Below are 114,073 nucleotides of genomic sequence, written 5' to 3' on the forward strand. Positions count from 1 at the left end.
TAGTTCCTTTAATTTATTTTCTCTCCCCTCCGTTTGTTTCTCGGGAAAATCCCGGAGAAGATGAGAAAGTTTGAGGAATCAAGTGGTTTCCAATATTTTTCGCTGATTTCCATTTTGATTGATGCGTGTTTTTTTTTTTTTCTCTTCTCTTTTCGTGTAATTAAGGTTGGATCTGGTAGGTTTGGGAGTGTGTAGAGAGAAGAATCCATGGCGTACAAGGTCGACCACGAGTATGACTATCTCTTCAAGATCGTACTGATCGGAGATTCTGGTGTGGGGAAATCAAATATTCTTTCGAGGTTCACGCGAAACGAATTTTGCCTGGAGTCTAAATCCACCATTGGTGTGGAATTTGCAACAAGGACTCTTCAGGTGTGTGTTTTCCGTTCCTTTCCTTTCCTTTCTTTTATTTACAGACCTTGTGCAATTGATCTGTATTCCGTGATTCTAGGCGAAGGTTTCCATTTTGTTTCCTGTAGGTTTGCTATTTATACTGCGTTGAACTATATAGGTGGTGGAAAAGTTCTATTGAAATTATTATCTCATCATATGCACCCAATTGATTAGGATATTCATCATGTGAGGTTGACAGATTTTTTTTTCCTCTTTCATTGGGTTTTCTATTTCATTTCTTATTGAAGGGAAGTGGGGTTCAAATTTAGTGCCTATATATGTTCGAACTTCGCCAGCCTGGTCCGGTTCATTACTTTCCCGACGACATCCATCTTGATGGGGAATAACTAACAATAATTTGAAATGGGTTTGAAGTTAATCCCAAGGTAACAAGTAGTTTCAAAAGTATTTCTTTTTTAAGTATGGACATTTTCCTAACTGCAACAATCGACCCAAAAAGAAAACGATGGCCGAACTTTGCTCATGTGATCGAACCTAATTGTACAGAAATACCCAGTAGTGGGTGACAACATCCTTTGTCATGTCCAAGTTGTGATGATAATGCCACCCCACAGTTGACTTGTATTTGCATTTTGACTGAAGAACAATTTGGTAGGGGATATTATTTCACTATTTAGTTTGACTTTAGTCTTGGATATGGCCCTTCCACTGCAGGCTTTTTAATTAATGGAGCCTGTTGAATCTCTCCGATCAATTTAAAATGTCTGATGGGTTGGTTCAATTTGTAGGATCATTGGAGAGTTTTTTTTTCTATCAATCGGCTGCCATTTGAATTACTAATAAGAAATTGGGTTTCAGATGTGCTTTTTTTTTTTTCCTGCTGATGAGGATCATTCTGATTTTGTGATTATTGAAAGTCAATGTAAAGATGATTAATTGATTGAAAAGCTCATAATGATATGGTGCAGTTTTTGGATTGAGATGGCCAGAGCACTACAAGAACTTGGAATAGCAGCAAATTGCTGCCATAGATTGAACACAAAAACTTAAATATGGGCGTTTTATTTTTTTAACTGGTAATTGGTTGAGATTGGACTAGTGACTAGAAGCAATTATCCAATCCTTGTTGATCACACTTCAGTTCTACATGAAAAAGAATGCATGTTTCTTTCTGTCTGTTTTGGAACATGATGTATTCTACAAAAAATGACATGAAACTGTGTAATTCCTTATTCCATTCACAGTTGGCATGTGTCATAACCATTTGATAACAATACAAGATTTTCATCTTTGTTTTCCTGTAATTTCAAAGGAGACACTTCCACAGGGTCTTGTTTTGATGAGTCACATGTAACAAGTTTCCTACTGTGAAATAACTTTACAGGAAAAAAATATTGAAACAATCTGATATATTTTCCATTTAAGAGGTCATTAAGAAATTCACGTGCTGTCTTGGTTAAGTAGGGATTTAGGTTTAAAGATGTAGTCTGTTTCTTGGGATTGGTAGAGCTTCTGTTGGATATGAGCATGTCAAATTCTACCTCTCCAGCATTTGACATGGTGGATTTCCATTTGGGGCCAACACGAGGGGCAGTGACAGGGGGCACCTGCGGTAATCAGTCACTCTTACGAGAGCATGTGGGCTTTGAGCTGTACAATACTGATTAACTATTTACTAACCATGAAGTTTTCTTCCTTTTGGGAGCCAAAAATGGCAGTTTGCCACTCTCTTTGATGGCTCTTATGCATGCCTAAACTTATATGTGAGAGCCTAGCTGCTATCTAATGAAACTAGAAGTTTTTTCATTTTGGAGTTTCTAAATTTAGTTTAATTTTGACACAGGTAGAGGGGAAAACGGTTAAGGCACAGATATGGGACACAGCAGGTCAAGAAAGGTACCGAGCTATCACCAGTGCTTACTATAGAGGTGCTGTTGGTGCACTCTTGGTTTATGACATAACCAAGCGGCAAACATTTGAGAATGTTCAGAGGTGGCTCCGTGAACTGAGGGACCATGCTGACTCCAATATCGTCATCATGATGGCTGGGAACAAGTCTGACCTGAATCATTTAAGAGCAGTCTCAGGGGACGATGCTCAGATCTTAGCAGAGAAGGAGGGTCTCTCATTCCTTGAGACTTCAGCATTGGAAGCACTCAATGTAGAGAAGGCATTCCAGACTATTTTATTGGATATCTACCACATAATAAGCAAGAAGGCTCTGGCAGCTCAGGAGGCAGCCTCTATTACCCTTCCTCATGGCACCACAATTAATGTTGGGGACCTTTCAGGTAATATGAACAAGAGAACTTGTTGTTCTACCTAACAGGATATCCTCTTTCTGTAAGAGAGGAAAAAGGGAAGCTAGCATGCGCAAACAACTTTGTTCCTTGTGACAGACATGTGGTATACTTTCTACCTTGTGGCATGTTTTCCTCTAGAGCCCATGTGAAAAGCAGGTTTCTAATTCATAATAACCATAGCTTGAATTGGGTTTGACAATGTTAGTGCTATCTTCTTTTGACTCAGAACTCAAGGGAACCATGAGGGACAGTTGTGAAATCAGGGTCTCTGTATAGCCAGGAGATTAATGAAAGACGCATTTGTGAATGTAGTTGCTTTTTCTTAATGCCCTATCCTACAAAAATTATTGTGTGGTTGACATGTTTAGACTGTTGTGGCACTAAAGAATGCAGGGCCTTTGTTTTTGTGTGTGTATTTTGGCGGTGTGGAGATTGAATTTGACAATGATGTCTCTTGTTTGTTAGCAGCAGGTTCCAAACTTTTCTCAAGTTAGTAGCAGGAACTTAAAAGATTGAGGAGAACAAGAACAAGCTACTTGAGCCTCTCGCAAGCCTGAACAAATATTCCATGCTGATCTTTTAGTAATGAAAAATCAATGATAAGCTTACTACCCTAAGCCTGGCCAATAGGTTAATTTCCTACTCCAACCCTTTAGATGCTAGGGTATCTTATAGACGTGGATCGGGTGCTCTCTTATAATAAGTAGGCGCAGAGATGCTGGAGGACCACTAATGCCAGTGGACTCCATTAATCTTTCTAAGATTTGATCATTGTCAATAGCCAATTGGTGAGTTGAAGCTATCATGTGCTGATATAGAGAGAGAGAGAATATTTATCCACCATCATCCTTGCTGCTCAGTGCTGCTTGGTGCAGGTTAGGGTCCATCTGCAGGACATGTCTCTTTCCGCCTTGTAGCTAAGCATAGAAAAGGTATGGAAAATCTTTTCTTACAATCCAAACAAGCTTTTATCAAAGTATTGAGAAGGCAAATACATATAAAAGGTTGATAGAATCGATGACTTTTCCCTGGGTGGGAGAGGGGGCTCAGCTCATGGGCACATTTCCAAGCTTAAGACTTGAAGTGGTCCAGGACCAATGTGTTCTAAGATTCTAAATTGAAGCATTACAAGCAAATAAATTCTCCACTTAAGATAGCCTTGGTTTTTTTATATGGTAATTCACTTAAAGAAAAGGTTCGTCTTTAAAGTACATTTTTGGAGTCAGAGGAGAATAAAATCCCACCAAGCTTATCCATTTCACTAAGAAATTCAATGATTTTGGTTAGTTAGTACCGTATTTTCAAACTCTATCTGCTTCCAAGAGAGTGACAGGGGACCCGAAAAAGAAAACCCAAGTTAAATTCTCATTTCAATCACGTAGAGAATATTTTCTTTCCTACCAAACACAAGGTGAAGCTTTCCTACTACTCAAAAGCCACATTAAACCATGTGGCTCTTACATCTGCATCTGTACACACACACTTCGAATATATGCCATCAAAAAGCAGCTTCATGAGCTCATCTGCCTCAGCTTCATGGGATTCACCTTAATGGCTTGGTAACTCAGGCAGTTAAGCTTAATTATCAGTTATCACAAGCTAATGATTATGTACACACTTTTATACACTAGCTTTTGCAGGTTGTGCAAAACAAAGCAAAAATGCATCTGTCTCCATCATAGATTTGTGCACATGTTCATAATGGGCAATGAAATGAGCAGTAGGCCTACCTTGGACTGAACCAGGGACATCAAAAGAGCTGAAGAAAAAAAAAAAAAAAAAAAATTTGGGAATCTTATGGTGACCCACTTCGAATGGTCATAACCGAAAGTTTTTGTGAAAATTCCAACTTGAAATAATAGTTTTTAGTACATGACACTTTTAAGATGGTCAAATGCTAGCTTGATGCCATCTTTTGGGTAGGAATTTTTAGGATAAGTTAAAAAATGATTATGTTGAACAAATCTTTTGGGCCATGTTAACTAAAGAGAGATCACTAGGCAATATTATCATGTAGCTTTGAGCTTTGGGCCTCAAGAGTGGAACTTTTCAGTCAAAAACAAAGTGTTCCTTCGATCAAATACTTCTTCGTCCTGATAAAAGATGATATTGAATGAATCTTGGCTTTAGAAGTATATTTAACCCATCCAATCTCATTTACAATCTTCACCAAACTATGGAAGTAAGCCAACAATATGCTTAAAAAACCCTAACAGCCCGCATATCCCACCTTTCATGTGGACTTTTTTGTTACATAGTTTGGGAGAAGTGAATATTAATTTGAGGAATTGCTAAAAAAAAAAAAAAAAGGCACTTTCCAAAAGACTTGACTCAAAATCTTCCAAGCATCATTCATGTAATATCATGTGATAATACCATCTACTTTAAGATTAAGAATTTAGTTTTATCCAACATCCTATCTACAAGAATATCACCTAAAACATTTTCTGTAGAATTTAGTTTGATCCAACATTCATTTGTAAAAATATCACTTCTATGATTAGGTGCCTCACATTTCTTGTGAGGTCTTCATTGATTTGGTGTGTCACTCAACCAAATTCACTTTGTAACTTTCCCTTAAGAGTGATATCTTATCCCAAAATACTTTATTACTGACTGAAATTGCCTTTACTATTAACCAATCATCAGGCTTATATCATTAGCATTTTTCTTTCTTTTGGACTACATGGTACCACTTTAATTTGGCTTTATTTCAAAAAAGAAAAAAAAAAAGTTAAAACAGAAATCCTCCTGGCTGGATTGGATGCTCTCCTTCCACTGTATTTATGCCCAAAAAGGACAGGGAACTGAATGAAGAAAGTTGAATAATTTACATCATAGGAAGTCATTAACAGTGACACATTAACCCTTTTTTCCCATCTGATCCATGTCCAAGGTCGACTATATCTAGCCTTTTAAAGACAAAGAACCTAAAAAAGTGAAGCAAAGACCTCTCTATAAAAGCAGATCAAAGCAAGCCCACCACCCATCCCATTTAAGAGGGAAAAAAAAAAAAAAAAAACACTCCTAGTCTTACAACAAGAGCCACCTTCCTCTGACCCAATTATAGGTTTGCTTTATAATCAGTTACTGACCATCTTTGATCATTGGTTAAGGCATATTATGGAGCAAGAAATGGAGAGGAGAGAGAGAGGTCATGGAGAAGAAGGAGAAGGTGGTGATGAGAAGTGGGTTCATGATTCATCTGTGGATTATAAAGGAAGAGTTCCTCCTCGAGCTTCAACTGGCGTGTGGAAAGCTGCCTCCTTCATTATCAGTAAGAACATTTAATATGCTGAGTTGCTGTAACTATACACTACAAATGTATGTTTGCCTTCTCCCTTCATGTAGATGTTCAGATGACCATCAGTAGAATCTCTTTCACAAAGTATATATTTCATTCATGCCCACAATCACTATGTTTAAATTTGAAATGTTTTGAAATCTAAATAGTTAAAAAGAGTTGCTAGCTAAGTCATTCAAAAGAAGTATGAAGTTTTGATTCACAATTTGATTAGTTCCTCAGTTTAAATGGAGAAACATCAGGTCTCTGTTGATGGAGATGAGTCCTTGAAAGTTGTTCTCTTTGGATGAACGGAAACCATGAGAAATGAACCAATCACAACAAAAATTTCTCATCACTTCTGCAACCTTTGTTACTAGCTACTTTAATGGATTGACAGCTGAAAAATTGACCCATGTCGTTTTAAAATTTTGTCCGCATTCCCACCCACTTTTTCGGGCACCTTACTTTGTTCCTTTTACTTAGCCTATAACAGCGTTTGTTAAATAGGGAATTGATTCAAAAGTATAGTACTCCTTTCTTTTTCTTATTGGTATCTAACTTTTGGGAACCTCTATTATTTTTTGACTAGCAATTGAGCTTAGTGAGAGGCTGAGCTACTTTGGATTAGCAACCGATCTCTTCAATTACTTCTCTAAAGTGCTTCATCAAGACTCCAAAACAGCAGCAAAGAATGTAAATTACTGGATAGGAGTCACAACCGTGATGCCCCTACTGGGAGGATTTCTTGCCGATGCCTATACTGGTCAATTTTATACTGTCCTCCTTTCATCCATCATCTATGTCATGGTAAATCTTATAGCTGAAATAAATTTTTTGAATGTGGTATTTGTACTAAGACTAATGAGAATGTTTCGCTTTTGTTCCTATGAGAATTAGGGTTTAAGCCTCTTGACAATGTCTCAGTTCATCCCAAGGCTAAAACCATGCAGCAATAGGAAACATTGTGAGCATCCTAGGAAGGTTCATGAGGTGGTGTTCTTTCTTGGCATGTACTGTGTCTCTCTAGGAACTGGGGGACACAAGCCCTGCTTGGAAAGCTTTGGTGCTGATCAGTTTGATGACAATCACCCTGTCGAGAGGAAGAAGAAAATGTCTTACTTTAACTGGTGGAATTTTGCATTATGTTGTGGTCTTTTAGCTGGTGTAACTGTTATAGTTTATGTTGACGAGTATGTGGGCTGGGGTGCTTCCTATCTCATTCTCACGTCTTGTATGGCCTTTACCATCCTAACCTTCTATGCCGGGAAGCGTTTCTACCGCTATAGGTTGCCTGAAGGGAGTCCCTTGACCCCCATGTTGCAGGTTTTGGTTGCAGCCATAGCCAAGAGAAATCTACCTTATCCTTCCAATCCTGATTTGTTGTATGAAGTTCCCAAGTCACACAAGTCCAAAGGAAGGCTTCTATGCCATACAAATAAACTAAGGTATATAAATTGCCATTCAAAAACAATTGAGATTAATTATATTCCAAAAATTAATGCCATGAGATTGATGAATAGGTTTCTTGACAAAGCTGCAATAATTGAAGACAAGGAAAGCCTGCAGTCAGTGGAGAAGAAACAAAGTCCATGGAGACTAGCCACAGTGACGAAAGTTGAGGAGATGAAGCTTGTTCTGAACATGATCCCCATCTGGTTTACTACCTTAACATTCGGCCTCTGTGTGGCACAGGCCACTACATTCTTCATCAAACAAAGCGACACAATGAACCTAGAGATTATTAAAGATGTCAGCATCCCATCAGCTTCCATCTACTCTATTTCAGCAGTTGGAATGATCATTTCAGTCACCATCTATGAGAAGATCCTAGTTCCACTACTAAGGAGAGCCACTGGAACCGAAAGAGGCATCAAAATCCTCCAGAGAATCGGATTTGGAATGATATTCTCAGTTCTATCAATGAGCACCGCAGCCTTAGTGGAGAGAAAGAGGCTAAGAGTTGCAGAGGAGGAGCTCACAGGAGGGAAAACTGGGCCAGTATCCATGAGTGTGCTTTGGCTAGCTCCCCAATACCTAATCCTTGGGTTTGGTGATGGGTTCACGCTTGTTGGCTTGCAGGAGTATTTCTATGGCCAAGTCCCGGATTCCATGAGAAGCTTAGGCATAGCCTTCTACCTCAGTGTGATCGGAGTAGGGAACTTCTATAGCAGTTTACTGATAACTGTGGTGGATCATGCCACAGAGAAGAGTAATGGAACAAGCTGGTTCCGGAAGGACTTGAACAAGAGCCGGTTGGACAACTTCTACTGGCTGCTGGCAGCCATGTCTGGACTCAATTTATGTGTTTTTGTGTTCTTGGCGAAGAGGTACTCCTATAAGAGCGTGGAGGGGAGGCTGGTGGTGGCTGGTTGTGAAGAAAATGGTGTGAGCTGATCTGGGCTGTTTGGATTTTTTTTTTTTTTTTTTTTTTCTCTTCTAAAGTGGGTGATGAAGTTGCTGATTAGATCCCTGTGTCTTATTGATTTATGTAGACATTTCAAGCTTTTGCAGAAATTTGATCTCTTCATCGTCTGTTGACTCATCTAACCATATACCTTACTGTAGGATTGATGTATCACATATCTCATAATAGTATTCTGAGTTCATGGGGATTTTCTAAAAAAAATAAATAAATAAAATAATTTTCTTAAAATATGATGGTTGATTTGTGAAAGAAAATTGTTTTAAAAAATATATATAAAGAAATCAAATATAATTAAAATTATTATAAAAAGGTAGAAAAATAATATTATATAATAATAAAAGTGAATATGATTTTTTAAAATTCAAAGAAAATGGAAAAAATGATTTTTTTTTATTTGATTTTATTATAAAAAATTTTAATAAAATTTAAATATTACTAAAATTAATTAAAAAGATATATTCTTAAAATTATTTAATCTTGATATAAGAATGTTAAAATAAATCATTTGAATTAATTAAAAAATAATTTTTAAAAATTTTAATTTTTTCTTTAATATTTTTCCTCATTTTTTTGATGACCTGGCTTTAGCCTTTGCATACATTATATTTGAACTTGTTTAATTTCCTTCTCGGGAAAAATCATAATTACATAAGAGACCTTTAGGATAATTCTAATTAAATTTTTTTATAAAAAATATTTAAATATACAAATAGGATGAGGCCACGTGCTTTAAGGAGTGTGTCTCCGCGCCCGTAACAAGGAGCACTTACAGTTTGTGTGTGGACGCTGCTGCGCCCACAGCCTGCCCTGAGTGTCCTCCTCTCCTTTCTTTCAACTTCATCACCATTCGCCTCTCTCTCTCTCTCTCTCTGGTTGTTGAAGCTTCATCAATGGCGGACAGCCATCAACCCTTCAGGCTCCCTCAGCAAAGTAAAAGAGAAAATCCCCGCCTCTTTCTTCAAAACAACCACCCACAGCTTTTCTCCACCTTCCAACATGCCCCAGTTCACCAGCTTCATTGCCCTGATCAGAACCCAAACCTTGTAGGTTTTGTTAACAGCGAAGGAGTGCATGTGGTTGGGCCCTCCTCTGCGTCTTTTTCTTTCCCTAGTTGCGGTGACCATTCTCTCTCCTCCATTCACAACGCTAAAGACTTGGACCACCGTTTCTCCTTTGGCGCTGACGCTGTGTCTTTATCTCTGGCTCCTCACCGTCGCCACCAACGGTGTGCTCCTCTGGAGCTGAATCCGAAGAGATACGACGTCGTTTCCGTTCGAGGAGGAACTCCGAAGCCGAACAACGAATTGAGAAGTTCGGTTCCGCTTGGTCCTTTCACAGGCTACGCATCGATCTTGAAGCGATCCAGCTTTTTGAGCCCTGCGCAGCAGCTTTTAGACGATTTTTGTGGCGTAGGCCGTGGTGTTTCCGATTCGGCGTCATTTGATCCTCCGTTGGAAGGAAGTGGAACCGCTGAAGATCCGATCGGTTGCAGCCATGGCAGCGAGCATTTCTGGAAGAGCTCCAGGTTCGCACCAATGCTCGACGAGGTATGGCCGAGGCCTAAACTGGTTTTGCTTTACCTTGTTTGGTTGCTGGGAAAAGTAAAGAAACCGAAACTTTGGATTTAATTGAGCTAAAATTTTCATTTGGGTTATTAAAATACTTTGATATTACAATTATTCCATTTAATTGAACTGTGTTTTATATTTTGTGTCTTTTATTTTCTCAGCAACCAAACAAAAAAGAGATCAATGTCCATTACTATCGAAGTTTGCTTTATTTCATTTCTGTATCTTAAATACTTACTGTAGATAGCAAAAAACAAACTCCCATGTGAATTCAAACATGTAGTTACAAAATTAAAGCGAGAACCTGAAAAAGATATCCGATGAGTACTACATTATTTGAGCCTTAGATTGTTCTTTTGCTGTCAATTAACGTGACTGCAGGAATCCATCTCAACCCAAAAAGAAAATGGCCAGTGCACCACACTTCCCTAGTTTAGCACCCCCATGGAAATTGGGTTTTAAGGATGAAAATAATATCAAACAATTATCCAAAAAAACCCTGTAGTTTATAAAGTTGCTAGAAGGACATGGACAAATCATAATTTGATTATATCAAACATTGTTTAGTGAAGAAAATCACATGTGAAGCCATAATAAATGGACTCGAAATACAAAAATGAAGCACAATTAATATTCCCAACAATTTCCGAGGGTGCCATTAGCTCTACTGTTGTACTGATTCTTCTGGGTCATGAATGGTTAAAAGAGGGTTATGGTGATGTTCTCTCCTTTTGCAATTGAATGATTCTGATGATTTGATTGTTACTGTCAAGGAACCAGTTTCTTGGGGGAAGATATGGAGTTATTTACTGGATATTGCAAAAAGCTGTGTTGTCTTGTCAAATTGAATTTCTTCACTATTCCCTTTTTTTTTTTTTTAAATATTTTCTTTTGGCAAAATGCATCATCTAAATCTCCATATCCGGACCTTCTTCATTAAATATGCAAGGATAAGGTTTGTTGGTTCTTTTGATAAATGATATCACGTAAATCAATGCACACCTTATGGCGTCAGCTTCTAACTATTGAGCTATTTCACTATTTTAGGGGTAAAGTATCAGCTGAAAAGCACTAAGATTGGACCAAAAGCATGTTTTGCTATCCTTACAATCAGCACTTAAATGCATGTAGACAATCAGTTGCAATATATAATAATCTTATCTTGTTTTTAAATTTTTAAGAAAAAATATCAAATTATATTATATTATATATTTTTTCATTTTTTCTTGAAAGATATATAAATTTATTTTTATTTTTTATTGTTATCTTGAAATTTTATCCTATTTATTATTTAAATTTTCATGTAAATATTTAAAAGAAAATTAAGGAGTTGTACACTCGACCAGCCTAAGTCTAACTCAAACAATTTGAACTCAACCCATGCTTAGAGAAACGAGGTTGAGTTGGTCTTAAGTTGAATGCCTTATGTTAAAGGTCAGATTGAGTTGGACTCGGATTGATTGTTTCTTAAGTTGGGTTGGCCTCAAATTAGCTATCAACCTCACCAACCTGCCCAAGTTACAGCTGTAAATGCTTCATATCTTCAAGTTGGAAATTTAGAATGGCTGGACCTGATGATTATACAGTGAACCAAAAGGCATTAGGAGTCCATAAAATGCAGTATCACACTTTGGATCACATCCACAAAGGAGAAATGTAGAAGTTAAGGTCATTGCATTGTTGAAGACGTGATGGGTGAGCTCAAAAGCACTAAGGTTTTGTCATATTGTGCAAACTCCTAATGACGTGTGCAAGGCTACAAGTTATTCTTAATGATGTAGGCACCAAATTTGAGCTGACTGATGCAAACACTTTGGATCATATCCACAAAGGAGAAATGTAAAAGTTAAGGTCATTGCATTGTTGAAGATGTGATGGGTGAGCTCAAAAGCACTAAGGTTTTGTCATATAGTCAAAACTCCTATTGGTGTGTGCAAGACTGCAAGTTATTCTTAATGATGTAGGCACCAAACTTGAGCTGACTGATGCAAATTTGAGTTAATTATACTAAGATATTTTTGATAGACTAGTTGAATTGAAAATAAGCAATTCACTTCCAATGGTCTTTGTTTTATAAAAAATTATGACATGTTGCTGAATCAGTTGGAAAAACTATTTTAAAAGTCATATCATTTTCATTAGAGTTTGGGATCTTTGTCTCTCTGATTGGGAGTGATCTTAATCTGGGCTATGTCATACAACTATAAAAAAAAGTTGTCACATGCTGAAAACAAGGTTGCTCTTGATTCCTTCTTCGTATACATATTTAGCAGAAGGACTGGAACAGACAATAGATGCTCATGATTTTCTGTTTTTCTTTTCCCTTGATATATTATTATGCCAATATGTTTAGTGAAAGATATCATCTTTCACTTTTATGATCCCCAAACTACTTAACTTGAAATGAATATCCCTTATGCCTTGCCCAAAAAAATGAGTGAGCCTAATACCTTTCAATCCATCAACTGATTTTACACAGTTTTATTTTTATTTTTTTATTTTTTTGTCGTTTTACAATCGTGTTCTGTTCAAGGAAATGCTTGCTCAGGGAACGCACCATATATTCCAATATTGCAATGTTCTTAAAGGCAACATCTCTGTTGAAAATGGTTTCAACCAGGGTAGAAAACTCAAAGCTCTAGATCAGAGACCACTAAACCAAACCAATGTGGTCTGATTAGAAGTTGGAAAAGCACTTCTTGTATTGGATTGTGTCAAAGCATGTTTCTTGATATATCTATATCAAACATATCCATGAGCTAATCAACTATTAATCAAAACAGGTCACTTAGGCATTTGAGTGCCCCTACTTCCTATTCATATTTGATATTTAAAAAGCCAGATATTGCTAATGATAATACATCCATGTTCTTACCTCACAACTTCTTTTTGTCCATATCTGATACACACAGGATTGACCAATTCAATTAAAGAGATTCAGATCCCTGTGTAATTTTGTTTCCCCTTCATTTCCATTAGGTTTACAGGAGATATAAGCTTTACTGTCAGCAGATGCATTCTGTAGTTGCATCGTTTGAAACTGTTGCTGGGCTTCAAAATGCTGCTCCGTACATATCTTTTGCGTTCAAAGCCATGTCAAATCATTTCAGGTACTTGAAGAATGCAATTTTGGATCAAATTCAGTTTACAGGCAAAGCTCGTGTAGGCCATAATATTGGAAAAGATGAAACTCCAAGAGTTTGGACAGCTGACCAGGGGTTTCATAGCCAAAAAGCAGTTCAGAGCTCAATGTTTCTTCAACATCCTATTTGGCGGTCCCAAAGAGGACTTCCAGATCATGCGGTAGCTGTACTCAGGGCATGGTTGTTTGAACACTTTCTACATCCGTGAGTGATTTCTCTTGAAGCATTTTCTCTGATATTTTTTTCTTAAAAAAATATTACATTTTGCAAGAGAACTATATCAACTAAATATGGCTGCTGTGACTGATGTTTGCATTTTTCAGTTATCCTACTGACTTGGAGAAGCAAATTTTGGCCCAACGAACAAGCCTATCAAGAAATCAGGTGAAACTTTTTCTACCATTGTTGCTTGCTGGATTTTCCATCTAACTACCATGAGATAGATATCTACCCTCATGTTTACCCGCATGCTCTGGATCTATGACTAAAATTTTGAGATACACCCATTGAAGCGGTTCATAGTTTTGCCCTGTGTTGCATAGCACCCATATTTATGATGATGGCTGCAAACCTTATTTCTTAATAATGTATTTTTATAACTCACCGGAATTGAGAACTTATTGGACAGGTTTCCAACTGGTTCATCAATGCAAGAGTTAGACTATGGAAGCCAATGGTAGAAGAAATACTCACGCTTGAGACAAAGCAAGCTCAAACGGCAGCAGAGGGAGAGGCTAACAAGCCAACTGACCCCCTTCCTTCAGCAAATCCACTGCCTCTTAGGAAACCCTTTCAAAACACACCCACCCAAAAGATGGAAGATACTCAGTCTAAACGAAGTAGAAATAAACTCTCCTATATGCTCGAACAAAGAGATGAACAAACGAACTTTCCTTACAATAATTTCTCAAGCAATTACCAAATGGGTGTTAGTGGAATTGAGAAAAGTGCAAGCAAAGGCATATCTTTAGCATTGGGTCTCCACCAAAATAACAGAATTGAGTCATCTACGAGCTTTTTTCAGCCTGGAAACAAATAGCCAGCAGTATTTGAAAAATGGTTCTGAAGCACGAAATTAAAATTCAGGGAAGGATCGAAGGGCGCATTTGCTTCATGATTTTGCCAGCTGAAGTATTTCATTCGATTCCAATGCTTAATTTAGAAGCCTTACTTCTCAGCAAAATCTACAATACAATATGCTTAATGGAATGAAGAACATAAGCAGAGACAAAAGAGGATCAGTGGGAAGCTACCTTCTCTTGAGAAGGAACGAGGTATGATCCTATATAAATGTTATGATATATTGGGTGTCAGATACTTTGGTGTCAAATTCTATGATATTGCAAGTTGTCTGTGTTGTATATGCGGAAGCTCTGATACCGGTTTATTATGTGAACCGAAATTTTAATGCAACAATGTTAGTTCAAGAACACAAAGCTAAAACAATTCATATAAAAGCTTACTAATTAAGAATCTATGCAATATTCTTTATAGAAAAGAATCGATTCATGTCAATCTTGACTTAGCTCAATTTGAAAAAGGAAAAGGTCAAGAAAAACCTCAAGGTGATGATCAATGTTAGAGATTTTCTACTTGTACTTTCACACCAGGACAACATACATCTACATAGATGCCAGAATGGTGCACAATTGTTGAACTTCATAACCGTCCCTTGTATTTTTTAACCCTCTGTTTAATGATCACTGGATACCACGCCCTTCTGACAGGAAAATCTGCAATGTTCCTCTGCCAGGGAAAGTATTGGAGATCAAAAAGTCACTTAAACAAGGTTTATTCAATCGGGAATGAAGTAAATGAATGAACTGACTGGTACATAATAAAGCAAACCTGAGGTATTATTCTTGAGCTTGCACTGAAAATTGTAACCTATGTATAAAAACTTGGCACAATGTGTGGCTTTTTTAACCTTCTTTTATCATGTAGGATTTATCTTAGGCCCATGTGTACAATTATTTGGCTCCCTGCAGTAAACATTAGAAGTCGCCATTAGTTGCTATTTCTAGGTTTATATTTGTGAATTTGGCAAAAATATTTGCAGTTACTTGGATGGTTACACTGACATGTTTAACCAAATATTATCATTTTTTTTTTTAACTTTGATGAAAGGAGACTACGAAGCTGAATATTTACAAATACTATTGAAATATGAGTCATGATAATCTTCAAAACTAACCAAATATTATCATTATTAAGATTATAAAGGTTGGTTGCTTGCCAAATGTTCAACGCAATCCCATGAAGAATGTACATTCGAGGATCCCACCAATATAAGATGACATTTCTTTATGTTTTCTGCCTTATACGTTATAAGGGTTAATCTCGTTTACTTCTCCTAAGATTTAGACTAAATACATTTGACTACTGTTAATGTTCACTAAGACTATGTTTGGTTCCTAGAAAATATGACAAAAAAAGAAAAAAAATGCACCGAAATAAAATAATGGGAAATAATAGAAGGAAAGAAAAAAAATAAAAATAAAATATAGGTTTAAACTATATTTACCCGATGGGTGGGATAGGATATATATACATCTTAAAGCATCATATCCTACTATTTATATTTAATTTATGGATTGAATAAAAATATATATATTAATGTTTAAAATAAAAATTATATTACATTCAAATATTTTTTATTTAAAAAAATGAAAATTTTCTTATGTTTAACCATATTTATTATCAAAATATTTAAAATTTATAACTTATCAGATCTCATCATCAATCAAATATGGTATAAGATATAATATTTCTTTTCTTATCTTATCTCATGTTATATTTAACCAACCAACCAAATATAATTTGGAAGTTAATAAATTATTTTTTTATGTTATTTTAAACTTATTTAACTTATTTTAAATTTTTAATATAAAGATTAAATAATTGTAAGATGTATAAGTTTTTAATTAATTTTAATTATATTTTATTTTCTTTGATATTTTTAAGAATAAAAACAAATATGAGAAAAATCATTTTTTTTAATAATTTTTTCTTTTCCTTATGAAAATCAAAGGAAATTTTGATACTGATCTTGACTTAGTGGTGTTCTTATGTGCTTCTATGTATTAGATTACTTTAATTTCTTAAATTTACCAAACCGGAAGAAGAAAATATAAGTTTGTCTTTCATTTTTTCCCTCTCATTTTATATCTTTTTTCAAAATAAAAGCAGAATAATTTCCATCAAATGATGACATGTTTGGTTCCATTTTAGAAAAATGTTTTTTTGAATGTTAAGAGACAAAAAAAAAAAAAAAAAAAAAAGGAACAAACAAACAAAGTCGGGATTTTTTGGAAACAATTTTTTAATTTTTAAAAAAAAGTTATAAAATATACTTAAAGTGTTTTCATTTTTTTTTTATAAAATATTTTGATAAATAATTTAACATATTTTGAAATTTTTTATATTAGAGATAAGTGTATAATTACATTTATGAAAAATAAGTAAAAAAAAAAATCTATGATTTATTTGTAAATACAATTGAAAATCATTTCTAAAAATTATTTTTTAAAATATAATCGAATAGTGCCTAAATTGTTTAATCAATAATCATATGTGATTTTGATTTTTTTTTTTTTTTAAATCCGTTTAAAGAACGTGATCAAACATGCTTGAAATTTTTGTAATTCAATATTAAAAAATATGAAGAAAAAAACGTGCAAAATCTTCTTATTTCTTATCGATTTAATAAATAATAAAAATGCATAAAGTCATAATTTTTTTATCGTTATTATTATTTTTTTTTCCCTTTTTGTCTTCCTTCTTTGGCTTGTTTGTATTTGCTTTTTAAGACCTAGTGGTTACGTGATGCTTTGTATTTGCTTGTCAAAGTCAAAACACATTCACGTTTTAAACTCATAAGAAATTTCACTCATTTTAAATGACTTTATTAAAAAGAATAAACATTTAATATAAAAATAAGACAAAATAACTTATTAAAGAAGTTATTAAATGATTATTGATTGAGAACTTATCAATTTTAATACCGCAAGCAAGCGATAGGCTTGAACAAAAAAAATGTTTATAAATACATCATTCATAATTATATTATCGTAATATGATATTAAAAAATGATATGAATTAATTGCAATATAGTACATATACGATTTGATCTTATTATTTTATTTTATATTACATTAATATTTATACTTTGATTCAATTTATTTATAATCAAATATGATATAGTAATTTAGTGGATTATGATAATTACCTTACATCGTTATTTACTGTATGTCACATCTAGTATGTATCACATACACTAATATAATTATTTTATGAAAACTATCTCGATAATTAAGATAAGTCATCTCTCTAATTAAAAAATAATGTATTATAATTTCATATAAATTACTCACATCCATAAACCGAATGTGAACTATACATCACTCTGTATGAACCCATGACTTGATTTTTTACGAAACTTTGAATACACTCAAATCATATGAGACTAAAAAATACAAATAAATAAATTTATAAACAAGTGTACAAGACATCATACTTCCTTCGACTCAATCCTTGGAAAGTCTTCCGAACATTTTCCGAACATGATCCTAACATTTTCCTTAGAAATCATAGGAATGACAGCAGAAATGGAGTTGGATTCACCGACTCTTGCCGAAAACGTTAAAAGTCTTTCCATCTCTTCCTCCGCTTTTCATCCTCAACTTGAGCGAATATTCCATATCAATTCCATCACGTGTCTCTTGAGTAATTATCCTAAGCTCCCCATTCCATTTGATTAAACTAATATCACACTCATCTCTATCATCGGTTCCCAAATGCACCATTCTGAGCAACAAGTCCAACCGATCAACGGTTCCGCGTTATGAATCTTATGATGGACCGACTCCACACAATCACGTTAGTCGGTTCACCAACTTGACCACTACGCATGCTAACTTGCCTACCAGGATTTTTTAATTCCAGTTGCAAGTAACGTGCCCGTGGCTGAAAACGACGTCGTCTCTTGGTTGATTAAAACGGCGTCGTTTGAACGTGCCTCTTTCTCTCTCTATTTTTTTATCCTTCCGCAGCTGCCCTTCTCTCTTTCTTCGTTCAAAGCACGCGAGAAGGGGAGCGACTTCGGAGTTGGTACTAATGCCCTCCAGCTAGGGTTTTGCTGGCAATTTGTGATCCTTGGGTTTGTGTTCATTCATCTCTCAGATCTCTGAAACAAAAACTCAACACTTTTGTGTCTTTAAGTTTCGATTCTAGGGTTTCTGTGGCATCTTTTCAGCACTCTACGTACCGTCTTTCCTTTATGACAGATTGAGTCTGTTTTTGCGGAGGGAGAGAAGGATTGGCTATGAATCTTTATTTAAGGCTGTCGAGAGTCGCTCCGTGTTGATAGAGAGAGCTTGGGACTGATCCACTATGCAAACGGAAGCTAGAGTTGGAGTGGTGGTGGAAGGAGGGCAGAGAGCTCTCAATTCGGGTCATGGAGGGGTCGCCGTCGATGGGACTGCACTCAAATTGGCGCAGCAGCAGAAGTCATTGCATCAGCAGTCGCAGATAGGGACAATACCGCAGCTTCTTGCTGGAGGAATCGCCGGTGCTCTTAGCAAGACCTGTACGGCGCCGCTTGCTCGCCTCACTATACTATTTCAGGTTGGAATCGGAATTTCTTGCTATTTTGTTGTGCTTCCTTATTATTGAAGTTATTCTTTTTCCTTTTTGGTTTATGAGAAAACAGAGGAAAAAAAATTAACGAAATATTGAATATGATATTAAGTTTCCAGGTTTGTGGAAACTGATTAACTTTCCTCGATGTAGAAAAGTAATTGCGAACGGAGATGTTGGGTGGTGGTACCGCCATGATGAAAAATTTTAAAAATCTGAATTTCGAAGTTCTAACATCTTTTCTTTCCTGCATTTTACCATAGACCCATGTTTTGGGGTATTTAATCTATGTTTTTTCAGCTTTGGGTTGGTTGGGCTCTTTGTTTGCTTGGTTAGGGAGGTGGTAGTCCTTAATCTTGGATAGGCAGATCCCGAAAATTTTGCTAGGAATGATCTATCTGAAAACAGTTTTCTGGCTGTTGATTGTGTAATCTGCGCATGTATGATTGGTCTGTATTTGATTGGTCCAAACAAACTATCTTATTAAGTATTGATTACATCTGAGGATTATGGTTTGTGTCAATATTTGCTCAAGGAAATAACTTCTGTGCTTGCTCATTATTTTAATACAAGAAGTTTGATATTTTTAGTGTGGTTAGCCATGGCAAGGTCAAGCATCCCATCGATGATGGATATGGGACTCCTGCCACGCACCTGTACCTTGTACTTGATCTGATCATGGCTTTTCTGAATTGTGGTTTGAAGTTGAAACTGTGGGCTTATCAGTAGATGGATGGATGATGTTATAAAGCGTTAGGCAATTTGACAGCCTGAATATATAAAGATTATGGGTCTCTTGTGCATTTTCTTACATCTTTATGCATTATCATTTGTTATTAAATCCCCAAATAATCTATTGATCTGGGTGTGCTTTAAGTTTTCTTATTTTGGTTAATTTAAGAACGAGTAACTGATGGAATGTCTATGAATAATGCATGTGGTGAAAATGCTTCATTTGAAATTGATTGAACTTCTGTCAGCCTTGCCATTGAAAACCTTGTCCTTTCAAAATTGGTTCTAGACTTGCTAAGTATGTCGATTATTAATCAAGCTAACGGAGATGCAAGACAATTTAAGTAAACCTCTTTGGATCATATATCTCTTTATTGCTCTTCTTTTTTTTTGTCTGTTTTCTTAGTTGATATTCAGACTGATACTACGGCTCAACTAGGCACTCTGATCCTCTTTGTCTGTGCGTATGGGTGTCTGTGAAGATTGGGTTCAATTGTGAAGCCTTTTCAGTTTCTCAGCTACCTATATGATAGTATTTTATTCCTGTAGGTGCAAGGCATGCACTCTGATGTTGCAACATTGACGAAGGCTAGCATATGGCAGGAGGCTTCACGAATTATTGGTGAAGAAGGATTTAGAGCCTTCTGGAAAGGGAATCTGGTTACTATTGCTCACCGCCTGCCTTATTCTTCTGTCAGCTTTTATGCATATGAGCGTTACAAGAATGTCAGTACATTACACTATGAACAAACACCCTTGTATGATTATAAATTACCTCGGTAGATTGTCTGTTTAGATTGCATCTGGGAGCTTGCTTAATATCCAATTATATATTAACTCGGTAGATTGTCTGTTTAGATTGCATCTGGGAGTTTGCTTAATATCCAATTGTATTGTTTTGTTTGTTGCAGATATTGCATTTGGTCCCCGGGCTAGAAAGTCATAAAAGAAATACTAGTGCTGACCTTGGTGTACATTTTGTAGCTGGAGGTTTGGCAGGACTAACTGCTGCATCTGCTACATATCCATTGGATCTTGTAAGGACACGCCTTGCAGCACAGGTAACAATTAATATCCTCTTGCTGAGTTGAAACCGATAGGAAAATTGGCTGCTGTTTGTTATTATTGTCTTCGTTTGTTTGGCATCCATAGCATTATTGGCATGGCTTGGCACAAGAATGCTGCTTGTTTTTATCATTTTTCTTCTGCTTGTTTGGCATCCATAGAATGTTTTTCTAAACTGTCTTCTGAAGTCTAGTGTCCTTCAAATGGTTTGACTTTTTTAGTGTATAAGAACCATTTTAGAAATGAGTTTCTCAGTCAATACGATTCTTGCCTGGTTTCTGGTATCAACTAAAATGGCTACACTTTTTTCTCAACTTGATTCTGTTTCAAACTTTGCAGACAAAAGTGATCTATTACAGAGGTATTGGTCATACTCTACAAACCATTGTCAGAGAAGAAGGTATCTGGGGGCTTTATAAAGGGCTTGGAGCAACATTGTTGGTATGATTCTATTATTTATTGTGATCTTTACACCCAAAATATCCTTTCTTTTCTCTTTTTTTCCCCTGTTTTCCTGTGTAGTTGAGTGCAGTTTTGACACTGTGCAGGGAGTTGGGCCCAGTATAGCCATCAACTTTTCAGTTTATGAGACCTTGAGATCTTCTTGGCATTCTCAAAGGTAATGACACAATAAGTTGATTCAGCAAATAAAGAATTTCAATATGCCCTCTCATGGCTAATGGCATGAGCTGTATCTTTACAACTAATGCTTAAGCATTCATTATCTTAACATCAGGCCCAATGATTCAACTGTCCTGGTCAGTCTTACTTGTGGTAGTCTTTCGGGCATTGCATCATCAACAGGTGAGTGATATTAAACCTGCTATAGAGGGAGCCCTTGCTATTATGTGCATAAATTAGGTCATGTTGTCTTCTATGACCTTTTTATTAATCTGTAGTTTTAATTTTGTCTTGAAATTAACTGTGTAATTGTCAGTCTCAAAGTGCATGATTATAGTGTTTTTATGTTCTAGGAATAGGATGTTTCCTTACCTTGCATAATTTTCCTGTCAGTATAAAACAGAGAACAGAAGATTTTTCGTGTTGAATACATTTTATCATTATTCATAGTCTTTGGATGTTCCTTAGATCAAAGTGATTGTTGTTGCCAGTTGGACTATTCTTAACATCAACAGCTATAGAGAATGCTGTTAAGCAACACTAAATTAGTTTAAACCATTTGTTTTTAAAGCACTTATGTTTGTTTTACTGGAAAATTCATAATTTCTAGTGAAAGAAGTTAATACCTCTAGCTACCATGCTTTTGCTGCAGAGAAACAGGATGAGGTGCAGGATCTGCACTAATCTAACCAGACTGACCTCTAGAGCCAGAGACTCAGACTGGAGTTGTTTTTTATGTGGCATTTGAGAATGCTAGTAAGGAAGTTGACCAAAAAAATTACTTTTTCATTATTCATTGACTAACTTCATTTTTCATTTAAAGAGCTTGACTGGATTAATGTAATCTCTCCAACATTTCTTCATAACTTGTCTCCCCAAGCATTACAGTTGGTTTCATTGTAGGGTGGCACTACACTCAGGTGAACCAACATTGCTCTCTCGGTTATCAAAATTGAGAGGTGTCCTCTTTGAGGTATGCTTCTCACTTAGGCTTCCTTTGCCAACTGCTTACTGATGGGTACCAGAATCCTTCAAGCGACGTAGGTACATTTATGATGTGTTTAGTCAAATATTCTCTCTTCTCATTTATTGGCAACTGAGATCAGTAAGAAAAGGTTCAAATAGTGAAGCAAATCCACAGATGAAGGTTAAAGTGTATCCTCACAACCAGGTTTTGTTCCTAGGTGAGTAAATAGCACAAATGTCAAACCAAAAGTGGGGAAATAAATGATGCCACACATTTGTAGACCTTAAAAGTACTTTGGAATCTTGTGGCCCTATCCATGAATTGTATCAAAATAGTTCCTGCATATATGCTCATCGCAACCCCACCTCACCACCACCCCCAGTAGAAAGAAAAATGGGAAGAGAAAGCAAGGAAAAAATTGTATCAGAACAACCCCCCTCCTTCTGTCACAGTTGACCTAGGGTAGCTGAAGCATTATGTTTGGTTTTTTTTTTTTTTTTTTTTTTTTTTTAAGACCAAAACATCCAGTTGTTCAACCAGAAGTGTCCTGTCTTATTTTGATATTTTTATTTTTTGAGACGGCAAGTGTCTCTTATATGACACTGTTATTGTCGGATTTCCAAATAAAACATGCTTTTATGCTCATACATGACTTTTCTGCTGACTCATATCTAATGTTGATGTTTCATTCCTCTATGCTTATATTGTGAGCTCACTGAGTTGTCATATTATCCTTGACCTCAATCTCAAGACTAGGGTATCATAACTTAGGCACTTATTTGACATTCATTTGCAGATGTGTCTGAACTAGTCATCAACATTATTATACTTAAGACTGATTTTTTGAGCTGCAAGCCTGCAGACATATAGGTAGCAGCCTGACTGTCAGCTGCTTGCTCTCTGACATTGCTATATGTTACAGCATATGCTGCAAGCCCATCCCATCTTTATTTCTGTATATATTAGGTGCAGTATGATTTTTGTATTTTGTTACTAGAGTATTCAGAAGAATTAGTTGTGCAAATTTCTTTTTTCTTTATCAGAGGTTGGGCATCCACCCAACATGCATATATCTTACTGGAAGTTACTAATCAGTTAAAGTTCTCTTGGTGAACCAAATCTGGAAATGTCTCACTGGTAGCTCATCCAAGGGAATGTGGTTAATGAAAGTTATCTGTGATGATAGTATTAGCACATTTTCTATTATCACAACATTTCATGGTAACTTCTGTCCCTTAAAATCATTGGAATTAGCTCTCAGTATATTTGTCATGACACTGAGGATGGATGCTGCAGGCATGATTGTGATGGTAGTGATAAGGTTATGGTAAATAATGTGCTCTGATTATTGGCAATTTGTCTTTGTTTAAGTGACTTATTCAATATTGAGTTTCCAGTAAGGTAATAAATCTGTTAATATGAGTTTTGCTATCTTATTGTATCATTATAACATTCAAATTTCCTTTTGGAAAAAACATTTAGTTTAAGCAAAAACGATGTCCAGCTCTTTTCAGTTATTCTCTTCTGTAATATGCAGCAACATTCCCTCTGGATCTTGTGAGGCGTCGGATGCAGTTGGAAGGGGCAGGAGGTCGAGCCCGTGTCTATACAACCGGCCTTTTTGGTACATTCAGGCACATAATTCGGACCGAAGGCTTACGTGGTTTATACAGGGGCATTCTACCTGAATACTACAAGGTGGTGCCAGGAGTGGGTATTTGTTTTATGACCTATGAGACACTCAAAAATGCTTTCATCAGTTATCGATGCCCTTGACTGCTGCCATAATCTCCAAATATCCGTCTGCATCCCAAGGATGGATTTGGTCAAAGTAATTGAGCAAGATAAGAGCTCTCAATACATGGCATTTTCTTGAGTTTTCTAATTGGGGGTAAATTTTGTGATGCTCCTGTGAGAACCATATTTTTCCATGTATAGATAAGAAACACTAATTAAATCACATCTCAAATGCAGCCAACGAGGCTATTTCTCACACGATTTATTGGTTTCCATTGTTAATTGAAGAATATTTATTTATTTATTTTAACGTGCGGTTTTATTTTTCTTGCTTCTTGTGAAGCAATTTGTACATATGTAGTTCTCCTTTTGAAGTTGAAATTCTAGTGTATGTAATTATCTAAATTGGAGGGGCTTGAGCGTTTCAGCACCTTCTCTATGCTATCCTGTGACTCCTGTCTTCATAGCTGAGAGCTTGCTTCTACTTGTGTTGTGCCTCAGCTTGGAAACTTGTTTCTTGGTTTCAACTTTCAAGCCGACCAAAGTACCATTTTTTTTCCCTCAGGATTCTCAACAAGGGTTAAATTTTAATATTTTGGTAACCAGTATTATGACTTGTCCTTGTGTTCAATTCAGATTTGTTGCTATCTTTGTTTTGGTCCTCTTCAGTCTTGAGCCTGCAGCATTTGGAAGGGGTGGAGTACGTCGAAATTGGAAAATTTCAAATTCTCTCTCCACCGGCGTCAAATCATTCTTTCGAGCGTATTCCAGCCCTTTAGAGACAGCCTCAAATTTTCGATGGATATATGAAATGATTAACCAAAAAAAAAAAAAAACCTAGGAAAGGGTGATGTGGCCCTGGTGGAGAGATGCTTATGGTGGCCCCTTGCATCCATATAATATGATCTATGTCTTGGCTCGAATAGAAGGGAAATGGGGGGCGTTTGGCACATCAATTGGTCTCAATGGCATGGGACATGCCACCGCAGCGCATGGAACTCAGGGCATAGCATGGGTGGCTTGGTTTAGTTGAAAAATGAAGTTGATATTTTCCATGGTTTGAGATTTTTGCTTTGAAGAGGAATTTTCCAAGTCGTAACATGTGAAAATGATGGTTCCTTAATTAGTTATGATTCTTGAAAAATCATTTTTTCTATTCAAGCATGTACGAAGTCTCCTTCAGAAGATGTGAAAATGGCTCGCACTGAGAAGGATACAAAATATGAAGATGAGAATCCTAGGGGATGGTTTTCATCAATGTGATTTTAGGGGATGTGCAGATCGTAGTGCAGACTGCAGAGCATAATTTGGGTAGCATGAGATAAAAGCTAGAAGCCAAGGCGTGCTTAGGGGAACGAGGATGACCAAATCACAGATTCACATGACCCACACAATAAGTGGGCTTAGTCATGAACAAGATTAGACAAAAGTGGTATGTGTTAGCCTTGGCGCACAAACACAGGTAGTTGGGCCAGATTGGTCAAACCCTGGGGCATTTGCATGAGCCCAAGACTATGGGCTACTGGCACTATGAGCTTGACCTGTGGGTGTGAGGTGGGTTGGCATCTTGGTATTAGGGAAGCGTAAGGGTGTGTTGGTGGCTGGTGCCTCATGACCTTGACACCTGGTTAGCATGAGAGCTATTAAAAGATTCGTGAATGATCTATCAGACACGTGGCTTGGAGGACCAAAACAAAAGGTGGTGGAATATGAGTGCATGGGACAAGTGCCTAACATTGTGGAGAGTTGTTTAGAATTGTCATGACATGTGGCCTAAGGGAGTTGCACCATATCAAGAGGAGCATTGGCATGAAAGTGAGTTGTTGAGAGAAGCTTGTCTGGAACAAGCCAAGCTCATCTCTGTGTGCGCCAGGATAGGCAGCATGCAAGGGTGCAGGAAGCAACAGAAAGGGTAAACATGTGGCATTAGCATATTGGCTTGGAGGTTAACACCAAGACACTGGCATTATCAGAGGCCAAGAAGGGATATAACCGCTTAACCATGGATGAACACATCTCTGTGCTCTGTGTGTGCCAAGACAGGTGGCATGCAAGGATGAGCAAGAAGCAACTGACAAAAGGCATAAATGGGTCAACAAGTGGCATCAACATATGGTTTAGAGGCAACCACTAGGACATGTGGCATCCTCAGAGGCTAAGAGAGACATAAGCATCTAAACATGGATCAAGAAAATGGGGTTGATTTTCCCAAGTGTAGGGGTAACCCACTGAGCATAAGATGCTCATGATTGGGTAGATGTGCGGCCTGATGGTGGCTTAGAGTACATGTGGGAGTTATTCTAAAAAGTGTTTCTAATATTTTTAGTACTTAAATGATAAAAAAATTTAAGTATTAGAAATATTAAAAACACTTCCTAAAATTATTATCAAATAAACTCTTAGTAGCAAAACGTAATATCAAGTTTTGTGTCAAAGAGAGAGTCCTACCCAAGCCTATGCCATGGTGCTTGTAATTATTTGAAAGCAAATAATTTTTGACTTGCATTATCCTTGCATCTTGTGGGTTGATCAAAGGGGACTTCTAAATTTTTAAAATAAATAAATAAATAAAGGGAGAAAAAGGATAAAAAAAAAAAAATTATTTGGGTCTATTTTACTTCAATTTTTCCTTTCATTTCCAGGAACTTGAATTTGAGTACAAGACAATGAAACCAAGGAGATTACTGCAAATAATGAACATGAGAATCACTCCTAGGTTTATTATAAGTAAAGAAATACATATTATTGCATTTGGAAATGCCATTTCTGAAAGCGTCTCACAAGGCCCCACAAAAATTAAGGGGGGAGCTGCTCCAAGCTTCCAAGACTGGGTCAATTCATCCAGCCAAGGACCCTGTGATGAGGGAGATCAACCCATACAGATGAATTGCTATTCCTATGATTACAGAGGGAAGCTTCCTGTTAAGCGAATGTGTTCAAGAGTGATGCGCAAACCATACTTATTCACTGCAGCATTGGCCGCCCTGAATCCTTCTCCGTATGCTGGGGATACATCATGTGCAATCTGATGCATGAAAAACTCTCCCAGCTTCTTCTCTACTTCTGATTTTCCACCCTTTTTAGAAGAAGATGAGGAAGAGGAAGCTGCTCCTGATGATGTGGATGCCATATTTCTATTAAATCCAGGCATTACTTCTGACTCCAGCCACATGTATGAGAGCACCTGACAGATACCTTCCTCTACCTCAGGACTAAGATTTCGGAAGCCTGCAAAATTAATACAAGAAAACATTGGCATTTCTTGTGAAGATGCCCTTGAGGAAAAGATTGAGTCAGTGTTGTACCTTTAAGGCGTAGCCACCCATGCATCAGCTCATGAGCAAGAATAGCTCCTGTCAGTAACCTGCATCCAGCAGGGATTTCATAATGATAAGAGTTTTCAAACTTCTGACAAGAATTGGTTCTTCAAACAGAGGATAGATACATTGCATTGCATTGTATATATTTGATCAGCATAACAAGATATCCAACAAGGCTTATTTGATTGTGTATTGTTTTACTTGTCTATTTGATAAGATAACATCTTTAACAAGCGAAAAAGGATTAGAGAGAGAGAGGACTTTTATTTAGGTTGATTTTTGACACCCAATAATGCCTAGTCGGAGAAATATTGTCAATTATACATTCATCTTCTCCTGAAAGTATTAAGGTTTATCAATTTAGGGTGCCTCAAGGAGAATGTACAAATTGAAGAGAGAATAGAGCGAACTATCAATGAAAGCTAAATATATATGAAAAATGAGAGACAAAAGCTCCATATTCTCTAAATGTTGCACTTTAGGACATTTTAGTAGTTCCAACTCCTAACAGAATTTCTGTGATCATCTCACATAATCACCTTTTCTATATATATATATATATATATATATATATAATCACATAATCACCTTTTCCATATATATATAAATTAAACGTGCTGATCAGAAAGAGGCAAACACAATACATAGGAAGTATACATGCGAGAACAAAAGGAAACAACCTACAACCACAATTCCCATGTAGTCTTGGAATACAACCAAATAAAACCTTGATAGTGGACCAGCTTGACCGTCAACTAGAAGACACCCATAAGATCACATGTATGGATTAAGATATAAGGGAGTCCTAAGAGATTGGTTAGTTCATTGCACCCCTTCAAACACTTTTCCATTGCATTCCTTTTGAACTGTCTAGAAAAGGCAAAATGGAGCTGATCTCCAACCCTTTCTTCTCTTGTTGCCCACAAAGGTCTCATTCCAATTCATTAACAAATCCTTCATCGAACATGAGAGAACCCACAAAATCCCAAATAAAGTGAATAGAAAGTGCCACAGCCCCTAGCTTTCTCACAATGGATGAGGAGATGATCTATTGATTCTTTTGCATTTTTGCACATGCGACAATAACCCAATGAAACCATCCTCTCCTTTTAAGTTGGTCCATGGCTAAAATTATATTCTTCTCCCAATGACCCACCTCAAATCCTTTTTTGGCATTAAAAACTCCCCATCCTTTTCTTATCGATGTCCACAAGCCTACACCTTAGCCTTCCTTCCCTACCCAAGAGGACGAACCTCCTAGCCCTTTTCCAAACTTTCACATTATGACCTTTCTCCAAAGCATATCCCTCTCCAACACCATTTACCCAATAGGGCTTTATTGAGAATGGACAAATTGACAACTATTTCTTTAGACGGGGGTTTTTCTCGGGAGCCCCTCCTCTCTATAGGATATCCTTTTGAATTTTCTATAGTCTTGGAGCCACCGATTTGGGAATGACAAAAAGGGACATGAAATAAATTAGTAAACTCCTAAGAGTACCATCTATAGCAAAGTGAATCTCCTTCCTTTGGAGAGGTATTGCCTTTTTTGTAGAGCTAGTCCTTTGAGAACCTCTCCACCACATCCCAAGCAGCTGAAGCCTTGAAGGGAGCATTGAGGAGCAGGGCCAAGTAAGTGACAGGCAGTTTTCCTACTCCACAACCCAACGCTGATGCTATCTCCCCCACATTAGGGACTTCCCCTATAGAAATTAGTTAGCTTTTGTTTAAGTTAATTTTTAGTCCTGAAGAATCCTCAACATCTAGTAATGAAATCCATCTAGCATTAAAATCTATATGTTTATGATTTAAGTGTTTCACAACCAAAGCTCTTAGCCACCTACCATAGCACACCACATCACTTTTAATGGGAGGATTTCGTGATTTTTCTTTATTACTTTTTAGCACTTTAGTCCAAGAGTCAGAATGCAGAGTCCCCTCCTATATTAGTGGGTACTCAGTTACCACTCCTTTGATATTTTGGGTGCCATTATATGGCTGTTTAGGGATGAAATATGAAAATTAAACAAGCAAAGGAATTACAGGCATAAAAAGGAGGGAAACTGCAATGCCCCACCCCTAAAAGAGTTGAGAGGGGAAAAACTAGGTCAAAACTTTTAGGACAGTACCTTGGTAGGCCATACAGTACAAGAATAGCTGTAACTTCACATTTTCGAGTCAGCTTTTGAGGTTGTGATCTCATTCCTACTAGTCGCTGTCCTGCAAGTCTGGGCCTTCTAAGTACTTGGATCTGTTAAAAAAAGAAATGCATAAACAGATAATCAAACAAACAAACAGGAACAAGCAATAAACATTTAGTACTATAGTCATAAGACATTTTAGAATCCAGTATAAGCAAAGGAAAATTGTGTAGTATTCAAATATCATACACTTTTAACAGTTTGCTCTTCAGAGAGGCACAAACCCCTCGTCTCTGGCAAGTGGTGGTGTCCCTGGGAAGAACATGTCCTGAATTAGAGTAATTCCACAAATCAAATACTTAAAAAACAGAGCAAGAGATAATGGTTTACATTCTTCTCTCCTACAATAGCTTCATTAAGGGCTTGTCTTTCAACCAGAAGCATGGGAATTTCCTGATCTAGTTTCATGTTCATCCCTTCAAAAAAATCCCTGATTGCATGGTAAAGGGAATGGCAATCACCGGTATCCATTATAGCTGATTCCATGCACTCTAAGCATAAACTCCGTCCATCTCCCAAGGATATGTATCTCGCATTCCAAGACTTCAGGAGGGGAAAAAATGACATCAACCACAACCACTCTAAGCAGAACAATTTGATTTTACACTTATGGTACTTTGTCTACAAATACATTTTGTGCATAACATGATTAAAATAAAAGCCTCTTTCACAAGTCTAGATCGTACCTCCAAGCGTTCACAGCTACAGCAACGAGCTACATTATCATGCTCATGCGATGGGCAATATTTCTGGGACCAAAATGGGTGGCACCTGTACTCAATTAAACCAGCACCATTTGTTGGGATCTGAAATTTTTTTAAATTACAAATGTCAATATGAGATTACAAAATAATTCTTAAGAACTGTAAACTAAGGACCCAAAGTAACATGAACTCAGCTAGATAGTTGTTCTGTTATTTAACATTATAATGAGTTAAGCAGCTCTTTTGCATACTCCCTATATTCATAACAGAATGTTATGATCAAACATATTTAAAAGGAGAAAATATGTTTCATATTTATCTAAATCATTCTTACAGACTGAAAAAAAAAAATCCATGTGGAAGATATCAAATTTTAAGAAATTTTCATCCTGATACCAAGCTATTTTCAGAAGCTTCAATGATTTTTGACTGGATGTGATGAAAAGAATTTCCAATTTCTTTTGAAGATAGATTGAACTATCATAAATCTCTTTCACTTCAAGAAGGACCAACATTGAAAACAAAAACAGTGTAAAACTTTCTAGTATGCCCTGCTTAAGTGAGCAAACCAAATTCGGGGATAGGCATCAAGAATGATGCCCCAAATAAATATGTTAATGATGCATGATGTTAGTGAAAGACAATCAAAATTAATAGAAACACTAACAAACTGGCTTAATAGAGAACAAAACAAGCAATAAAGTTCAAAATGCCAACAGTGATGTTTTCTTACAAATTGGTGGCAAACTTCACATTTGGGATGAGTCAACTCTTTGAAACAGGACTTGTGGTATGCATCCCTCCCTGACAAAGAAAACTTGAATCGACAGGAAAAACCAGTAAGAGCTAATATAAGAAGGGATTAGACAAAGTTATTCATATAGTTTGTGTAGTACAACTTTTATGAAAAAGGTGACTTATTATGAATAGTCATATCTCTTCCAAGAGAGAACTTGTGATGAGTAGGCATGGTTATGCCAAGGTATGACTAATCAAGTGAATGTGTTTAAAGGATGTAACTCTCATTAGAGATACATCTTTGGAACCATGAGAGGGTATCTTTTTGCTCCTTTTCTAGATCTATATAAAGAACTATTGTCTAGGCCATTTATAATTTATGTAATTCTTCGGTTCTTTGGGTATCTAGAAAATAGTCCTTTGTATTCTAGTTTTCATGTTATAACAGTCCTTTACATTCTAGTTTTTGTGGCATAACACTTCTTTGTATTCCTTTTAAACTTCAGGCTGTTTGTGGGCCATGCGCATCGTGCAAGCAACACCAGGGGTTCTAGGTTCATTGTATCTTGGTGATGGTTGGGCCATGAATTTGTCTCAAAGATATCGTTAGCTCATTGAGCCTTGTATCTAAAATTTGCAGGCTGTTTCTACACATAAAAAAATATTCTTTGTACTTTTTCCAACACTTCAATTGTTGTCCTTTAGTTAAACTTTTGATATTAGCTTAATTTAATTGATGCATCAAGAATTAAAGGAAAAAGAAAGGCATAAATCCAAAATTAATTTAGAAAAGAGAAATAAATTATAGGTAATAAAATATTCAAAAATCCAAGAAGAACAAATACCTCATGCTCGGTAATTGGGTAACCACAAGAGCGACAGCGAAAGCACTCTGGATGAAAAAAAGTTCCCATGCATCCTAAATAATTTCCAAACCCTATATCCTGTTTGCATGCTCCACATACTCTGCAAATAACAGCCATATACACACATCAATAATAGAATTCAAGGTTAGAAAATTTGTTGCATTCAAACTTGCAGTTGATTCTTTTATTGTTGAAATAGTTAAATGGGGATAGGAAAGACCTGCAGCAACTACAACAAAATGAGCTTACAAGCACACCATTTATAGCCTAGATCATCCTCATCGACAAATCTTGATTAACGGCCAAATATATTGGCTGCAAACCAAAACGATTTCATTACCCGAGTGACAAAAGGGATGCTAATTGGTTCAGCTTCTTGGGTGAGTGAACTAAAGAAGTCAAATGAAGCAAGCAACTTACTGTAATGATTATTAAATCTAAGTGATTAAATACAGTTTCATAGCATCATGAATGTTAATTCTCATATTAGTTTGTGCTAAAGTTACTGTCATTTACAGACTCACAACATTAACATTTAAAAAAAAAGGAATATGAAATGGACACGTCTCCATTAATTAATTCCTTAAAGTTAATTTAAAAATATAATTAAGTGCATATTTGAAGGTATGAAAAATAGCAGCCTATCACAAAGTTCTCCAAACTACTGAGCCAGAACAAAATAACTGAGGTTTGGCATTCCTGAGCCACATGGCCCAGCCCAGCACATGTTTAAAATTTTACCTATACCCACTTGGATAATATGGTGTAGGAGCATAAGGAGGATAGGAGGATGTATTCAGGCTATCATGCAGTGACCTAGAAAGATCTTCATCAGTGTCTGAACGCCATCCATATCCTGGAGAAATCCAAAAACTTATTATCAATTACAACCTGGAGAAAATCCAAAGCTCTAATGGATACTGTTACACATAGAGGTAGTTATCTAAAAATGGATAAGTGTGACAAAAGAATAACCTTTCCATGTATCTTATATATTAAAAGCATACCCTTTGGCTTCTTCAAATCTTCAGCTAGCGAAAGTGCAATTGCATGGTCTAAATCCTCTTTCTCTTTATCACTTCTAGGACGACCATCCTAATGGCATTGAAACAACTTGTTAAAGCACCTTTCTTATTAGCCAAGCAAGCAACAGAAGATGGCAGCTTGACCATGCTAAACACCTTTCTTATTAGCTAAGCAAGAAACATAAGACAGAAGCTCAACTCAACATGACTGGAAATCGAGTTTAAGGACTCGTGTTCCACCTTTTAACTCCACATTCATATGCTTTACCATTTCCATATATCCACATGGTCGAGTGCATGAACTTACGTGTATCATGAAAAAAAGTCACCTTCGTCTCGTATCTATAAAATACAGACTCACACATATGCCCAATTTTATTTTTTTTCAAAAACCAAAGCACAAGATTCAATGAAAGCAGATTTTCCATCATGGTTGCACATTGCCATCGACGAATTGATTCACTCATAGAGATTAAAACAGAGATGATGATGTTGGACACACAATTGAAGCAACATCATAAACAATAACTGTAGTCATATAAAGAAGAGAAAAGCGCAGTCACCAAGGATCTCGGGGGTACTCGCCAAACCATGTTTTCGTCTCCGAGAAACTGGGGATGCTGTCCACCAATAACTCCACGACCCGACCCCCCACTCTTGAAAAGCTTACTCAGCCATTTCATGAACCTGGACTTCCGCTCCGCATAAGAAGAAGCAAGCTGCCCTGCTTCAACACCATTCACCATCAACACCCAGATCAAATATCACAGAATAGCGACAACCCAGAAGGGAAAAAGATCAAAGAGTGAACAGGGATTGATGGAAGCATTTAATCAGTCACCATATATGCAAGGCTGAGAGAGGTGGTTGACGCCTGAAGAAGCCATGAAAGTGGGAAGCTATGTATAGAGATTGCCGGAGCTTCGACCGAAAAGGGGGGCGGAGAGTGAATGAAAAGGACGGAGAGAGAGAAGAAAAGAAGAGGGAAGAAGGAAGAAGAAAAAAGGAGTAGAGAGAGGGAGAACAAGGCATCGTTAAAAGCGAGAAAGGGAAGTGTATAGGGAGAGAGATTCTTGGCTTGGGAAAGGATGAGAGAAAGAAAGAAAGAAAGGAAAAGGTGAGAAAGAGATCGGAGGAGGAGAAAAAAAAGTGGGAATCTGGTGAGGCGGATGCACAGAGCAAAAGTGGCGTTGGACGGCGAGCAAATGTGGAGGAATATTGGCTTTCATGCCCTCTCATTTTTTTCTTCCTTCTTTTTATTTTTCAAAGGAATTTTGCCGGGAAAGCACAATTCAGTTTCTAACTGCCCTTTATATTCCCTGGATTTTCAGTCTTTGCCATCACCTCCCCCTCCTATTTCTTAATTCCTCTCGACTGCCCCTAAAGAACTCCTTTTTATACTCCACCCCCTAATTTGCCCACGACAAGAAATTTTCATAAATCGAGTGCGGACGGTGACATTATTCCCTTCCCGAACCTCTCCCCACTCTATTATTATAATGATAGGTTGATGAAAAATTTAGGCCCCGTTTGGTTCCTGTTTTGTACAAGAAGTGGAATAGAAGTGAAGGGTAGACCACTAGACTCTCTCACTTCCATTTACACTCCAACATTTGTTGATGAACCAACAAGTAAAATGGAAAAACAAAAGAATCGATCAATTGATTCAAACCAACCAATTGGTTTGAGAATTTTGAAAACTAATCCTTATTGGTTCGTTTTTCGATTTTCTTAAAAATCAAACCAAATCAATATTTTAAAACTTATATAGAATTATTTGATATTTAATAAGTTTTTTTATATTAAATTTTATCAAGATAATTCATTGTTTTTATATTATGGTCAATTTAATTCTAAATGCATTTAACATCAAGTCCAAGTTTGTTTTAATTAATTTTAAAAATAAATTAGATATAGGGTCTAATATAAACTCAAATTAATAAACTTTAGACTCAAACTAAACATAAATCTATAATCGGATTGAAGACTAAAAAAAAGTCACTAAGTTTGATCAAAACCAATGTACAAAAGTCAAATTAAATCAACATTAAAAGGTTTGGTTTAGTTAGACTTTTCACTATAATTATGACCAATTCGGTTTTTATAACATATAAAATTAATTATATGATTTTAGGTCATTTTTACTCAATAAATTATCCAATTAACTTTATTTACATCTCTAAATAAACCTAATTACATCCATTATTATATATATATATATATATATATATATATATATATATATATATATATGAATCTTCAATTTGCACGTGTAATTTTAAATATTTTGGATTTCATCTTAAATTGACTAAAATAATTGATTCTTTAATCAATTTCAACCCAACCAAATTGATTGGTTCCCTCTTCAAATTTATTAGATTAATTTAATTAAATTTGAATACTTAAAGAAAACAAACAAGGCTTTAGTCTTATTATAAATTCAACGATACAAGATGAAAATATTTGAAAAATGTCAATGAGTATTGTCTATAAAATAGCATTATCTTGAAGGGTAACCCGATCTCATGGCCTTAATATTATTAATTTAATGTATGATATTTGAACTTTTAAATTGGACAAGTAGAAAAAGTCTAATAAACATGCAACCCTTGCCTTATGATTTGACATTTTCATTTGTGTTAGGGATGTTTTTAAAAACAATTCTTAATTGTTTTTTAAAAATAAAATTATATTTGAAAACTCAAATACGAAAAATAATTTTAATTTTTTTTTCAAATTTCAATTATTATTTCTAAATGCTATATTAAAAAAATAGAAACACATTAAATAATTTTCAAAAAATTAATTTTTGTTAAAAGTTTGTTAAATGTGTTTTCTGAGTTAAAAAAATATTTTTTAAACAGGATCTTAAATTTTCAAAAAAATATATAGTCCTTAAAAAAATCTCAATTAATTTTACGAACAAAATTTTGTGTATATCTATTCAAATATGAAAAATAATTTTCTCATCCTATTCTTGGTGAAGCTACCATAAATTTATATACGATATAACAATTTTCAAAGTATTATTCGTTTTTTTTTTTGTGAAAAATAAGGTAACAAAAATTTTAAAATATCTCAAATTTGGTTTCAAAAATAGTCTATTTTCAAAATAAATGTTTAAAAATTTATTTTCTATAAGTTAGAAAAATTATTTTTATTTTGAAGAATACAAAACCCTTTTAAGAAAGAACATGTTTTTTAACATATTTTTTTGAAATTATTTATTCATTAAATTTTAATAATGTAGCATGTAGGCAAAAAACCACTAGTAGTGAAAAAATAATTGTACGTAAGAATCTATCATGACTTTTGTATTATTAGGTTAGACAAGGCAATCTTAATATTATACCATGCGTTTGATAGTAATTTTAAGAAGTTATAATACTTAAAAGATAAAAAAAAATTTAAGTATTAAAAAAATTAAAAGTGTTTTCTAACATCACTACCAAACATATTCTTAGAGTTCGTTTGACAGTAATTTTAAGAAACATTTTTAATATTTTTAACACTTCAAAATTTTTATTATTCAATTATTAAAAATATGATAAATGTTTTCTAAAATTATTCACAAAGACACTCTTACCCCCTCTTGCCTCAAAGTAGACCTCCCACTAGCAAATTTGTAACTATATTGACCAAAACTAAAATAATAATTTTTAAAAGAGATATTCCTACTGTAAATTTTTTGTTAAATGTTAAATAATTTATTCAATAAGCTAAAATAAAGCTAGAAGGAATAATTTTTTAGTCATAGCCTTCTTCTACAAAATTAGCCAAACAAAACATAGTCTCTTATTAATTACAAAAGCTAATCTAAATAAATTTTTATTAAGCTCAAAAGTCAATCTAAATAAATTTTTTCATTGCTAATTTATCTCTCATTAACGTGTTATTTAATATTAGTATGAGGGTAAATATGTCAATTTTAATAAGTTTTGTTATGCTAAATAATCTTAATACTCAACACAAGAATTAAAATAAATTTTAGATCAACAATTTTAATAAAATTGAGAATAAAGTGTTACATAGCATAGTTGATTTAATAACTCAATTTAAAATATTTAAGCATATTAAATATATTTGATAAAATAATTCAATAATTTAATTAAAAGTTAAAATTAATTTACAAACAATAGTAGCTTAAAATTAACTATTTTGCTTGAATATAAAATAGTTTTTTTTTCCAACCATTAATTTTTTTTCCCCTCATATTCTCTTTCCAGAATCTTGCACACTGCTCAACTTTTTCAAATTAAATTGTTAAAAAAAAAAATATTAAGGTATCCATCACTTAAATTTTAAAGCAAGTTGCTTTAAATCTAAAAGTGTTTTTTTTTTACTTTAAATTTATATTAGAAAAAGTGATAAGTTAAAAAAGCAAAATAATAATAATAAGTACTATTTTGACCTATAAATTAAGTTTTATTTAAATTTAAAACAAACAAAAAATACTACCTTAATTTTAACTAACAAATTAAAGAAAACTCAAATTAAGACATTTGAGTGTTTAATTTGATTAGCAATTTTAGCCAAAAATTTCTAAGTGTGTCCTAATTTAGGTTTTCCTAATCTTTTCTTGAAGTATTTGTATAATAAATATCAAGATGTGGAAATTGCTTATAGTCCAATGCAGAGGTTGTAGGTGGATTAAATTGAATCAGCTAAGTTTTTCAAATTATTGTCTTTCTTGAATTATTTATTTTGAGAGAGTTGAGGAGGCTAGAATAGCAGTTTTTTAACAATATGTTTATGCATTTTGTTTCAGGAACGATCCAAATTAGGGCAAGATCAATTTAATTTTTTTGTTGGATCTTTTTTGAGCCACTAGATCAAGGGTTCCCTTCATTTTAAACCAAAATACTTCAAATTTAGGGCAAGAGATACACCAACAACAATTTTTCATTCTCTTAAACTTTTTTTCTTCAATCCAATTCAAGAGTGTTTGGTCTCCAGGAAAATTATTTTTCTCCTTGATTTCCAAATCGTTTTTCCATTGAATTTTCTTAAAAATGGGTTAATTATTCTATTACATTCATATGTCATTTTCTCATTTGTTTGAATTTGAGTAAAAACCCATTTTCTTCTCATGAGGATTCAAGAAAATGCTAAAATCGAATTTAATGTGGACTCCAAACGTGTTCCAAAAGAAGAAGGTAAATTGGAAGAGAAAATTTGTTAGTCAAGTGGTTCGTAAAGGATAAGTAGACTTTAAGTTATGTGAAATCTTGTGTTCAGTTTTCGTTCTTCGTAATGGACGTTTTGGACCACTTATAAGCCTGTGTTTTTTTTTATTTATCGATATTTTAAAAGATTTTTCATGTAAAAACTCGATATCATTACCTATAAGACTATGTTTTTTTATTTAAATATTTTAAAAGATTTTTCATGTAAAAACTTGATATCATTGTCTCCGACTCGTTATACTCTTTTAGTTAGATCTAATTATTGATATTGTTTGTGACTTGAGCATATATGTTGAATGGATAAAAAACTAAACTCAAATATATGTGATTTTCTTATAAATATCTTAAATAATTTTTTATTCAATTTGATAAAGATACAAAGTAGTAATAAAAAATATGTTAAAGAGGAAATTGTTTTTTTGAATATGTATCGAGGAGTGTTGAAACATTTATATATGATTTGTCGCATCTAAAAATTATTTTATTGTTAAAGACTCGTTAGAAGATAAGAATATAAAACGTAAAAAAATCTAAAGAAAGATAATGTGTCGGGCAACTTTTCGAATTTGTATAAAAACATCAAATTCACTCCATCTAGATATAGTTCATCTTTAAGATTCACCCTCACCATATTTTGCCAAAATAGTTAAAAAGAAAAAAACAAAAATCAATATAATATTTTTTTATTATAAAGTGGAAGTGGGAATGCCAATTTTGTTTGTTAATATGATTTGGTGGGGAGATCCGACGAATTGGAATCCCATGCCTTATTGGGAAAGAGATGAATGGAATAAAGATGCCGCCCTGGAAACTCTCTACGTTACGCTCATCAACAGGAAAACGTATGTGTCAGAGAGTGAGAGCCTAAATGGAAAGTGGCTGGGGCAGCTTACAGACTACAAAGCACACAAATTGATTCTTTCGTTTGAATAAAGTGTAAAATGAACTTAGTGGCTCCACTTATATCGGTTCACAATTGTTTGAATTTTTTTGGTAGTAAAGTGTAAGAATGACTCATGAGGGTTGTGAGATCACATCTCACTTCTCAAAAGGAATGAGATAAAGTATAGATTCATTTAGTTTTGACTTCTCATGATAGGTAAAATATTAAAAAACTAGAACAACTTGATGAATTTAGTAGATCTTTTTAGAAGGGCCAGTGACCATAAACCGAATTTATCCAATTTTTACGATACGATTATTGGTTGTTTATGAATTAATTGTACCATTCTGGATCACTACAATCAGACCCGATCGAACAAAATGTTAAATTAAATCAAGATTATTACTCATTTTTGTATTTGTTGTTTTATTTTTTAATTATTTTTCAATAAGAATTAAGATAATCTTCTAATGATTGAGTCCAAAAAATTTCTTTGTCATTTTTTAGGAGGTTTAATATTTGGCTTGAAAAGGATTTTGAAAAAAAAAAAGAAAAATCAAAATTTAAAGAGAAGAATGATTTAAATTATTCATTAATTGTGATATTGGAGAATTCGTAATTAAATTAGAGTTAAATAAAATATTTAAGGTAATATTAAAATTTAATAAAATATTTGATAAATATGAAATAATTTATTGTATTTAATATAAATACTATAATTTAATACAAAATATAATATTATTTAGGGAAAATTAAATTTTGATTCACTAATATTAAAATATATGAAAAAAGAATCCAAAAATTTTTAAATAGTATTATCTTTATTTATTTAAAAGTAATTTGAAGTACATACACTTTTTAATGAGTCATGTAATTATTTTTTTAAATGCCCATTTTATTTGTCGTGTCATCAACGATAACTATACTCTTCTATGTAAATATTTCCCTTTGTTTTAAATATGTTTTTATTCTTATTATTATTTTAGATATTTTTTTCGCTAAAAACAAACACACATAGGAAAAGTTGGGATTTTTTTTTTCCTCCATAAGTTCCACCTTCAATTTAGGAGATAGAGATATAGATATAGATAGAAACTAATATGTTGTTATTTTAAAATTTGTTTCATCTAAAATTCTTGAAGTAATTATGGGTAGCTAAGAAAATCCAAAAAGAAAAGCAAAAATCCGAATCTTAGTATGCTTTGTAACATTTCCCTTTGCTTATAACCCTGATAGCTCAATGTCACTCTAACAATTTGTGCAAGTTGTTTCTAGTTCTTGTTTTAGGTTTGCACCTTTTCTATGGTGACATTTTTCCATGGTTAGTAAGAAAAATGGAGTTAAAATAATGACCGGGGAGGAATATTTACATAGAGGATCAAGTTGTTAATTGATATTGATAACATGTATTTTAGGAAATAATTATATGATTCGTTAAAAGGTATATGTATTCTAAATTACATTGAAATAGATGAAAATAATATTAATTTAAAAAATTAAGATTCTTTTTCGTATATTTTGATATTAATGAATCAAACCCACTTTCCGATTATTTATTATCTACCATATTAAATATTTTTATTGCTAATTTCTGGTACTAAACTATAATTATTAGGTACCATACCACAAAAGATATATATATAAAAACATGATTGAAATAAAATAAAATAATTTATTTAGGATATCATTTTAATTTTAAAGGTGATTTTCCAAATTCTATTAATTTAAAATTTCCATTTGATTTTATTTTTAGGTTTTTTTAGTTAGTATTTAAAATTTATTCTTTCATTTTAGGAATTTATTGTGGTATTTTTTGTTTACTTTTATTTAGATTTTATAGAGAATATAAATTTTAAAAATTAAATTGTATAAAAATAGGGAAAAGATCGTGCACCCATCTTTATCAAATTGGATAAAAAGTTGCTAATATTTAATTTAATTTAATATTTCTGTGTAAAATTGGTTACATATTGGATAATTAAAAATATTTTTAAATAGAAATTGGAAAAAAATTCATTTTTATTCTATTTTTAATATCAAAATGGGAGTAGTCATGGCTGATGGCTATGGCTATTATTGCAAGTGAGAGTAGTCATGTCTGGCGGCTATGCTACTCCCCTTATTATTATTATTTTTTAAATATATATTATTTTTACTATTTTTTAAATTTTAAATAGAGGAGGATGAGTAGGGATGACAACAAGGCGGGTTCCGGACGGGCCACTCCCATCCCAACCCGTCCCGTTTATTTAAAACAATTCACATCCCTGTCCCATTTAAAAAATTAAACAGAGCAGGACGGAAGTTCGTTTAATTTTTTTTAATTTTAATTTTTTTATAAAAATTACTTTAAAAATTTGTAATTATGTTAAAATAAATATATTTTATAAATGATTGAATTATTATTTTTTTATAACTTATTTTATTAAAAATATTTTATTATTATCTATATATTAAAAATAATAAAATGAAAATTAAATTAAATTAATTTTAAATTATAAATTAAAATTAAATTTTATATATAATCGGGGTGGGGCGGGGTAATACCCGAACCCGCCCCAAGTTTAAAAAAAATTCTCAAATCCGTTTATTAAAATTAAACCCCGTCCCATTAGGGGTGGGGTGGGGAAAAGACCCGTCCTATTACCATCCCTAGATGAGATGAGGAAGATACAAAGAAATCGGGGTGAGGTAGACGAAAAGAGTGAGCAGGAGTAATAAAGAATGAGAGGATAAAAAGGATATTTCACATTTCAAATTTTGATTTAAAAGATAAAAGTAAAATTGTTAAAAAAATGAAAAGAAAAACTGTGTTATTTTTTAAATCAATTTAATAATTTAAAATGATTTAATAACTTAATTTAAGTTATTAAGTAAATTAAATATGTTTGTTAAAATAATTTAATAGTATAATTTAAAGTTAAAAATAATTTTAAATAATAAATAATAATAATTAACTTATTTTTAATCCACATCTTCATTTAATCATTTAATATATTTTCACGATAAAAAACTTTAAATATTACCAAAAAAAGAAAAAAAAAATTCACCTTATTCTTCAAAGCATCTAAAGAAAAAAAAAAATTATCTCAAAGGCGTTCTTTATTATTATATTTGAATATTAGAGCCTTATTTTATAAGATATTTACATTTGTAAATATGTATATGTATAAATAAATATTTATTTATAAAGGCCTACGACCATAATGGTTTGAGTTTGAACTAGAAAGCGACAGATCAGGGAAGAAACCCTGTACCTGTACGACAGGCCAAAAGAGAGTTCCATAATCCATACCAGTCACCGCAACACACTCATCAAAACGGCGCCGTTTTGGGAGACCCAAAGGGATGATATAGCCATAGAGCCATAGAGGCAGGCTCCTCTGCTCCGTAGAAGAAAGTTGCTGCGGTCTCCTTCCTCCTTCATTCTCTCTTTCGCTGTGATTTGAATCACAGCCGTTGAATGGCATCACATGGGATGGATGATGTCGTTCTCGACGATATAATCCGACGGCTCTTGGAAGTCCGATCGGCCAGGCCCGGCAAGCAGGTTCAGCTCTCTGAGAACGAGATCAAGCAACTCTGCGTTGCATCCAGGGAAATTTTTCTTCAGCAATCCAATCTTCTCGAACTCGAAGCCCCTATCAAGATTTGTGGTATGTTTTCGATTCGATTCTTTTTTCCCTTTTTCTTTTTGGTGGGTGTGGTTTCAATGTTTGTGAGTTTCGATTAGGTTTCCGATGTTCGGATTTTTCGTGCAAAGTTATTGTGTGTGTTTTGGGGTATAGCGATTAGATTTATGGAAGAACTAATTAAAAAAAGTAGAGGATCGTTTCTGTAAAGAAGAAGACAAGGGGGTTCGGGGGAGATTGCGGCTGTTACAAGAGAATCTGTGCTGTCAGGAGCATATGATGAGTTGCAATTTATAGATTACGATACCTTTTATTGGGAGTTTGATTTTTTGTTTTCTTTCTTTTGGTGAAATAATTAGAAAATGACGATACATAATAAAGAAACAAGAAAATGTTTCTGGAAATCTATGTCATGATGTCTTGCTAACAATGTAGGAAGATTGAGCCAACACATTTTATGTTTAATGTTTTTGGCCTCCGATCTTGCTATTTCCTCCCCCTTTAAACACCTGCACTGCTATCACTGTATCACCTATCTGATGGGTTAGTATAGAAGGTATCTGTTCCCTATACATTTTGTTTGGTTGTTTGATCACTCTGAGCACCTTAAAAGCACTTCTATAGCTTTGTGGTTCACCATGAAGATGTCCAAACATAGGTCTTGTTGCTGACATAACGTTATTGCCCTCTTTTCCGCGGCATTGCACGTTATTGCCCTCTTTTCCGTGGCATTGCATTTTCTAGACTGAAAAATTGAACCACCACTGTTCCTCTCTAATGGAATTCAAGTTTGCTTGGTAACATGATGTTGTTTGTTTATTCCTCTTGTATAAACCAACATTCTCAAACTTGAGGTGTACTCTGCAATTGACATACCTCTTTGCTTTAATTAGTAGAAGTTGTAGTTAAACCCCATTGCTTAACCTGCCCATAGAAATTACTTGCACATCTTTGTATTTATATATTCCCATGTGCTAATTTTTCTCAACTACCCTAGTCAAGCACATTATGTAACTTCCACCATTGAAGTGCAACATCCTTTAATTTAAGCTTTAAGAAAGACTTTTCTTTCTCCAACCATGGAAATACCTAAGGTTTGTTCCAAATCCAAATAATCTTCAGCATGCATCTTTGCCAAAAAAAAGAAAGAAAAACAGGGCAATTTCAATTTTGATTCCTCCCTTATGCAAATGGAATGCCTGCATGATCACTGTATTAGTCCATGTTTATTTTGTTATCTCATCTCTAGCATCATGAAAGGACATTCCTCTCCTTTAAACCATTCATCTTAAAGAATATTTTTCTGAATGTCCTAGGGCATGCAGTTGGTTTCTGAAATCTCCATAAGGACCTCTGTTCGTTCTTATCATTTTAAGTGCTTGCACAACCCATGAGAAATCTTTATTCATATATCCCACCTCAAATATCTCTGTTGGCTGGCCTTATTTTTGTCTTGCACCATCACTCCACCACCTCCATTCTATGGATTGGGGTTGCAACTTTTTAACCAATTTGATGCAGCGAAATGAATCTTGGTCTGCTGTCCTATTGCTACAGTATGTGTAAGTGAGAAGTCGAGATGCAATTGAAGTTAGGAATCAAAAGGATGAGTTTTAGGGTTTACTTAGACCCAAGACCAACTCTATAATCTGATTCATTTTTATTTTTTTTATAATGGGATGAAAAAATTGATATTGATGTACTCTTAAAGATGATGTTAGGGTTGCAGAAACCATACAATCTTGCCCTTTGATTGATCTAAAAACCTTACTATCCTAGACTTTCTCCCTACTAAAAAGGCTACCGTCGGTTGTCGCATGACCATTTAAAACATTTAGGATCCAGAAGGCCAAAAGATAATCTATAGAAGGTAACATGTATACATACTTACATATATATGTATGTATGTATATAAGAAAACCTACTAGGGTAGTCCAGTTGGTCAGGGCGAACACTAGAAAGTGTGATCTTAGTAAGTGACACATGGTCATGGGTTTGAATTCTGCCACTGATGATACTTGAATTTACTTAGTGCTAGTTGTTGTGGGACGGTCAGCACCCCGAGGTTTGAGTCCTCATGAAGAGTCCTAAGGGCTTGGCCATAGAAGGTTCTTCGTTTATAAAATAAAAATAAAAATGCATGTATATAAGAAAAGTGAACAAAAATAAACAAAAAGATGAATTAAAAGCTGGGATTCAAAGCTAAGTAGTGAGCCTGCTTGACCTCATTAAGCAATGTGGCGGCTCCTAAATCAACTGGTTTTTTAAAATTTATAATAATAATTAGTGCCTGGCATTCTCTCTGCAGCATGTAGGATGGAAATTTGTCATATATATTTTTTGAGTTTCTTGTGATAATTATCTGGATTGATTTTTCTGATCTTGTAAATTTGCCCTTGGTGGTTTCAGGTGATATTCATGGGCAATACAGTGACTTGTTAAGGCTTTTTGAATACGGGGGGTTTCCTCCTCACACCAATTATCTATTTTTAGGGGACTATGTGGATCGTGGCAAGCAAAGCTTGGAAACAATATGCCTTTTGCTCGCCTTTAAGATTAAATATCCAGAGAACTTCTTTCTTTTAAGAGGAAATCATGAATGTGCTTCTATTAATCGGATATATGGATTTTATGATGAATGTAAGCGCCGGTTTAACGTGAGACTTTGGAAGGTTTTTACTGATTGTTTTAACTGCCTTCCAGTGGCAGCTCTTATAGATGATAAAATATTGTGCATGCATGGTGGCCTATCCCCTGATCTGGCAAACTTGGATCAAATCAGAAATTTAACACGTCCAACTGCTATTCCTGACAGTGGTTTGCTTTGTGATCTACTCTGGTCAGATCCAGGTAGAGATGTTAAAGGATGGGGGATGAATGACAGAGGTGTCTCATTTACCTTTGGGCCTGATAAAGTGTCAGAATTCTTGACAAAACATGATTTAGACCTTGTTTGTCGTGCCCATCAGGTTATTGGCATTTTTAGTTTTCTCTTGTTCTATTTTACTCATGCTGAAAACTGAAATTCTTCTTTTGGTCTAGGTTGTGGAGGATGGATATGAATTCTTTGCCGATAGGCAACTTGTTACCGTATTCTCAGCTCCCAACTACTGTGGTGAATTTGATAATGCTGGTGCAATGATGATTGTAGATGAAGACTTGATGTGCTCTTTCCAAATTCTTAAGCCAGCAGAGAAGAAACCTAAGGTTTTGATGTCCACAAAAATGTGATGGCTGCTATACAAATCCTCCCTAGATTTACCAAGGTTTGCTCAATGTAATTGTTTTAGTTCCTTATTTTATTGGTGATGTTTACAAAAATGTGATGGCTGCAATTTCAGTACTCCTAATTTTATGAAGGTCATGCTCAGTATGAATTGATTTGGTCCCTCTTTTGGTGTTCATGTTATCGTTGTAGTGGTAGTAGTTGTGTACCTCTTGTGCATGTTCATAGTATTGATGTTGTTTGGTGGTTACTTGTTCCAGTTGGTTAATTTTGGGCTTCGTGTTTGTCATTGTATATATTTAAATACCTGAAATGAGAATCCAAATTTACGGTCATTAGTTCCTTCAAGACATACCATGGTAGAAGTACCATATTGGAGTTTGATTTCTTATAAATAGCAATTTTAAAACACATACTTGTGATTAGTGACAACCTTTTTACTGGTGTACTCTCATGTGCTTGGCTTCATAGTAGTATTCTTTGTTGATTCTTCGTTTTTTTGAGATTGTATAAAATGCACTAATTATTCATTTCTTCATTTTAAAGCAAGATTGTTTGAATCAGACAAGAGAGTTGGATGACTTACTTTTTCTCAATGGGCCTGTGGGATTTTATTCTCTCTCTTCTTGGTACTACATGGGTGAATCTTTTTCTATAGCAAAGACCCTATGGAGACAGGATGGGAATTCTGTAAGCAAAAAGTGGAGGAAGGTGTTGTGGTCTGTGCCTGTGTTAGTTTTGGGCTGTTTGACAGGATAAAATCAAAGAGTTTTTGAAGATGTGAAACGAACGGTTTAAGCACTTACAAAACTCCTTCATATGTGCCTTTCTCCTCTGGTCTAGAAAGTCCGTTGATGGAGGATCTTTGTCTATGTTAAATTTCATTGACTGGTTGAGCTTTTGTTAATAGGAGGGGCTGGTTTGTTCTTTTCTTTTCGGCTTTCCTGCACCCTTTATATACTTCTTATGTTCCTGGATTGTGCCCCTTTTTTTTAGCTGTCTCCTTATAAATTTATCTTTGCCTATTAAAAAAAATTACTTCCTTTTTCTTAAGGTACCTCATGATTCACTAGCTTCTTCCTTAGTTTAGATGCCCATTTTATTCTAAAGTGAATATTTTGTAGGTCTCTCTCATAATTTAATTTACAAAGAGGTGCAGAACAGGAGTAATGAAGTAAAATGACTTAAAAGAGAGATTACAATCCAAATTTCTCCCTCAATGACAATTCAAACGTGTCTAACAACTTCTTGATCGCCTTCACGCTATCTTGTCAAAACTTCTTCTTCTCAAAAATCCTGGACACGCTCTCTACAACATTTTTTGAAATTATTTATGGTTTAGCTGGCATGGGTTTCGTGTATGCGACTACCTCTACTTTATAAATATTGCAATATGGACTTTAATTTAATATGTAGGAGGAGAACAAGTTGCTTCCTGGAACATATGGATTTAATAGCATTTGAATTTCAAACCCTATTTCTTACTCTTTCGGTTATGTTTGTACAGTAGTTTTCCTGGAAACAATTTTCTTTGACTTGATGGTTTGTTACCGAATGACTAAGGTGGTGTTTGTTTTTTTTACTTAATTTTAAATAGAACCTTAATGCTTAATAGTGTTAAATATTAGGTTGTTTGTTTTTATAGTATTTTATTTCTATTAAGTATTAAAAAATAAAAAAAACCAATATGTTATTTTTTTCTATTTAGAAAAAGCTACATATTTTGGCTTTTTCTATTTAGTAAAAAGTTTATAATAAGTCATGAAAAAGTAGAAAAACAAACGACCTAAATTCTAAAACTAAATTGCTTTCAGCAAAAAGTCAAAAAAACAAACACCACCTAAGACTGCATTTGATTTAGGATTGCTTCTGCAAGAACTTCGTTCCCTTCTAGAAGTTGCAATGAGGATTTTTCTTTTGTCTTATTTTGGATTTCTAATGCTTCAATTGAGATAGGCTGTCTCATTTTTTAAAAACTTGGGATTTCCTTTGCAAATGTGTGGAGCTTATTCCTTAAGGATTAATCTTTTTAATTAGAATGATTTCTTAGTGAGCTTTTAGTGATAGAATGTAAAACTTCTAATCAGTGAACTTTTCTCTTTGAAATTCATGTATTAGACTACCAATTTTCCTAAAAGTCTAAGCAATTAGGACATGGGCCCACAATGTAAATCGGGTATAACATAATGAAGAAAAAATATTCCCCATTTTCCTGTGTAGGTAACTGATGCTTTCTCTTGCTAGAATTTTTTAAGGAGACAAATTTTCTTCAGAATGAACAAAATATCTCAAATAATTTTTTTTTGGCTATTTTTCGAGTTTTATATTGATATGCAGCATTGACAAATTATTACCAAAATACCTTATTAGTGAGCCACATGTTCACCAGGCAAGTTAAGATGCCGTTTATATGTAGGATGTGAACTGTGTTATAATTATGATGCTTGGTGTTAGATTTTTGCAGAATTTTCTGCAGAAGGGAAAAAATGTCGTAACCAGGCTAACCCTACATGCTTCTTCACAAGCATCTTGGGCTCAGTTCTTCATATATTTTCTCTGGTTAAAGAAAAACCAAACTTGAATTTTGGTTAAGGGCTATGTTCTTAACAAGCCCATCATTTACAATGAAGTGATGAAGCCCCTTCAAAATCATGGGGCGCTGTCCATTTTAGATTCCTCCCACAAACACGCAAAACCACACATGCATGTTTATGTGTGTATGTTCTTATTTCTGTTTGAGAATTAGGGTTTGCAATTAAGAAAGTTGCAGATTCCTTTTTCCTCGTAACAGTAAAACCGTGGAGGTCTTTCCTTCAAATCCTGATTGGTGGTAAGATTCCTTAACGTCATCTCTCATTTTCAACTGGAGAGAACTCATGAGAAAAACATAGTGGGATGATATCTAAAGCAATATGGATGTGCATCACAGGTGTCTGATATATCTGTTGATATTCCTCATTCTATGTGTATTTGAGTAGTTATTTAACTTGTCATATTTTCTCTAGGAATTCAACAGCTCTGCCCTCGTCTTTTTCTTTCTTGTAGAAATCTTTCACAAAATGGCTGAAATGAAAGTGGTAGATACCAGCTTCAGAACTTTATTCTAACTTCAGGAGATGCAAGCACCATGCTTCATTCTATAAATTATGATCCATCCACCGGGTGATTGGAAAGGAACTCAACATATCAGTTATGGGGACGGATGCTGTGTGGAGTAGCATAGGCCAGAAGTTTTCTCATCCTCTTTTACCTTTTCCTGTACTACCAAAATTGCAGTGCCTTTGTACATATATTTGGTCTGGAAACTCAATAGTAAGTTCAGTTCTTTTCTGTGGTGCCAGAAATGGCATCGTTCAGACCCTGAAGAAGCCTGTTGTTGTGCATGGTGGGTCTTCTTCCAGTGATGAAGCTGTTTGTATTGATTGGATCACGTATTCTGATGTTCAAGAGGTAATGGAAATCACAACTGGTGGAGTGTTTGTTGTATTTTAAAACTCTAGTGTTATGGTGACGGGCAGCCACAATTCTGGAGAGTGGATTAAGATTATTTCTAATTCTGCTGGTGCACTATTCATTTTAAGTTGAAAGAAATTGGTCTCCTTGGACACATATTCAAGGCAATTGAATCTCTTTTTGGCAAGCTTCTACCTCTATCTCTTCTGGGAAGTAGCAGAATTTTAAACAAAGCTTCCTCTGTTTGGTTTTATTAATTATCATGTTGATCCTGAAAATCTGACAAAGTCAATTTGTTTTTCTATGAAAGTAAAACTCACGTGGTTAAGAGAAAAATAAAAGAAACGGTAAAAGTCTCGTATTTTTGTATTTATATTTTTAATAATATATTTTAAAAATAACATTTTTCAAGAAAAAAAAAAAATTTTAAAAATCCTTTTAATCCATCCAACCAAACCCTTTTAACTTTCAGGAAAAGCTTGATCATCCCCGAGTATGGTATAGAAGGGTGGAAACGGTATTTCCAAGCAACGTAACGGGTAGGGGTATCGACAAGCGTGGCTCTATTGGGAGGATTCACGGTAGCTATATAAACTCCCCCACTTCCTACCCTTTCTCTTTTGAATTTTGTGGCTCCACACTCCCACAGTCTCTCTCTCCCCCCGGCCTTTACCTAATTTTCCCAAATTTTCTCCAGAAACATACACTTCTTTCTTGTCGCTCCATGACTCAATTTTGAATCAGGTCTTCTTTCCAGAATTTCTCACCCGAAGGTGCCCATGATGAACTTCGCAGATCCGTCAACGGCGCTCTTGGCCGCCAGCGGAGGTGACACCGTTAAGCTCTTTGACGTCTCTGTCGAGCCTGGCGATCCTTGCGCCTTGAGCTACTCGCCTTCTCCCGGTCACCAAGTCAACTCTGTGAAGTGGAATCACACTAGTTAGTCACTAACTCTTTATTTTCTTTCTTCTTCAGCTCTTCTGTTTGGTTGCCCGGAAAATGCAGGAAAAAAAGGGATCGGGTTTTTGAATATGGACAAGACAAAAAAAATTCTACTCTACCAATCTGGATTTAGATGCATTGAGTTTTGCGTTTTCCCATCAACCAAACGGATTTTTTATATCTGCATTTCTCGACTCTCTCAAAATCCAATCGGGGAAGTGATTTTTTTGCAGATTTGGTTGTGGCGAGTGCTGGAGATGATAGGAAGATCTCTCTGTGGCGGAAAAATGGACAGAGCATGGGGACCATTCCAGTTTCTGGGACTGATAGTGGTGACAACATTGAGGTGAATGCTCCTCTTATTTAGTTGTTTGATGTCTAGATTTGTCATGGTTTTGTCCTTGTGAGTGCTCACAGTTTTGCGTGTTTCGAGAGGAAGTTCTTTGGTCCTTATGCTCCCTACTTACAATGGTAAAGATTGGAGAGAAAAATACCGTCTCAATCTGTCATTCTGGGGTGGGGATTGAGAGCAGCATCCAGGGCGGCATAATCAAGTTCCTAAAAATGCGGTAGATACTGTAGATATTTATTTAGATGCCAGAATCCAGAATGTGTTGCCAGGCTTAGATGTGCATGCATTTTGAGGTCACATCTGGACACCCTTAGGAAACTGGATGGACACTCTGTGTTTTGAGTTGGCATGTGAAGGTAAACATTCGTTAGCCCAATTGAATATACTAAAGAAAATGGAGATGCCAGCAGGAAATTGATGGTTTATAGGATCAAGCTATGTTCTCTTGAAATGATAATGTTTCAAATATTACCAAAACTCAGTGAGATTGCTGTTGTTTTCTGCAATGACCAATTTCAGCATGAGGGAATCAATAGATATCACGGGACTTCCAAACATGCCGCAATTCTACAAATCTGTGTCAAGTTGTCAATTTTTTATGTGATTACTTCTTTTGTACACGATCAAGAGAATGACATGGTTCATTGTGTTTTGGTTGGATTTCTTTTATTTTTATTTACAGGAGTCTATATTGGCTATCAGCTTTAGCAACAAGGGATCTAGGTACATATGCTCTGGAGGAAGTGGTCAAGTTGTAAGAATATGGGATTTACAGAGGAAACGCTGCATTAAATGGTTAAGGGGTCATACTGATACAATTACGGGTGCAATGTACAATTGCAAAGATGAACACTTGGCTTCCATCAGTTTAAATGGGGATCTTATTTTACACAACCTTGCCTCTGGTGCCAGGGCTGCTGAACTCAAGGACCCTAATGAGCAGGTTATGTAGTTTGTGCAGCTGGGGGCTGCTTTTCTGATATTTGGTTGGTAGAGTCTCTTCCATCTAAATGCTAATTATTGGATGGATAATTATGATCAGGTATCGAGAGTGCTTGACTATTCCCGGATTAGCAGACACCTTTTGGTGACTGCTGGAGATGATGGGTCCATACATATGTGGGATACAACTGGTCGCAGCCCAAAGGTTTGTGCATTTCTGTTATAAATAATGCAAAAGCATGTATATGGACATGAAAACCTGATATGATCAAAATTGTTTTTTCCTTTGCTGAAACTAAGTTCAATGCCTACCAAAAAAATTCCATGTTTAGTTAACTTTATAAAACATTTAAACTACTCAAATACTTGGAAAAATAGATCCTGATCTTGTTTTGGGACGGTCCTGTTGCTTGTGTTTGTGTTGCTGTGCTATTTTAGAACACATGATTTTGATGAATGGGGATTGGAGGTGTATATGCACCTTATATTCTGGAAAGCAGCATCCGGGAAAAGAAATTGTGTTCCTTCATGGAATTTCTTTTCAAACCAAATACACCTTATTGGATATACTTTCTTCTTTACCAGATGGTGCCTTATTCAATCTAGATGTGTTGATGGAATTGGTATTACTGTATCACTTACCTTTTGTTTCTCCACCTTTATTTAACATGATCAAATTTGAATTTTGATTTGTTCTTTAAATTCTTATGTTTCTGTTGTTTGGTTATGCATAATGTTTTAGGTATTTAATTGATTACTTTCCTACTTAATAGGTTTCTTGGTTGAAGCAACATTCTGCACCAACTGCTGGTGTTAGCTTCTCACCTTCAAATGATAAGGTCTCTTCATTACCTTATTTTTGTCTATTTGATCTTTATACAAAGAATGCTGAATGTTTTGTATGCCATTTAATAGCGAAGCTTCTGTACCGATAGAATCTCTGATAAAAGTATTCAAACATTCTGTTGTTCCAAATCTTTTCCCCTATGACAGATAATTGCTACTGTTGGTCTGGATAAAAAGTTATACACTTTTGATACGGGTTCCAGAAGACCCTCATCTTGCATTCCTTATGAGGCACCTTTCTCTTCATTAGCATTTAGAGATGATGGTTTGATACTGGCAGCTGGAACAAGTAATGGTCGGGTGGTATTTTATGATGTTCGAGGAAAACCACAGCCCTTTACTGTTCTTCGTGCTTACAGTAGTTCAGAGGTGAACCTTTTTACCTTAATGTTTTCCTTTCGATTTAGAGATCCCCAAATTCTAAATTGGCATTTTATTTTTATTTTTTGCAATATCTGCCTGCTTATATAATTTGATATTGCTTGTATGCTACTGCATGTAAGCATGTGTAATGATGTCATATTAGCTCTTTGGTTACATAAAAGCAATATCAAGGGAAAGTGGCAGCACCAACCATAATTTGTATGTGCTTTATCTCCTACTAGGATGAGATTAAAAGTTCTCTCCATAATTTCACAGTCAATACCATTTTATTTGGCTTTTCCTACTAATGCTGTGCGTATTGGTTGTGGCTTTATATCTTCTTTCCATTTCTTTCATTTTTGTTCCACATTCTTTTGTGTTCAGAGCAAAGAACATTAAAGTTATATGTTTTGACATAAGTCACTGCCATCAATCTTTATGCCCTGGCATCATTATGATGGAGTTTTTGAGGACAATGACAGAGGAGAGGGAGGCAAGGGAAAGGGAAGGCTAGTGTGGAGGGCCCCATGAATCAGTAGATGACACTCCACTGAGAAATCTAATCGAACAGCTAGGAGGTGGATCTAAAGTATTTAATTGGATATAGGTACTAGGTAATTATCTGATTTATACAAAGACTAGGTTAAAGCTGTTGGGAACAAATGACATTCTGATGCAGAATATATCTAATTGGTTGTTAACTCATGTCTATCTGTCTCTGTGCCATCTAAGAGGTTCACCTTTAATAAATTTTCTGACTGATGACATATTATCATTCAGTTAACAGATTTGAATAACTACCCAAATTTTCCTAATCTTGCTAATACTGAGTATCCATTCTTAAAGGATAATGTTTATACTTTTTATCAGGCTGTTACAAGTTTATGCTGGCAAAGATCAAAGCCTGTTATTATAAATGAAAGCAATTGCACTCCTGAGACTGCTCTTTTAGGAGGTGCTGTTGAGGATTCAATCCTTATGCCAGATCCACTTCCTTCTGTGACATCATCAAGCCTTTCACTTTCCACAGCAATACCTGCTTCTCGAAATCCTGGCCGTTCAGGTCCCTCTACAGAAACATCTTCTCTTACAGCAGCCAGTGGTGGATCTGTATCTAGCTCGCTTTATTTATCTACAGAAGAGGAAACGCCACAAAAAAACCATCTGCGGCCAGGTGGAACATTGGCAAGATTACATGCTCCTCGTTCTAGTTATAACTTCAAGGATGATATGGAGGTATTTTCTCCACTTGTGGATATTCAGCCCATTACTCCCTCACTCGATAAGCTGTGGGACAATCATGAGGCGGCAAAGAAAGATCATCTGCCCGTTGATAAGAAGCCTTCATCTCTATTGTTTCCTTCGTCCAGTAGGAGATTCCCTTTTGTAGATGATGGGGCCACTGATCATCCAATATTTGATTGGAAATCCAGTTCTACTTCCAGGCAGGTGTGATACTACTTTACCCTTAATTCCTCTGGATAATCACTCTATATGGAATATGTTTTTATTTTATTGTTATTATTATTATTTTTTTCTGGCTGAAATATTATCTAGCCTAGGTGACTATGCCCCTTTATTTTTACTCGATAATATTGGTCAGTATCTCTTAGCAAATTCAAGAGAATAACACATATATCTTCCTCATTATATTGTGCTACACCTTTGACCACTTCTGAATGAAATTTGGAAAATCAATAGTTCAAGCATTTGTCCTTTCAGTTCATAATCTACGAAATGGACAATTAAAATATTTGGATATGACGCTAGGGCTTTAATCTCACAGACCAAAGACCAAATGAAAAGAACACAACTTGCTGTTTGGTGCATAATGCTGTACATTTGTACCACGTGTTAATTTAGAAAATCAACTGTTCAACCTTCTTTGAGTTCAATACCTGAGTGATGATACAGATCTGGCACTGGGTTACCATCCCATCTAGAAAACAGTACAGTAAACTGAAAATGTTGAATTAATGTATAGCAAATTAGGTTATGGTGTACAGTGACTCTTATGCAACTTTCTAGTATGTCATAATGATGCAAAATTTAGTTCTTGCATAGCTGAATTTGATGGCCTTGGTGAAATTATGTGAACGAGTTTGATTTGTTTACTCTAGTGTTTTATTTCACCCCACTTTGAGCAGGATGACACCCGAGCTTCCCTTTCACTGCTGGGATCTACTCCTGCTCCATCTTCCAAGAGTGGAGAAGACTCCATCACTCCTCCAGAAGCTTGGGGCGGTGAGAGATTGTCTGATAAATTTGCTCATCACCGCCAGTCAGCCAATTTGCCATCCCGCTTCGGAATGTTGACAACCAGTGGTCTGACATCAGGGTCCATGCTTTCTGGATTACAAGATCTATCCGTGTCAACAAGTCAGACGAGTATGAGCTCCTTGTCAAATTCAAATTTGGGTTATGCAAATTTGCGCCCCAAAGATGTCTCTTCCAGTCAGGAAACTTCTTTGGGATTTTCGGAACATGTTCCCTTTAGTTCGATATCTATGTCTCTAGGCACAAAAGGTGTCACCGGACAGACTAACCTTGAATTGCCAGGAACAACATCTTTGAGCCTCCCTCGAAGGTTTTCCACTTATGCGGAGAGAATAGGCACCACTTCTTCCTTCAGTGATGGGATATCACTTTCAACGGGTTCACCAAAAACAAAGAAATCAGGAGCTGAAACCCGGGAAGAACTTTTACATAGCTTGCTATCAAGGACTGACATATCCACTGCCATGGAACCAGGAATTCTTCCATCAATAAACGTATGAAATATCAGATGAGTTCAATAAATGTTTCTCTGTTTGCTTCTTACTATTCAGTTCTTTGCTTCTAGAGAAAAGTACGAGCATGATAAATCATCCCTGATTTTTCATCATCAATGTTGCCATTGCCATCATGCTCTTGAGTAAAGCATAGATCATCCACAGGTCTAAATTCATTTGGCTATTGTTGATTGTGTGCTGTTACTCAGTACTTAAGGTAGCCATGCCGTAATAGATGATGAACTGCAGACATCTTTTATGCTAGTTTTTAATAATCTTTTATGAGATTAATCTGGTTTATATATTTGTGCTACTGTGGCAGGGAGGAACGTCACAACCTCAGAAAGCCCCAATCCAGACAGATTCACAGCAGGGAAACTCCTTTACGCTTCAGCTGTTCCAACGCACCCTAGATGAGACCCTTGGCTCATTTCAGAAGTCCATACACGAGGATATGAAGAACCTTCATATTGAAATTCTGAGACAATTTCATATACAGGAGGTACAGATCTGGTTTCCTTCACAGGTTTTAATTAACTTTTGCTGCTGCTTTTGTTGAAACTAATGTCGCTGAGTCTCACTGCACAGACGGATATGTCAAGTGTGATGAGCTCGATTTTGAAAAATCAAGTGGAGCTGATGAAAGAAGTTCAATCTCTCCGGAAAGAAAACCAGCAGCTCCGCCAATTGCTTTGAGCTCTTGCTAACATCATATAATATCATGATGTTCTATTCTTTAAGGACTTGGCTGTTGTTTGTCTTCCCAATTTGTAGCTCGTTACTGGCCTTTTGATAGACATGCCGGTTTTACAAATTGTGGTGAAGATGAGTACGAGGAAAAAAAATGAAGAAAAGAAGCAGAAAATGTTCAAGCTTGTGAATGTGTATAGAAATTCAAATTGTTTTTTCAGCTAATGAAATTGAGTTTTGATTTGCGTCTTTTTATGTCTACTTATACAGCATGTTACCTGTAAATCCTCGTATGATTCTCCAATTTCAGGGTAACCAATGTCCCTCAATTCTTTTGAATTATGATTCTTTTTTTGAAACAAAATCCCCAATACAATATTAATTTGGGAAAAAATAAAGTCAAGAAATGAGAATCCAAAAGCCTAGAGTCAAAATGTAAAATGCATCGAGCACAAGAGATGTGAAACTTCTGAGTATGTGGTTAAAAGACAACAATCTTCAACAAAATGTAAGGAATGTCTAAAATCCCGGAGATGCCAAGATTAGTTACAGCATGGAGTGGGACCACTCCTGCTGTGCCTCAATTGTAAAGGAGGCTACCGTACCAAAAATGATCCAAAAACTCATTTCATTCTCTTGAGCGTTTGGTGAAGTAGTATCAGGTTGGATTGGAGTAGATGGGTAAGTGGGCTTTAAATGTTTGCATGAAGCCTTGCAATCGGGAATAAATACGGAACCTCGTTGCAGAGCGAACCGCATGCGACTAAAGGGGTCTTCGGCATTAGATCCCATGCCTCACTTCTTCACTAATCTCAACACATCACCCACAAGATGTAATGAACCCGTCACAAGAACCTGATGAATCAATTACAAGGAAAATAGAAAATGCTATATTAACTAAAGATAAGTAAGAAAAATCAATGGGATTTTTATATGCTAAGCTCTTATATTTTTATGAGAACTGGTCTCAAGGGCTTCCCAAGCAATCAAGATTAAATGACTTGACAGTATTTAGTAAGACAATTTCATCCCATAATAGGCAGGGCAAAACTGTACCATAGTACCCCACAACATAAACCCTATGATGAAAAGTCATCAAAAGATTGAATTGATGTTAATTTCTCTTCTTTCTCAAAGATTTTCGACTTTCAAATATAAGCTTCAGTTTCACATGCTCAGTGAGAACAATCAGGAGACCAAAGTTTAAAAAGAGCAAAATAAAAATAAAAAAGTTTTTCCCAAACAGGATGATGAATCTGAGATATACATATATATCAATTTTGTTCCAAAAGAAGGTTGGCATTACCTGAAAGCGAACAGATTGATTCTGTCGAACACTGTCCCTGAGCCATTTAATGGCTAATGGAAGAGAAGGAAACACAGTGCTATTCTCACAACTTATCACACTTTTTTCTGTATCATCTTTTCCTTCTTCACGAGTCTCTATGTTCTTGACATCCCCTCCTATTAAGTCAAAAGTTCATCAAACATACAGATCAAGTCAAAGAAAACAAGCTGCCTCATAACACCTCCTGATTAATGAAAGAAATTATCAAAACACCCACCAAGCAAGTGAAACAAGATAATGACTGATTAGTTCAAATTACATCCCAATTTCCATGAAAGAATTATGAAATAATTAAACTATACCAAGTGTAACCACCGGTAAAAAGGAGTTTGGTTCACTGCTGTAGCAACAGGTGAAGTTAGAATACAAGCATATTGATAAAGAAACAGTGAAATTTTTTATGATCTCAATAAGATTGAAGGAATGCATACCATGGATGAGGCTCTCCCATAGTCTTTGAAGAGTCAACTGCCATGACAGGTCAACTTGCAAATCGGTCAGGGGGAAAGCATGAGATCCAACCCTATTGTATACTGATATATTTGGCACAAAGAGCGCCTGCTTGAAGTGGACGCCTGAACCATCAATTTCACATTTTAAATTCCATGACCATCAAAGGTTTTTGTTTATTTATTTATTTATTTGGATAAATTCTCTCTTTCTTATTGCTCATCAGAGGTTTAACTATTAACTCTAATAGTGTGTTTGGTATGTGGGAATAGGGAATGGGAATGGGAAATTTCTCATTCATTATTATATTTGGATTACTTATTAGAAATAAGAATAAGAATAAAAAAGCATTATCATGAAAACTAAAATCCATTCTCATAGGGATTTTGATTCCTCTTTTCCACATGGCATTCTGATTCACCTCCGTTTCCATTCCTACTTTCGTTCCTATTCTCAGGTACCAAACACACCCTAAGATCAGATAGCTTCATCCTTAGTAGTTTGGAGTTTCATGTAACTTAACCATTTCTAATATTATTCCATCTGCATCTGACAATCATCTCTTGTTACAAACAGATTTTGAGTGAATGAATCTAAAGATGGATCTTGTTTTGATACTTACCATGACTAGCACATGTATTCATCAAGTGTGGAAGAAGCAAATGAGGATCCCGCACTGACATACAATTGAACAAAAGTATCTGCACGTATTTTTCAACAATACTATCTTAGTACCATGCAAAATAGAAACAAGCATTAGAACACAAATAGCCAAAATTTTCAATGATAAGTAGATACTAATAAACACTTCCTATTCATAAAAGCTCTCAATGAAGAAGGGCTGGGAATCTTACATCTATCTGAAGAGTTTTGAATATCTTTCATCTCATCTAAATGTCACTTGCCAGCATATTTTCCAAGGATGCATCCATGTGGCTGGGTGCTTTGTGAATGAAGCATAATTATGTCATGAAGAATAGTTTTTCTTCAAAAATAAAATTTTAAGGGACTTTTTGGAGTAAGATCTATCAATCTCCTCCTTTTCACTTAATGCACACTTATCAAATAGTTGGTAGGGCCTTCAGGCAAACCTAGCCATCTTTGAGGGGTTTTTTCCACTGTGTATGTGTTTGCGTGGGTGTGTGCCTATATGCTTTGTAATTTTACTTTCCCAACTAATTTCCAATGAATCCACAAAGAGAACAGATCCAAGAGCACTGAGAATTATGCTTACCTGTGTGGTGTTCTTCCTGGAAGTTCCATGATAATCCTTCTGCACCAATTCACGTGAGGATCCAACATCATCCTGTGGTTGATAATTCAAAGTCGGTTGCTGATCATCTTCTTTAATGGCAAGAGAAAACCATCTTGCGCATATTTCCATGCTTTCAGGACTGTGAGCTCCATCCAAATAAAAAACCAAATCTCCAGGGCTTTCAATATTGATACAACGATCAGGAACAATCTGAGCCCGCCCTTGTAAACTGGCTGTTGTTAGCCCCTTAATAAACTGCTCAGGTAGAGAGCTCTATTTCCATACAGAAACAACAAATCCCATTTAATATAACAAAACATGCTCCCGAAAGAACATTTTCCATGTGATAGAACTTACAGTCTGTTCCAGGTAGTTGATTTCAAGATGGCTGGTTCTTTGAAGCCAAGTAGAGCACAGTGCAATGGCAAGACCAGCATTTAGATATTGGTGCTCACCTTCAAGCCCAAGTTTTAGACCATTGAGCAAGCTGGCGTCCATTGGGGGTATTACTTGAAGAGGTACCTATAATCAGCATGGTTAGATCAGATGATCAAAAGATACCACAGCCTTCTGTTAATCAAGTTGCATAAGTCCATCTTTATGCTTTCAGGTCAACCATACATTAATTTTAAAGCAGAAATATTAATGAAAATAACTTACATCTAACTGAGAAGCTTTTGCTTCAAGTACACACATCGCTTCCTCAGGTTGGGGCACGGTAAATGCAGGAACTCCACGCTACATGAAAGGGAAAAGAGAAGGAAAAAAAAAAAGACAAGTATAAAACAAAGTAATTAAAGAGACAGAACTGTATTGGACGTAAGAAGCACTTCTTATTGACCAAGATTAAGTATTTAATGGAAAGGTAGTTCCAAACAACACCTTGAAGATACCGGCCTTCTCCCCTGCAATTTCTCCAAGTGTATGTCCTGTTAATAGTATTCCAGCACAAAACAGAACAATTATGTGAGCAATTATTCCAAGTTCAGCCACCCTTTCAGAATTGAGACTCCACATATTTCTCAGTAACTTGCACATAAAAGATGAAAAATGAGAAAGAATGTACACAGAGATCACAGCCGAGATATTATGTCATTTTTAGACAAACACACACAGGGCTATGCGCATTTTTAAACATAACCATGTATATTCCTAAACTTGAAAGGAAATGAAAATCACATAATATCTTAAATGATATAAGCATAGTTTTTAGACAGCTAGCAACCTAAGGCGGCCCTCATTGTCTAAGGTAACCCAGCATCATATGAATCATGTTTTCATGTCTTGCTCTGGACCAAGGTAACTTCTTGGATGGTCAAGCGTGAAATAATTTCAATTCTCAAGCAAAAATACTGAAAGCCAGGTCCATAACCAATCTATCCCTCCCAGAACCCCCAAAGCAAGACTATACAGGTGATTGCCTTCTTAACTTTATTATTATTGGGAAAAGAAAGACAAGAATTGTGAATTTATACGTATGACAGTTTACTAAACAATTATTAGTAAGTAGTATTGGAAAATAGATATGCAAAGTTATCTCACAAATCACAAGTAGTTCCCTTTTTTTCTATTTGAATAGATCATATTGCATATCACAACCAGCATTATGGCATATATCAGCATTTCACAAGAACTATTTAGATAGCATACCAAACTGACATTTATATTATCACAAACAGCATACTAAAATCAAGACAAGTAGTTACACTGACACATTCAAGAGATAAGTACTAACCAAGAATTTCCATGTGGTCATACCCAAGGGAAGTTATACCACACACAATAGGCTCCTGCACCTGAAAAATGGTGGCATATATATATATATATATATATATCAATGATAAATTGTTTCAGATCATATACATCTTTCAGTTTCTTGTTCAAACAACAATTAAACATACCACATTTGTTGCATCAAGCCTTCCTCCTAATCCAACCTCCAATATAACAACATCTACCTACATAAAAATTTAGAAATTTATATCTGCATGTAAGTAATGCTTAGACAATGTTTTCAGGTCCACATAATTCTATAAGAGAAACAAAGAAAAGAAAAGAAAAAAGATCCATGGAGTAGTAGATGTTTTGCGTTTAAAACATAGATAAACAGAAATGTATATGATAAAGGATATACAATCATATACCTGCTCTGCAGCAAATATCTTGAAGGCAAGTAAGGCAATGAAGTGAAAGAAAGTAGGCATTGGTACATCCTCATCAGTTTTTTCCTGCACATGTAGAAAATGAGACACAAGCAGGAATGAAAACATCATTTGCTCAAAAGAAACAGTTATAAAATGAAATTATTTCATTTTTCCTCATCAGTGCTTAATATGATATCACCATAGATTTGCAGATACTAATTTATCAACTATTCAAACAACATGAGTAGATTATTTTTATGCTATTCCCTTAACTTTTGTAGTAATGACAAAATAAGAGCTCAGAATAAATGACAACAGAAGCCTGGCAATGGTTTGGATCCTATATGTTAAGGTGTCAGCCCTAATGAAGGACAATGGAAAAAATACACATGCATGCATACACTCTCACACATAAACACACAAAAATCTCTAAAATCATTTTTTAAAGAAAATAAAAATAATCAGGTTGGTTCCAAGTTGGTCCAGACATGGAGTCTAATCCAAAGCCAAATGGTTGACTTGAGTACATCCAGTTCAGGTTGGTTTCCACACTTAGGGCAAGCTGCAAAAGAGTCCTCCACCCTCGCCTTTTTTCTCTGTTGAAAGAAATAACAAGATAGAATATCTACAAATTCTACTCAAATTTCTAGAAAATTTTGACCTCCCAATTGTAGATTCTACATTACAAATACTTTTCGTAGCTAAACAAGTTGTTGTTCTATTTGTTTTTCTATAAATATGGTCACAATTGTAAATATTTAGGTTTTGAGTTAACTTCTAAATATCCTACATTAATATAAAAAGAGGAATTCTACTCTTTTTATTATAACAATCTATTACTATTTTTGAGTTGCTTTCAATTTCTAGATTCAAGAACCATTGTTCTTAGAAGCTAGCACGCCATCTCTTAAAGTCATACATTTTGCAACAATTATTGATGCATTACCTAGGCACCTACTTGCAATCATTTTGATAATTCCATTATAGTCTCTAATCATCCATCTTGAAACAGTTTTATTCCTCATCCCTGATACATCAAAATTTAGTTTGAATCTTTCATTGATGGCAAGAATCCATCAAATCCATTTTTGAACCACTCAAAGAACATTACACCCTTGATTTTGAAGAAAAGAGTCACTCATATATTCTTGAAGATTTTGTAAGTTTAAAGTAGCTTTCTCAATAACAAGAAATAGTTTGGGATGATTCTTCTTAAACGCTATTTGATTTCTATGAACTTATACATTCCACATGATAATGAAAATTTTTCCACAAGACAATTGAAAATTTAATAATTAATTTTGTCGTTTTTGTACACTATTTCAAGCTAAGATAAAAATTTGCTATCATATGATACAGGCATAGGATGATTGAAATTGATGTGATCCCAAATTCCTTGAACAAAAGGGCATTTTCGAAAAATATGGGTCAATGTTTTCAGTACTTTGATTGCATAGATGACACATGTTTGTAATTTTGATTCTTCTAGATATTAGATACTCACAAGTAGGGAGGATTTCTTAAATGACCAACCATAAGAAGAATTTTATTTTTCGATATAAGATTTAACTTCCAAATCCAATACATAACTTTGGAGCTAAGGTGCGTCGAAGGATTTCTCATTGCCCATATTGTTTTATTTAAGGGTGAACTTACCATCTTGAAAGAATCCCCAAGAAATCCTATTACAGGTGGAAGAGGATGAGATAGGAATTGGTCTAATACCTGCTAAAATATTTGAGGGTTGGATTGAGGGAATAGATTGGAGATTCCACTCCTAGGAATCCTGATTAAAAAGTCATTCATTTTAGCATCCCAATTGATGCAATATAATGTAAATGATTTTTATCCATAAACAAGAGGCGCCATATAAACCTAGAAGTCCATCTGGAAGCTGACTTTCCTACCATCTCTTATGTACCCTTTTAGCCTAGCTCCAATTTATTTTCTATGCTCAATAACTTTCTCCCAAACAATAGAATCCCCTTCCTTTTTAGGGATCTTGATAGTTTTTAATATATTTTTCCCTCATAACCCTAAGCCAAATGCTATCACTATTAATAAGAATTCTCCACTCTAGCTTAGTAATTGAAGTTTTATCTATATCTTCTTCATTCATCCTAATTCCTATACTTCCTTCAAATTTGGGTCTATAGACCTCTCCCCTTGATATTATGTTTGAATGGTCCAGATATACCCACATGCCTACTAATCTTCCTTCTCCTCACCTTGGCTCCTTGGACTGAGATCGAGGAACTGCTACCATCTCTTAATCGACCCTTTAGGAAGTTCATTGATTGTTTGGGGGGGATTAGGATAATTTAGGGTCTATACTTTTGTTTTGTTGTTTTTATTTCTTTAACGCCACTTTGTACACTTCCTATGTACCAAAGGTAGAACTCTCCTTGTTTTGCTAGGTGCCTATTAATATAAATCTCTTATTCCTGGCCAACAAGAAAAATATGGTCCACTTAAACTTCCATATAAAACTAACGCAAGTCCCTCTTGACTATTTCAAAATGCCAAGCCAAATCACCTAGTTTGAAAAATAATGGATATCAATAGGTTGGTACAAATAATGATCACGCATAAAATATACCATCTCTCACACATGTTTAGAAAGGAAAAGAGAAAAGAAGACCAGCTTGGTTTGATTTCATACATGATAACAACTTCATAGGATTTTAATGAAGATTAAATAATCTCACAATCCTCCTATTAAAAGAAAGAAAATTAAAAAATAAAAATAAAAATTTAAGGAATCTCAATAGCCATGAGTCCATCTCACAATTCAAATATTGTTTTCCACCTCAGGGTTAAACCAAATCTCACAATGTTAACGCATCTTATATAGGTAACAATCTCATTGAGGTAACCTTGACATGGTATGTAGTTGCCTACAAGTTAGCACAATCTCATGGAAAATACCAAAAACAAAGCCCTAACTCAAATGTCCCAAATTTACCAAAAGATCATAAAAAAGTTACCCAAAATGCTCAAGATAAGGACCCCCAAGTGCACATCATATGGATACCACTTGACTCTCTTGTTAGAAAATTTCTCTATTCATTCCAGGCGCTAAACCATAAAAATTGCTTTGGCTTCAAAATATCCCTTGTTATTTGTCTTTTAGCATGTGTGCTTTTAGTTTTTCACCATGTCTAGAATCTGTGTACTGTAAATGCTAAACTTATTATTGATTGTTGAATATAATGTATTTATAGTATATAACCTTTCCTTGTTAATATAGGATACATGTATGGTAGTTAGGACTCCTAGCCTTGTATATATATATATTTCTCAATTGTAAGTAGATCATTACATTAATGAGAATTAAGGTTTTTCTTCTTTCTCTCTCTCTCAACATGGTATCAGAGCCAAGGAAGAAAACCTAATTCTTTCTTGTTTCCCGTGTCATCAACTCCGGGAAACCTTCCGGTGACCGTGTTTCATTCCGGTCACCTTCCCCATCTTCCAATACTTTCCGGTCATTCGGATCGTCGACAGAAACTACTCACCGCCGGCGAACTTTTCCGGCGAATTTTCCGGCGAGCTTTTCCGGCGACTTTTCCGGCGACGTATTTTTCCGACACCGACTATACCAGAAGGAGCGCCTGGAGGAGATCTACAACTTTTGTGAAGGCACCGGCACCAAAATCCCATCCACGCGCCGTCCACGCGCAAATTTCCGGCCGGCGACTGAATCTCACGCGCCGGCGCGTGAGGGCGCGTGAGGCCTTTTCCGGCGACGCACCTCCTCCTCCAGCTTCGCCTGACGCCGACCAGCCTCCCTACCTCCCTGGTTCTCCCATCCGAGCCCTACACATACCTCTTTTGGGGATTTTTGTCTCCGTCGGCCCTCCAAACAGCCTTTCCGGCGAAGCTCCGACTACTTTTTCTCCACTCCAATCCCTGCACGTGCCTTGGGAAGTGTTCTTCTACCTTTCTGGTGGTACCACGCCGCGATCTGAGGCCGTCTCCCTTTTTCGGTGGTGCCACGCCGCAATCTGAAGCCGTATTAGGGCTCTCTTCGATCCAAACATACTTCATTCTTCAGATAAGTAGATATGACTACTAAAAATTCCATTTTTTCCGCTGTTATATCTGGATCTCCTATGATTACTTCGGAGAAATTGGTTGGCAGTGACAATTATCTTTCCTGGTCTGCGTCTGTTGAACTTTGGTTTATGGGTCAAGGATATGAGGATCACTTGATTACACAGGAGGCAGATATCCCTGAGGTTGACCGCGTACAGTGGAGGAAGATAGATGCACAGTTATGTAGTGTATTATGGCAATCGGTTGATCCCAAGATTCTTCTTCATCTTCGGGCCTACAAAACTTGTTTTAAATTTTGGACTCAGGCCAAAGGATTATATACGAATGATATCCAGCGTCTTTATAAGGTGGCTTCTGCAATTGTCCATCTCAGCCAACAGGACTTGGATCTATCTACTTATATTGGCCAGATTGCCTCTCTTAAGGAGGAGTTCTTGACTGTGATGCCTCTTACTCCTGATGTTGGGGCTCAACAAACACAGCTTGACAAGTTCTTCATGGTTCTTACTCTTATTGGCCTCCGTCCGGATCTTGAGCCTGTCCGCGATCAGATTCTTGGTAGTTCATCAGTTCCGTCCTTGGATGATGTGTTTGCTCGCCTCCTCCGTATCTCCTCCACTCAGACTTTGCCATTTGATAGCACTTCAGATTCTTCTGTGTTAGTTTCTCAAACTAACTCTCGAGGAGGCCGTAGTGGTACCCGAGGTAGAGGTCAACGTCCTCATTGCACCTATTGCAATAAACTTGGCCACACTCGCGATCGTTGCTATCAGTTACATGGACGACCTCCTCGCACTGCCCATGTGGCCCAGTCCTCTGATTCTCCGCTGCCTCAAGCTCCGAGCTCTTCCGCATCTCAGGCTTCTGTTGCCTCTGTTGCCCAGCCTGGTAATGCCTCTGCCTGCCTTACCCACACATCTTCTCTTGGACCCTGGATTCTAGATTCTGGAGCTTCTGATCACTTATCTGGTAATAAGGATCTTTTCTCCTCTATTACTACTACCTCTGCTTTACCTAATGTTACCTTAGCTAATGGTTCTCAAACTGTGGCTAAAGGTATTGGTTTGGCCCTTCCTTTGCCTTCTCTACCTCTCACTTCTGTCCTTTATACTCCTGAATGTCCTTTTAATCTTATTTCCATCAGCAAAATCACTCGTACTCTTAATTGCTCTATTACCTTTTCTGATAAATTTGTGACCTTGCAGGACCGGAGTACGGGGAAGACGATTGGCATAGGACGTGAGTCTCAAGGCCTCTATCACCTCACCTCGGATTCATCTCCTGCAGTTTGCATTTCCACTGATGCTCCTCTCCTCATTCACAATCGTCTGGGCCACCCTAGTCTCTCCAAGTTCCAGAAGATGGTCCCTCGTTTTTCCACTTTATCGTCGCTTCCGTGTGAGTCATGTCAGCTTGGGAAACATACTCGTGTCTCGTTCCAAAGCGTTTGAATAATCGGGCAAAGTCTCCTTTTGAGCTTGTCCACACTGATGTTTGGGGTCCTTGTCGGACTGCGTCTACTTTAGGATTTCAGTATTTTGTCACTTTCATTGATGATTATTCTCGATGTACTTGGTTATTTTTAATGAAAAATCGAGCTGAGTTATTCTCTATTTTCCAGAAATTTTATGCTGAAATCCAAACCCAGTTCAATGTTTCTATTCGTGTGTTACGCAGTGACAATGCCAGGGAATATTTTTCAGCCCCATTTACTTCGTTTATGTCTCATCATGGGATTCTTCATCAGTCTTCTTGTGCTCATACTCCTCAACAAAATGGGGTAGCTGAACGCAAGAATCGACATCTTGTTGAGACGGCTCGTACTCTCCTCCTCCATAGCAATGTTCCTTTTCGTTTTTGGGGGGACGCTGTTCTTACCGCTTGTTATTTGATTAATCGTATGCCCTCCTCTGTCTTACATGATCAGATTCCTCACTCCCTTCTCTTCCCTGACCAACCACTTTATTTCCTTCCTCCTCGTGTCTTTGGTTGTACTTGCTTTGTTCATATTCTCACTCCTGGACAGGACAAGCTTTCCGCCAAAGCCATGAAGTGTCTCTTCTTGGGATACTCTAGACTTCAGAAGGGTTATCGTTGTTATTCCCTTGAGACTCATCGATACTTTATCTCCGCTGATGTCACCTTCTTTGAGGACTCACCATTCTTTTCCACCACTTCTGAGTCTCTTCCTGTTTCTGAAGTCTTGCCTATTCCCATTGTCTCCCCACCTGATGCTATGCCTCCTCGGCCACTTCAGGTTTATCATCGTCGCCCTCGTGTCGTTGCTCCTCTCCCTTTTGCTGAGGCACCTGCTGACTCACTTCCTATCCCTTCGGCTTCACCTACCCCGGCTCTGCCTTCTCCTAATGACTTACCCATTGCTGTTCGGAAAGGTACTCGCTCTACTCGTAATCCTCATCCTATTTACAATTTTTTGAGTTATCATCGATTATCTTCACCCTATTCTGCTTTTGTTTCTGCTATATCCTCTGTTTCTCTTCCAAAGAGCACCCATGAAGCTCTTTCCCATCCAGGCTGGCGACAGGCAATGGTGGATGAAATGGCTGCTCTGCACTCTAATGGCACTTGGGATCTTGTTGTTTTACCCTCGGGTAAATCTACCGTTGGTTGTCGTTGGGTTTACGCAGTTAAGGTTGGTCCTGATGGTCATGTTGATCGCCTTAAGGCCCGCTTAGTTGCTAAAGGCTATACTCAGGTTTATGGTTCTGATTATGGTGACACATTCTCTCCGGTTGCCAAGATTGCTTCTGTTCGTCTGCTTCTCTCCATGGCTGCCATGTGTTCTTGGCCTCTTTATCAATTGGATATTAAAAATGCCTTCCTTCATGGTGATCTTGCCGAGGAAGTTTATATGGAGCAACCTCCTGGTTTTGTTGCTCAGGGGGAGTCTGGTTTAGTATGCAGGTTACGCCGTTCTCTATATGGCTTGAAACAATCTCCTCGAGCATGGTTTAGCCGTTTTAGTTCTGTTGTTCAAGAGTTTGGCATGCTTCGCAGTACAGCAGACCATTCAGTTTTCTATCATCATAACTCTTTGGGGCAGTGTATTTATCTGGTTGTTTATGTGGACGACATCGTCATTACAGGCAGTGATCAGGATGGTATTCAGAAACTAAAGCAACACCTTTTTACCCACTTTCAGACCAAAGACTTGGGGAAACTCAAGTATTTCTTGGGAATTGAGATAGCTCAATCCAGTTCTGCTGTGGTCCTTTCCCAAAGGAAGTATGCTTTAGACATCCTGGAAGAAACTGGTATGTTAGACTGTAAACCGGTAGACACACCTATGGATCCGAATGTCAAACTTGTACCAGGACAGGGGGAGCCTTTAGGAGACCCCGGGAGATATCGACGGCTCGTAGGTAAATTGAACTATCTCACCATTACTCGTCCAGACATTTCTTTTCCTGTGAGTGTTGTTAGTCAATTCCTACAGTCACCATGTGATAGCCATTGGGATGCTGTAATCCGCATTCTTCGATATATCAAAAGTACACCAGGCCAAGGTGTGTTGTACGAGAACAGAGGTCATACTCAGGTTGTTGGTTACACAGATGCAGATTGGGCTGGCTCACCCACAGATAGACGTTCCACTTCAGGGTACTGTGTTTTTATTGGAGGTAATCTAATATCTTGGAAGAGTAAGAAACAAGATGTAGTGGCCAGATCTAGCGCTGAAGCCGAGTATCGAGCTATGGCTTTGGCAACATGTGAACTCATATGGTTGAGACATCTTCTTCTAGAGTTGAGATTTGGAAAGGATGAACAGATGAAACTCATATGTGATAACCAGGCCGCATTACATATTGCATCCAATCCAGTCTTTCATGAAAGGACCAAACATATTGAAGTTGACTGTCATTTCATTAGAGAGAAGATCGCATCAGGATGTGTTGCTACAAGTTTTGTTAATTCAAATGATCAACTAGCTGACATCTTCACTAAATCTCTCAGAGGTCCTAGGATTAAATATATTTGTAACAAGCTTGGTGCATATGACGTATATGCTCCAGCTTGAGGGGGAGTGTTGAATATAATGTATTTATAGTATATAACCTTTCCTTGTTAATATAGGATACATGTATGGTAGTTAGGACTCCTAGCCTTGTATATATATATATTTCTCAATTGTAAGTAGATCATTACATTAATGAGAATTAAGGTTTTTCTTCTTTCTCTCTCTCTCAACATTGATGATTCACAGGATTGCCTCCCTTTTCCCTATTTTTTTTTTTTTTTTAGTTTGATTCCAAATTAGAGCTGTTCCAGCGGTCATTGCACAACATTTTGACCCAAAAGGTCAAATAAAATTACTCAGTAGAAACTCTTGAAAATCAACTTTTTATGCCACTTTATATCTCATTAGATAAGATATGTCAACATCTCTTTGAAATAGACTCGAGGCATCATCCATGAACATATGCAGAATACAGTTGCATAGAGAAAATAAAATTTGGCAAGCATTTAATAAATTGTGTAACAACTTCAAGGATATTTATTTAAAAAGAACAAAAATGAAATCTTCCACTTTGTGGTTCAGTTTATTAGTCACAAAAATAACTTGAAGACCAATGCAAAAGAAGATCGTGCGCAAAGCTAGACTTGAGGAAAGAATTCAAAAGAAAATCAAGAGTTGATGCAGACATACACACCTTTAATCTGTCCCAACACCACCAGAAGTATGCCAAAAACTTCTCCTCACATATTTCCACACTGCAGCAGTTAAATAGAATTGAGAAGTTACCACATTTAGAGTTTCTATACGTTGAGAAAAGTCTTTTCAGCACAACAGAAAAAAATGAGTATATGTTATGCTGAATACTAGGCATTATATTACACCAAAATTTTCCAACTACAACAACTGAGAGCGATTTACTGCTTCAAGAACTGATATGAACCATCTTTTCAGCAGGACTTATGAAGGAACTAGTACAGTTTAAAAACTCTGAAATCAAACTATTTAGTCACTTCCTTGAACTGTCAGACATTAAAAGAAAAAACTGACAGTGCTCATTCACTAGTCCTGATTTAAGAATATGAGGGGCAATATATACCATTCCTCCAGTCAACTTATGTATATCAATAGAGTATACTTTGATACAAAGTTTTAAGAACTCACCCATCCAACCGAAATCTTTCTCGGACATCAATGAGGTGAGGAGATGTGAAAAGGCCAGTGTGAAAGCCACAGTTGCGTAATATAGATTCTGTAAATGTGCATGTGGATCCCTTTATAAATTAAAAAAAAAAAAAAAAAAAAAAAGGAACGAAAGAGTGTTATAACCCATACAAACAAGTTTAACCGGTAGGAATTATTTACTTCTGTAATATCTCTGATAGCATTGTTTTTGCTTAAGAGATTGAGCAAGGGTGATGCAAAATTAGAATAAAGGAGGATTACTTTAAAACCAGAAGGTTTTAAGATAAGAACAACTACAGCATAATATTTGAATGTGGTTAAATGAGTATATAAAAAGGAAAATAGCAACATTGATGACCATGAGATAACCAAGAAGCGTCTTTCTCATTCATTCACAAAGGGAGGAAATCGAGCACAGTGGATAAGAGGGGATCTTTCTACCTAAGCTAATCGCATAAAGCAGGCTTTTGTAACCTTTAATCAATGAAAGATTATAGTGAGTAATTTGTAATCACATAACAACAATTCCTAGTTAGCCTACCTATCAAAAGAAAAAAAAATCCTAGTTAGCTTACAGTGTATAGGTGGGCTTAGGTGCTTGTATTGGCCCTTTTTGTCCTCCCACCTTTTACTTCAGTGGTCTACATATACATCCATTTTTCCAGGTTCATCCCCCTATCTGGTGTTCTCTAATCTATGCAATTTGCCTAAGGCTAACCAGAAAAAAGGTCCTTGTTGAACCACTTCAATAAGAAAACCTATTCATCCAAACAAGCATGTCATCACCCATTCACACCCCATATAATGAAAGAAAATGAAACTAGTGACAAGGAGTTTGAAAAAAACTCTCTTCAGAATAAAGGGATAAAAATACAAATTATTTTTGAAAGTGCAGAATTAAATTTATTTTTTAAAGGTCAATCTATAAATGAAAATAGTGAAGGACATCTTACTTAAAATGTTAATCAAACTGAATAGAAATTCTATAAGTCAATAAAGAGCAACCATGCTTTGTGGTACAAAACCTTGAGCAATCAAGAAATACAACAATACATAAATGGCCAAAGGAGGACATAATGATGGATGAACAGAAAACAAATAAATAACAAAATAAAAAATGATTCATTAAGAAAATAAAATGTAGCACTCATCAGATGCAAGAGTTGTTGACCAAAATGATTCAGTCATGTAAAACAAAAACCAATTACTAAACCTGTGTTGAACAATGATCTGGCTGAGTTGATTGTCTATCAAAAAAAAAAGACTGATCTGGCTGGGTTGAGGGGTCTGCAAGGTATAGGAGAAGGCTGGAGTTTTTTTGAAATAGGCCCTAACTAGAAAATATTGGCAGAACAGGGTTCTGTAGCCAAATGACCCAAAACCAAATGGTTCATGGTCTGTTGACTTGATTATGTAAATTCCAATATGAGTCAATTTGCTGGCAGAGAAAATATAGGAAAAGAAAATAAATAAAAATTTCAAACATTACATATCATTCAGGATTAATCTTACCATGAATCATTAACTATTTGGTTTAGTTGAGGAAAATTTTCCAATGTTCTGCAAAAATCTATTTCTTACCCTTTCAGTTCTCTCAGCAACCAAACAAGAGAGGTAAAGAAGAACTTGAAAAATGGTTAGAAAACCAATTGATGATGATAATCAGAGTTCCTACCTTTCCTTTGGTGCCTGCCACATGGATAATTTTCATCTTCGAAATTGGTTCATCCAAGTCCAGCATCTAAAGTTCAAGATTTATATACAATGTCAGCTCAAGTACAGTACAAAATTGCAGAAAACTACACCAATCTTAACATCAGTGCTACCTTCAGATAATCAAACAATACATCAAAGAGAACCCGCTTGTTGCTCTTATCACCACGACTGCGTTTAGTAATCAAAGAGGACAAAGCATCCAATACTTCTTGATATGGAGATACTGTAGATTCCAATAGTCCATCATCACCTTCATACACATCAAAAGGTAAAAGATTCAGACATTTCAGCCATTTTAACCATATATCACTTATTCCACGAACAAGGAAAGCAGAAATTTCCTAGTGAAAATTGAGATTCAATTGTTAGCATCATTCCACTGAACAAAGCCAGCTCAAATCCTTAACGCTCAATAACATAACCCAACAGATTCAAAATCATTCACTGCGTTTATTTCTGAGAAAATACGAAAAGAAAAAAAAAAACATGAAATTGAATCTCAGATGCTTCATCATTTGGAATCAAATTGAGTGAGTCTCCACTACACTGCGCCTCACTCAACTAGTTGTCTCAGAATTCCGCTCCTCCTTTCTAATTCTTTAATCAAGAAGCAAAAAAAATAAAAATATAAAATTCCTTCATTTTTCCTCCACTTTCTGAGGAACCAAACAACAAATAGAGACAAAGAAACATACCGTCCGTCATATCGATGTGGCTGTGTTTTCTCAATTCAAGAGAGAGAATTAGAAAATATCTATGAATTGATAAAGAAAAAAAAAAAAAAAAAAAAACGAGGAAGAGAGGCGTTGCAGGAGCCAATCCAATGCAGAAGAAGAATGTAAGGAGCCGGAGCGTTGGGTCGGATAGGAGGATTGAGAGGAGGAGACGAATCTATGTATTTTATTCCCTTATTCCATATATACAATTATTTGGCACTGTGTCCAGATTCAAAAATCCTTTTATTAGTTTATAGTTTTAACCTTGGGTAGTTGGACCATTGACGGACCTAAAAGCTGTAAAACTCCAGTAATTGACTCAACGTCGCCACTCCACTCCACTCTTCCGCCCGTGAGACGGCTGAATAGAGTGGATTATATATTCCTTATCATGGAACTAGTATTAATTCGGTTGGTGGAAAAGGGAGTGTCCACGCCACCGCAATCAAAGGAGCATGTGTCTACATCAGGAGTGTTGATGAATTTTCCTTGGTTCATGCCCTACGCATTGCCGTGGGATTTTTTTTTTTAAAAAAAAAAAAACAAATAAAATATGAAAATTTATAAAATATATAGAGAGAATAACATGTTTCGTGCGGTTAAACGGTAGTCTGAATGATAGAAGATAAAACCTATGAAAAGTTTAAAAGGAGACAGAGAAAGGGAGGCATGTGTTACATAAGGGAGCGCCGATTGTTAACGTTGCTTGAAGTTACAACTTTCATGGTATCTCCGTACAGTCACAATCCAATGAGATAGATTCCACAGTATGGAATTTAGGATTTTGTATATATAAATATCATGTAACATTTTTCTAAATAACTTAATATTTATTATTTAATAATTTAAATTAATTTTAAATTGAATTATACTTAAATTTTTAGATTTAAAATTTATTATTTAATTTTTATTTTAAACATTAAGATTATTGACTTAAATTAACTTAAAATTTATTCTAACATATTTATTCTTATAAATAATAATCAGAAGATAAATGAAATCAAATAACCATAAAAGTAAAATAAATATACTTACTTTTAATTATTTTTACTTATTATTTAAAATTATTTTTAACTTTAAATTATATCATTAAATTATTTTATCAAATATATTTAATAACTTAAATGAAATTATTAAATCACTTTAAATTATTAAATTGATTTACTAAATATACACTAAATTATTGACTTTAATAATTTTAAATCACTAATTTTAAAAACAAAATCTAAAATAACCATAAACCTAAAACAATCCTATAATTTATCTCATTTATTTATAATCTTGAGGAAAAAATTAATTAAAAGAAGAATAATATAATTTCTCGTTTTTAAAACTAATTAATATAAATCAATTTTCAAAGATAAAATTCAAACTAAAGAGAAAAAAAATGTTTTAAGAATACATATTAATTTATAGAAAATAATAATTATTATACTAAAATTCATGTTTTTATTTCTTAATTGAATTGTAAATGGCAAAAGATAATGTGATCTTAAAATAAAACAAATATTTTTTGTTTTAATAAAATATTTCTAAAACAAATGACTTGGAAGGCTTGAATGTAATTCGCTTCCCTCTGGACTTGCTTAGAAGTTGATTTACAATCGTCCAATCAAATTAAATTTATGAAATAATAAACCATTAAATAATGTTGATGCAGAAGGCAACCAGTTCACCAGCGCTGGAGATTAAAGTCATTAAACCCATTCTCTCCGAGCGTATCTGATGGCATGCCGTCTCGACCACAGCTGAAACAACACTGTGTGAAAGGCGTCGTATGGCTGTGGTGACTCGTTCCAAACCCAGTGTTGACTCGCTTTCATTCCCAATCCTCTCATTCGCTCGTATCCATCCTTGCACGTGCGCTCCAGCACGTGCTTCAGCTCCTTTGCCCCTCCTCCGGTTCCGACGAACACCGCAATCTCCGACCATCTGATCACGTCCAGGAACGGCAGATCTTGAATCGGACCCTCGGTTATCACCACCGGCACGCACCCGAAACGCAGCGCGTCTCCGATCCCCGATACATCGACAGCATAGAAAAACAAGCAAAACTTACTACTTGCAAGTCTCACCATGTGAGTAAGCTGATCGGACGCATTTGAACCGATCACAAACTCAGGATCACCACTCAAGTCGTTGACTAAAGATGACTGTGACTCGCCGTCGCCTCTATCCCCGTATGACCTGAAATAGCCGAGAAATGTTGCCGTTTTGTTGACCGGAGCTTGAGGAAGTGAGTGTGGCAGGGGATTGAAGGGAGGTAGGGTTATGTCCTTATGAGGAATAAACTTGCCGTAGGGAGTAGGGAAGCACGAGATCTGAATCGAGTTTTTCTTTAGCTCAACGAGATTTCTGTCCGATTCATAGCCGATACCGGCACAGGACATATAGAAATGGTCAGCACCGAGTGTGCGGTTCCAGTAAGGGAGCTCCATGCGGAGGTCTCTAACAAAGCGCGCGATGGACCGCGTGGAGAAATCTGAGGGGAAGAGAACGAAGAAGAGGTGAGCTTCGTTGGGGTTTTGGGTCACAAAGGGACTATTCACGAGAGATGCGTGGAAGAGTGACTCGGCTGGGGTGTTGTAGGAGATGGGATTTTTTGTATTTTGCGGGGAGCAGATGAAGATTCTGAAAGTATGGAGCATTTTTTGGTAATTTGGAAAAATAGTAGTTGGAGAGAGGTACGGTGAAGTGAGGTCAGCTACGGCTGTGGAGAGAACAAAACTCAAAGTGCCTAAAATGAAAAACAGAAGCACAGACAATGATGATTTGGCCATTGCAAAACCCTCAGCTCTCCGTTTGGCCGTCCAGAAAAGGGGAAGTAACTGAACACCGTGGGTTTCCTCTTGTCAATATCTCACCTTAATGAATCCAAATAACTGGGTTGCTTCCGGCGTCTGTAAAAAAATTCAGAATCAAAATAATATTTCCTTCTCCTTTTCCGGCGGACAAACAGGGAACATTGGTGAGACCGCGGGGGCTCTGAACGGTCATAGCAAATAGCAAACCACGGCCCAAACCACTTCTCTCCTCGGTCCTCAGACAAGCCAAAGGCGCTACCTCAAGACAAATGCTCTTTCATAGGCCCGCGCCACCTAACACGCGCCCCTTACTTCCTAGTCCTAGCTGGCTACACTCACCCACCGTCACACAAATAGAAGAATGCCAGCTCGGTTGAAAGCCACCTGCTCAGTTGACTTGACTGTGCTCACCTGATAGCTAACACTCGTGCTTTAGCGCGAGGTGCGATAGCTTGCTGGCCGTTGGATCGTATGATTTTAGACAACTCAAACAAGAAGTTCCGACAAGCGTACGGTGAGGTGCACTACAAATCAGATTCCCTGTCATCAATGTCATTACATGGAAGATATTGTCAAAATCCAAGCGCCATTTCAAGATTAAGCAATTCCCTGTTCGCTGCCTCCATTTTCGTTTCATTTTTTATTTTTTTTTTAATTTTCTCTCCTACAAATATTTCATATAAAATGATTGTTGTGTGTCACACTGTTACATTTCAAACTGAAGGCATTGTGACGATGGGTTCTGCTCAGACGGTTTGTTGGTGGCTCATGGACTACATGGATCACACCCTGAATGATAGAAATGTTTCCACACACAAAAAATTCCCTTACATGTTAAAATTTTTTAGGAAAATAAAAAACAAAATGAAAATTTGGCCCCCTCTGAAAAATATAAACTTAATTTAAAAAAATTAAAAATAATGACAACTAAAAATTATTACCAAAAAAGATAATATTTACCATTAATTACAAATAATATATTTAGATTGAACTATAATTAAAAAATAAATAAAATCTTATTTAATATCATACTTATATTTTCTTATTTATTTAATTTTTTCCTTTTTTATACTTGTTTTTTTTTTATAATTTCTAGTGCTTAACCATTTTGAATGTGATGATCTAATAACTATCCGGGTTAGCCAATCTTCTAATGTCATATTCTCCATTGGTGGGTATCTTGGCTACGTAGGAGAAGGATCTCTCCCATCTCTTGTTCTTCTTTCTCCTTTATAGGCTTCTAATACCAAATCTTGATGGGCTAAGTTGGTCAACCTTCTTTTAGGTAAATGGCATGTCAGGAGTCAAATGTTGGAGGTTGCATAGCTTACATGATTGGCTAGGCAAATCTATGTCTAGTAACTCATGGTTGTTCTTTTTTATGCTTCATGTTGATGTGATAGTACGAGTTTTTCCCTCGGGATTTGCTCCTTGTACATGTTTTGTCGTCGTCCTCGGTATTTGTTCCATGTGATCCATGTTAACAGTCCAACGGGCTCTTCCCGATGATCCATTCGAGTTCTTTTAGGATCAATTAGGGCGAGCTCTCAAATTACTGTAGGTTTAAATGGAGTCAAGAGTACTTCTCAACCATGAGACGATATTCAACCAATACAACATTCAAGTATCCCTTCCTAAAAGAATCTGACACCCTTGTGGAAACCACTGTTGTAGTGAAATCCACCTCTAGACATGAGCAAGTAAGCAAACCCACGGGTTGGCCACCCTTTATGGCCGATACCTCCAATTCTGTTTAACTATATTATAAAAAATAATACTTTTTTTGCAACTACTTGATGCTTGAATCCGCCCTTTTTTAAATGTGGCCTCAATTTTGTGCTACAAAATGTGATTTTTTTTTTTGTCTATCTGGCAATTATGGTCAAATGTTGCACACTATTTTTCTTAGGTAGTGTTTGTTTTTTACTTAATTCTAAATAGAACCTTAATATTTAATAGTGTTAAATATTAGGTTGTTTATTTTTATAGTATTTTATTTTTATTAAGTATTAAAATGTAAAGAAAAACCAATATGTTACTTTTTTATTTAGAAAAAATTATATATTTTGATTTTTTCTATTTAGTAAAAAGTTTGTAATAAGTCATGAAAAAATAGAAAAACAAACTACCTAAATTCTAAAAACAAATTATTTTAAGGAAAAAACTAAAAAAACAAACATCCTCTACGTTTTCCCTTCTTGTTACTTCTAGAGGTGCATGCTAGAACACTAACCTGCATGTGGGTTTTAATTAGTTGAAGGATGCAAACACTTTTCTTTTTCGGCCGAGTGGGGGTGGAGGTGGGGATGAGATAGGATGTCAGATTGGTAAGACACACTACCACGAAAATGCTGTCTTAAGAAGCTATGGCCACTGCACTTGGCGACTGAGCTATCACCATACTCATCTGTTGCATTGTGTATGATTCATTCATTATTTTTGCGAAGGGGAGCTATCACCATACTTATCTGTTCTTTTTGCTGATGGTTTATGAATTATTGTTTGATAGAGCTCTCCTGAAGACTTCTGCTGGACCAGGGACCCAGCCTTGCTGGCCGGCAGAAGGTGTGAAAGGACAGGCTCAATGATAGACATGATGTTCCTGTGTCTTTTCTGCATATGTGCTAATTGTGAATATCGTGTCCTCGTATTCTTGGAATCGAGAGTTCCATTACTGAGACTGGGAGGCCTATAACTTCAGAGAAAGTTGCTATTGAGCATGCGGCTAGCTCATCTTCTGAACCAGCTACACATTGCAAATTAAAAGCCTTAAGGTGAGGACTGTTTGGATGGTATTATTCTCTAATGGGTGCTTTCATACCTTACCTGATGGCTGTCTGCTTCTATGTATGTGCTTGTGTATGTATTTTCAATTTTTTTTTGCTTCTGCATGATGGGAACACATTGGGGCAGGCCTAGAGATGGAGCTGCGGGAAGAGAAGGTAAAGCTCAGAACAGAGAAGAAAAGGAGGGAAGAAAAAGTGGGGTGCTTGAGCATTTCATCTTCCTTTACAGCTTGTCCTGGATTTTACCCAACTATCAATCCAAAGGCTATCCCATGCCCACCAGATTATCCAGCTACCATGCTCACAATGGATGCCATCTGCATATCTTTGGATGCTTCTCAAGATCAGTTCCTCAGGTCCCCTGTTGCTCGACCATTTCTCTTGTGATCTCCTTGCTGACTTGGTTTGTTTAGTAGGAGTGTTATGATGTTGGATGTTAAAACTTTATTGAGTTACTGGCCTGTGTTCATGGAAATAAAATCATATAATTCGTTTAACTAAGAATTTGAAATGTTCTAGATTCTGGACACGAGGTTTCTCTTTCCTTTTCTTTTTGAAAAGTTATTCACAATGAAATTGCTTCTGGCTGTTTCATTGCATAGACTCCAACCTTACTATAAACAAATCAGAACTTGCCCATGTATGTTATTGTTCAGATACATTTTGTGGAAGTCCTCAATAAAATGTCTGGGTGGTGTAGTTGGTTATCACGCTAGTCTCACACACTAGAGGTCCCCGGTTCGAACCCGGGCTCAGACATTACCATAGCCAATGGTTTTTTGTTTTTGAGCACCATGTGAGCATATTTCTTTGCTTTTTGCTTAGAGATTCATTAGGGTGCAAGCCTGCAAGGCATTTTATGCTCTAGCTTAAGTACCAAACCAACAGTTCTCGGCTATAACTAGCATAAACCATTAGAAAACAGGGGACCCATGTTTGGAACGGTTTGGACAGCCTAGCTTGCAATTTGGAGTAGGCTTAAGCAAAAAAAAATTAATTGATTTAGGCAATCACACAATCCCTGTAATGCACTAAACTTAAACTCCACCCACTATGAAGTAACCCAAGTTTTGACCTAACTAATCCATGTAATTTGCTCAATCTTAACCTACTTTGTACATTTTTCTCTAACTTGAATCGAATCTAATTACAACCTTTGTTTGAAAAAAAGAATGTTTGGGTTGAACTCGATTTACAACTCAGGTTGAGCTAGATTTTGGATAAATGTGATTTATTTTTTTATTGAGCCAACCCGCGAGTTTTACTCTTATTAGAAAATCATACAAACAAATCAAATAACCATTCTATATAAAGACTTAATCATAAGGGTGACAAAAATTGATACAGTTTGCTAATATGATCAAATCCAATATGCTTTTCGTTAGTTTGAATTGAGTAAAATCGCGTGTTGGATCAAATTCATATCGACATGAATAACTTATATAATAAATAGATAGTTTTTAGATAAATTTGCATATACATGAATTTGACTCGAATTAACCCATTTAATAATTGTATTGATTGACTTAATTATAATTATAAACTATTTAACTCATTTTAAATTTATTTTTAAATAAATAGATCAATTAAGTCATAAATATGTTTAGTTAAAACAAGACCTAACTCAATTTGATTATTAAATTGGTTAAATGAATTATATATGTGTTATCAATTTAATAATTATGATGTATTTATATTTATATTTATATTTTTAACATAATTATTATTCCTATTATGTTTGAATTGACTTAATTAGTATAATATTTAAGTTTTGACATGACCTACCAGCATGAGGTGAAAGCCCTTTTTAATCCCATCTATACCATTCTATCTATAGACTTAATCCCAAATTCCCATCTATATCAATCAATATGTTATAATGATATAATTAATTATAATCGTCATTTGATCATATTAAATGTCTTTTAGAGTATATTTTACCGTGTATTTAGAGTGTGTTTGACAATGATTATAGGAAGTGTTTTTAATATTTTTAATACTTAAATGATAAAAAATTTCAAGTGTTACAGAAGTTAAAAATACTTTTAAGAATCATTATCAAAACGCACACTTAATTAAAGTGTTTTTAGTATAAATATTTATTTATAAGTGTTTTTTTAGAAAATCATATATCAAAGGCTTCCTCCCTCAAGCACTATAAGTTATTTTTGAAATTTGAAAAATGTGATCTAAATTTTGTAAAATGTTTAATTTTTCTTGAAAAATATTTTTTCTACTAAAAGTACTTCCTAGAGATGTTGTCGAAAATCTTATTTGATTACTTTTATATTTTTATGAGAACGTGTTGAAATCCAACACAGGCGGGGCAGAGGGCATCCTCTTGAGCTTGCGGATCACATAGAGGACCAGACGGGCTGCTTGAAACGAAGCAAGCCCAAGAATTCAAACCGGACTACACGGTATGCGATGAACGCGTGCACCAAGGCACGCATTAATGGCGCGTGGTCCTCGAACGTACCGGTCAGTCTGTCGTCGACCCGTTTTTCTTCGAAACCACGAAAAGCAAGATTAGGGCTCGCTTTCGAACCAGTTCCTGAATCTTGATCGATTTCAACAGGAGAAATGCCACGTTGATCCAACACTACTCTCGCTTCCTCCATGGACGAATCTTACAATAACCTTCCCACCAGTCACTTGCTCGGCTCAGTTCCAGTATTCTCTCTTTCTCTCTCCATGTATTTATTTTTGTGTTTGAGATTAGCCAATTTTTGGCTTCTATTCCGTTTGGTTGGCGAGGAACTGACAAAATAGCAAAGAAAGTTTTGAATCTTGTGTGTTATGTTGTTTTGATTTCTGGAAAATGGTTGTGTTAGATTCAGTTCAGTGGGGATTTCTGTTTGCCGGCTACGAAATAATGAAAATCTAAAATTCAAATTCTAATTTACTTCCTTCTTCTACATTTTCTCAGCTGATAATAGAGGCATTAGGTTACATCGTGAACTGCAAAATTAGAAATTTTGTTATCTAATTGATGCTAATTAGCCATTTTGTTAATTTGTGGAATAATGATGGATTTAGATTCAATCTGTTCAATTGGTTGTGTATTTATGTGTGTTTTGAACTTTGTTTTGTTTTTTAACCCATTAATTAAATCTCATGGAGTTCTTTTAGATATGAAGTTTTGGGGCATTTAAAGTGAAATTTCCTTTTTTGGAATGCTTTTATGGATTAGTCTTTTATTTTACTACTTTCTCATTTCTACAAATTTATTCTATGCTTTTTGTTAAATATAGACTTATTTTGCTTAAATTTTGTTAATTAATCTCAATGTCTTGCTTATATTCAGTCTATTTGTTGGTTGAAATAAAAACATGGGTTTGTCAGCAAATAATTTCTTGAATTTTGTCTCTTTGATTACAATTCATTTACACATATAGTATGCATTATGATATCTGCTTAACTTGTGTTTTTTTTCCTTTCGTGATTTTATTTGTGTGCAGGCTGTTGTCAATGAAGAAAAGAGCATAGCTACCTATGAGGGTAAGGGATTCTGGCTCCAATTTTGTTTCAATTGATTCAAGTATTTTCAGAGTTGTAGTTAAGTTTGAACCAGTTTTCTTTTTTTTTCTTTTCCTTGTTCTTGAACTGCAGTCCCAGAAGCAAATTTACAAATATTTCCTCCTAATAATGGAGCAAGAGGGGGGCAGGGATATCAAGCTCCTGAAAGTCCAGCTGGTATGCTATCTGAATAATTAAACAACAAATTTGCATGTTTTCATTGAGAAAACATCGCAAAGCTTGCTCTGATCTTTCATTGGTGCTGCTTGATAATTGGCAACAGATATTTCATTTAGTTAATAAAATGAAATTGTTGCATATGATTCCTGTGAGAAAGTGAATACTAACTGATGAAGAAATGAATGATTTTGAAGATAAATAATATTTATTTGTTTCTTATTTTAGCTTATGATGTTCTTTCCAGTTGTGAATTTGATGGGAATTGTGATTTCCATTTTTGTGGCACTGTTTTCTAGCTACCACTATGACTGTTAACAAGGAACATCTTCTATTTTCTTGATTCATTAGCTATGTGGAAATGCAATTAAAAAAATTACAAAGATGCATATGTTTCCAATTTGATTGTGCTTAGAATTATCTTTGTATTTTTTTTTGTTTATAACAATCAGATTTGCGTAAAAGGGTTCTGAACATTAATATTTTACTAGGTGTGAGTTGAGCTGCTGGTTTGGAAGAATGGATGAATTTTTAAATTCTACTATTTCTGTGGCATAAAAGTTTGGAATTAGATTCTTCAATGCTTCTTCCACAGTCTTTATAGCCAACTTATTTATTTATTACAAATATCATCCAATTTAACATTGATGAACAGTCCATTATTTCATTCGTAATTTTGTTTTATGACCCTTTTGTTTCTTGTTAATACTTCTCAGTAGTTTATTTGGTGCTTGCTGCTTATGTTTAAATGAGAGGCGATTTGACTCGTTGAAGTTCTTTGAATCTTCCAAAATTGGGAAATATAGTTTTAGTATCACTCAGTTGATAGTCACCCCCTTAAATTAGTCCGTGAATGTTAATTCTCATATATTGCAGCTCTAAGCTTTAGAGAGTTGTTGACTATATGATTAGACTTAGGTTATTCTAGGACATTATCAAGCCTTATATGACAATCTGCCATTCAGTTCTATCTGTTCAGTGCCCTGATGAAATTAAAAACCACCAGATCTTCTCTCACTGCCTTGATCCTAGTTCTTTTTCATTTTCCTCTCTCTCCTTTGAGTTTGAGTACCCTCGTACTGGTGCATTAGTTGATCTGTGTGGAACATTTGTGAACCCACTCAAACTATTCTCCCTCATGAACTGCATTGCATTCAGATGTTATCTGCCAGTAATATTCATGTTTAATGATCTTTCTATCTGTCTGTTCATGCAGAAGGAGATGGACCACAACAATCAGCAAGCAACTGGAAGGGAGTTTTTAGCATCTCATCATATACACAATATTTCAATGTGGATACAGATGTTGTCCTGAACAGATTAATAAGCTCCTTGCATCCCATTGGTGGAGATTTTTTCAGCAAGATTGATGCCAACCCTGATTTGTGAGTCCTTAATTCTTTGTTACAAGTATATTGAAACAAATGGACAGTACTCTCTTTTACATTCTATTTGTTTTGTTTAGTTTTGGAATCATTGTGTTTAAAGTGACAATTCCTTACTGCCTAAAAAATAGAAGAAGAGAGAGAGAGAGAGAATCCCTTACTATTCTGAACTTCTAAGGCTCACATGGAAATGGCTTACATGCCTCCAACATCAAATGGTTAAGAATTATGTTCTTATGTTGGCATAACATCTTTTTATTTTTCTTTGTTAAGACAAAAAACATTGTGGTGTTATTTTGGTTGTCTTATGGATATTATTGATTAAAAGTGTTCCTCATTTATCCTTCCATTTGCTTACGGTTTCATGGAAGGTTTCTATATCCTATTCATTATGTGTTCATAATGCAGGTCCATGCTGTCTCTCTATGCATGTGCTAATAGAACTAAGATCTAAAATGAAAAATTGTTGCTGTAGTAACAGTTTAAAATATTCACTTTGTCTTATTTTTAGTTGCAGATAAATATATAGACTTTTGAAAATAAAATTTTAATTATTTGTCTGGAATTCTGGGATCTCCGTTTCTTCTTAGGAAAAGGGGAAAATTGTTGCTTGTGCATGATATTGTTATATTAAAATAAAAAGATTATATTAATGTTTAGAATCTTGTCTTTGCCTTCTCATCAGTTGGAAATAAATATACACAACTTTGACCGACTTTTGCAAATGAATAATATGTCAAACTTAAAGAAGTTAATTTACTCCACCAATTGAAAGTGGCACTAAAATAGTGTTTGATGCTAAAGCTTAGAAAATTAATTGCATGGCTCAAAATCTTAGTTTTTGTAACTTTTTTGTATATTCTAGCAACCATAACCTAAACTGTATTGATTTTCTGAAAATCTGCACTATGTCAATTGAAATCTTCAAATTTTGGAGAACTGAACTTTGTCCAAATTAATGTTTCAAACTGTGGTTTATTCTATTTCTAAAATTACTATTGTATGTAGGCCATTTCATACATCTTCTTGATGGTGCTACTCAGTGCAATAAATCCTGGTTGTGTCCGTATTTCCACCTTAATGGGCTGGAACCAACACTTTTCCCTTTCTTGTCTGTTCTCCCTGAAAGATTTTTGAAGCGTTTCATCATTTGGTCCCCTGTAACTTCATTTCTAGATATGTTTGGTTTATGTTGATGCTAATGTTTCTGATATTTTAGATATGGACTTATCTGGACCTCCACTACATTGATATTTGTGATTGCTGCCCTTGGAAACTGTGCCACCTACCTGACAAAGAGACAGAGTAACAGCAGTACAACTTGGAGCTTTGATGTCGGCTATCTGAATTTGGCCGCTTGTTCAATCTATGGCTATGCACTTGTGGTGCCAGTGGCATTTTACTTCTTACTTCAGTATCTGGGTTCAAATGCTAGTCTTGTACGCTTCTGGTGCCTGTGGGGATATTCTCTCTTCATTTTTATTCTCAGCTCTGTAAGCATCCACCATTTTGGCTCTCTTTGTTTTCTCTTTTGTTTTTCCCCTGAAGTTGCTCAAGTCAGAAATATGAAAAGAGGGAGGAGAAAACAGGCACACACACTAGTGGGGGAGGGTTCATTCTAGTACCAATGTATCTGAATGTGGAACCTGGTATTTTGGATTTAAATTTCTAATTAAGCGAATTGAAACAGTATTTTTAAATCCTGTTCACATTTGAAACTTGGATCAGAGGTGAGCAGGGAAGAAATTTTCCAATTAATTCATTTTATTGACATCATAACTAATGTCCAACACTAAATGAGTCTGGGACAAATTGACCTGTTTGGTTTGTTGGAACCATTTTATTGACAGATATCTCTATCTCACACACAACATTGTGGCATTGAAATTGAGACTCTCTCTTTCTCTCACACAGGAAAAAAATATGGATATTGATATTGGGACTCCTCTCTCACAAACACAAACACAAGGACACAATTTTGGACATGGAAATGGAAACATGTATTAAGAGGTGGAAAAGAAAAAGGAAAATAGAAAATTGGACATGAAATTGAGACTCATTTTAATTATTAATTTAGCTTGACTCATCAATATCATATCTAGGAAATCTCCCAATTGATGGCAAGTACCTCCAGTGCCTGTTTATCCTGCTGTTGTCCTTAAAGGATTAACACGGGTTTCTATTGCTGCAGAACCTTAACAGTGTAATTTTCAGTTTCTGGGTTTCTAAGCAGTAGTCTTGTGATCGTCTAATGTGTTCTCCTGGAACATTTTCAGGTCCTGTTAACTATTCCGGTTGAGTTTCTGCGGTGGCTCATCATAGTCCTTGCAGGTGGTGCATCAGCTTGCTTTGTTGCCTTGAACCTGAGGTCCTACGTACAGGGTAACGACATAACTCTGGTGATTGTTGCTTCATTTGTTTTGCAAATGGGTCTGGCACTCTTCATTAAGATCTGCTTCTTTCCTTAAAAGTCTCACCAAGTATGGCAAACATATGAAGTCTTCAATTTCAAATTTCTGTTTTCTGTGCTCCAAAAGATTGAAAAGATGTTAGCTGAGATGGAATTTCTCTGGAGAACAATTTTCTATATGGTTTCAAATTACCCACTAGCTTGTGTTGTAGTGCAATGAAGAGATTGAGAGATTGATGAGGAATGTGGTGTGTAGTGTAATACTGGTTTTGGAGTTGGGGTTGGTCTGAGTGGCACTGTACTTTGGTCCTCAGCTTTTAGGAGACCAATCTCAGGAGAGGATAGAATAACCGATGTTATTTCAAAACATTTTGTTCTTTGTTTTTCCTTGGAATCTTTCAAACTTGGTTGTGTAAATATGAAATGTTATCATAAAATGTTGTTTCAACGTCTCTTTTGCATTATCATAGCGGTTGTTCTGAGCGTAGGCATTCCAAATTCAGCTTCAATTGAAGCCTAATGATGGCAAGTCATTCCTAAAGACACGGAAGACTACATACATTGAAACAAAAACAATCAATCTCACTTTTGCATGCCCTCTAACAGGGGTGTTGGTTTATCATATGCATTCATAAGGAAATCAGACAAAAGTAAGAAAAATTTGTAAAGACCCAAATCTGTGATTGAAGGTCACAAATATATATATATATATATTAGGGAGAGAGAGAGAGAGAGAGAGAGAGAAGGAATGCATTTTGGTTCTATCATTTGTTTTTAGTCTTATTCCATATATATTTTGATCATACTTTTGTATCACTATACAATGATTTAGATTTTATTATATGCTGTCAATGATTTCATACAAAGTTCAATCAATTCCTGGTTCTTATTAGGTAGAGAGGGATTCATACGGCAAACTTTGTCCCTCTTTGCTCCCATTTCAGTGGAAGGTAGCATGGGTTCAAAATTGTCCATTTGTACTATTTATTTATTTTATATATATTGAAATAAGTTTGATGGACCTTTTTCCCCCTTTTTTAAGCTTTTGTAAATTCTTATTCAGTAAATTTTCTGAACAGTCTTGGTGGTTAATTTCAAATGATATAGGATGTTGTTTTGGGAAAAAGGGAGAGTAGATTGTTTGTTTGGATTGAGAGAAAAAAAGATGTGTTGTGCACTATGAAAATATATGATATTCTTTTATGCTATATTTAAATTAGAAAATTTGTGAGAAAAGGAAAATAATAGAAGAAAAGAAAAGGGGTCATGGGTATTTGTAATTTTGTACTTAGAAAAGTTGAAGAAAATAAAATAAAATTATTGATAAATATACTTTTTAAAATCTTTTTCATCAATTTTTAAAGAACGTGACATAAATAAATCTTTGTACATTTTATTCTCTTTTTTGTTTAATGTGTTTTTCCTACCTTGTTAACGTATTCAAATATAAAAAAGTTTTTTTTTTCCTTCTCCAATATCAGATAATAAAAAATAACATTAGTATTTTTTATATTTAAATAAAAGAAAATCATTTTTCTTGTAAGTAGGGGTGTAAGCAAAATCGAAAAAATTGACAAATTGATCTAGACCAATCAAAATCGATCATATTAATTCGATTTTCAATAATAAAAAAGGTTGATTTGGTTAAAGAATTTTGGAAACCAATGTTATGGGTTTAGTTTTCTAATTTTTATTTTTTATTTCCTTTTCCTATAATTGATAAAAATGAAACTAAACTAAAATTCTAAAACTTATATATAATTGTTTAATATTTTATAATTTTTTTTATATTAGATTCTATTTAAGTAATTCATTCTCTTTTTATATTATGACCAAATTAATTCTAAATGTATTTAAAATATTTTTAACATCAAATTTAAGTTAGTTTCAATTGATTTTAAAAACAAATTAAACTTAGGTCTAATATAAACTTAAATTAATGGGTTTTTTATTCAAAATAAACACAAATTTATAATTAAGTTGAGGATTAAAAAAGGTCATTAAATTATATTGAAACAACGTCACGAAAACCAAACCAAATCGACCTCAAAAGACTTGATTTGTTTAAGTTTTTTTACTCAAAATCTGATCAATTCAGTTTTTATAACATATATACTGATTATATCAATTCAATTCATTTTTCACCCAAAAACCGACTAATCCAAACTTATTATAAGCTCGCTTATATGTTTCTTTTCCTTCATTATTTGTCACCAGTCATATATAGCCTCATATTTTGTTGTTTCTCTCTTATAATTTAGGGTTGAATTATAGTATTGAAAAAGTAATCTACTCATGTCACAAATGTATTTAGTTCTTATCGCGTTGCATCTTTCCATTGTTTTTATTTATTCCTATCTTAATCCTATTTTTATACCTTTATCCCATTGCATGTATCATCATTCAATCGGTTAAATTTATTTACTTTTTTTTTAAATTTTCAAATATAGGGATTAGGAGTTCAATAGGTATGGGGTGGAGGCGCCTTAGAGAATAGACCTCACTTGGTGAGTTAGAAAATTATTTGTGTTGCTAAAAATGATGGAGGCTTGGGCATCCGTAGCCTAGCTGCCTTTAATAAGGCCTTACTTGGGAAGTGGTTGTGGAGATTTGCTATTGAGAATGATCCCCTATAGAAGCAACTTATCTCTCAAAAGTATGGCCTTCAAGAGGGGGGGTGGTGCTCCAAAGGTGTAAGAGACCGTTATGCGGTGGGGGTTTGGAAGGCCATAAAAAATGATTGGGAGAACATTAGAACTCACCCTGGCTTCATCGTAGGGGATGGTACTAGAGTGAAATTTTGGAAGGACTTGTGGTGTGAAAATTAGTCTCTAGAAGATGCTTTTCCAAACTTGTTTAATTTAGCAGTCAACAAAGAAGGTTGGGTTGTTGATGCTTGGGAGGATGATGGAGTTGGGAGCTACATTTTAATAGACACCTAAATGATTGGGAGGTGGGGGAAGTAGAAAACTTGTTAAGCAAGCTTCATCCTTTAGCCATTAGAAGAGGAGTGGATGACTTGCTTTGGTGGAGAGAGAACAAGAATGAGACTTTCTCAGTCAAGTCTTTTTATGACTCGTTCTTAAGGGGCACTAGACCTACTTTCCCAACTAGACTTATCTGGACGCCTTGAGTTCTAATTAGGGCTAGCTTTTTTGGTTGGGAGGCGGCTTGGAGCAGGCTACTCACCATTGATCACTTAAAGAGAATAAAAATTAATTTATTTATTATTTTAAATAATGAATTTTAACATATTTATTATGCATATAAATTAACAAACACACATTTGTTGCAGGCACGGTAGTTAAAGGATTACCCTATGTTTTCCCGGTCCAAAATATGGAAGAAACAAGTGTGTTAACAAATTTGACCCCACGTTTTCCTGATTTTAGCAGTAGCATATTATTGGTCTACCACATAGTCAATTCCATTCCACTTAATCCCTATTTCATGACCACATATCTTTTCGGCTAAGGAAAGAGAAATCTTTCTCCTATTACATGAATCCAATTCTCATTTCGTATGGGAAAAGCCATATTTTTCTCAATAATGTATTTCTCATTTGATCCAATAGCCATATTTTTTTCAACATTGTCTTTGTCGTTTGATCCAATAGCTGTCTTTTCTCAATAATGTCTCAATAATGTCTTTATCATTCGATCCAATAGCCTTTACGTTAGTCAAGAACAAATTTGATAAATACTGATAACTTTCGAATAAAGTATTAGAACGGAAATATCCATTAGATAATGAACTATTGGTTCTAAGCCATCTATGATGATGAATCAACATACCCCGCATTGACTTCCAAAAAATAAGAAAATACGGAGATATCAGGGCAAAAATTGAGTGAATTATTCGAAATATTTCAAAATAGATAACTTATAAAATAATTTATAAATTAACTTGATTTGATGATTTAAAATAACTTATAATTAATTTTATCAAATAATCTTAATACTTAAAATAACAATTAACTAATAAATTTTTAAGTTAATAACTTAAATATAATTTAACTTAAAGTCAAATTAATTCATTAAATAATAAGTATTAAGTTTTATCAAACACTCATTTTGTATGGACTTGTTATACAAATCATCATTTAGGTGATCTATCATCAAATTTGAGAATAACATTATTACATGAATTTAAGACTTGTATTTGATTGAGTAAATGTTTTGAAACTTATTTATTTCATTAAATAAACTATTAAATAATAATATAATAAAAAAATCATAGTTAATTCCATGTATTATTAGGTTGATATTTTTGTAAATCAAGAGTGTTTGAATTAAATAATAAATAACTCATCCCCAAATTTGGTAAATAAGCATATTTTATATTTTTTAATAAAATATATTTTTATTAATAGAAAAAATTCGCATATATGGCACTTGGCATAAAATATAATGGTATAATGGTATTATCGCATATATTTTTTATTAATAGAAATTAAAATCATAAACATTGTATTTTTTAAATAATTTAGAAGATAAATTATTAAATTTGGAATATCAGTCCAAAAATTTAAAATATGTGGCAGAACGTCAATTTAGCCTAAAGTATTAATTAGTAAATGCACACGTAATTCCGTGGCGGACCGTTCTTGATAAACCAGGACGACGACGTTGCTATGAACCACAGACACGAGTCGAGAGTAGACAATGAGTGGGATGAGCTGGCATCCTTCGAGCCGCTATTTACTTTACAGACAATCCACATGCCCAGGCAACACCACCGCCGCCGTGAACCCTTGCTGGACGTGGGCTCCGCTATGTTTTATTTCTGAATGACGAAAACACCCTTTCCGCATTCGTGGCACGTAATCATTGGGTGTAGCCCGGTGATATTCAACAGTTTCATCAGGCGACTTGATATAAATGCGTGCAAAAACTGATCTTCGAAGTCGTATTATTTTGAGCCCTGCCGCTACCGAGTGGTGACGTTTACCGGACTGAGTCAAACGATTTGGACACGCTCTGATGCACATGGACGCCATGGATCCAACTCGAGCTTTTGTCAAGGACGTTAAGCGTCTCGTAATCAAGGTTTTAGCTAGCAGAGTTTTTTCTTCCTGCTGCGTTTTTTTTTCTCATAAACCCTAGTGTTCTGATGCGAAGTTTTGAATTTATTGAACAGTCATAATGTTTGAAATTTTAAGTAATTTTTTTGATTTTGATGTTCTGATTCAAATGCATTCCAAGGTTGACTCTGTCTTGCTTTTACTTTTTCGAGTTTGAGCTTGTGCTTACCGATTTGAGATGATTGTGAGCTCCCTTTGGTTGCTGAGACAATGCAGGAAAAGGAAAGAAAAGAGGTCAAATTTGACACTCTTCTAGTCCTCATATGAATGCTTGGTTTGTTGAGGTTGACTGAGCTGGATGTGATATCCCCGCTAATGTAGTGGCCTAAGGGATTGCTCTGTTCATTGAGGGTTTTTCTGGGAATTTAATTTCACTTTTGTAGTTTATTGTCAATTACTTCCTCATTTCTCATTTATTCATAGACATATACGTAGATAAGTTCCCCTTGTACGTATAGACCTGTTCATTCATGTACGTGTATGGGTGTATTATAGATACAGATATATTCATATCTTTTAATCCAAACACAAACGAAAAGGGAAAAGGAAAACATTTTACATACTTTGTACCATTTCTGTTTCTCTTTATCTTTTTGTTTTTGTTTTTTTTTTCCTTCGCATGCAGGACCAAATGCCTTCTTTTACTGTCATTTCTGTTTTATGCTTTTTAGTAACAATTACTAAAGAAGCAACGGTTCATTCTATATATATATATATATAGATCATCATTTTTTTTATATATTTGGAATGAGAACAACTCAACAACCAATGATGTAGGGTCTGCTCTGTAGCATTTATATTTACCATTTTTCTAGTTTAGCTTTATTGATCTGATTTCATGTATATGCGTGTACCTATTTTTTGATAGGCATGTGTACAAAAAAAAATTACATATTTTCATATATATATATATATATATACATATACACAAATATATGGGATTATCTATAGTAAATTTGTGTTTACATTAATATTTTTGGAAATGGTAACAACTAAAAATGAACATCTCAGGGCCACCTTCAATAGTTTGTGTTTCTCTTTTGGGTTTTAAAAAACAATTTCCAAAGAATTGAAACTTTTCAAGAGGCCAAATACAACAGCAAACATCACAGTTGCAGATGGTGTTCACTGCTGTACCATTTCTGCTCACCTTGTTGTGCCCAGTTATTTGATCATTTTCATTGATAATGGACTATCATAAAATGTCTGAAATTTTAATCTCAGGCAATATTTGGTTGCGTTGGTTAACAACCCTAACTGTTGGATTTTTTTGTTTTAACCTTAGATTTTGAGACATTAATAATCTTTGATTTCTCAGTGGGTTTGTCATTGAAGTGAAAACTGTCAAAATGTTTCCTACTTTTACTTCTTTCCTTGTTTTCTTACCATAAAAATACTAAATTTGGATCTTTATATGCACTGCCAACTAAAAAAATTGATACTTTGGTGTGTTTGCTGATTTTGTGCTTTGGTTCTTAAAGTTTGGGACTGCTGTTGTCACTCGGTCTGATGGAAGGTTAGCACTCGGAAGACTAGGTGCACTTTGTGAGCAGGTATGTTAGGCTTGGCTTAAAAAATTATTTTGCCTTAGGGTATATTTATTGAATTTGACATGCTTTCAATTTAAAATGTTGAAAATGCAGATCAAAGAATTGAACTCTCAAGGATATCAGGTCATTGTGGTCACATCAGGTGCTGTTGGCCTTGGTCGCCAAAGGCTTAGATACAGGAGTTTACTCAACAGCAGGTTTTACAATTTCCTTTCTGCCTTAATATCATATATGTATATCTTAATTTTTTTTTTCTTTGCCAGTGAGTATATGTTATTGTTAAGTACCTTCTCTTCAATTGCTCTGAAGGTGTTAATATTCCCTTAACTTGGCACAAGTTGTTGGCATAATTACTCATGTTACTTCACAGAAGGAGCTCTTTGGATGCTTGTGTAGGCAGCAACCTGAGACATTGATGTTTCTGCTTGGATGTTATATGAGGCTGAATGCTAGATTTGGTTGCTAGCTGTTTCTTTAATATCTTTAAAAATATCTTTTAAACAAAAAAATGGACAAACAATTTTCGACCTTTATATGTTTCAATTAATGTGAAAGTTTCTATTCTCATGTTATTGAGATTTGACTACATATTTGGTTGTGCTGATGTCTCGCAGCTTTGCTGATCTCCAAAAACCACAAGCTGAGCTTGATGGTAAGGCGTGTGCAGCTGTTGGACAAAATAACCTAATGGCTCTCTATGACACATTATTTAGCCAGGTAAAGCACATAATTTGCTTTTTATCTGTTCTGTGAGTACAGGGGATTGATTTGTATTTTGTCTTCGATTATCTACTAATGCGCCCCTTGCTAGTTGGTTCTGTTGGTTGATGTTTTCAATACACATGTCATTCTCTACTGTTTTAATTTTTAATTTTTGAATCTAATGCCCTCTTTTTTTAATTTCTTTATATCCAGCTGGATGTGACATCAGCTCAGCTTCTTGTGACTGATAATGATTTTAGGGATGAAGCTTTCCGAAATCAACTTACTCAAACAGTGGACTCATTGTTAGCTTTGAGGGTTATTCCTATATTTAATGAAAATGATGCTGTAAGTACGAGGAAAGCTCCATATGAGGTATGTTAGTCTTCTTTTGTTTGCTTATTTTCATTGCGGAGATGTTAAATTTACTCATTAATTTTTTTTACATTTTTTTTACATGAGTGAATATTTTTCTTTTGGCATTCCTTCATTGACTAATTTTTTACGAGTCACAAACATGTTGTTTCTCTGTCATTAGTTGAACATGAGAAACGGAAGACTACAATGGTTCAAAGAACTCCCACTGCTCTCAGATATGGGGTTTAGCAAACCTAAGACTTCTGCTTCTTCTTTTTTTTTTTTAGTAGTGTTTGGAGCACTGAATAACCTCTTCTTTGACTCTTGCTTTAAGGTCTGTGTCGTAACTGCTTTGCAAACTAATTCATGGTTGAGACACATGTAATCCATCAAAAGAATATAAAGAAAAAGGGAAAATAATGAAATCAATCAATTATGGTATTGAGTTAGAGGTAAGTTTTTTTTAATAGGAGAATAAGTGCTAGATGCAAATTGATAATCTATTAAAATTAAATTTAAGTCAACTATATCTTTGGAGTCTTTTTATCAACCTTGATCATACCATTGATACCACAGTACATGGATCTTATGTAAATGATCATTTAAATGATGGCCTTTGGAAAGTTATTTAATGGCTTCTATTTGATTGAGGTTTTAGTGAGAAGGGTACTTAAATCTTTCTAATTTCTTTGGTCTATTTCCACCTTTCTCTTCTAGTCTATATTTACCCACACAGGCTTTGCTATTTAAGGAATGGGAAATAGGTGTGGACCAATAATGCCTTTTTCTTCAAGTCTATATTCCACTGTTCTCTATTTAAGGAATTGGAGTAGGAATAGGGCATTTAGGTCTTTCTACATCCAACATAATTATTATTGGAAGGTCCTTTTAAATCCTGTCCTATGCTCTTAGTTTCATTGAATCCTGAAATTTATTTATCTTGATCCACCCCTGTCTGATTATATTAACTCTTTTGCAGGATTCTTCTGGAATATTTTGGGATAATGACAGTTTAGCAGGCCTACTGGCTTTGCAGCTAAAGGCTGACCTCCTTGTTCTATTGAGCGATGTAGATGGTCTTTATAGTGGCCCTCCTAGTGATCCACGTTCAAAGCTAATCCATACATACTTGGAAAAAGGTCATCAGGGACAGATTACTTTTGGAGACAAGTCGAGGGTTGGAAGAGGGGGTATGACTGCGAAAGTAAAATCTGCAGTTTATTCATCTCAGGCTGGCATTCCTGTTGTTATTACCAGGTATGCTTCTGAGGTACACTTTTTCTCACATTTGGACAGTCAAATTGTGATCTTGGAATGCCTCCTTTAATATCATTCACGAGTTTTATAGATGAACTATAACCTGTTTTTGAATCTTCTTTTTCAACTGCAGAATTTTAATTCAAATACTCCTTCTCCATCTTTACTTGCTCCATCAGAAATATCTGAAGTTACCTCCACTTCCTTATCCATTGGTGTCACAGTAATTGCAAAGCATCTTTTGCAAGTAATGACATAAAACGCTCTCAAAAAGGAATTGTTAATGAACTTAAATCCGTGCCCTTCAATTAAGTGTCTTGTGATGGGTATTTTATACCAACATCCTAGACATTTAGACCTTAGGATCCACTGCCAACACCTCTGCCTGGAGTCATTAAAGAGAATTTGAACAGCTCTTGAGCCAGGCAAATCACTGATAGAAATACTAAAATAGTAGCAACATTAGTAGGCCCTATAATAAGTTTTTTGACAATATTATTCAGTTAAAATCAAGAAATCCTATTTCTTCAAAATTTTCGGCGATTTCTGTTATACTAGCCAACTCCTTTTTATTTTTCTAACTTAAAAGTCTCTTTAGCACCTTTTCTTTTCATAATTCTACATATTCTAGCACATTGCATGGATTAGCTGCAAGTGAGAACAAATTGATGTTTGAAAGAGATGTAGTTCTCCATTTATCCCTGTTCTTCTTCTTCTAAAATCCTAAGAGATGATTCCAACTCAAAATTAATGAATCAATAATAGGGATGAGTTATAAGCATTAACCATTAAACCCATGCAGCTCGTGTTTTAGTGCTTTCTGCTTGCTGGTCTTTGATTGATTCTGCACTAAATTCTTTGTCATCTTCTTCAAAGTGGGTATGCTACTGGAAGTATCTTAAAGGTCCTTAATGGGGAGCGTATTGGCACTCTCTTTCATCGAGATGCCTATAAATGGGTACAAGTTAAAGAAGTTGGCGCACGTGAGATGGCAGTTGCAGCAAGGGAAAGTTCCAGGCGGCTTCAGGTAGCATCACATTGCTTTATGGTTATTAACAAATAAGGCTTTATAATATGCCACAAAGTATCCCTATCTCTTTTGCTGATTCTGAAACTTTTTGCTTCAGTAACTTCCTATTTTTATCCATTTTTATTATTCATCTTAACTGTAGTGAATAATTGAGTAATGCTGTACATATAGGCAATGTCTTCACAAGACAGGAAGAAGATTTTATTGGACATAGCCAATGCGCTGGAAACAAATGAAGAACTGATTAAAATTGAAAATGATGCTGATGTTGAGGCAGCACAACTGGCTGGATATGAAAAATCATTGGTTTCAAGGCTGGTTCTAAAGCCTGGAAAGGCAAGACTATTCTGACTACCCGGATTTTGGCTATGCTAGATTAAATCATTTCTTTCTACTCCTTGTGACTTCTTTTTTTTTTTTTTTTTTCCAACTCTAATTACTCCCTAAAATGTGGTGTTCCTCATGTATAATGCTCTCATAGGACCATAACTCTTGGTTTCTCACCTATCAGAAAAAAAAAAAAAACTCTTGGTTTCTCAAATCATTTTTGGCACAGATTCTTGTTTCTGAATCTTATCTATGGTTGCATTTTACAGATTTCAAGCCTTGCAAACTCAATTCGTGTGCTTGCAAACATGGAAGAACCAATTGGTCATGTTTTGAAGAGAACTGAGGTAAAGAAAGGGGGACTTAAGCATGTAATTTCATATGAATTTGAACTTATATGTACATGCACACCTGGTTGTATCTCAGCTATTACTTTCTGGAACAGATTTACATTTTCCAGCAGGAATATTGTCCTTGAGTTAAACGTTTATCTGTGATGTTTCTGATGCCTGTTCTTGCATCCAGGTTGCAGATGGACTTATCCTAGAGAAGATGTCATGCCCATTAGGTGTGCTACTAATTGTTTTTGAGTCTCGACCAGATGCTCTGGTACAGGTAATAGGATATATTTCCGGATAAAATTTGGAGCATATTGCATGGTCAGGAGTTGTTGAAGTGGCTGAGTTTGTTTGGTGTTGTACTTGTGCTAGACTGTCATTGTTCTCTTTGTAGCATTCATAACATCATTCATTGGGTCTTGTGGGTGGAGGATAAAGTAGTAAGTCAACCAAAAGTAGAATATGACAAAAACAACTTACTTTGCAGAAGATCCTTCTTTTTTATTAGGGGAAAAAAAATCTCCATTTTATTTGCATTTTCTTTATTGCAAAGCTTGGGGTTGGTGGCGGCTCTAACTTTAATATATGAATGGTTTTATACTTGTAATGTTTCCATGTGCTCATTTGGCACATGCCTTTTTGCCCAATATATTACATGCTTGTTATGTGAAAAATTATATATATTGACTTAACTTCTTTTGGCAGTTTTCAGATTTTAGCTAAAAAAATTACATTTTACTACAAATTTCTACTCTTTCAAAAAAAAATTTCAACTTCTCATGTGTCAGTGTATCTCCATTTATTTTGAACCTCAAAATTTAGGTTTAACTTGATAGTTTTTTCATTAGATAGTATGAATGATATCCTTGTCATGATTGTTCCCCACATCACTGTATTAGGAGAATTATATAATTCATTTCGTCTGACATGTTTTATTCTCTTTTATGTGTCCAAGTTCACTGAGATTTCTTTTAACAACATCTGAGACATTGTTTGTGTGAAGCTATGTTCTAGCTGATCAAAGGTCCTGATCATTGGTAGATGATCGCATTCATTTATCTAAATACATTTGCTACTGAATGTAATTCTCAAAGAAGAGAATACAGATTCTGTTGTGGGGAGCAAGAATATGAGCTTGGAAGCTTATAATATGTTTTTCCCTATTTTATGCTATAAATTGCTTTCTTAAAGCCCCTCTCTGCATGTCTGCATGATTTTTTTTTTTTTTTTAATTCTGTGCAAATTTGATATATAATCCTCTAGTATCATCACTGCAGTGCTTTTAATAAGGTAATTCAGTGAGAATGAGCATCAGTAGGTCAGTTTTGATTGTTTGTGAATTCAATTAATGGTGTTTTTCATTTTTCTCTCTCTTTTATCTGCATTAGCACAAAATTCTTGAACTCATTCAAACTGCTTTATGTCTCTTAACTGAGCTATTACATGGAATTAAAGTTGTTTGTTTCTTAATTGTTGTGCTATTTTCCTTATCATTTTAAGTCAACATCATTTTTGGGGGTGTGATTTGAACAGATAGCTTCATTAGCAATCCGAAGTGGGAATGGACTTCTCTTGAAAGGTGGAAAAGAGGCCAAGCGATCTAATGCAATCTTGCACAAGGTTTTCTTTATTAAACTAAGTATTTATGGAAGATAATTGAAGTGCAACATTGGTTTTTATTTTTCTTGGTCTAAATGAGTATTTATGAAAGGTTTTCTTTCATTTTCTGAAACTTATTACTCTTTTTTCTTAAATTTTAGGTTATTACTGAAGCCATCCCAGACAGTGTTGGGAAGAAACTAATTGGACTTGTGACTTCAAGAGAGGAGATCCCTAATCTCCTCAAGGTGAGCTGATGTGCTGAGAATGATCATTGATAGTTAAAAACATTTGAACTTTCAGAATGGTGATATGTAAAATGGATGTTCACACTCAGTATTTTTGTTTTGTGCTCCAGCTTGATGATGTGATCGACCTTGTAATCCCAAGAGGCAGCAATAAACTTGTTTCTCAAATAAAGGATTCAACAAAAATTCCTGTTCTGGGCCATGCTGGTATGATGACAGACTAAACTTAAGATGCTATTTATTTATATAATATCAACAGTATATGCTCAACCTGGTCAAACAATTTTCTTTTTATGGGAAGAACAATGTCTACATTTAGAATTAAAGATACAGCATTTGCTCTCAGATGGCATCTGCCACGTTTATGTCGACAAGTCTGCAAATATGGATACTGCAAAGCACATCGTATTGGATGCAAAAGTAGATTATCCTGCAGCCTGTAATGCAATGGTAATTTCCATAATCTTTTGACTGATAATGTTAGGTTGAATAATACTTTTGAATAGTGTCCAAATGTTTCAGCCACTTTTTCACAGCATTTTTCTGTTCCTGAGGTGGTTTTGGGAGGGTAAAATAAGTTTGTTAGGAAAGCCGTGTCCAGATTGGGGAAGGCAGTCTCGAGGATTGGTGGAGGACCTCTGAGGATGATTTTGCAAGATTGTAGGACAGTGGAATTCCCAGAGAATGTGGAGAGTAATCCTTCAAAGTTAGCTGTGAAATGGCGGGTGTGAGAATTCAACACTTGCAGTTATGGGTCCTGATCTATCACCTGTGGAATTGACAACCCCAACCCCCCAACCCCTACTTACGGAACTTCAGGGTGTTATAGTTCAGAAAAAAGAGTCCATGTAGGTGAGTGAAGAGTTTCCTTTTGGTTGGTCCAACAAAACATTTGCAGACTCCAATAGGTTTGTGGGCATGAGTAATGACAGGTTTGAGGGGGAGATTTTAGCTTTGCTAAGGAAGATGGCGGCCAACAAAAGGAAGAAGGGTTTAGTCTCTTTAGGAAAAACTAAAGGGGGTCCAATATTCTGAAAGGGAAATGAGAAATTGGAGTGCTTCATGAACAATGATTTGGAAAGACAAAGGAGTAAAGAAAGTAAGGTTGGGTGGGATTTATCTTCAATTGCTCAATGAAGTTAAATATTCCTTCTTGAAATGTCACGGAGGTCAATGGCAGGAACAGGGGAAAGTCATTAAGTTCCTAATCAGATCGCAAAATGCGTATTTGGTCAAGAAACCAAGGAAGAAACTGTGAATAGGGAGTGGTCAGAAGTTTAGGGGCAGGTAGGTTCATGAACTAGGGTGCTTTGGAAGCAGTAGGGGTAGCTGGAGGGTGTGGTTGTCTAGGATGATGAAGTGCTGGAGTTGCTTGATATGGAGATAGAAGCATTTTTAGTTTCCTGCTGCTTCAAATCTTGTGAAGATAACTTCATTTGGGTGTTGTATGCTGTGTATGTTCTTGTGGATGGGAGTGGGAGTGAGAGAGAAGTTTTTTTGGGAAGAATTGGGGGCCATTAGGGGCCTTGGAGGATCCTTGGTGTATGTATGGGGATTTCAATGTGATTAGATTCCTAGTGGAAAGAAGGAATTGTCCTAGAATTTACAGCTATGAGATACTTTCCAGAATTTATGGAAGGGCTGTTCCTGATAGGCTGATAGACCTCCCACTTAATGGTGTTCTTTTACTTGGAGTGGGGTGCTGAATAAATTCTCAATGACATGCCTTGATTGGGTGCTGGTAATGGATGATTGGGAGGATCAGTTATCTAATTTGATGCAAAGGCTGCTGTCAAAACCAATGTCAGATCATTCTTGATTGGGTGCTGGTAATGGATGATTGGGAGGATCAGTTATCTAATTTGATGCAAAGGCTGCTGTCATAACCAATGCCAGATCATTCTCTTGTTCTATTAGATTTGGGTTAGTTGAGAAGGGGGCAGAGCCCTTTTCAGTTTGAGAATACATGGCTTAAGATGGAAGTGTTTTAGAGACATGGTTGGTACCTAGTAGCAAAGTAATGAGTTTCATGGCTCTTATGGTTTTATTCTGGCATCAAATTTGAAATCTTTGCAGCAGACTGTAAAATCTAGGAACATAGGGGTCATTGGGAATGTAGCGACTAAAAGGATTGTGCATTGGAGAAAATTGGTTCTTTTGATGGCAAAGAGAGGGAAGGACTGGTGTCCTGGAAGGTCAGAAGGCTAGAAGGGTGGCGTTGGAAGAGTTTTATCATTGGTCAGCTCTACGAGAAACATGATAGAGATGAAGAGAGTTATGGTTGAGGAGGGGTGATGAAATTGCTCAGTATTTGGCTAATACCCATTGTTGGAGAAACTTCATTGGGAGTTTGAGAGTGAATGTAGAGTGGTTTTGGAGAAATCTGAGATTTTGGAAAGGGTAGTGAATTATTTCTGCTTCTCTTATTGGAAGTAGGACATTTGGAGACCACGAATAAAAGGTTTGTCCTTTAACTCTATGGATAGAGAAGACTTAAGTGGGTTATAGGAGCTTTCCAAAGGAAGAAATTTTTGCAGAAAGGAGAGGTGGGGAATTTGAGGGATTAAAGCCTATTAGCCTTGTGTGGAGCTTCTATAAGATTATAGCTATGGTGTTGGCTAACAGGTTGGAAAAAAGTAGGTGGGAAAGTGATCTTAGACTCTCCAAATGCCTTTATGGAAGGAAGGAAATTCTTAAATGCAACTCTTATTGCCAATCAAGCCGTTAACTCAGGGTTTAGAAGTGTAGAGGAGATTTTTTATTTGGCAGTGGTTCATAAAATGAGCTTAGGGCAAAAGTGAATTGATTGGATTCAGTAGTGCATCTCAACAGGCAGGCTTTTTGATTTGGTGAAAAGAACTCTTTTGGGTTCCCACCTCCCCCCCCCCCCCCCCCGGCCCTAAAATACAAGGGGTTTAAGACAAGGGAATTCCCTTTCCCCTTCTTTATTTGTTTTAGTGATGGAAGCCCTTAGTGTTTTGTTGAGAAGGGTAGAGGAGGGAGGATTTGTTTTTGAGTTTTAAGTTAGGAGGTAAGGGAGGAAAGGCAATGGAAGTTTCCACCTTCATTTCACTGATGACACCATCATTTTTTGTGAAATTGCTACAGATCAATCGACTTTTTAAAGTTGGCTTCTTCTTTGATTTGAGGCTTCTTCAAGTTCGAAAGTCAATATGGAAAAAAGTGTATTAATTCCTATGGGGGAGATCTCTAATGTGGAGGAGCTTGTTTCTTTGTTGGGTTGTGGGGTGGGGAAGCTTCCTAATACCCACCTGGGCTCATAATTGGGAGCTTCTTTCAAGGCTTCAATAGTTTGGAAGTGTTAGTAACTCTCACTTTGCTAAAAAGCACCTTTTCCAGCTTGCCTATTTTCTTCATGGTACTGTTCATTATCCTTAGGGTGGTGGTGACCATAAAGTTGAAAAAAATCTCATGGGATCTTCTGTTGTGTGAGGAGCTTTTGAGAACCCTCATCTAGTTAACTGGGTTGCATGGGGGATTGGCATCAAAGTCTTGTCTTCTCTAAACAAAGCCTGATTCAGTAAGTGGAGTTGGAAATTTGCCCTAGAGAGGGATCTTTTGTGGAGACATATAATTATGAGAAAATTTGGAGAGGACTTGGGAGGGTGGTGTTCTCATCTAAGGAGGGAGAGTTTCAGAGTTGAGTTATGGAAGTTGATGAAAAGAGTTTGGGATGCTTTTGAGGTCTAAACCAAATTTATACTTGGCAATGGGAAGAAAATCATATTGGCAAGATGCTTAGTATGGGAATTTGCCTTTGAAAGATTGCTTTTCCTTTCTTTTATGTTTTGCACTTGATAAGGATGCATGAGTGGCTGATGTTTATGAGGTAGTAGGAGAGCAGAGTTTGGAACCCTTGCTTCTTAATCCATTTCCAAGATTGGGAATTGGATAGTGCTGAGGCTTTGCTTTAGGCGGCTTTATATGATGGGAAGGCCTAGTGAGAGTGAGAAAGAGGATAAGCTGGTTTGGGAGGCTAATAAGAAGAGTTATTTTTCATAAGATCACTCTATTCTGAACTGGAGTTGGATGGAGAGGTGGCTTTCCCCTCAAAAGAAGTATGAGGCTCTTGAGATCCTTTGAAGGCGTGCCTTTCTGCACGGGAGGCAGCTTGAGGTAGGATCATAACTTTGGATCAACACAAAAAAAGAGGTTGGATTCTGGTGAATTGCTGCTTTATGTGTAATTATAAGGAAGAGTCAGCTTATCATATATGCTTATACATTGTGAGAAATCCAACGGCTTTGGCATCTTTTGTTCTCTCTTTTTGACGTCTCTAGGATGCTCCTCTCATCTGTGAAAGAGTTGTTAAAAATGAAGAGAAGCATAGTGTACAGTTTTTTATGCCTGTTTTGGACAATTTGGTTGGAAAGTAATAGAAGATCTGTTGAAGGTGTGGACTGGTCATATCTATCACTAGAACTTCCTCTCATGTGCACTCTTTTCCATTGGTCTCATCGGCCTCTTCAAGCTGGTCATGCTTCTAAGCCAGATTTTATTGATTGTTGAGTTGTAAATAGTGGTTGGGTGTCTATTGACATTATTATTATTATTTTGCTCTTCTCCACCTATTGTCACCCTTGGTATGCCCCTGCTCTCCCCCTACCCGCTTCTTTTGTTAGGTGCTTTTTATTTAATTCTTTCTTTGCTTATCAAAAAATGAAAAAAATAAATAAATAAAAGAATTGACTTTGTCCAACCCTGGATATTCTTTGCTGGTTCATGTCTTAGCACAGTGACTTCTCCTGTTCCCTTTTTTATTTGCAGGAAACACTTCTTGTACACAAGGATTTAGTGCAGAGTGGTGGCCTCAATCAGCTTATTGTAGAGCTCCGCAATGAAGGTGGGGCATTCTGCATAAATAGAACTTCTATTTTACCTGTAGTATTTTAAGTTTTAAATTTCTTACCTTTTGTTTTACTTGTCTCTCTGTTTTCCATTTTTCTTGGGTTTGGTGTTGGTGATGGAGCAGGCTCGTACTTTATTGTCATTTCTCTTACTATGTTTAAATTTTTTTTCATAATTTGTAAACTAGGACAGTCTAGTTGGATTTTGCTGTCTAGTAATTTTCCTTATGCAAAGTAGAGTCCTACATAAAATTTTATCACTGTAGTAGGAATGGTATCAAGTGCCAGCACTTCATAGATCTTAAATAGTCTGATTAAAGATTTTGTACAAGTTGATTGGATAGCTGGAATAATAATATGTGAGTACTTCTACCAAGTTAGGAGAACCCAATAGTTGAAATGAATCAGGAACCAGATGACGTAGAAAATCTTAGTTACGTTACTCCTGGAGCTTAGTTGTATGTCCTTGTTGTTTAGGCACAACATCAATTACCTTGAATTGCCTTCATAGTATGTTTATTGTCATTTTTTATTTTTTTTGCGACTGTTATTGTCCTCTTAAGGATGTTTTGGGATTAGATTGTCGTGCACAGTGTGCCAGTTGGTGAGTGATGCTGTTGCTAAGTTCTATCCATTTATTCAACAGAAACTGCAACCTTTGTGTCAATTTATGCACATATATGTTCAAATAGGTAATGAGTTTGGCTCCTATATAAGTTATTCATGTGGTCAATATCCTTTTCTATAAGCATAGATCTCTTTATCACCTCTTTTCTTTTTTCAACAAAAAAGAAAAAAAAAAAAAAAGGTGGAGTTATCTTTATCCTGTCTATTATTAGGTGCAAGTTGTTATCCCTCCACTCAGCCATTTATTGAACAATGATGATCTTGTACTCCTGCTTATTTATCAATTCATTAGTGTCCAAATGTTCCATTGAGTAAATGACTCCAAACTTCTTGGTGTCCCTGGAGAATGAATCCAATCCCGTTTAGCCTCATGCCATTATATAATGCCCCAACCATTAAATTTTTAGTACTGTCTCACTTTGAAACAATCTTCAAATAAATTTGCTTCAGAGCTTTGTTGATCACCTTCAAGTCAGGAGAGTCTAACATCAGGTTAAGCTTGATTGGCTAAGATGATTTATTTTCATATTATAGTCTGTTACTTAGATCACTTATTGTCATATTGTTGTCTCTTATTTATCGGACATCTTGGTTTTGTTGGGTAGGCATGTGAAATTTTGATATATTAGTTATGTTCAATATAAATCCTTCCACCTCAAAGAAGTGGGCTACTTCATTTTGTTATTCTGCCCTGTACCAGTCTGTTCCTTTCTTCACTTCAAATTTAACATCGTAGTACAAATTTTCAGGCAACTGAAGTGTTTGGATTTGGACTTCTTTTTAGCATTTTCAGTATTTCAAATGTTCTTCAATGAAACTCTGCATCTGTTTTGAAATTTTAACCTCCTGTTTCAAATTTAAGATTGATACGATGGCTTAGCCAGTGCTTGCAATCTTGGATAATTGTATGAGCCTCTAAAGAAAGAGTTTTTGGGACATCCTCGTTCCAGTTTGGTCCTTCCGATGGAATATATTTTACTACATATTCTCTATTTGGTATTCACTATCTTAAAATTGTGCTGCATATCCTAGGCTTATGTATATTCTTCTAGCCACATTTGAGGGCTTTTTTAGTAAAATAAACCATCAGAAAGATCTAAAGAATGGCTTGCTGATGAGCATCTATTTCAGGGGTTACTTTATATGGTGGACCAAGGGCAAGTGCCTTGCTGAATCTTCCAGAGGCTCACTCTTTTCATCATGAGTATAATTCAATGGCTTGCACTGTTGAGATTGTTGATGATGTACATTCTGCCATTGATCATATTCACCGACATGGAAGGCACTCTCTCTTTCACCCTTGCTCTTCCTCATCCATATTGGATAATATATGTATGTAGAGATGTCTCATTTGTCTTCTCTTCTTGCCAGTGCACACACCGATTGCATCATCGCAGAAGACCTTGAAGTTGCTGAAGTGTTTTTGCGCCAAGTTGATAGGTAAGAAAGTGCTCAGTGTTAATTATCTTATCCTAGAAAACCAGTGTCATTTTGTTCCATTACCTCCAAAGTTTGGTAGTTTTGGTCATTCATGTTATAAGAACCACAGGACATGCAATTGTGGTAGCCAGCTTACTCCTTGATACAGAACCTTCTCTGTATTTTACTTCCAGAATGTTAGCTTTTTAAATATACACAATGCTGCTGTCTTTCACATCTTGTTTACATTGGTAGCAAGTAATGTGGCTTGTGTATATTGGCAGTGCTGCTGTCTTTCACAATGCTAGCACAAGATTTTGTGATGGGGCTCGTTTTGGACTTGGGGCAGAGGTATGTTTCGATTACCAGGTTTATTGGACATTAATCCATGTGGTTGAGGTCCTTACCCCTGATAGTTTTCATTTTTCTTAATGCTGAATAGGTTGGAATAAGTACAAGTAGGATTCATGCTCGAGGTCCAGTCGGAGTTGAAGGATTGTTAACAACAAGATGGTATGCAACCTGCAATATGTTCCTTGGTTTTCTCTTAAGTTTTAAATTATGCCTTCTTATAGAAAAAATGTCAGCCTTTGTTTACATGAGCACCCTCAATGAGATTCACTTTTCTTTTCTTTTCTTCTTTCCAAAAATTGCATTTTATGGATAACTTAGAAAATTAATGCTTTTTCTTCCTTTTTTTCTTAATTTCTTAATTTTGAAAAGGGGCATTATAGATGCTATGCATTTTTGTTGTGCATCTGGCTTAAAAACTCATCTAGTATGATCATAGAACATGAATATGATTAGTAGCAATCAGTTGAAGTAATAGATCAAGTAGCACTTGAGTGGTATGTTGCCTAGTAACAAACTGTAGAACTCAAAGACTTTTCTTTTTTAAAGGTTGATTCATTTTATCACTGTAAGAATAAAGGACCAAAATGAATACTATGATGTAGGATGGCTGTACATAACCCTATACCTTTTACCTTTCTGGAACAAATATAGTCTTTTGATTCTTTGGATTTCAAAAGATGAATATGTTTTGCACAAATCTAAATTCTGTTGGTTCATCTGACTAATATTGGGTGAACACCAAGATTTGGTTGTGAATCTCTAATTACTGATGACTCTCTGTCATTAGCAAAGTTGAAGTTCTTCCGGATCATCGCTGTAGCCTCCCTAAGCTATATTTGAAACTACTGCATGAAACAATGCCAACTTATCTTCCCTTGTATTCCTTCAAGATTTACAAGTTGATAAGATCTGTAATAGTGAAAATTTTAATTCTTAGGTTCTGTAAGGGGTGTTGTTGCATCTGTAAAAGATAATGTGAAAATGAATAAGGACCTATGGACACTGCAAGATTCTTACAGATGAGAAAATGAATAGCTGCATTGCAACTGAAGTTTTAGATAGGAATGTGGGAATGCATGGGATAAATCAAGTTGTACTTGGTTGACTTTGTTCAATAACATGATTTACACTGTCCATGGCGATGGGCCTGATGGCTCCATTTTCTGTTATGATTCCACTCTGAAGCATATATCCACACCTTAAAACTCTATGGGAATTAAAAGGAGTGAGTTTCTTTCCATGGAGCATCCAGGGAAGATCTCGAGTAATATTTTCCTTCCTTAAATTCCAGACAATCCCTCCCACCTGATTCACCCCACCTCCAATTATTCGTCTTTGCTTATCAATGCATGTGAAGAGTTTTATGTTTGGCATGCTGACTTTTAGCTGTTGCTACGCTGTGAAATATGCAGGATTCTCAGAGGAAATGGCCAAGTGGTGAATGGCGATAAAGGGGTTACTTACACCCACAAGGAGCTTACTTTGCAGCCCTAAGCCTATCCCATAGTTTGCTTGGTGGCGATTTACTGAATAATGTAGGATTGGGTAGTTTTGATTTCAGTTTTTGTAATGGTAGACGGGTCAATAATACTGGACCTTGGACCTTAAAGAGGTAATTTATCAATAAAACAATATATGTATCCTATAATAGCTTTTGGTGGTTTCTCTCTCCTTTTTTGTGCTTGACTATCAATGAAGCATTTGTTGAATATGGCCGCATATCACAGCTGCCATATTTTAGAATGCATTAGAAGCAGGGGGTTTCCTATTGAAGGATGGGCAGACCTAAACAATGGCTGGTGACGATTCCCACCCCTACAGAACTTAAGAAAGAGGCTAGCGATAAAACTGGCTTGCATCTTCAGATGTAAATGCCTTTACACGAGGCAGTGCTTGGATCTGATCCTTATCACCCCTAGGACTGATCCTGAGAAACCATTGCAAAGGTCCAAGTTTGGAGCATGCATCATCAGGTCCCCAAAAAGAAATCCTCGAATCATTGGCATGTTCCTGCACCAAAACTCATGTACCAACGATAACAATTTTCACATGGCATATGCTAGATTTTTTGCGCAAGCACACCTTCTTTCGCTATGCCTGGTGATACACACTTTATATATAGACATAAGTCATAGTTACGATTTAGGAATGAACCAGCATCCCACATACTAGGTAGTTCTTCAACCCATGGCTTCAGCATTGCCACTGATTCTAGCAATTGCATTCCATGCTCATGCTTTTCTCACTTGTCGCAGTAGTGGCACGGTCCTGCTCATGTCATCTGAGGTCAAACTCAAAAGCCCATGCCACCTTTATTAGCCTCGTGGCACCATTGCACGACATCTACTCCATTGTTGTCGAGAATCTTCTGTTTTCTTGCAAGCATTACAACATGCCATGAGTTTCATGTTAGTGTATTGTGGACCCTCCCAAGTGTTATTTGCTTAAAATACAAGCAGTGTGTTGCTAGGGCTTCCTCAAATGTGAACGAGTCACATCCTTATGCCACTGGGTGTCGTATTCTTATTGTGGCACCAGCCCTTGATTTGTCTTTGCACCAGTGTCAAGTGTTACACCATGCTTCGTGTGAAACCCAGCCTACTGATTATCTAGGCAGCCTGGTGTGTGCCATGTCTCCTCTTAGCCTATATACTTCGATGTAAATTGACCCTTGCATGTCAAACTTTCTTGTCAACCATGGATTTCATTTGTTGCATTGTTAGTCCATGTAAATGTTGGCGATTCCTTCTCTGAAGCATGCATAGTCTATGTTGTGTGCCATAGTCGCAACCGATGACATTGTGCTCATGTCTTGTATCATATTCATAAGCATTAGGTTCATGTGTGAGTTAATAAGACTTGTCATCGCATCTTACTCATATTCGAGGCTTCATGTTGTGATTTTAGAGTAACTTACCTTGTTACCACCCATGTTCTATCATTTAGAGTCTCACCCCTCCCATGTTGACAAGACTCGTCATTACGCCTTACTCGTATTCAAGGCTTCATGTTGTGCCTCTGGAGTAACTTACTTGAGTCTCACACTTGACAAGACTCATCATCACGCCTTACTCATATTCAAGGCTTCATCAAGAGTCTCATCCCTCCCTTAAAAGACCTTTTTAAGTTCTTTGCATTCTAATAGAAATAACCTATCCAAATCTCACTTGAATTTTTATCATGTTACACCACCGATGTGGTGACTTGTGTGGGCAAGCCCATGTGTACCATCGCAATCATGCTAATGCCTAGCACCCAACCGTACACACGATGTGCTATTAGATTTTTGACCAAAAATAATCCATTTTAAAAAAATCAACAAACTAAGTTGAGTTGCAAAATATTTCCTAATCGAGCATATTTTAGTCATGTAAGTATTTATGTCATAAAATCGTAATTGATAATTATGGTTTTAAATTATTTTTAAAATTATTAAAATTATAGTAAATAATTATAATTTTAAATTTAAACTTAATTTCATAATAGATGACTATGATTTTGAATTTGATTTTAAAACTACAGTTAAATTTAAAGTTATAGTTATTGACTACTGTTCTGAATTGAACTTAATATATATATATATATATATATATATATATATATATATATAATTTTGTTGTTATATTTGAAATATTTTAGTTTATTTTAAAAAAAATAAATTTATATATATATATATGGTATAATGTTTTTTAAGTGTTAGTTTTTAATCTTTTAGTCTTTTATAAGTTTTTTATTTTAAAATTGGTTTAATTTTGTTAAAAAAATGGTATAATTTTCTCAAAACTTGTTCATATTCAAGCCATCTTAATGCCCACCATTTCCATGGAATATAATATACATATATATATATATATATATATATATATATATATATATATAAATTAAACCAAAGTTCAAATTATAGATGAAATTCAAGCTTAAAACCATGTTACAAACTATAATTTTAAACTTAAATTTAAAATCGTAATTGATAACAATAATTTTAATTATTTAAAAAAAAAATCCAAAACCATAATTACCCATTACAATTTTACAAAGATAGGGTTGAAATGCAAAAAATTGAGAATTATTTTGCTACTAAACTTTAATTTGGGGATTTTTTTTAAAATGGATTATTTTTTTTTTATCAAAACTCAATGCTATTAAGCCTCTCAAGCACTCAAACACCCTCACTTCTCATGAATAGGGAAAAACCAATTGTGCAATTAGTTAACCCTTGAATCTCAAAGATTACCAAAAATATAAAAATAACAATTCTCCACTTCTCATGAAAATTCTTCATACATTCTTATTTGAGAAATTTGAAAAAATAAAAGGGTAATTTAGTCCGAACCTCATTTTGACGTCCCCTTCCTTGCCGTCACTATCAATCTCCTCCATCAAAGAAAGGAATTTAAGATCAAAATAATCCATTTGTAAAAAAAAATGACAAGAATCGTACTCATCTCAGGATATTTGTCAAAGTAATATTTTGTATCCATATAAGCATCCACAACGGTTGGTAACTGTGATTTTAAAAGTTTCAAAAATATCCTTAAAACCACAGTTAATAACTATGATTTTAAAAATATCCTAAAAACCATAGTTACAGTACCAAAATTTTTTAACGATATACCAAATTTTCTTAAAGTTCGTTTGGGAGTCGAAATTTTTTTTTACAATTTTCCATTGTCAATTTAAAACTATTTTTTTTTACAAATTATCCTTAATAATTTTTTTTTTACGACTATTTTAAAATTATATATATATATATTTAACTTTTTTTTTTTTTCATATTTTCCTTGAAATTTTGAGAAAATAATTTCGCCTACATGCATTCCCATAAAAATTTATATATTTATGATAAATAAAATATTTATTTGTTTTATGAATTTTATCACATATGAATTAAAGAAAATTATTTTTTCATATTATTTTTAAATTTTAAAATAATTAAACAAATTGTTTATATTATTTAAAATTTTATATTTTCATATAAAAAATAATGTCAATGATTATGATTTTAGATTATTCGGTTAGTAACTATAGTTCTAAAAAAAATTGTAAAACCACATTTACAAACTATGATTTTAAATATATTTTTGAAACTTTTAAAACCACAGTTACCACCGATGAATTTTTACACTTAAAAAAAAAAAAATTCATATGAATGCTTATATGAATACAAAAGATTACAAATATTTTGAAATAGATACTATTCTTACCAATTTTTTTTTACAAAAGGATTTTGGTCTTAAACTCCAAAGAAAGTGCAAAAATCTTCCGTACACTAGCATGATACCATCACATCATAATAAAGTAAAACCCACAGATTAGAACATAAATCTTAATCAATATAGGACCACCCATTAGCCTAAAAGTCCCCATTGTACTAAAGACTTAGGACAGTATCATATTGGCATACAATTCACTTTTACCTCATCCTGTAAGCATCACTCACAGGTTCAAGAAAATCTGATGAGCTAGGCCTAATGCCTTCTGGTTATAAGGAAGCAATCCAATATTTGAACAACACAAATGGAAATATCTGGAGAAAAGACACAGCAAAAGAAATGAAACTTAAGTTTCCATTTTAAATCATGAACTTAATCTGTCTGGAATAACAGCTCAACAATCCTGTGGGTTCAATGAGTTCCCTTCCGATACGTTGTCCCCTCAGCAAGTGTTTTTAATAACTAAACATCTTATTCTAAGGTGAGTAAAGGAGATGGTAGTAATGGTAGACTCCAACTTGAAAAGGAAAAATAAACTAATAGTTTAGACCATACAATTTTTTCTACCAAAACTGTTGTGCCAGGCAAAATTTTAAGCCTCCACAAACTTCTTAAGGTTCTTCAACCACAACAAGTATTCTCTGCTGTCCTTGTTGATCATGTACTCATGCAAGAAATTGGTTGTGCTGGGTTTAATTCCTCTAATCTCCAAATACTTGTGGAAAGCCTTCTGCAGATTCTCATCCAAATCCCTATTGAACAATGAAAACAGACGCATTAAAGGGGAAAAGTTAAACCATATATAACAAATGATCAACATAACCGTATATTTAACTGAAAAGGCTTACGTGAAGTCAGGCCCCTCGTATGCAATTTGCTCCTCAGAAATTTCTGGATTTTTGACTGACAGGGAATCAATTGCAATCTCATCTGCGAAAGCAGTGCAACCAAACTCTAGAAGGGGTCCATTTTTCTTTGAAACACTAACAACCAAAGGGATGCTGGATTGGTTGCCCTTTTCATTATCATCATCATTGTTGTCATCATCACCCTCTCCAGTAACAAGGTCAGGCATGTGAACTTCAACTTTGATGACTTCGCCCTGATACTCTCTTGCTAGTGATATGGTTTGTTGTCCAGGGTTATCTTGAATTTCAAAAGGAAAACCATCTGGAGCCTCTTCATTCTATGAAAAAGAAAATAGCGATCATAACTATCAACTTCTTTAGACAAACACAATCTTATATGATCAGATGTTATAGCAATATTTAAGAAACATTCATACATCAAGGTAATGGTATTAAAAAGTTGTCCACACAAGCAAAATTAACTAAAAGAAAAGAAGTATCCTAGAACTGTCGATTAAAACATAGTAGAGTGTGAACTTTCATATCAAGTCTTTAACAAAACCAGTAAACTGGTCGGTACAACCAAAAAAACAAAATACTTTCAGCACAAAACTGGGGTTGATCCTAGCAGTGATTATTAACTTGTTGCTGCAGTTCCCTTTTCTATTTTGGGGAGCAAAATAAGTGTACAATACGGGTGATTGCAATAGATAAGGGCATAACCCATGTGTGTTGTCAACATTGTACACTCTTAAGGAGAAAAGACTACTTACCAAAACTTCAGTTTGTGAGCTTATTCATTAGACAGTAAGGGGCTAATAAGAACTGTTAATTAAGGTTTAATTCTCACTGAGTAGTAATCAATCCAATCAACATCGAGGACACTGGGTAATACAAGTTAAACAAATGCCTGAACTCAATTTTTTTTTTTTTTTGGATTACTCTGGAACCTTTCATGTTTGAGCCCTTGGGACTCTCCACGGGAACCCCAACCTCGGGGTGCTAACTACACCCACCATAACCAGCACCAGCACCGGGTAATCAGGGCATTCAACCAAGGCCGTGCACCTCTACCACACATTACAGGACTCCCCCTAGCCAACTGGGCACCCCATCAGGCTACCTGAACTCAAAAACTATAAATATCCTATTGTAACCAGTGTAAGCAAATAATAAGCGATCTAAACAACCAGCTGATGATGCTACAGGACAATCAGCTATCCTTGAGTTCAACTCCAAAATACCACGGGGACTTCAGGATTTGAAAGGGGAAATCTTTTTTCTTTTTAATGATAAAAAAAAGAATCTGTTTCAGAAAATAATCGCTGAAATAGTATTCGTTCAATTCAAACCATCTGTTTTCGTTTGCAAATATCCTTGAAAAAAAAAGCAGCCAACTTTGAGGAAAATCTTCCTTCAAACTTCCAAACTTTCAAACAGAAAACCCCAGATCATGTTTTCAAGAACAAAAAGCCACACACAAGTAAGCCTACGACGAAAATCTAACTCTACCATTTATCAAATGCAAAAACAACTTATAAAACACAAGATCTTCCTTTACTTTAATCAGAAGCCAAACATACTATATGAAAAAAGAAAAGGAAAACCCCACCCCATCATGATCGTCGGATTCCTCAGAGTATTTGATCTCTGACTCGAGGACACGAAGAAGATTATCATCCGAACTGGGTCTCTTAGCAGATGAAGAATAGAAGTGAAGCGTTGAAGCAAATGGCCTTAGAGAGGGCTTGTGAAAGAGAGAGCCGTGGGAAAGAGCAGTGAACAGAGCAGAGTGGTGATGATTTCTTTGAACCACACGCACCGCAAGAGGCATTACAGATGAAATTGATCTGCGAAGAATGGTTGTGAAAGCCATCTTGCTTGCAGAGAATTAGGGCTTTAGAGGTGCTTGGACACGGGAACGCTGATTTAGGGTTTATGAGGGTTTAGGGTTTTTGGCGTGAAGGGTATATTTATAGGGTTATTTGGTTACATAAAAGCAGCTCTCACCCTTCAAAAACATAAAGATGATTCTCACTGGACTCTGGAGGCTAAAATTACCACCCAACGTTTTCCCCCTTTCACCACCAATATTTTCAGAACCCAACTGAATATTAAATCGATAAACTTATCGTTTCATGGTGTAGTTATCGAATCGATGAATTATATATCATAAATATATAATTTATATATTATTAAGATTAAAATAATTAAAAATTTTAATATATTTTATTATATTATATTAAATAATATAAAAAAAATTATTAAATTTTTGTAATTTTAATTTTATTAAATATGTAACTTTTAATTATTAAAATAAAATAAAATTTTATTATTTAAATCCA

At 35.3% G+C, this 114,073-nt stretch overlaps 12 protein-coding genes and 1 non-coding gene across 30 annotated transcripts in view; 9 read left to right on the top strand and 4 right to left on the bottom strand.

Annotated features, from left to right (window-relative positions):
- LOC117927939 (ras-related protein Rab2BV-like) overlaps positions 1 to 3,018 on the top strand; it is a 3,155-nt gene extending 137 nt beyond the window's left edge. The window contains exons 2-3 of one of the 2 annotated variants that reach the window (XM_034847670.1): positions 166 to 372; positions 2,198 to 3,018. In XM_034847670.1, the coding sequence (XP_034703561.1) occupies positions 208 to 372; positions 2,198 to 2,680 (648 nt within the window). In that variant the 5' untranslated portion in view covers positions 166 to 207 and the 3' untranslated portion in view covers positions 2,681 to 3,018. The remainder of the gene's footprint in view (positions 1 to 165; positions 373 to 2,197) is intronic. The other variant, XM_034847671.1, reaches the window with a different exon arrangement.
- Positions 3,019 to 5,664: 2,646 nt separating this feature from the next.
- Positions 5,665 to 8,485, top strand: LOC117927779 (protein NRT1/ PTR FAMILY 5.6-like). Its single transcript, XM_034847455.1, has 4 exons — positions 5,665 to 5,934; positions 6,533 to 6,750; positions 6,841 to 7,388; positions 7,464 to 8,485. The coding sequence occupies exons 1-4, from the start codon at positions 5,781 to 5,783 to the stop codon at positions 8,335 to 8,337; spliced, it is 1,794 nt and encodes a 597-aa protein (XP_034703346.1). The 5' UTR covers positions 5,665 to 5,780; the 3' UTR covers positions 8,338 to 8,485.
- Positions 8,486 to 9,124: 639 nt separating this feature from the next.
- LOC117927686 (BEL1-like homeodomain protein 9) lies at positions 9,125 to 15,009 on the top strand. Of its 3 annotated transcripts, none has more exons than XR_004653395.1 (5): positions 9,125 to 9,915; positions 12,916 to 13,283; positions 13,403 to 13,463; positions 13,708 to 14,353; positions 14,807 to 15,009. XR_004653395.1 is itself a non-coding variant. In XM_034847338.1 (4 exons), the coding sequence occupies exons 1-4, from the start codon at positions 9,259 to 9,261 to the stop codon at positions 14,116 to 14,118; spliced, it is 1,497 nt and encodes a 498-aa protein (XP_034703229.1). In that variant the 5' UTR covers positions 9,125 to 9,258; the 3' UTR covers positions 14,119 to 14,536. The 3 variants fall into 3 exon arrangements, 1 of the variants encoding a protein (XP_034703229.1); XR_004653394.1 differs by having other exon boundaries at positions 14,833 to 15,009; XM_034847338.1 differs by lacking the exon at positions 14,807 to 15,009 and having other exon boundaries at positions 13,708 to 14,536.
- Positions 15,010 to 18,132: 3,123 nt separating this feature from the next.
- Positions 18,133 to 24,169, top strand: LOC117928598 (mitochondrial substrate carrier family protein B-like). 9 transcript variants are annotated; one of them, XR_004653578.1, is made up of 9 exons: positions 18,133 to 18,237; positions 18,365 to 18,704; positions 19,998 to 20,174; positions 20,360 to 20,509; positions 20,853 to 20,954; positions 21,062 to 21,132; positions 21,250 to 21,317; positions 22,038 to 22,318; positions 23,639 to 23,725. XR_004653578.1 is itself a non-coding variant. In XM_034848518.1 (9 exons), exons 2-8 carry the CDS (start codon positions 18,471 to 18,473, stop codon positions 22,088 to 22,090), a joined length of 855 nt encoding a protein of 284 aa, XP_034704409.1. In that variant the 5' UTR covers positions 18,133 to 18,237; positions 18,365 to 18,470; the 3' UTR covers positions 22,091 to 22,107; positions 23,639 to 23,725. The 9 variants fall into 9 exon arrangements, 5 of the variants coding, with proteins under 5 accessions (XP_034704409.1, XP_034704405.1, XP_034704408.1 ...); XR_004653579.1 differs by having other exon boundaries at positions 22,038 to 22,178; XR_004653581.1 differs by lacking the exon at positions 22,038 to 22,318 and adding an exon at positions 21,787 to 21,890 and having other exon boundaries at positions 23,639 to 23,693.
- Positions 24,170 to 26,450: 2,281 nt separating this feature from the next.
- LOC117927520 (protein DA1-related 2) lies at positions 26,451 to 33,910 on the bottom strand. 2 transcript variants are annotated; one of them, XM_034847060.1, is made up of 12 exons: positions 33,534 to 33,910; positions 33,256 to 33,419; positions 32,675 to 32,762; positions 32,409 to 32,523; positions 31,647 to 31,767; positions 30,797 to 30,880; positions 30,046 to 30,165; positions 29,690 to 29,902; positions 29,549 to 29,611; positions 29,288 to 29,409; positions 27,144 to 27,202; positions 26,451 to 27,066 (listed from the first exon to the last, which is right to left on the bottom strand). In XM_034847060.1, exons 1-12 carry the CDS (start codon positions 33,577 to 33,579, stop codon positions 26,741 to 26,743), a joined length of 1,521 nt encoding a protein of 506 aa, XP_034702951.1. In that variant the 5' UTR covers positions 33,580 to 33,910; the 3' UTR covers positions 26,451 to 26,740. The 2 variants fall into 2 exon arrangements, with proteins under 2 accessions (XP_034702951.1, XP_034702952.1); XM_034847061.1 differs by having other exon boundaries at positions 33,256 to 33,416; positions 33,534 to 33,909.
- Positions 33,911 to 42,016: 8,106 nt separating this feature from the next.
- LOC117928649 (serine/threonine-protein phosphatase PP1 isozyme 4) lies at positions 42,017 to 49,249 on the top strand. 5 transcript variants are annotated; one of them, XM_034848599.1, is made up of 4 exons: positions 42,017 to 42,417; positions 44,803 to 45,362; positions 45,436 to 45,670; positions 48,665 to 49,249. In XM_034848599.1, exons 1-3 carry the CDS (start codon positions 42,225 to 42,227, stop codon positions 45,622 to 45,624), a joined length of 942 nt encoding a protein of 313 aa, XP_034704490.1. In that variant the 5' UTR covers positions 42,017 to 42,224; the 3' UTR covers positions 45,625 to 45,670; positions 48,665 to 49,249. The 5 variants fall into 5 exon arrangements, with proteins under 5 accessions (XP_034704490.1, XP_034704492.1, XP_034704488.1 ...); XM_034848601.1 differs by having other exon boundaries at positions 45,436 to 45,659; positions 48,625 to 49,249; XM_034848597.1 differs by lacking the exon at positions 48,665 to 49,249 and adding an exon at positions 46,166 to 46,613 and having other exon boundaries at positions 45,436 to 45,659.
- Positions 49,250 to 49,529: 280 nt separating this feature from the next.
- On the top strand, positions 49,530 to 56,233 carry LOC117927709 (protein NEDD1). The gene is made up of 10 exons (XM_034847359.1): positions 49,530 to 50,011; positions 50,248 to 50,360; positions 51,049 to 51,309; positions 51,409 to 51,513; positions 52,082 to 52,147; positions 52,302 to 52,523; positions 53,388 to 53,966; positions 54,665 to 55,288; positions 55,611 to 55,790; positions 55,877 to 56,233. The coding sequence occupies exons 1-10, from the start codon at positions 49,852 to 49,854 to the stop codon at positions 55,982 to 55,984; spliced, it is 2,418 nt and encodes an 805-aa protein (XP_034703250.1). The 5' UTR covers positions 49,530 to 49,851; the 3' UTR covers positions 55,985 to 56,233.
- A 66-nt stretch (positions 56,234 to 56,299) lies between these two features.
- On the bottom strand, positions 56,300 to 73,117 carry LOC117927710 (folylpolyglutamate synthase). 2 transcript variants are annotated; one of them, XM_034847362.1, is made up of 16 exons: positions 72,807 to 73,117; positions 72,222 to 72,361; positions 72,071 to 72,136; positions 70,375 to 70,484; positions 69,908 to 69,968; positions 61,176 to 61,259; positions 60,933 to 60,989; positions 60,767 to 60,827; positions 59,914 to 59,960; positions 59,692 to 59,769; positions 59,389 to 59,553; positions 59,011 to 59,304; positions 58,399 to 58,477; positions 57,758 to 57,901; positions 57,285 to 57,442; positions 56,300 to 56,833 (listed from the first exon to the last, which is right to left on the bottom strand). In XM_034847362.1, exons 1-16 carry the CDS (start codon positions 72,814 to 72,816, stop codon positions 56,774 to 56,776), a joined length of 1,614 nt encoding a protein of 537 aa, XP_034703253.1. In that variant the 5' UTR covers positions 72,817 to 73,117; the 3' UTR covers positions 56,300 to 56,773. The 2 variants fall into 2 exon arrangements, with proteins under 2 accessions (XP_034703253.1, XP_034703254.1); XM_034847363.1 differs by lacking the exons at positions 70,375 to 70,484; positions 72,807 to 73,117 and having other exon boundaries at positions 72,222 to 72,314.
- Positions 73,118 to 74,524: 1,407 nt separating this feature from the next.
- Positions 74,525 to 76,257, bottom strand: LOC117928462 (probable glycosyltransferase At3g07620). The gene is made up of 3 exons (XM_034848341.1): positions 76,219 to 76,257; positions 76,043 to 76,155; positions 74,525 to 75,458 (listed from the first exon to the last, which is right to left on the bottom strand). Exons 1-3 carry the CDS (start codon positions 76,255 to 76,257, stop codon positions 74,525 to 74,527), a joined length of 1,086 nt encoding a protein of 361 aa, XP_034704232.1.
- A 2,845-nt stretch (positions 76,258 to 79,102) lies between these two features.
- TRNAV-CAC lies at positions 79,103 to 79,176 on the top strand. The gene has a single exon. It is a non-coding gene; the product is annotated as a tRNA-Val (tRNA).
- A 1,633-nt stretch (positions 79,177 to 80,809) lies between these two features.
- Positions 80,810 to 86,361, top strand: LOC117929298 (protein YIPF1 homolog). Its single transcript, XM_034849574.1, has 6 exons — positions 80,810 to 81,090; positions 81,879 to 81,918; positions 82,030 to 82,113; positions 83,330 to 83,498; positions 84,718 to 84,991; positions 85,775 to 86,361. Exons 1-6 carry the CDS (start codon positions 81,037 to 81,039, stop codon positions 85,964 to 85,966), a joined length of 813 nt encoding a protein of 270 aa, XP_034705465.1. The 5' UTR covers positions 80,810 to 81,036; the 3' UTR covers positions 85,967 to 86,361.
- Positions 86,362 to 90,814: 4,453 nt separating this feature from the next.
- LOC117927906 (delta-1-pyrroline-5-carboxylate synthase) lies at positions 90,815 to 107,336 on the top strand. Its single transcript, XM_034847631.1, has 20 exons — positions 90,815 to 90,956; positions 92,473 to 92,544; positions 92,635 to 92,738; positions 93,156 to 93,258; positions 93,457 to 93,618; positions 94,580 to 94,857; positions 95,734 to 95,884; positions 96,059 to 96,223; positions 96,484 to 96,561; positions 96,740 to 96,829; positions 98,086 to 98,172; positions 98,313 to 98,399; positions 98,510 to 98,606; positions 98,746 to 98,849; positions 103,188 to 103,263; positions 105,026 to 105,176; positions 105,266 to 105,334; positions 105,598 to 105,664; positions 105,756 to 105,826; positions 107,080 to 107,336. The coding sequence occupies exons 1-20, from the start codon at positions 90,891 to 90,893 to the stop codon at positions 107,159 to 107,161; spliced, it is 2,160 nt and encodes a 719-aa protein (XP_034703522.1). The 5' UTR covers positions 90,815 to 90,890; the 3' UTR covers positions 107,162 to 107,336.
- A 3,874-nt stretch (positions 107,337 to 111,210) lies between these two features.
- LOC117927445 (uncharacterized protein At2g39795, mitochondrial-like) lies at positions 111,211 to 113,734 on the bottom strand. Its single transcript, XM_034846927.1, has 3 exons — positions 113,341 to 113,734; positions 111,729 to 112,066; positions 111,211 to 111,632 (listed from the first exon to the last, which is right to left on the bottom strand). Exons 1-3 carry the CDS (start codon positions 113,602 to 113,604, stop codon positions 111,473 to 111,475), a joined length of 762 nt encoding a protein of 253 aa, XP_034702818.1. The 5' UTR covers positions 113,605 to 113,734; the 3' UTR covers positions 111,211 to 111,472.
- Positions 113,735 to 114,073: the final 339 nt, after the last annotated feature.

This window comes from Vitis riparia, chromosome 13 (assembly GCF_004353265.1).
Source record: "Vitis riparia cultivar Riparia Gloire de Montpellier isolate 1030 chromosome 13, EGFV_Vit.rip_1.0, whole genome shotgun sequence".
NCBI lineage: Eukaryota > Viridiplantae > Streptophyta > Magnoliopsida > Vitales > Vitaceae > Vitis > Vitis riparia.

Bases quoted from the DNA above. Each gene is read 5' to 3' on its own strand.
- LOC117927779 (XM_034847455.1), top strand. From the start codon at position 5,781: ATGGAGCAAGAAATGGAGAGGAGAGAGAGAGGTCATGGAGAAGAAGGA. The intron at 6,751-6,840 runs GTAAATCTTATA...TATGAGAATTAG, and splicing joins CATCCATCATCTATGTCATG to GGTTTAAGCCTCTTGACAAT. The intron at 7,389-7,463 runs GTATATAAATTG...ATTGATGAATAG, and splicing joins TGCCATACAAATAAACTAAG to GTTTCTTGACAAAGCTGCAA.
- LOC117927686 (XM_034847338.1), top strand. From the start codon at position 9,259: ATGGCGGACAGCCATCAACCCTTCAGGCTCCCTCAGCAAAGTAAAAGA. The intron at 13,284-13,402 runs GTGAGTGATTTC...TGCATTTTTCAG, and splicing joins TTTGAACACTTTCTACATCC to TTATCCTACTGACTTGGAGA. The intron at 13,464-13,707 runs GTGAAACTTTTT...CTTATTGGACAG, and splicing joins CAAGCCTATCAAGAAATCAG to GTTTCCAACTGGTTCATCAA.
- LOC117928598 (XM_034848514.1), top strand. From the start codon at position 18,471: ATGCAAACGGAAGCTAGAGTTGGAGTGGTGGTGGAAGGAGGGCAGAGA. The intron at 18,705-19,997 runs GTTGGAATCGGA...TTATTCCTGTAG, and splicing joins GCCTCACTATACTATTTCAG to GTGCAAGGCATGCACTCTGA. The intron at 20,175-20,359 runs GTCAGTACATTA...TGTTTGTTGCAG, and splicing joins CATATGAGCGTTACAAGAAT to ATATTGCATTTGGTCCCCGG.
- LOC117927520 (XM_034847060.1), bottom strand. From the start codon at position 33,579: ATGGCTTCTTCAGGCGTCAACCACCTCTCTCAGCCTTGCATATATG. The intron at 33,420-33,533 runs GTGACTGATTAA...ATGGTGTTGAAG, and splicing joins CTCTCAGCCTTGCATATATG to CAGGGCAGCTTGCTTCTTCT. The intron at 29,612-29,689 runs GTAAACCATTAT...TGTTCTTCCCAG, and splicing joins CTATTGTAGGAGAGAAGAAT to GGACACCACCACTTGCCAGA.
- LOC117928649 (XM_034848599.1), top strand. From the start codon at position 42,225: ATGGCATCACATGGGATGGATGATGTCGTTCTCGACGATATAATCCGA. The intron at 42,418-44,802 runs GTATGTTTTCGA...TGGTGGTTTCAG, and splicing joins AGCCCCTATCAAGATTTGTG to GTGATATTCATGGGCAATAC. The intron at 45,363-45,435 runs GTTATTGGCATT...CTTTTGGTCTAG, and splicing joins TTGTTTGTCGTGCCCATCAG to GTTGTGGAGGATGGATATGA.
- LOC117927709 (XM_034847359.1), top strand. From the start codon at position 49,852: ATGATGAACTTCGCAGATCCGTCAACGGCGCTCTTGGCCGCCAGCGGA. The intron at 52,524-53,387 runs GTGAACCTTTTT...ACTTTTTATCAG, and splicing joins GTGCTTACAGTAGTTCAGAG to GCTGTTACAAGTTTATGCTG. The intron at 55,791-55,876 runs GTACAGATCTGG...CTCACTGCACAG, and splicing joins GACAATTTCATATACAGGAG to ACGGATATGTCAAGTGTGAT.
- LOC117927710 (XM_034847362.1), bottom strand. The intron at 60,990-61,175 runs GTATATGATTGT...ATTTTTATGTAG, and splicing joins AGATATTTGCTGCAGAGCAG to GTAGATGTTGTTATATTGGA. The intron at 59,961-60,766 runs GTTAGTACTTAT...TACTATTAACAG, and splicing joins TGACCACATGGAAATTCTTG to GACATACACTTGGAGAAATT.
- LOC117928462 (XM_034848341.1), bottom strand. From the start codon at position 76,257: ATGGAGGCAGCGAACAGGGAATTGCTTAATCTTGAAATG. The intron at 76,156-76,218 runs GCGCTTGGATTT...TCTGATTTGTAG, and splicing joins AATTGCTTAATCTTGAAATG to TGCACCTCACCGTACGCTTG. The intron at 75,459-76,042 runs GTGAGCACAGTC...CCATACTTTCAG, and splicing joins GCACGAGTGTTAGCTATCAG to AATCTTCATCTGCTCCCCGC.
- LOC117929298 (XM_034849574.1), top strand. From the start codon at position 81,037: ATGGACGAATCTTACAATAACCTTCCCACCAGTCACTTGCTCGGCTCA. The intron at 83,499-84,717 runs GTGAGTCCTTAA...CTGATATTTTAG, and splicing joins ATTGATGCCAACCCTGATTT to ATATGGACTTATCTGGACCT. The intron at 84,992-85,774 runs GTAAGCATCCAC...GAACATTTTCAG, and splicing joins TCATTTTTATTCTCAGCTCT to GTCCTGTTAACTATTCCGGT.
- LOC117927906 (XM_034847631.1), top strand. From the start codon at position 90,891: ATGCACATGGACGCCATGGATCCAACTCGAGCTTTTGTCAAGGACGTT. The intron at 93,259-93,456 runs GTAAAGCACATA...CTTTATATCCAG, and splicing joins ATGACACATTATTTAGCCAG to CTGGATGTGACATCAGCTCA. The intron at 95,885-96,058 runs GTAGCATCACAT...CTGTACATATAG, and splicing joins AAAGTTCCAGGCGGCTTCAG to GCAATGTCTTCACAAGACAG.
- LOC117927445 (XM_034846927.1), bottom strand. From the start codon at position 113,604: ATGGCTTTCACAACCATTCTTCGCAGATCAATTTCATCTGTAATGCCT. The intron at 112,067-113,340 runs GTGGGGTTTTCC...TCTTTTTCATAG, and splicing joins AATCCGACGATCATGATGGG to AATGAAGAGGCTCCAGATGG. The intron at 111,633-111,728 runs GTAAGCCTTTTC...ATTGTTCAATAG, and splicing joins TACGAGGGGCCTGACTTCAC to GGATTTGGATGAGAATCTGC.